We start from the raw sequence: 120,365 nt of genomic DNA on the forward strand, positions 1-120,365 counted from the left end.
AACAACTTCAAACTTCCACACTAAATGAGGATGAGTCATAAAAATACCCACAAAGATTGATTTTCTTTTGGAAAATGCTAAACAGCACATCCCCACATGCACATACTAAGAGACAAACAACTCGGTCCTCCACTTGCTGACTTCCAGCAAATAAGTCTGCAAAGCTGAGGATGTGGTAAGAGAAAGAAACAACTGATAATGCAGAGTAAATTTTCTCTGGGAGATGGCACAGACTGAAAGAGAGGTTGTGAGGACTATTCTAAACGCTTAGAGCCAAAAGCAAAGATAAGAGAAGGTGTGACAAAGACTGGATCAGAAAGTGACCTGAAGTAAGACTGGTGAGTCACCAGAAGTGCATCTTTATTTAAAAGATCTACAGTAGGTTCCCACATCCCCATGTGTCCCCCAGCTTGACTCCAAGTATGATTACAATTCATAAGATATACTTACTAAAGCTCAACAAGTGCTTCATCTTATATTAAAGATAGCTGTAGCTACATACTGCTGTCTAAACGGATCAGCCCACCTTTTGGAGGCTCTGTGGAGCAGTAACAGCTAAGTTTTATACCAGTCATGATAATTTCAGCAAGACTCAGTGAAGAATGATGACTTGTCTCCAGATGCAGCAGTTTTCTGGCCCTACTTGGACCAAAACCAAAGGGAAGCTAGTTGACACATTAGCTGCCAAAGGTAAAGTAACATAATCTGACATGAAAAGAAAACACGTCTCTCTGAGGGACATGGAAGTAAGTTAAATACTGCATCTATTATTGGCAAAACATAAATATATAAAAATAAATAAAAATCTAAAAATAGTTTGTTGGTGTAAAATAGTTATATCTTTTATTATTACATCATCTCCAGAACAAAATCGAGAGAATTATGAGAATTAGGAGAATTCTTCTTCTTCTTATCCTCATTATTATTATTATTATTATTATTATTATTATTATTATTATTATTATTATTATTATTATTATTATTATTATTATTTTGTAAATAATTTCTAACCCAAACTGTGAATGCTCACAACCTTTGGTGGGTGGCAGAGAAGTATAAGTCATTTCTGATGTACAACAGAAGCATAAAAGTGGCAGGGATGTGGAAAAGGCTTCTTCAGGATGGGATTTAACCAGTGTTCATTCATACTAAGGCAAAAAGATTAAACATGGACCTACTGACAAGTTATTATCAGCGGTAGTTCTGTACTGGCATATGACAGGTGGCTGCAAAGGTGCACTGCAACAAATTCAGTCTTCAACTTAGAAACAAAAGTATGAAAACTGCCTTAAAATTGCGAGTAAACTTAGCTTTCAGACTAGCATGATGTCAGTTCAAACAAGCAAGTTTTACGATTTGATTAATCGGTATCTATAGCCACTCAATAGCTGCATATCTGTGTTGTATTAACTTGATGCTTTGTTGTATTATCTTTCTGATAGAAATTAAGTTTTACTAATGAGGTCAATGCTCTTTCCACTTCTAACTTCCATTTAGGATGACCTTATCTGCATTCATACTACCCTGTTGGGCTTAATAGCTTTGTCCAAAACCATTTTTTTTTTGTTTACACAATCTCCAGCCCCTACCAGTAAAGTGAATATACAAATTATATATAAATATGCAATAAATACAAATATATATTTGTATGAATATACAAATTCCCCATTCAATGTAGAGTTAATGTTTGAATATGCCTGGTTATGTGTGAATAACCTTGAAAACTTTGGTGAACTTGTCTTTTTTTATTGTCCTTCTGAGACCATGGTTCTCGGCCGGAATAGGGTGGATTGCCCTCTCCGGGTCGGGAGTCAGGTCCTGCCTCAAGTGGAGGAGTTTAAATATCTCGGGGTCTTGTTCACGAGTGAGGGAAGGATGGAGCGCGACATCGACAGACGGATCGGTGCGGCGTCTGCAGTAATGCGGGCTCTGCACCGGTCTGTCGTGGTGAAGAAGGAGCTGAGCCAGAAGGTGAAGCTCTCGATTTACCAGTCGATCTACGTTCCTACCCTCACCTATGGTCATGAGCTGTGGGTCGTGACTGAAACAAGAAGATCTCGTATACAGGCGGCTGAAATGGGTTTCCTCTGCAGGGTGGCCGGGCTCTCCCTTAGAGATAGGGTGAGGAGCTCAGTCATCCGGGAGGAGATCAGAGTAGAGCCGCTGCACCTCCGCATCGAGAGGAACCAGTTGAGGTGGCTCGGGCATCTGGTCAGGATGCCTCCTGGACCTCCCTGGTGAGGTGTTCCTATGGGACAAGACCACGGGGGAGACGCAGGACACGCTGGGGGGATTATATCTCTCGGCTGGCCTAGGAACGCCTCGGGATCCCCTGCACAGAGTTGGCAGATGTGACTGGAGTCTACAGGTTTGTAGTGTTGAATACTCATCAGACATATGAGCGGTGCTGTTTTTTTATCACCTAAACGCATGTTTGAGTTTTCCAACACTCTCTAAGTTCAGTTTCCATGGTGACGGAAACGACTGGTTTTAGAGTTTTTTCAACTTCGAAATTTTAGTGACGACCTGTGGAGGGACTCAATGATTGGACATCTTCTTTAGGTTGTGCAAGTTCACGAGAAGAAAGCCACGCCCACTGCTCAGTTTAACTACTCCTAGCAGTCGACCAATCACACGCAGCCTGCAGGCAGAGCTTTCTCTGTTCTCTTGTTTCTGGCAGAGGCTGATCAGGAATACTTTATTCATCCCTGAGGGGACATTCAAGATCTTGTTCTTTCGGTCACGACCCACAGCTCATGACCATAGGTGAGGGTAGGAACATGGATCGACTGAGAGGATCAATACAAAATGAATAAAGGGGTTTGTGATAAATGCTTGATTATTTCTTGCCCTTCTGGACTTGCATATTAAAATAAATTAGACTGAATTTTACATAATAAAGCCACTTTAAGTTCTCTATGCAATACTTAGTATAGAAAGTGGAGTTTAAGTAATAAAATAAGTACATATATCCTAATGGCACTGTTTTTACAGTGTGGAAACATCATGAGCTGCTTGATGGGAGCTTTGTAGAGAAAAAATGAAGGAAAATGTTGCAGTTGTACAATTTTCATGCACTTGACAAACATACATATTTTATTATGTCATGACATTGTGTTGGAACAAGCGATGCAGCCAAAGAAAAAACCTTCAGGATGTCAGATGGCAGTAAAATAAAAACACCCATAATTCTGTCATGGGAACCACTGCAGCACATCAGGGACATCCTTTTCTATAAAGGCATATTTTTGCTCCATTTGGTACATAAAAGGTGTGTTGTGGCAGACTTTGTCATATGTTGTGCTCTTCATACATCCATGCATCTTTTGGTTACCATGGTTATGAAGCCAGCGGCAGTCTACCTGGACGGTGCCAACAGGGCGAGCAGACGATCCCCCTCATGTCAGTGGCTGCAGTCGATCTCTCCCAAAGCTGATTTCAGTGAGCATCCGCTGTCTCTGCAGAACCCAGTCCCATTTACCAACCCTCATCCAGTCTGGCAGCAACCCCTTACTGCTGCTATGGCTAGCTTCTTCTTGTGGCTTTATCTTGCTTGTCAAATTATTTATTCAACACAGTAAATGTTAGACTAACCTTACACCTCTACCAGAAAGTAGTTCTTCCATGCAGGGCAAAACCTTCTCCTTGTAAGATGGAAGCAATCAGTGGTGTTGTGGTCCCTTGAGAAGCGGGTATACTCTAAATTTGTCCTTGTTGCTGGAAGAAAATGTCCAAAGAGCCAAAGTTTGAGACAACCAGATAAATTATATTCATTGTATGCAAAAATATTAAAACATGCATAGACCTTTTTTTCTTTTGTGTTTGTTTATTTCTAGCATTTCTCTGCAGATAGGACAGAAAACACGAACCCTTTTGGTAAATAATGCCGCCGCCCTGAAGCAGTTGCTTGGATGGCACTGTGTAATTCTCTCAAGGTTTTATATTGTATAAACTGTTCTGATCTTTTTTTCATTTGTATGGATCCCCATTAGCTATCACAACAGCTAGCTGCAGCTATGCTTTCTGAGGTCCTTTTGTAAAATACAGGTAAGATTTACATGTATTCATCTTCATATTCACAAACGTACACACACACACACACACATTTACTGTATACATACAAACCATATTCATACATACACATACACATGCATATACACTCATATATACACAGACACAAGCACATACACACATACATATACATACACATACATGTACATACATACATACATACATGCATAGACATACACTTATAGAAATCTAGAAGTTACAATCCATGATTAAACCGATACTGTCGCAATGTGTTTTCAACGCAATAATGCCATTTACTGTTGATATAGGGTTTGGTAAATGATTAAACTCATATATTCCTTTTTAAAAAAAACTTTTTCATTGCATTAGTCTCAGCTTTAGGTAGTATAAATACATTTCCAGCTACCTGCCTAGTACAATATCCATGTATATCCACACTGAACTGAAGGTTTTTATAAAGTATCATTCGAGTTTTTGCTACTGAGATACTCTTGATAAAAGTGAGTAGTGAGTACAATAGTCTATTTTTTACCAATGACCAGTTTGAAAAATTATGGATCAAGACAACATTTGTCCTGTAGTTACAGTAAAGTATTTCAGTATTTAAATATATTTAAGTATTTGAAGTTTCTTAAGTATTTTATTTGATGCACTGGACCAGATAACTGAGCAGTATTTCAGGTCTTCTCAGATGTGAAAATCAGCCGCGTTGCTAACAATGATGGACCAACATCATGAATGTTTGCCTGAAAGCAAGCTGTTTGGTCCAGAAGTGCTCTATTTTTACGCAGTGTCACCAGTGGACATTCACTGTGAGTTTTGCAGCCGTTTATATTTGACAGCATAAAACAGGGGTGTCCAAAGTCGGTCCTCAATGGCTGCTGTCTTGCAGGTTTTCAATGTGTCCCTGTTCCAACATACTTGATCCAGGAAATGGATCCAACAGCCAATAAAGTCCTGCACGATGACTGATTTAAGTCAGGTGTGTTGGAGCAGGGATGCATGGAAAACCTGCAGGACTGTAGCCCTAAAGGACAGGAGCTGGGCACTCCTGTGTTAAAATCCTAATAGTACCATGAACTATGACAAAAATTATAAATGTAGAAATATTTTTTTTAAAAAGAGCTTGTGGTAAAACTCTCATCTTTTTGTCGTTGTGCTTGGTCTCCATGAAAGCTGCATTTCAGAGGATATTGAGTCGGAAAGTGGGATGAACTTGAGAAGACTAAAAAAAACATTGTTAATGTATATTTTGAAGAACTTAAAGAAAGTTTTTCTTTTCCCCTAACAGAAAGGTGGTTATTGCGGATCAGAACCTGGTCGGACACTAATTTCCATAAGGAAGGAATTTGCTGTGAGGAAATATGCAGAAGAGAACCTGTGTGAGGGGGACAATGGGAGGAAGGAAGCTCTTAAAGCTCACTGCACTAGTACATAAGTTACGTAACACAGGAAGCTGTTGTGGCGAGCTGATTTGAAAGGCCCTTCCCAAGGCTGACATGATCTCAGGGGATTATGAAGAAGTGCTATTTTCTAATGAAAAAAGACAGTCGGGCCATTCTTTCATCTGAGATCTGTGCTCCCACATCATTAAGGACCCATGCTGAGGACAAAAGTCTGTCTGTTTATTGAGTCCATTAAAATCATAACAAACAAGAACATATTTGGGAGCCTTTGACCTTGCAGGAGCAGACATGAAAAGCAATGCTGGAGAAGAAAACATACTTTTTTTCTGTAAAGTCTAAGATGAACCCTATTCACCACTGACTCTGGCTGAACATTTGTTTTCTATAAATGATATGTGTCACACAGAAAAATGCTGCTGAATAAACAGACTGTATGTTCTGCACGTGTTTACGCAACTGTTCATGCTCCCTCTATGATGCACTACAGAATGCTTCTGCAAATCACTGTGATGTTTCTGTGAGCTCAGGAGGAGTTCTTGTTAATGTACTTGACATAACTCATATGCAGACCTCCACTCTCCATGGACTCCTCCAATGTTTCACTGTTACATGACAGCTTTATGGTGACATAACACGGCTCCACGTTGTGTGAAGATTCCTACAGATTGTGCAGGATTATAGTTTTAAAAAACCCAACCTCCTCTCACTTATAGACTGCACTCTGCATGAGTTTCCAGATCAGGACATGAAAAAGGCGGTAGTATGGTATACTACATTTGTTATGACCAGAGCAGTTTTCTGTGCTGCACTGCCATCTACCGATGGGTTTTAAGAGGAAAATGTGTCAAAAACATGAGCAAAGCTCTTGGCAATTGAAGGCTCATAGGAATCTGTTGCCATAGAAGTTATTTAATTTAACTTTGCTAGGCCAGAATAATATAAAATCTGCAACACCACTGCCACTCATTGTTAATCTGGGATGTGATTGACAGCTGCAATGATTGCAACTGGGCTGCATGTGTTCCAGGAAACTGGACTATCACATGAATCCAAAGGCTCATTGAAGGTCATGGATATATTGAGTTGAACATTTATGGATTCCAGTTTTTCCCTTTCAGTAAGTTGGAGACCATCATCAGCTGTGTGTTTTGACAAGTTGATGTTAGTATGCAACATCCAAAAGCCCAGGATTACCTCTGGTGATTTCAAACACATTTATTTAGTGTATTAAGCATTAGCACAAATCAGGTATAAGGTGAAATGGAACCCTGACTATGAATTGATCATGTTGTCTTGGTATAATGAGTTGATGGAGGAGGAAAGATATATTTCTGTATATATATGTGTGTGTGTGTGTGTGTGTATATATATATATATATATATATATATATATATATATATATATATATATATATATATATATATAGATAGATAGATAGATAGATAGATAGACAGATTTATATATATATATATATAGAGAGAGAGAGAGATAGATAGATAGATAGATAGATAGATATAGATTTATGTATATAGATATATAGATAGATAGAGATAGAGCAGCCTTCCTGCTGCTCCCATTGGCTACGTTCTTTACGTCATGACGTTGTGTTGTCGGTTAAGGGCGGGGGGGAGGGACAGAGGCGGGGGTGGGACACTGAAGGAGCACATCTCGAGCAGAGGATGCTGATCTTCCAGGTAAGATTCAGCGGGTTTTGATGCTAATTAATTAAGTGAAGGCAGATTTCGGCTTCCGGGCGTCTCGCGCCTCCCAGCTGACGCAGTTTAGTGGAATAGATAAATATTCCGACAGAGTAAATGCTCCACGTTAGCAGGACGGCTAGCCTTAGCTGCAGCTGGGATCAGCTGATCTAGTCAGTCTGGTTTTACCATAGACTGTAGGCTTTACAGACATGCCATTCAGCATTCTTTAAAACCTCACTTCAGGTAGTTTGTCACGGGTTTATTACCTTACACGTCACCATATCATGACAATACCTGGTGGAAGATTACTCCCTTTAGCTTGTTTACCAAACGCAGGTTAAATAAGCTGCAAACCAATGACCCACTTTTTAAAATTAGTTTTATTTTATTGCTTCATTAGATCAGTCAAGCCCGGCTTGGAAGTGTAATACCAACTATATTCTTCTGTCCTGTGTCTTACATTACATCACAATGTGTTGCAGCTTGCAGGAGCACATAGTGCTGTTGGGTTAAAGGGTCTGAGCTCCCCCAGTTAACACAACCAGTATCAGTGACCTGCTTCCAGTCATCCTCCAGGTTGTGAAGGCACACAGCTCTGTGATCATCTTTTACTGCGCGTGACCTAGTTTTTATAAGACAAAATAAAGTGACTGAATGTCATCTCTGCTGTCTTGTCCTAAGTGTTCTGCAGAGACTGCTTGGATCCGTTCATATCGCCTAAATATGTCAGATAACTTAGGCTAATCACTCTGTGGGAGGTATTTTCAAATGTTGAATGTCTTTATTGTCATTGTATGTTTACAATGAAATTCAAAAAGTGAAACCCGTCATAAGGTGCAAAAAAAAAAGAAAAAAAAAAAGTTAAAATAAATACAAACATAACATTATGAACATATAAAAGTATAAAATATAGTGGTAATAATAAATACATAAATACATTCGTGCAGCGTTTAATGCCTTGATGGCATTGGGATAAAAACTGTTTCATTAAATAATAATAATAATAATAATAATAAAAAAGAGAAAGTCATATTAAAATTTTATGTCTCAGTGTATTAGAGAATTGATATGATAAACGCATGATGTATATATTTACACACACACTTATATTTCCCCTAGCATGTGATGACTGAGGCGTGAGCGAGCTGTCAGTCTGGTGGCAGGAACAGCAGGACGCGAGCTCCGATGAAGGATGAAGAGCCCGGTGCACAGATGCAGGGATGTGGAGCACGGGCGTGGGCAGGCAGGGACCGGGGCAAGGTCCAGCTGCCTGCAGGCTGAGCAGCGCATCCCCATCTCCAAAGACGTCATTACTTCCTCTTCCGCCTCAGCCATGTGGTTCATCAGGGATACCTGTGGCATCGTCTGTGCTGTCATCACGTGGCTGCTGGTGTTGTATGCTGACTTTGTGGTACTGTTTGTAATGCTGCTACCCTCCAAGAACCTGATGTACAGCATAGTCAACGGTACATTGTTCAACACACTGGCCTTTCTTGCCCTCGCCTCACACCTCAGGGCCATGTGCACTGACCCTGTAAGTAGGACATGCTTGGTGTTTTGCTTTACTTCTCAGCTAACGTTCATAAAATTAAAGTACATTTAACTTCTGTCCACATGTTTTAATAATGACCTGCTCATTAGGCTGAAGTCCTTTGGTATGTGTGTCCTGGTAGGGGGCAGTGCCAAAAGGAAATGCTACTAAGGAATACATCGAGAGCCTTCAGCTGAAACCAGGACAAGTGGTCTACAAATGTCCCAAGTGCTGCAGCATCAAGCCTGACCGAGCACACCACTGCAGGTAGGACAAAAAGGACGTGAAACTCTCACTGCAGCATTTCACAAACCCAGCACTGTGTGGTCAGACCGTATAGTCTAAACAAAAATAGCTCTACGATACAGTCCTGTTCTGTCTCTCTTAGTTCTGCGCATCAGTTCATGTGGCTAAGTTAATTAAGAGCTTATTATCCCGTACATTTTTACACCAAAGTTAACCTTCAGATGCAAGTACTGGCGTTGTGTTGTGTTTCTCTGCTGCTGTACCGGATAAAGCAATGCCATTGTGTTGTATCCCCTCGCCAGAAGTGTCAGAGTAAGCCTGGTGCCAGCGCAAAATCAATGCAAAATCATTGACTTCTACATGGTAATGCATTTCAGAATCCAGAAATGGGCCACATTGGCGCCGTTTCTATTGCAGCTGTCTTCTCAGGTCTGGCGCCGATGAGGGGGGTACAGCGCCAGAAAATGTAAAGTTTGTGGGAAAATCTGTAAGAGTGAAATACATATTAAGCACATGAAGGCCATCACAGTTTTTAGGTTTGAGTTGTATTAAAGTCTCAGACTGACACAAAACACAGAAGAGAGTAAAGTTCATGTTGGCGGCTTGTTTTTTATTAAAAGATTTTAGCAAGTTTTCTTCTTCTACATCAGTGGTTCCCAAACTGTGGGAGGGCCAAATAAAACAAATTTGTAAAAGTAGCAATGGGAAATGATGATAAATCAACAGGAGAGACTTCAAGTACTTAAAAAACAAGAGAATATGATGGAGCATATCGGTCCCAGTTTGACCAGGTAATGGTCAAGTAATATTAGTAATCTATGGTGGGTAATGAAGAGACGAAAGTGTGTTGTGTGTATCAGAATATTATCATCTGATACTATGAAGTATGAACTCAAACAAATTACACCACCACTTGGGGACTTTTCATCCTGAATACATAAAGTTTGTAAGTTACTTTAGAAATAAACCATATTTAGCAGAGTTGTTTTACTAAAGCAGCATCCATGTCATATAAAACTCGGCTCACCTGAAGAAGTTTGCAGAGAGTTTAAAACATTTCACACCATCGCAGAAGAATGGATGATAACACTGACTATTTTAACTGTAGTGAACTACAGTGCAGCCACTGAATTAATGATGCATTACTTAGCATGTTTCTTTGGTTCATGGCAAGGGGAGGGGGGGGATTGACAATATTGTCATTGATGAAAAGGGAACTCTGCAGTAATGTTTGGGAACCTCTGTTCTACATCAATATATTTAGTGTACATTATTCTACATTAATGTACATTAATGACTACATTTAGATAACTGAACTGAAATGTGTATTTATAAACTTTATAATAGCTTATGCTACTCAGCGGTATGCAGATGTAACATGCTGAAGAATTTAAAGGAATACTATAAAATATTTGGCCACTAGAGGCGCTAAACCTGCAACTCCCACAGAACACCGTGGTCAAATTAAACGGACTCCATCCATGTTTTGGAATCGTGTTTGCAGACCACTGTAACCAGTGACGTCATTTGGATTTGGGACAGCTCATGTCAACTTATTGTTATGGAAACATCAGTGTTAGCATTTAGCTTATGGGACACTACAGCGATACTGCTTCCCGTTAAACAACGTATCAAAACTATTAAACTAAACCAGACCAGTTGCTAATTGTTCTGTTACTTCTTCAATATATACATGAATTATAGGAAACGCATTTATTGTTTCAAACCAGCCCAACTTGTGCAACATGTTCAGGGAGTCATGTTAGCTTAGCGTCTGACTAGCTTCAACTAGCCGCATTTAGCTTCTGTTAAACAGCAAAATAAAGACAAATGTTTCCTTCAACGTGTTTATTTCCAGTAGACGTCAATACGTTGTGTCCACCCTCTGTCCAGTTAGAACCCTTCCCAACCTGTCGATCTAAAGCAGAATTAAGTAAGGGCGTGTTTCGAGTACACATCAATCAGAATTATTTATTCCAATTAAACTCGCAGGAGAATCCTGTTAATTCTGAATTGTTTAATTTCAAAGGATTAATTCTGAATAAAAAACATGTAACATCATGTAACTGTACCCAATGTATGGCCCCCTTGGAGTGCCGACGTGCGTCAAGCACTGTATGCTGACCCCAGAAACCATCTATTATTACTGTTACTGTTACTAATTTAGGCTGATGTTGGGATCAAAAGGTCCACGCTTTCCCTTCAACATGGAATCATTTGAAACAGGTGTTATCTCTCTTCTTTTAGAAAGAGCTCCAACTCTGCTCAGATTTCCTTGCAGATCTATTTATTGCCTCTTGACTTATATTGTTAACAAACAGCAATTTGTAATTCTATTAAACATAGCAAAGTAATGCTGGAATGTAGTTTAAAGTCTGATTGATCTCTGGAGCTCTGTTTAGTTTTCCGAACAAACCCAGAATTAATAGTTTTTCATCTCTCTGTTTGACCCCCAGTGTTTGCAAAAGGTGCATAAGAAAGATGGACCACCACTGTCCGTGGGTCAACAACTGTGTTGGGGAGAACAACCAAAAGTACTTTGTGCTTTTCACAGTAAGTTCACTGAAAGAGGAAGTTGTTTTTAGACTAACTTTAGACTTTCACACTTCTTTTCTTTTTTCTCTGTAATGTTTAATTCATGTCGCAGTAAGCTTTTATGTATGTCCTTAAAACCAGGTAAGGCCATTGAAAATCTGTTCTCCTTTACCATGCTGGGCAGGTTGACGTGCTCATTAAAGACCGACAGTTTCTGATAGTCACTATATGTCATGTTTTTAACCTAGATGTACATTGCACTCGTCTCCCTCCACACTCTGGTCATGGTGGCCTTCCACTTCCTCTACTGCTTTGAAGATGATTGGACAAGTGAGTGCTTCTTTCTTTTCTTTTCTTTTTAACTTGAGTCACCTCAGAGACTCATAACGAAACTGCCTTTATAGTAGCCTCTGTTTGAAATACCACATTTCCTTTTGTATTGTATTGAAATACAACAATGAATTATGATTAGGTTTACTGGAATATTTCTGTTCTTATGTTCAGCTTGTAACACAGTCACAGATGTGACTGAATGACAGAAACTCCTGTCTTTGCAGTAGAATTAAGCTGATTAGTTGTAGTTTATTCTTTAGTTTACATTTCCAGTTAATAAAAGACAGTGTAAAAGTATTTCCTTTTACACAGTAATACTTTCTCTTGATTCCTTTCCTGAGCTGTCAGAAATGCAGTGTGTACAGGTATGAATGCAAACCTTCACCCTGCTGCTGGACTCAGAGGAACAGGGCTGCATGAAGCACTGAGACACAGTCAGCATCTTCAAACGTCACTGTTGTTGATATTTATATTTGATGATGAGTCTAATGTTGTGTCCGTATCGGTCAAAGATCCACCTGGTTAAATAATTAAATGTCATGGCTGAGCTGTCACAGATACATGAGTCTCATTTAGGCTTCAGTGTCGGTGATGGCAGTGTGAGATTTTTATTGTGAATTGAGTCAATGTAAAATTTATCATCTGGATTACAAACAGTCCAGCTGTAAGGAGATTTTACTTTTGTATTTTACTCGCTTTAAAGAGTTAACCCTTCATAGACGGGAGGAAGAAGGATGTAGAAGATGACTTTGACCCCCATGAGGGGGCTGAAGGCCATGATTTTTTTTTTTTTTTTTCATATACATAAACTGTAAAATACTGATTGGACTTCATTACATTGTTTATTGGCTTAATTATTAAGTTTTTCAGTATAATTTTCATTATTGCAATAATTCCAATAATCACATTTTGGACATCTCATTAGATTGCCGATACGTCTGTTTGCAAGTCACTGACTTCCCAATGGGACACACAGCGGCTTGCAAACCTGTTCATTCCTCCTGGCATATTTTTTCTTATTTTGTTGCTTTACATCCAGGAATTATAATGGAAATGTTGTGTATGTAGATTTGAGGTTGGGTACATTCAGCCACAGAGAGATTTACATTATTTCTCTTTTTTACAACTCTTGAAACCAAAGTGCTCCAGGTCATTAGATTTTGACGGGTTCTGCTGGTGTTCAGAAATCATTAAGTTCTGCTACAGATTCTTGCTGTAGCTCTGGGCTTCGACTCGGCGGCTTCCTGTGGAGAGCTTTTTTTTTTTTTTTATTCATAACTACATAATAACAAAACTAATAAATATCCAATCAAATTGATACAAAATAAACAAAATGTACATTAATCACACTTAATGATTAAATGAAATTTATTGAATATATTTTATTTAGTCATTCGGAGTTCGAATCCCACAGGGGACATATTACCCCTTCCAGGTGGGCCCTTAGGCAGCACCGTGAATGCTACAGGCGAACCACCTCATCATGAGTGTGATTAAACAGAGAGACATGGCGGCCAAGATGTTGCCCAGCCAAACAAGGTCACATACTGAGGAACCTGGGTACTATAATGACCAATGGGCCACCGGAACACCAAATAGACGGCAGTGGACACGTTGGAATGCTACTATGCTAGTAACCCTAGCGAGCGGGGCTGTACAAAGAGATTGTTGGACATATGGAAACTTTGATACTTACATTATACACCTACATTCAAACAATTAGTAGCTCAGTAGTCCAACATCCACAAACTTCAGCTGCTGTCACAATTAGAGATGGAAGAGATAAAACATGTAAATGCTACAGGAAGGGGGAGCCAGGGTGCCAGGTTAGAAGATACCCAGTGATTACGTACCAAGACGCAAAGACAATACAGTTGAATGAGAGAGTGACTGACCTACAAGATAGGATCATGACTAAGATGAAAAGCCTGTCAACTCCCACACTGAATAGTGAGAATAAATGGCATACCTCCAGAAAGTCTTCTAGCTTATGTGAATGCAGCGATAAGTACAATCCACCCAGAAGCTGGTCACCCTGCATGGAGGGTTCCACCTAAAGTCCAGTGTCCAGCGGCTATACGTTAAGCACAAAGGACTAGTGAGCATCAGGGTCACATCAGGGTACATGAGGAAGATGGTCCCAAGGGATGAAGCTCTTGGTGAATGTTTCAGCACTGGAACCTGGAGGGAAACGAAATGGAGGAACCATACTGGGAGGAAAGCCCCTGCATGGGATCTACCACCGACAGATCAGCGAAGTGGTGGATATAAACAAGTCTTATCAATGGCTGGAGAGGGCTGGACTGAAGGGCAGCACAGAGGAGCTAATCATGGGAGCACAGGAGAAAGCCTTGAGTACCAGAACCATCAAGGCTCAGATCTACCACACAAGGCAGGACTCCAGGTGCAGACTGTGCAAAGAAAGCCCTGAACCAATCCAGCACCTCACAGCAGGTTGCAAGATACTGGCAGGCAGAGAATACATGGAGCGCCATAACCAAGGAGCCAGCATAGTGTACAGGAACATCTGTGCAAAATATGGACTGAAGACACCTCCCACAGTGGTGGAGAATGAGAGGGCTGAGATCCTCTGGGACTTCCAGATTCAGACCAACAAAATGGTGGAGGCCAACCAACCGGACACGGAGGAAGGCCATAGTGGTTGCTATGATGATGAAGAGATTAAGAAAAAGGAGCAGAAGAAACTGAAGAGGTACCAAGGCCTCAGGAAGGTGAAAACAACAGTCTTACACAAAGTTATTGTAGTACAGGAGGCTGTATCCCCCATCCTGGAGAAGTGGCTCCAACCTGGAGAAACATTAGACATCCTCATCCAGAGGAGATCAGCTAAGATACTCTGTATTTATTACATAAATAGATTTCTAAACAAAGTATATTAAATAATTTCAATTTAACAAAACATCAAGTGTCATCATTTTATTTATTTATTTATTTTTTTTTATGGAATATTTTTAATTTTATTTTTGAGTAATATGGCTCTCCACAGCCTCCAGTGCATTAATACATTCACCCTTGAACCAACTGCATGATGCTATAGCAGCACCATGAAGGTCGTAGTCCTCCTGGAAAGTGAGGCTTTGTCAGTGTCTGACTGCTTTTCCTCAGACATTTCCCTGATTTTAGTACCATCTAATATCCCTTCAGTTCAGATCAGTGTTCCAGTCTCTGCTGATGAAAAGTCAGCATCCCACAGTCTCCCTCTGCCATGTTACCAGGAGACTTCTTCTCATTGGGGTTTGGTCTTCATAAGGGATGTGGGTGGGTTCAGGTTGGTTAAACTTAGACCTGTTCAGGACCCTGGTCTTGGTTTTTCCTCCCAAACAATGATCTTCATCACTTCACTTCTTCTTGCTGCTTTATTGTGGTTGCTTCCTGTTTGGTTGCTGGATAGTCTATTTGCAAGTGAACTGAGACCCCCGACATTAAAGTGGACCAGCCACTGTGGTCTACATCTGAATGCGGTTGGTGTTCATACTGCACCAAATAAAGCGTACTATCCCTGGAAGCGGACCAAACAGCAGCAGTGTGAACGTGCCCTTAGAGCAGGGGTGTCAAACTGCAGTCCTGGAGGGCCGGTATCCGGCTGGTTTTTGTTGTTTCCCTCCACCAACACAGCTGATTTGAATCAAATGGATCCAGAAGCTTCTTGTCAACGTATTTATGAATGTTGGTCAGGTGTGTTGGTGGAGGGAAACAAGAAAAACCTGCAGGATACCGGCCCTCCAGGACTGGAGTTTGACACTTGGGCCTAAAAGAGTCTTTTAAAGGCTTTTTGGTGAGATCTGAAAATATTTCTTTATTTAATTTCCTCCACTTTTCCAAAAAGCCCATAGATTTAGTTTTTGTTGCTTCTCTGATCTGATTAGTGCCCCCACCCCCACTCCCACCCATTGTCCAGTCTGTGGATGGCCCTCGATAGTGGTGCAGTGCCATTTTCTTTGGGGGGTTTAGTGGCTCTTTGTGGGATTTCCAAAGTTTTAGGTGTTCATCCTTTTTTTGTCTGTTCTTTATACACCGAAGCTGATTTATTATCTTTATAGCTCATGTTGCAGACCTCTCCTCTTGCCGTTTGAAGGTCGGTGATTTATACTGAGATCACATGACACTGAAATACACACTCATGTTACTAATTATTATTCCATTTCTAAATCAAATCGTTAGTAGGAGATTTTATTTAGGGGCTTTCATAGAAAAGAGCATTTTTAAAATAATTTTGATATAAAATCCATCTATAATTTCATGTTGCAATGGTACAAGAAAAAAAAAACCCAGTAAACCCACCCAGGGAGCTGAATACTTGTGCAAACCACAGCCAGACATTTTCCTTCCCACTCCGGCTCCACACCTGCCCTCGTGTTGACAGATGCGCTTACCTGCAGCTGTTAACAGGAGTTCTTCATATGAACTTCTTCCTCCCTTTCACTGTCATCTCCCTCCACCCCCAGAGTGCAGCTCCTTCTCTCCGCCAGCAACAGTCATCCTCCTCATCCTCCTCTGCTTTGAGGGCCTCCTCTTCCTCATCTTCACCTCTGTGATGTTTGGAACTCAAGTCCACTCCATCTGTACTGATGAGACCGTAAGTGACCCATTTAGTGCCCTTCTGCCCTCCTCCATCTCTGAACTTTACTTCCTGCTGCCAGACGTCCATTGTTCTGTTATTTCCTTCGAACTGAAGCCCGAACAGCTCAGTGATGCTTTACGCTGCGCAGCTGGAAGGGCGGAACCAGAAGAAAATTTCTCTTTATAAAAACTTCGCCTTACAGGTGAAGGACGTCAACAATGACAGATAAATCTTAGAGGGGAAATGTGTTCCTTTGAGCTTAAAGAGGTGCAGCAGCTTCCGAGCCAAAGGGTGGGGTGATTCCCTCTGCAGTGTGTAGAGTACTAGCCCGACGTAGGTTACTGCAGCCACATGTAAAGCACCCTACATCCTGCTAAAGTCACCTCTGGCAGATTCCTGCAGGCTGCTCATACAGCTGCTGAAGCAGAGGTGGGCTACGTTCACACTGCAGAACAAAATCACCCAGATCTGATGATTCTTTTCTTCTTTTCTCCATGACAGTCTGAGCAGCATAAATCAGATATGTTTTTCTTTCCGCTTTCTTATGAGCTCTGAAACCAGAATCATATGTGATAATGTTAGTGACCTCAGTCTGAACGTCCACCTCACATTTTATCCTCCTTTTATATCATTCAGCACACCGTCAGACTTTTAGAGTTATCAGATTAATAAAGTGATTAAAGTTATCACACCTAGCTTTCTGATTTTGTGCATGTAGACGTGTTTTATTTATTTATACTTGTGGAAGAAACTGAGTGGGAGACAAAAGCAGATCCTGATGGCGCCGCAGCAGGAAGTCGGCGTAGTGTGTGTGTTTATATAGTGGTATAAATGAAGTAAAGCTGCTTATTAGCAGCTAATGCTAACCCCATGTGGTACACATGAAGTCTGAAAGTCCAGAAGTGGGCTGGAAAATATAGAGCCGGGTTTTCCAGAAGTGTATGTGGATTATTACAGTTACTCCAGTTATCAGAGTTTAATGGTCGTGTAAACCAGTTCAGTGACAGAAGGAGGCGGGATGTGCATCCCATCTCCTGCATGCTGGTCACCTCAGGGTGTAGACTGTTCACACGGGAGTCAGGTGGAGGCTGCATTTAAACATAAAGACAATCATTTATTCATGTAAAGACAAAACAAAGAGGATCAGGACCTGCAGTGTGAACTTAGCTTCAGTCTGACATCTGTGCTCTCATGTTGAAGCACATTTAATGGCCCTCCTCCCTCTCTCACTTGCCTCTTCTGTCTGTTTATTTAGCGTTCTGGTGAATTATCGACGCCACATTTCAGCATCTTCCACAGCCGTTTGGTCCTTAGTTCCTTCACTTTGCTGCTTATGGCAATTGTGGCGTTTCAGTTGACGTTGTTGATGAGTATCAACTTAATTTTCTTTTGTTAATCTCGTTTATGCTGCTGGTATGAACCCTAACAGGAAAAAAGATGGAACACTGTGAAATATAAAATGCGGGGATTTGCTGATCCCATCAACTCATTTTATTCCCAGTAGAACATAAAAACATATCAAATAATTAGATTGAGTCATTCATGTCATGGAAAATATGAGTTAACAGGGGTGGGAAAATCAAATTGAAAATCTGGATTTCACAATTTTAATTTTGTTTTCAAATAAATAAAATGAATCCATTATGGAATTTGTCCTATTTATTGTTTTTATTGATCTTCTTACTTGTCTTATTGGGCATTATAGCAGCAGAATGATGGTCTGGCGACTGTGTTGTTTTTTCCTATTTGAAAAATGACGAGAAAAACAAAAACTTTTATACATATTTTTTTTAATCTACAAAAACCATCAATAACGAAGAATCGTGAGAATCACCATTTAAATCGAATCGGCACCCAGAAAATCTGAATTGAATCGAATCGGGACAAAAGCATATCGTCACAGCCCCGCGAGTTAATGTTGAATCTGATGGCAGCTACACGTAGCATCGTTAGCATCGTCTGTCTTGTTGGGAAACCAGCTGCTGGAGTTGTAGAAGAGGAATGTTGACCCGTACTGGTTTGATGCAGGGTGGTAACTGGAAGTTTACTCTCAGCTTTAGTCTGCAGGACATGCCGTCCTTGGCTTCCAGAAAGAACTTCACTCTTCCACCTGTCCGGCCAGTTTATAGTTTTCTGTTCACATCTGGCTTCTTCTCTGCATGATGGAGCCTTAACCTGCATTTGTGGATTTCACAGTGAAATCTTGATTCCTGGAAGTCTTCCTGAGTCCATGCAGTGGTTTCCAGTAGATCATGTCTGCTTTTAATGCAGACCTGCCTGAGATCGCCAGTTTACACTCCCAGCCGTGTACCGTGCACACAGAGATTCCTCCTGAATCTTTTTATGATATTCTACACAGTGGATGGTGGGACCTTCAGTCTTCATTTGTTAAATATTTCCATGAAATGATGAAATGTCCGTATCAACATCTGATATGTGATTTTTGATGTTGTGCTGGGAATAAACTGGATGGATGAGATCTGCTAAGCTAAATATTACACAGTGTGACAACTTTTTGGTGGGAATTTGGGTCACAAGTTTACATGTTTCCACATCAGAAGAAGGCAACAAATGAAGAAAACACTTTAAATGTGTGAAAAAACTAAAAAGCATTGAAGAGTTCTAACTTCCAGCTTTCTGAAGGGGAAAACAGCTGCTCTAAAAGCGTCCTTTCTGCTGCAGCCACATGTAGGTGTTGGAGCTGCTTTGCAGTCCACTTGAAGGCAGGAGAATCAGTGTTTTTCTATTGAAGGTAAATGTGTTCATGTTTCAGGAAGGAATGAATCACTTCCCTGTCACATCTGGTGTTCTGGTAAACTTACTGATCCACTGCTACCTGTTGGCCGTGGAGCTCCTAAACTCCTTTTCCTGCTGTGAACTTCTTTTTGTCTGCAACTCTATGTCAGAGGGATGAAACATGTAGTATGTCAGCGTAGAGGAGAGGGCTCTGACCTGTTAAACCCCGTGTGACGCAGAGGCGAAGGCAACAGAACCATCAGCGCTCGTAGCCTGAAACACGAGTCCAGATTCTCCTTTTGTTGTCTGAGAAGAATGAGTGTCTGGAAGTGGGTTTGTGATGACTTCGTAGGTCACAAACACACCAACTGAAGTTTGGTTGTCTTTCGTTTTCAGGGCATAGAGCAGTTGAAAAAGGAAGAGAGAAGATGGGCTAAAAAAACTAAGTGGATGAACATGAGGGCCGTATTTGGACACCCTTTCTCCTTATTGTGGTTTAGCCCCTTCTCCACCCCCGACCACGGGAAGGCTGAGACCTACCAGTACGTGGTGTGAGGGGGCAACCACACATTGCACTGCAGACCCCTCACTAGCCATGGACAGCATTTAATGTGCTTCTCTGTGTTGCCAACCAAGTGCGCTATATGTTTATTTTTGTGTTGCCTTGAGCCAACCGAGTTGCAGAGAAAAAGAAAACCTGTCTGTCCTGTTTTCTAACACTGTGATGAATCTGTTTCTGACCCTTTTCTTTCTCTTGTACCAAACTTCTTTTCTTTTCATTGAGACACCTTGTCTGGTAGCGTTTGTCAGTTCCTGAAACAAATGGAGAAATTATGGTTTTAAATTGTATTCTGTTGTATAATTGTTTAAATATTATCTATTTGTTGTAAATGATGAGAGAAGCGGCCTGTTAGTGAACACGGGTTAACCATCCTCATCCAGAGGATGAAGAAGGTCTTTTCCAAACTTCCTGGGAAACATTTCAACGCTGTTCATGTTTCAGAGGATCTGTTGATCATGATGCTGCTCAACATGTCACATAAAACTTTCTTTTTCTCCTGATCTAAAGGCAGAAGAAGAAGCTGCGAGAAATGAAATGATCCCAAATCATTTAAACTTTGACAAATAATAGTCAGTCTCATGACTATTATGACTCATGACTATCTCATGACTAAATGTTGCCAGACGCAGAAACAGTCATTTATTGGATTAGATTTATCTTCTATCTATTCTCTCCTTCGGCTAACTCCACCTGCAGCCGCACTGGTTATATGTGGATCAGATTTCCCAAGAGTCTTAAAACAGGATTGAAATGACTGAAAACAACTTCAAACAACAGAATGTAATTATGATTTTGTCAGGATCAGGATCTCTTGTTCTTCTCTAGTTCTACTTTCAGGTGTGATGGTATCAAAACCTCTTCCTGATTGAAAAGCAGACCACAAGTCCAACAGGTGGTAAAAAGTCAGGAAAAACCGCTGTTGTTTCTGCTAACGGTGGGAAACTGTTAGCCTGATGCTGAGTCAGCTGCTGGGTTGTCAGCTTTCCTACCTAACCTGTAGCTGATCCAAGACTAACTATGTCACTGTTGCTACCGATGGTGACCGACAAACGAAAACACGCTCGAATATAAAAACACATAAAGCAGAAAGGAAAATAACTGCAAGAAGAAAATGCTACATAAACAACTTCAATAAGAAACACTGCATGAATAAAAAAACAAGCAGAAAATAAAACCAACTTTAAGAAAGGAATACTGCATATCACTCTCACAGTGGAGGTGCTCTGACGCCAAAGCTTCTCATAGAAAGAACACACACATGTATATTATATAATCTTAGAGAGATAAAAGCCAAACAGTAATGTTTAAATGGTCACAGATGAGCTGGTGACGTGTTCAGGATGAGGTCTGGCAGCTCGACGCTCTCAAGGCTATGTTTCCTTTCCATCAGCAGGATTGTACAGACTTTTGATAAGTAGTAATAATGAAAACAGGTCATCTACAGGTGAGATGCTGTCACTGTGCTCATTGAAGGGGGCGCTTTTCGCAGCAGGGGTCCTTTTTCCACAGAACACCTGTCCTCCCGTCCTCCACCTGAGAGACGGACCACGGTGAGAACAGAAGCAGCGGTGGGACGTTAGAGCATCATGAGCGTAGAGAGAAAAACTGCATCAAGCTGCTGTTTTTATTTATTTTTTACATGTGACCTTATTGTACAATATTGTAAAAAGATCAGCTGATTGAAATGATTGACGTAAGCGTAGTGGAAAGCGTCAGAGCACCTCTGTTGTGGGAGAGAAAATGTAGTTTTCTTCTTGCCGTTGTTTTTACACGAGGATCATTCAATAAATAAGGTGAATTTTTTGGTATAAGGACTTCTATTACAGTATATGAAGTGCATTTGCACTTGCCGGCCGCCGTAGTTGCCTCCAAAAAACAGAAGTCGATGGTGGAAACGTGGAAAATATTTATTTATAGTAAATCAAACTGAAATTTTTCCAGCCAGCTTTTAATTTGAGATGTGTTAGCTTCATTTTTTCTTTCCCTGCGACCAGCGTTCAGTCCTGCGTTCTCCCTCTGAGCCTCCTGATGAAACTACCAGAATGTCTTCTCTCATCTTTAAGCCAATTTCAAGCCCACATGGTTCTGGTTTGTTTCCTCTGATTCATGTTTTATTCTCGGCCCAAACAAGCCAGGAGGTCTGAATCTGGTCCCGTTTTAATCCCAGCAAATGTTTCTGAATCACAGCGAAACCGTCTTTCAGCAGTAAAACATGTTTGTTAAACTGTAGTTGACAGTCAGCGACCATCCTGTATGTTCATACTCCTAAAGAAAGGGTTATCCTCCCACAGCCGGATCCCGCCTGCATGAAGAGCTGCCAGCCAATCGGCTCTTTGCTCTAAGCCGTGTGGCGTTTTGATGTTGCGACTGTGCCAAATTCAGCAAAGCCCCAGAATTTTCTGATTATTTGGAAAGCTTTGATATAAAAATTCCTCTGGAAGGACACTGGCTCTCTTTAAAACGGTCTCTGCTGCAGGCGGCGTGTTTTTTTTCCTGCTTGGAGATAAACACGTCTGCAGCGAGTGGGTGCATCACTGCACTAATCCGCATATAAGAAGGTATTAACTTTCACCATCAGCTACTTAAAAAAGGCAAAGCTGCACTTTGTTTTTATTATTTCATTTTTTTTCTTCTGTGAAGTGCTCTGCTCCAAAGTGTGCTTTTATTCTTCTGTTTACATGTATGATCCGTCATGTCTGAATGCATGGAGGCTAGCTCATCATGTGTGTGAAAACGCGGCGGTTTGACCGCCTTGGTGGGGAGAATGATGGAGATGATTCTTGTTGATTTGATTTGACTTTTTTCTTACAGAAATTTTGAATTCTTTCTAAATATTCTGCAGATATTTCAGCAAATGCACAGAGAATAAAATCTTCTCAGTTGCAATGCAAAACTGTGTTTGCTTGCTTTCTTTACGGCGTGTTTTTCTCTCTTTTCTGACTTTCTGATGAAGTTAAAAGCAGATGATGTCCAGGAAACTTTCCCTGAATGCAGTTGTGCTCACATGACCTCTCCACCCTGTATTTTCTTTCCGTTCTTGTGTCCCATTCTACTCCTGCTGTCTGTAATCTGCCTCTTTCCTATGCAGTGTCTCCTCCACACTCATGCATTCTGCTTTGGTTGATAACTCACTCTGCCAAAAGCTTTCTGTGGCATACAGCTCTTTATAACCTTGACCCGAGGTAAGCTTGCAGAAGAGCTCACTTCCCATCAAAGCTTGATGCGCCACCGGCATGCAGGAACCAGACTATGCTCTCAGTTCTTTTGCTCCAAGCTTTAATTCAACCAAACGTTGTGAATGAATGAGTGAGCTGTGTGTGGATGCATGAGCCTGTTTACTTTTTGAGATGCCTGAGTCGTTTTTGTGCCGTTCCTACATATTTGGCATGTTAAAGGTCTCATATTATTCTAAATTAGCTTTCTAAAGGTTTTCCAACAGTCATTTGTGTCTCCGTATCCTGTGTATGGAGTCTGTCTCCTCTCACTCGCTCCTCCTTCTGGCACAAACGGGCGAGTCTGAGATCTTTTCCCTTTGTGACATCAAGAAGGGAAATAACCAACCCCCTCCACTAGTGGATACTGCCGTTGACCTGGCCCCCAGTTAGCTGAACCTACCCTCTAACATCACCAAGCGGGCTCCAGCTCCCAGGAGTGGCGTGGGTGTGGACGGGCTTTGCTAATGAACGGGACAGACACAGAATCGTCCCGTTCTCAGTAGAACTCACTAGAGACATTTGAAACGGCTGAAGTGAAGAACCAAGGCTGGGTATAACACCTTGCAATCTGACCGTATGAAACAGCTGAAAAGGTATAATATGGGACCTTTAAAAGATGATATTAATAGGCTGGTAGTTGGAAATCTTCCTGTCTCTACTGGTCATGAAATGGTACTTCTGTTCCCAGGGGAGAAAATCCTGAAAGATGAGAAGTCGTGAATGTTTCTCTCGGCACTTCCAGCGAGGAGCAGAGTAGCTTTTACTCTCATCATATCTGAGAACTACGACCACGTTTCTTGTTTTTCCTTCTACGTGTCACTTCTTGTAAACGTGTCTCCTCGTGCCGCTGCTCTTTGGTCAGATAGTAGCTTGTAAGCGACAACGTGGACGCTAACAGCCGATGGACGGATGATACGTCGTGCACTCGCATTAATGGGAAATGCAGTGACAGAACTGCCAGGACATTTAACAGTATTTGATTTGCTTCATTCATCACCTGACAAACTGCTCTGTTAGTTTTCCTTTTTACCTACTAAAACCTTGTTAACCGGATTTTACGGTTGAGTCCTGCCTGCATGGCTGAGCTTTAGAATCCAGTCTTCTGGACGGAGAAACACTGAATGTAACATCAAACTATGTTCACACTGCAGGTTTTAATGCTCAAATCAAGATTTTTGTTGCAGAAATTAGACTTCTTTACGTGGTTGTTTACCAGTGTAACCAGTACACACTGCTGCAGAGCGCTGCATGTGCAGAGGAACATACGGGACACTGCGTTTACCCAGGTGAATACTTCACTTGTTAACATGTGTCAGATTTTGATGAAGTTCTGCAATCTTGTGAAAGATGTTCCATTGTTCTGTCCATCTGCAATTCAATCTGTCCGTCTGCGTTTCGATCTGTCCGTCTGCGTTTCGATCTGTCCGTCTGCGTTTCGATCTGTCCGTCTGCGTTCGATCTGTCCGTCTGCGTTCGATCTGTCCGTCTGCGTTCGATCTGTCCGTCTGCGTTTCGATCTGTCCGTCTGCGTTTCGATCTGTCCGTCTGCGTTTCGATCTGTCCGTCTGCGTTCGATCTGTCCGTCTGCGTTTCGATCTGTCCGTCTGCGTTTTGATCTGTCCGTCTGCGTTTTGATCTGTCCGTCTGCGTTTCGATCTGTCCGTCTGCGTTCGATTTGTCCGTCTGCGTTCGATCTGTCCGTCTGCGTTCGATTTGTCCGTCTACGATCGATCTGTCCGTCTGCGTTCGATCTGTCCGTCTGTGTTTTGATCTGTCCGTCTGCGTTCGATCTGTCCGTCTGCGTTTGATCTGTCCGTCTGCGTTTTGATCTGTCTGTCTGCGTTCGATCTGTCCGTCTACGTTTCGATCTGTCCGTCTGCGTTTCGATCTGTCCGTCTGCGTTCGATCTGTCCGTCTGCGTTTTGATCTGTCCGTCTGCGTTTCGATCTGTCCGTCTGCGTTCGATCTGTCCGTCTGCGTTTTGATCTGTCCATCTGCGGTCGATCTGTCCGTCTGCGTTTTGATCTGTCCGTCTGCGTTTTGATCTGTCCGTCTGCGTTTCGATCTGTCCGTCTGCGTTCGATCTGTCCGTCTGCGTTCGATCTGTCCGTCTGCGTTCGATTTGTCCGTCTGCGTTCGATCTGTCCGTCTGCGTTCGATTTGTCCGTCTACGATCGATCTGTCCGTCTGCGTTCGATCTGTCCGTCTGTGTTTTGATCTGTCCGTCTGCGTTCGATCTGTCCGTCTGCGTTTGATCTGTCCGTCTGCGTTTTGATCTGTCCGTCTGCGTTCGATCTGTCCGTCTACGTTTCGATCTGTCCGTCTGCGTTTCGATCTGTCCGTCTGCGTTCGATCTGTCCGTCTGCGTTTTGATCTGTCCGTCTGCGTTTCGATCTGTCCGTCTGCGTTCGATCTGTCCGTCTGCGTTTTGATCTGTCCATCTGCGGTCGATCTGTCCGTCTGCGTTTTGATCTGTCCGTCTGCGTTCGATCTGTCCGTCTGCGTTTTGATCTGTCCGTCTGCGTTTCGATCTGTCCGTCTGCGTTTCGATCTGTCCGTCTGCGTTTCGATCTGTCCGTCTGCGTTCGATCTGTCCGTCTGCGTTTTGATCTGTCCGTCTGCGTTTCGATCTGTCCGTCTGCGTTCGATCTGTCCGTCTGTGTTTGATCTGTCCGTCTGCGTTTCGATCTGTCCGTCTGCGTTTCGATCTGTCCGTCTGCGTTTCGATCTGTCCGTCTGCGTTTTGATCTGTCCGTCTGCGTTTCGATCTGTCCGTCTGCGTTTCGATCTGTCCGTCTGCGTTCGATCTGTCCGTCTGCGTTTTGATCTGTCCGTCTGCGTTCGATCTGTCCGTCTGCGTTCGATCTGTCCGTCTGCGTTTCGATCTGTCCGTCTGCGTTTTGATCTGTCCGTCTGTGTTCGATCTGTCCGTCTGCGTTTTGATCTGTCCGTCTGCGTTTCGATCTGTCCGTCTGCGTTTCGATCTGTCCGTCTGCGTTTCGATCTGTCCGTCTGCGGTCGATCTGTCCGTCTGCGTTTCGATCTGTCCGTCTGCGTTCGATCTGTCCGTCTGCGTTTTGATCTGTCCGTCTGCGTTCGATCTGTCCGTCTGCGTTTTGATCTGTCCGTCTGCGTTTCGATCTGTCCGTCTGCGTTTCGATCTGTCCGTCTGCGTTTCGATCTGTCCGTCTGCGTTCGATCTGTCCGTCTGCGTTTTGATCTGTCCGTCTGCGTTTTGATCTGTCCGTCTGCGTTCGATCTGTCCGTCTGCGTTTTGATCTGTCCGTCTGCGTTTTGATCTGTCTGTCTGCGTTCGATCTGTCCGTCTGCGTTTTGATCTGTCCGTCTGCGTTTTGATCTGTCCGTCTGCGTTTCGATCTGTCCGTCTGCGTTTCGATCTGTCCGTCTGCGTTTCGATCTGTCCGTCTGCGTTTCGATCTGTCCGTCTGCGTTTTGATCTACGATCGATCTGTGCGTCTGCGTTCGATCTGTCCGTCTGCGTTTCGATCTGTCTGTCTGCGTTTCGATCTGTCTGTCTGCGTTTCGATCTGTCTGTCTGCGTTCGATCTGTCCGTCTGCGTTCGATCTGTCCGTCTGCGTTCGATCTGTCCGTCTGCGTTTCGATCTGTCTGTCTGCGTTCGATCTGTCCGTCTGCGTTCGATCTGTCCGTCTGCGTTCGATCTGTCCGTCTGCGTTCGATCTGTCCGTCTGCGTTCGATCTGTCCGTCTGCGTTTCGATCTGTCCGTCTGCGGTCGAACTGTCTGTCTACAATCGATCTGTATCAGCTTAAGCCTCTCAATTTGCGCTCCCTTATGTACGTAAAAGGCGATGACCATTTAAAACATTTTCACACGTCGCCACACGTACTCCCGTGTGTCTTTTGCATTGCCATGGTTGTTTAGTCAGTTCATCCACTAGTGGGCAGTATTGAGTTCGGAGTTCACTTCTGTGTCTTGACACCAGCTGGTCATGGTAATTTATCGCTATGAAGTCATTTACAAATGCACAAAAACACCAGAAGTTGTGAAAACGAGAATATTTTTTTGCGGCTTTTAACTTTTAGTCTTTTCCAGGTACTTTTTATTTGGCCGTTTCTCCGTCGTCTTTTTAACAAGTTTAGTCCAACTTGATGTCTTCTAACTCCTCCCCTGGAGTCATCTGTATTACTACTAAACACCAGCAGCAGCTGATGTTCGTTCAGCAGGAAGAAATGCTGGAATTTCTTCCTTACATTTTATGCTCCTGTCGGATTTCCTGGCCAGTATGAACAGGATGAATTACCACTATAACCAGTTTCTGTCTTCCCCATTAACTAAGGAGCTTTTTAGACTTGATTAAATGTGCGCTTGCTATATCATTACCACCATCAGTGCCGTGTCGTAGCGGTGATAGCGGCTCTCCCTGCTCCAGCCCAGGACCTCACTGTTGTCTCCTCTCCAGGGAATCGAACGCCTGAAGGGGGAGACGGGGAAGTGGGCCAAGGTGCCTTGTTGGGAGGCCATGCGGATGGCGTTCGGAGGCCCCTTCTCGCTGTCCTGGTGCAGTCCTTTCTCGGGGCTGAGCTGCAAAAAGGCGCCTGTAGACCACATCAGCATCCCGCAGGGGGAGATCATTGAAGAGGATGTCATAGAGATACCACTCAGCTAGTGCCACACAGTGAGGGAGATGTTTTCTTTCATTCAGGCCTTGCAGGGCTGCTCTCTACAAGCACCGGAAGACGACTTGGAATTTCTGGATTTTTCAGGGTTTTAAAGTGATAAGAAACCACTAAACTTTTGACTTATTTATATATTTCTTTTGCTCTAAAAGTCTTCTTTCAACGTTTGACCTCGTCCTTCACTCTGGTTTGCAGGACTGGTTTGTTCTTCATGATCTACCGCATGAATGGAAGGTCAAAGCGCACAGATGCACATTTGTTTAGCCTCTCCTTCATACGTGTTGTTGGGTACAGTCAAACATGTTTGCGTCTCCTGGTGGAGAAATGTTTGCTTGTGTTACCAAACCTGCAGAGATTTCCTGAACTGGACTCTGAGCTCTGAAGGAGGATTCAGGATTTAGCTCCCCATCAGGCTGATGAACGTACAGATGGATGGATTTCCAAGCTGCCTCTAACTACACACTGAGGCGCTGACGGTTTGCTTCCAGACCTTTCCTTCTACTCACCCGGTGCCTTATTCGTCTCATAAGCAAGTGTTGTACTCTGTTCTTCCATGACTTGTCTGAATTCCATTAACTTTGTCTTAAAGTGTCACTTTTTATTACAGCTTTGTAACTGGAAATGACTTCCTGTACTGGAGGTATTAAGCTGCTGGAAAAGGGCTTTAAAATGGTGAATGGATGCTGGATATACTGGGACCACTCATGTTTCCTTTGCTTTTACAAACTATTTCATTGTTGTGTGGGTTCATTTTTTTAAAATTCAAAATTAAAGGAGACATTTGTCTTTTATTGATCATCTGTACTTTTTCAAACTGAATATATATATATATATATATATATATATATATATATATATATATATATATATATATATATATATATATATATAAAAATATAAATACTGGTCAGACTGGTGCGAGTCCAGTTGGAGTCCAGGTGAAGCCATGTCGGGCTGGATGCAGTAGGAGAAACAATAGATCCCAGAATCTGGTCTTGGATGCAGCTTTTGTTGACAAGAACTGGACGACGTTCTCCAACTCCGACGGACACAAGAGTTGTTTATTTTTTACCAACTTGCAGTTTTACATTGTATACAAACATGATGCTTTCAGGATACAAAGTAAGATGATTTAATTTTTAAAAAAAAACAAAAATTGAAACCAAATTAAATAAAATTCTAATAAATTGCATTAAGCTGAAATAAAAAATTTACATGGTTAAAATAAAGCTACAGCTGCCTTCTGACCACTTTTTGCATGAAACTTTGTCCAACAGTGACGAACTGCAACAAGCAGCTCTGCTAAAGCTAACTCACGATACGTTGATGGTTTTTACTCTGGAAGGAGAAAGACCGACTCTTTCCTCCCGTTGACCGTTTCAACGCCAAAACTTGCTGCTTATTAAACTTCTTCTGGTGAAAACATTTATTTCCCAACTAAAGTACCAGGCACCATGTCGTCTCTTTCTGCTTCCGGCGCTCCTCTTTATGATTGGCTGGATGAGAACTGGTCCCATCAGTCCAGCTGTAGCGTCAGACACAACTCCATTAATGGTGAATAATAAATATGTGTTATGACTGGAGAAAGCAGCAGCTTCATCTCATTGCAGTGACCTGACAAACTGAGCAGCAGGAAAGTACTCTGAGGAGAAAGTTGTGCATCCGTATGTTTCGATCATGGTTCAGCAACTAAAAACCTTCATCCGGCTTTTCATCATTTAGTGTGAAAGTAAAGTTCCTCCCAAAGAAAGTCCCATCAGTGAAGGATGCCCTGATCATCTTCTCTTAACAGAAAAGCAGAAAGTCTTTGTAAAGTCAACTTCAGGACTGAAAAGGTTCTGTTAATGTCAAAACAGCGACTTCAACAGAATATATATTCATATCTGTCCCAACTTAAACAGGCAAAAACCTGCAACAGCAAACCTCTGAACTCGCTGAACGACACAGTCGCCCATTTTAAGAATTTTCTTCACTTCTTAGTCTCTTGGACAGAAGAAGGAAATCTTCACTCGCTCTTTTTTCCGTCCTCTTGGGCGTGTGTGTGAGGTGTCGCACTATGAAGCACGAGCAGTCCACACAGAGCGAGAGAGATGCCGACCCACCACAGAGCGACGTGGGTCTCTCCGAAGACGAGTCTCCCCAGGACGCCCTGCAAACACAAAATCACACCCACTGATGTGAAGAGTAGACATTTGTTTTCACCGTGAGGCTTGTTGAGCGACTGCAGACGGCTTACAGAGGAGATGAAGTTGGAGGCTGTGGTGGTGACCGTAGCCCTGGCTGAGGAGGAGGAGTGGCGCAGAGCCTTGGAGAAGAACGCCCACATGATGGCGTTACAGGTAAACAGCAGACCTGCACACAACAGCCGCAGGGGGACGTGGAGCTAAAGAGAGATGACAGCAGTCAGGACCTCTGGCTTTACCCCCTTCCCACAGTAAAAGCTGAACAATGGTCACATGATGTTCATTTCCAGTAGCTTTATAAGTCTTTGTCTCAAACATTAGCATTAGCATTAGCATTCATGGCCTGGGGAGCTAGGGCCGGATGTGATGTGTTTATTTTATCAATCTCAGACTGTCCTGGTCACACTGAAGCTGTAACTCACTTTTAGTGTAACTATTGTTTTTATATATATGTATATATGTTTCCTTTGTGCCAATACCTACGTTGAGGTCTTGTATCTGTGGACCTGAGGAAATCTGGGGATCTAAGTTTTAGGGGGTTGGGGTGGAAATTGTGGGATTGTTTCTTTATTATGACTATGGTAAACTGTTAGGTCTTGGCTCCCATTCATAAGATAGCTTCTAGGGAGTCCAAATTTTTACAAGTATACAATTTATCTATTGGTGTGTCACTGAAAAGTTGATTTGTGATCAGTTGGATGCACGTTAAGTCATATGGATCTATCTGCCACTTTGCGTCTCGCTCTGGGGTTGGACAGATGGACGGACAATGCAACATTCATCAGACCTGGGAACTGAGAGGTAACTTCTCTTCTAGCAGCACCTTTGTGTTTTCCTAAAGATGCTAATTTAGCTGCTTGCTTTCCTACAGTTTAAGTTTCAGCATGTTTGCAAAATAAAGATAAAATCTTCTTTTCAGATTCTGCAACATGGATGTTGTCATAAAATATAAACCTGTGTTTCTGGAGTAGATGACAGTAGATGGAAACAAATGGTACAGATTCATTTGTTCATTAGAGCTAACATTTTGGCTAACCTGTGTGTGAAATATAGATGGACAAAAATAGAGGGGGTTAGTTGGGAACCCAGTGTTGCCTTTAAAGTAGCGCTATCTAACTTTCTAGCCTTAAAAAATCTGTTTTTGACCTGTTCAGATTGCATGCTGACATTGATTATGTACATTTTTTGGTGCTGTTGCTGCTCAGCAGCATCTCAAGGCTGAAAACACTAGAATCTGGACTGATTCATTGGAGAAACCCAAGAGGACATTATCAGAGGATAAAAAACAAGACCAAACTTAGCATCAGATGGACTTTTACAGGCTAAAGAGAGTTCAGAGGAGAGAGAATGGTGATGGGTGCCAAACAAGCTATCGTGAAGGATTTTAGGAGTTAATAACAATTAGCTCTTTTCAACGTATGTATCTTTGTCTGTTTGAAATCCTGAGTGTATTTAAAGGTCACTGATACTTTGGCTACAGTATAATTTCTACTGTGCAATGTTTAAACTAAATTTAGTCCAAATTAAACAGTTAACGGGTTTGTTTTTGTTACTGGAAATGTCTGAAAGCTTGTGATTTACATTTTTTCAGCAGCCAACATTTCACACACCAGGTTAACAACAAAAATGCTGGGAAGTACTGACGACCCCCCCCCCCCCCCCCCCCCAGCTAACTGGTGTCCTGAGCCCCCCGTTCGGGATTTCCTGGTAACGCCCCTGTCAATTGAGCAGGGTGCTTTAGATTATTATTTAGACTTCAACTTGAGAGCAGTGTGACAGAAATGTGAAAAAGTGGCAATACATCACACAGCGGACAAACCAAAGCTACATTATGTAAAGTTACCCAGTCACAGACTGGAGACCAGCCGTCAGTCCAGTCGCTCAGTCCCGACTCACACATCTCCTTCAGGTAGTCCGAACCGAGCGACAGCTTGGCGGACAAGGAGGCAGCAGCCCCCAAAAAACCCGCTAACAGCGCATAAAGAGACCCAGAAAACATTTCGGAGGGTGTCTGGAGACTTAAAGAGACCAGGAACTAATTAAACTACACCGACAGACGTGTGGTAAACGACGCTGAAGTTCGCTTCCGATTTGTCATACCTGGAAGGAGCGATTCCTCTGTTCCCCACATCAGGTCCTGCTGAGTGAAAAAAAAAAAAAAAACCTCTTCAAATTTTGGACTAAATTATCAAGGACAACATGTTGATTCGATTCACACAAGAAACTTAACATTTAGAAAAAAAACCAAAAAACAAAAAAAATTCCCTTCCTTACCACCTTTGGGCAGGTTATAAGATAGTCTAATGTGATCCAGATGCCAGAATAAACAAATAAAGTAATCTAAAATGCAACTTTTTTTTTTTTTTAATCAAAAAACTTTCACAGGTTATAAACTGTGTTATTAAAGCTACATGTAAATTGGAGGAGAAAAAAATTAATGGGCCATTTTTGTATAAAGGTTTCACAAATCAGAAACTAGATCAAGGCTACTCAATTAGATATTCAGGTGGGCCAGATTTTCAAATAAAAAAAATTATCAGGATTTTCAAATAAAAAAATGATCAGGGCCAATAAATAAAGTAAGGGAAAGTAAATCGGTGAAAATAAATAAATAAAAAAGACACATTTATATTTTAGTAAAATAAGTAGTTCATTAATTTTTCTATTTCAAAGTCAGTCCCACATGACAATGGCAAATGCACAAAATAAAATAATGAAAATTCCAGTCAGAAACTATTTTTCTCCTAACTTTTAACATAGAAAGATCATATCAAACTAAACTTCTTGATGTGGTGCCTCTACACATAATCTTTACACACCGCCACACACTCATTGCATATTAAACATCGGTTTGGCGCTCGAATGTGATGGAAAAATAAACAAATACTTATCAGTCCAGGTGGGGTTAAATCTGCGGTTTTCGTTGTCACCTTTGTGTTTTGGGACAGAGAGCGACATTTGCTAGCGCTACTCTTACTACTTTAAAACACAACAACACGAGCTGGGATTAATGTTGCCAGGCAACCAGATGTTGCATATGTGGTCTGCACAAATGGAGGATTGTAGGCTACTTCATCAGCATAGGAATGACTGAAGGTTCTTGATTAATATCTTCATTCTTTTACATAAGCTGGGCCACATAGAAGTTAGTTCAGTATCATGTGGCCCGCGGGCCGCCGTTTGAAGAGGCCTGGTCTAGATCATAGACCGTATATAGAGATGGGCGGAGCCTCCGTGATGTCACCCGTATGTTTCTGAAAAGCTGAACTGAAGCTTGGTGGGCGGTTCCTACCATTGCCATCTTGGCAGAAGCATGCCTGTAGTCTCGCACAGAAAATACAAATATGGGCAAAGAGGTGGAGCTGAGAGGGCGGTTGTGAGCGTCATGGTGGATGATTGACATCGACCAAACTCCGAGCTTTCTGTAGCTCAGAGCTAACCGAGCTAACCCGGAGATAACAGGAGCTAATCAGCTAATGAAGGTAAGCCGGCTAAAGCTAAGTCACGTTGTTAACCGGCTAAAAACTGCGGTTGTTCTACGTTCTTATTTGAAGCGGGAGATCAATACCTGTCAATCAAAAGGAAACGCCCCTAAATATGTCGAACTTCGAGATTAGATTACTTTTAAACGGGCGAGTTAGAAAAAAAATCACTCCCCCCACAGTTCTCATGAAGGTAAACCTGATCTATTAACCAAAAACACATTTTTGAACCAGGCTGTAAACATGTTTATTTCAACTGTGAAGTTGGTCTTTTTAACATGGGAGTCTATAGAGATTTGCTGTTTTGCAGCCCCTAGTGGATGAAGGGGGAACTGCAGTTATATGCACTTCCACACAGGCTTCACTTTTAACCGCCGAAGGCTCCGTCCATCTTTCATATACAGTCTATGGTCTAGATATGAAAAGTTCAAATACAGTTTTTAGACGGCGAGTGGTTATAATGTGAGCAAAGTCTTTGTAAATGCAGCGGAACTGCCCTTTATGTACATGACGACGATTCGAAAACTAGCTTCAGTGTCGTCCCTTTTTATTTCCGAAGGAGAACCCGTCATCCATTTCCACCAATCACAGCAGCCCCTGTGGTCACATGACTCTTGCAGGCGCATCCTAATGACGGCTGTTTTGGTTCGCTAACAGAGAAATTTTTGCTTTTAAACTGCTTTTTTGCTGCTCGTTTTTCATCATAATGAATAAAAACAAAGCTAGCGGCGTGGCGTGGGTGAAACCAGCCGAACCGTCCTTTCTGAAGAAGTTTAAAAGCGATTCTGGCTACAAAGAAGGACCCAATGTTGACACGAAGGTAACAATTAGTAGCTAACGTGCTAATTAGTGGCTTCTATAACTAAATGTTTACGTTTTGTTTTCTTTGTTTTTATTTGCTATACTGTTGTGTTGGTATGTTTTCCCCCTTCTCTACCCGTCTTATTCAGGCTTTGTTGTGTGTTTTAGCGCCAAGCGATGCCAGCACCGGATGATGACAGCGGGAGCGACCGGGAAGATGAGAAACCTCAAGTCGTGGTCCTGAAAGGAGGAGATCTGTCTGCAGAGGAGGTGAAGAAGATCAGAGATGAAACACGAACTGAAGGAGGTGCAAACACAGGTATCATTAGCTGTTACAGGCTGTAGGGGATGGTTTCACATCTCCAGTCCTGAAGGGCCGGCAGGTTTGAGATGTTTCTCTCTACCAGCTGATTCAAATCAAATGGATCCAGCAGCTTCTCCTCAACCTATTTATGAATGTTGGTCAGGTGTGTTGGAGGATGGAGACAACCTGCAGGATACCGGCCCTGGAGGACTGGAGTTTGACACCTATGCTGTAGTGGATGATTTCACATCTCCATCTGATCCACAGATGAAGACGCTGCAGGCGGAAAAATCCTTTTCAAGAAACCTGCCAAACGCTCCTCCTCAGACAAGTTCCAGGGCATCACCGCCAGCTCCAGCAAGAAGAAGAGGAATGATGGAGATGGGGAAGAAGACGAGGAGAAGAAGGAGAAGTCTGGGAAAAAAGTAAAAAATAACAGCCTTCTGTCGTTTGGAGGCGATGAGGAGGAAGAGGAAGACTAACATCGTACTGGTGAAATGAAAAACTGTTGGGAACTAAAGGTGTGTGTGTAAAGGTAACATGTTAAAGTTAAAGCCCCCGTGCAGCCGGTCTGATCTTCTGTAGGTCAGTTCCAGTACGTCTCATCCATCACCATCCCGTTCAACGTCGTGGAAATATCAGCTGGCAGGAAGTCGAGCTGTTGTGTGGAAATCATTTTCAACTTTATTTAGTTCAGACATTCTCAGATACTTCGTTTCCACAAAAGGCAGACAAGAGAAAAACTATTTAATCACTGACACTGCCATTCAGACAGTTAAAATACTGGTGACCAGTACCTGCCTGGGATCGTATTCCCAGCTTGCAGACCATCTGAGAGGGTTTCCACTCTGCTCTGTCTGGTTAAACATCTTTTCATTGTTAAAGGCTAAACCAGCAGCAGACGAGATTCCCAGTAAGCTTTATAAACCCAGAACTCAGCCAGAGTTTCACAAAACTGTTTGCATCAACTGGAATATTGTCTGCTGCTGGTTGGCATGAAGCCGGTCTCGCATCACCGTCTCTAAAATGTCAGACTGTTATGTGACAGAAATGGAAGTGCTGAATGCTCCGTCCTGTGTTTTGTTTACCTGTTAACCCCAGCTGAGGTCATTCAAACCTGCCGCCATGTCAGCATGACTCCATGCTCCCGCCGCCTCGCCTCCATCCGTCTCTCTCTGTGATGGAGCTGGAATGGTGTTTCCTAAATGTTCACTTGGATCCATTCAGCGGTCTGAACATGTGACTGATCTGGCTTCAACAACGGAGCTCTTCATGTAGATGCATTCTTGTCAATGCAGCTGTGCATCACGAGTTTCTGTGTTTTATTTTTACTGCTGTGACGTTTGATAAAACATTAAAACTGTTTCATGGACTCATTTTTAAACTGAACTCTGTGACAGCTTGACTGCGCTGCACGGCTGCGTAAAGGTGGGACGGATCAGATACGAGTCGTTTATCCTGAATCGGAAAATGTGTCCAGGATCTTTGATTTTTACTCTTCTAGTAAAATAAGCTGCAAAATCTGAGGTTTGTTTGGTGTGAAGACAGAAAGCTGCAAAACAAAACGTTTAATGTGAGTTAGGGATGCAGCAATCCGATCCAATATCTGAAACGTGAATGTCTGCCGATACCAAATCTGTTTATGTGAACATTATTATGGTTATTATTGCTGTTATAACTATAAGATTTCATTAGGTTTTAATAAATGACCCATCCTTTCTGAAGTTACCTCACCAATACGAACAAAATAACATTACAGATCTAACAATTTCAACAAGTTTTATTCTGATTTGGCACATTTTACCTAAATACAACTATAAATTGTTTGGTTTTGAAACAAAGATTTGGCTTTTAGAGTAACAAAAATGTCACATTTTAACATCCAAGGCATTTTTTTAAAAAACACGTCTGAAGCATGTCATCACACACATCTGCGCTGGCTTGACTAGTGTATCGGTGTACTTTTATAAATACCAAGTACAAGTACACACGCTTGGTATTGAGCCGATACTGGCATCGATGCATCCCTAATGTGAGTGAAGTTAGTACAGCTGTATCTCAGTAAATTAAGTATTAAAAGATGAATTTATTTCAACGAATCCATTTAAAAAAGTAACGCAAACATCAGTGAAAAACATTGTTTTTCCTCGTTTCCATGATTTGGGTTCACAGCCAATTAAAACCCAGGATCTGGAAGTGAAATGTTGGGAAATGTTCCATTCAGATGAAGTTTCTTCTACTTTCATCATGTCCTGAATGACAGAGCTGTTCTACTCGAGACATACTATACAGTACATGTACTCAGTACCCACCTAGGGCTCCTTTACAGAACTTACCAGTAAGTGGACCGCCCTCTGGTCATGTGAAGCTTTATAGAAGTCCGTATTGCTGCGGTGCTTCGTCTTCAGTCACGGTGTCTCTGCAGGTTCAGTTCAGGAGACTGGTGAACAAATGCAACAACACTGGTTGTTAAACCAGTTACCCAGACCTGCTGGAGAATGAAACCAACGGCTTTACTTCATCTTCATGCCGATTATCCGGGGTCGGGTCGCGGGGGCAGCAGCCTAAGCAGGGAAGCCCAGACTTCCCTCTCCCCAGCCACATTTGCCAACTCTGCGGGGGGGGGGATCCCGACGCCGCACCAATCTGTCTGTCGATCTCACGCTCCATCCTTCCCTCACTCGTGAACAAGACCCCGAGATATTTAAACTCCTCCACTTGAGGCAGGACCTGACTCCCGACCCGGAGAGGACAATCCACCCTATTCCGGCTGAGGACCATGGTCTCAGATTTGGAGGTGCTGATTCTCATCCCAGCCGCTTCACACTCGGCAGCGAATCGCTCAAGCGAGAGCTGGAGATCACGACCAGATGAAGCCAACAGGACCACGTCATCTGCAAAAAGCAGGGACCCAATCCTGAGGCCACCAAGCCGGATCCCCTCAACACCTCGGCTGTGCCTAGAAATTCTGTCCATATAAGTTATGAACAGAATCGGTGATAAAGGGCAGCCTTGGCGGAGTTCAACACCATTTCGGTTCGGGGGGGGGCATGCCTCCCAATCACTCCCCTCCAGGTCTCACTGTCATTGCCCACGTGAGCATTGAAGTCCCCCAGCAGAACAATGGAGTCCCCAGAAGGAGCACATTCCAGCACTCCCTCCAAGGACTCCAGAAAGGGTGGGTACTCTGAACTGCTGTTCGGTGCATAAGCACAGACAACAGTCAGGACCCGTCCCCCCACCCGGAGGCGGAGGGAAACTACCCTTTCATCCATCGGGGTAAACCCCAACGTGCAGGCACCAAGCTGGGGGCTGATGAGAATGCCCACACCTGCTCGGCGCCTCTCACCATGAGCAACTCCAGAGTGGAAGAAAGTCCAGCCCCTCTCGAGGGTACTGGTTCCAGAGCCCAAGCCATGCGTCGAGGTGAGTCCAACTATATCTAGTCGGAACCGCTCAACCTCGCGCACAAGCTCAGGCTCCTTCCCCACCAGAGAGGTGACGTTCCACGTCCCTAGAGCCAGCTTCTGCAGCCGGGGATCGGACCGCCAGGGTCCCCGCCCCTTGCTGCCGCCCAGCTCACACTGCACCCGACCCCTACAGCTCCTCCCGCAGATGGTGAGCCCACGGGAGGTGGGGCCCATGTAACCCTTTTGGGCTGAGCCCGACCGGGGCCCCATGGGCGAAGGCCCGGCCACCAGACGCTCGCTCTCGTACCCCGCCTCCAGGCCTCGCTCCAGAGGGGGGTCTCGGTAACCCACGTCCGGGCAAGGGAACATTTCTGCCCGGGTTTGTGGTCAACAACGGCTTTACAATGGAGTTTAAGATTATTTTACTGGTTTTAAAAGCTGTTAATGTTTTTACACAAGGAGGCTGTTAGAAGCATCGAGTCTTCCAGTCTTCATTCCCGAAGTCGGAAGCCGGGAGTTGTCCAGAACCTGCAGGACCGCGTCGTTCCGGCCGGACACACCGCCTCCGAACGCTGCGTCTGTAAATGCCAGTAAAGCTGAACTCCTTTAGAGGTTTTAGGTCCGGAGAGGCTTCTGAAAGGACCTTTCTGTTATTTAGTTCCTGGCGACTCCGCAGACATGCATCTGGAGGACCGGCGTGGGACACCTGGAACCTGTCCCTGCATGATAACCCCCCCCTCCTCCTCCTCCTGCAGGAGACGCTCCTGGTTCTGGTCCAGTTTGATGAAAAGAGAGAAAAAGAGCCTCAAAGCTTTTATTTCAACCTCTTTATTGAAAAAGGTGCGTTTCATTCTCACACCTGCATCGTTACAACTGATGGAAGAACGGCTCAGAGGGAAGACTGGAGCCTGCAGCCGCCATGTCATAAATACGCCGCCGGAAAACGAGGAGATGTTTACGTTTCTGCGTTTAAGGCCTGCATCATCCTCTCCAGCGAGATTTTCTTACTTCATCCGACACAAAGCTCCCAGCAGGATCAGCTGCTTCCACAAAGATGGAAATATTTACAACGAACGGAGAACGGAGTTAAGCTTCACAGAGGGAACAAAGACAGGTGACGGGAATTCAGCCAATCAGAAAGCTCTAGAGTAGAACGTTGCAGTAAGTCTGTGCCAGGATCTGCTGGGCGGTTCAGACCCGGCGGAGCCTTCGAATCTCTGGAAGCTCCACCCTTTCCACTGCAGGCTGGCGTTTTGATGGCCCGCAACGCCCCCGCCCACACCCCCGCCCACTAGCAGGAAGTAGCGACGAGACCTTCTGACGAGCTGAGTTCACGTTTAGCTCGTCTGGTTCGGCCGGTGCCGACACATTCTTTCATCAGTTAAAAAAAATCCACTGAGCTACAATCAGACGCTTCTTCCAGTGTTGCGTAATCAATGGCGCCGATCAGACGAGTTGTAAAAAGACCACGAGACGCCGTCAGACGGATTCATGCCGGATGGTCATACTGGTCCGTTATACTGGTCCGTTACCGTGGAGAAAACCCAGAAGGACTGGTCGGAGAGTTGCCGCAGACCAGAGTCCAGGCTCCAGCTTCTGATCTGAGCCGGAGGTCTCCAGCCGAGACCTGACGGAGCTCCACGGCGACGGAGCTCCACGGCAACGGAGCTCCACGTCTGCATGAATGCTGCATAAAGCCGCCCCCCCCTCCCTAAACTAAGCCCCGGATGAAGGACAGGTCGTGCTCTCGTCTCCGTCGCTTCCCAACACGTTCAAGTACAAAAAGAAAAGTCAAAGGTTAAAGTTCATCGGGTTAAAACCAGTGTGGGTGGGGGTCTCCACCTCTTCTCCACCCTCAGAGATCAGCTGGGCTTTCGGTGGAACCGGGTCCAGCCTGGACCTCAGGACGAGGACGTTCGTGGGGAGGTCTGGAGACCGGTGTTCATGGTGCCTGCTGCGAGATCCTCTCCTCCCTCCTGCCGCAGTCTGCCCCCCCCCCCTCTCCTCCTATAAAGACTTCTTGCTGAGTTTCTTGCCCTTCTTCAGGGACAGCTTGTTCTTCACGTATCCTCGCTTCCTCTTGGCCGTCTGCAGAGGGACACACACGACCACAAGCAGAGTGTGAAGATGTGGCTGGAAATCAGTCTGATAGCAGCGAGAGCTCTGCTCACGTCTGCATCATGCGCGTGTTTACTTCCTGCACTGCATCTGACGTGTGTTCTTCGCAGGTCTGCACCCTCGCTCTTCAGGCGTTAAAACTCCTCACTGTTAAATGTTTAAAATCTCAGGTGTCAGACTCCAGTCCTGGAGGGCCGCTATCCTGCAGGTTTTTGTTGTCTCCCTGCTCCAACAGGCCTGATCGATATTCATAAACAGGTTGACAAGAAGGTGCTGGATCCATGTGATGTGAAGCAGCTGTGTTGGTGGAGGGAAACAACACCCGCTGGATACCGGCCCTCCAGGACTGGAGTTTAACACTCCTGTTGTAAATCTATGAAGTCGAAGCGTGTCGTGGTTGCCTGCGCCTCACAGCGGACGTCCTGTCAGACGCTTCTGGAGTCCCTGTGCTGTCCTGCAGGCTTCATGTTTCCACCCATCGTTGCGGTTTTCATGTTTTCTAGGTGGTCCTGATGATTGTCTGCTTTAAGTCTCTCTAACCTTTTAAAGTTTGCAGTGAGAAATAAAAACAGGAAAATGTTTCTCTTTGGTTTTGAGGCAACGATGAGACGACATGACGATGTAGGGACAGAATCTAAACCATTACATGCGTGGAACACGGAACCAGCTGACAGATGGCCCACGCAGCCCGATTCTGTAAACTTGTCATAAATCTTCCATGTCTGCATGCCTGACCTGGGACAAGCCGGCCTGAACCTTGAATGAAGTAACTTTGATTTGATTCAACTCTTTCTGGATGAATTTCCCTGCAGCCACTCGCCAAACAGAGCCAGTAGTTAAAGGGTTAAACATCTGCTGGTCTGGTTGTTTAGGATGCAAACACACACACACACACACACACACACAGAGGAGTGTGTTTTCCAGCGTACCTTTCTGGAGGTGTACTTCTGCCTGGAGGTGTCGGTGCTGCGCAGCTTGCGCTCCAGGCGGTCCCTGTTCTCCGGCGTTTTGACCTTGTAGATCCGGACCAGCCAGTGCTCTGAGGTGAAGGCTTCCTCCAGGTGCTTTAGCCTGATGTCCTTGTTGCCGATCTCAGCGTTACGCGTCCGGTCAAAGCCTGGAGGCGTCCGGAAGTCCAGCTGGGCAGATAGGGGGGGACCGGTTAGCCGTGTGAAGACTGAAGCAGGACATGTGACCTGCGGCGGCGTACCTGCATCTCTCCGAAGCGGTAGTACGACATCTTGTACATGAGGCAGTTGAGCAGCGTGGGGGAGCCGGCTTTGTCCACTCTGAACTCTCCCTGGGGGGTGAAGTAGTCGCTTTCCTGGGTGGAGGGGTGACACACTTTCATTCAGCATCATTTAACCCTTTATGTGCTGCGCTGCCTTCAGGCAACACTTCTACCCCGTCTCATCTCCATGACAATCAGCGTTAAAGGCGCGTTACGCAACTTTCCAACACCGTGGCGTCCATCAGCATTTCTGGAGCCGCTTCTGCTGAGCAGCATCCTGAGGCTGAGAAACCGACACGACAACTTTTACATCCGGGACGCTTCACAGCAGAACAGGAAACACACAATGTCGCTGATTCAGCAAAAAAAAAAAAACAGAGAGAAAGATCGTTTTTCATCAGCTGGAGAGCGCCGCCATCAGACATCTCCAGTTTTAACATATTTACATGTTAAACACCTGATTCTGACCCCAGACCGCTGTAAGAAACTAATCCTGCAAAGCGTCCAATCATCCGGCTTCCTGGTGGCGACGCCGCTACGAGACAACAGCTCCCAACGTTTCCGCTCCTTTCTTTCCTAAACACGTTTCAGTTTCACTACTCAGGTTATTCCAGAGTTCCTCCCACCGAAACGCACCGTCCTCTCAGCTTTTACCACATTTCTCTTGAACTTTATAACAACTTTCCCTTTTAAAAAATCTTCTCTTCAGTTTGTTTGTTCGTGTCTTTTTATGGGCTTTGAAGATGATTCAGAAAATGCTAAATTTGACTGAATCCTGAGACGCTAAAAGTTTTAATGCAACTGCTTTTCTCTCCTTACTGACTGTTCTGTCTTTAAGTCAGACCGTTTCACCTGCAGCCTGTTCTACGAGGCTTTTCGACCTGAATTCACCTCTGAAACTTCAGATTTTAATCTCTAATGGTAACTAGTTCGCTGCCGACAACGTTGAATGTTGTGGTTTCTGTGTGCGGAAGGTCGATGCAGCCGGGCGCGTCTACTAGGTGTGCGTCCAACGCGATGTGAACGTCTCCATATCTGCAGTCCAAGAACACAATCCTCTGTTTGTCCTGACAGATGAGCCATAAAGATGGCAGAACAGGGCAGAGTTTCCATTATCTACTGGTTAGTATGCAGTTATCTTACTGGTCCGGCCCGCTGGAGGCCACACTGTGCCGGATGTGGTGCCTGAACCTAAACAATTTATGATTTCCAGCCCGAGGTGTGTGTTTCTGTGTGAGGGAGATGCCTGGCTCACCCTGATGTCCTTGGGGTGCTCCCCCTCTGCGATGCGCACCATCCAAAGGAACTTGTTGATGTCGTCACCTGAGTATCCAATCACACCTCCGAAGATGATGAGGACGTAGTCGACGTCCAGAGACCTCATGATTTCATAGGCTGCCGTCTCGTTGGAGGACATGGCCTTGCCGACCTGGACACAGACAAACACACCTGGTGAGGAGTGGATTTAAATCGTCCTGCTGGGAGGAAACAACGGATTCTTATAAAAGAGGTCACAGATTTCCTGCTTTTACTTTCAGCAGCCTCTTTGTCTGGACTGGTTTTCCTTCCTTCACCAGTGCTGTCTGGTAGTTCCACGCTTCGTCCACATGGTGGCAGAACATGCAAAGAAAACTCAGAACCTGTTGGCCTAAAGTCCAAACATCTTCTCTGTGACCTCTGAGAATGTCATGTGGTGGAAGGAGCGTTTAATCTGAACCAAACAGACTCAGAACCGACACAGAAACATTAAAACAGATCAGGCGTAATGATTCAGAGTTCTTTTTACCTCCTTTCTCAGGTCCACCTGTTCAACCGCTTGTCAACACAAACATCTAATCAGCCAATCACACGTCAGCAACTTAATGCTACCGTAGACGCGGTGGAGACGGCGTGCTGGAGACCAAACTGAGCATCAGAACGAGGAGGAAAGGAGATCCAAGTGACTCTGAACGCAGCGTGTTGTTGGTCTGAGTGTTTTATAAACTGCTGATCTACTGGGATTTTCACACACAACCATCTGCAGAGTTTACAGAGATGATCTGAAGAAGAGGAAACATCCAGCGAGCAGCAGTTGTCTGGACCAGAACGTCTGGTTGATGTCAGAGGAGACTGGACAGACTGGTTGGAGATGATGGAAAGACAACAGGAAGTCCAGTCAGCACTGGTTCTGACCAGGATATACAGAACATCATGTCTGAACCCGTCCAGCCTGGAAGCAGATGGTCTCCAGCAGCAGAAGACCACAGCGGGTTCCCTCCTGTCAGTAAGAACAGGCTATTTTCTGGTCCCACTTTGGGCCCAGTAGTACCAGTATGACACGATTCAACCAGCACAGCCTGCCTGCATTGACCATGTCCTTCCCTTTATGAGCTCAGCGTAGCTCAGGGGTGTCCAACTCCGGCCCTCAAGGCCACCATCCTGCAGGTTGTCCCTGCTCCAACACAGCTGACTGAAATGAATCAGTGTGTAGAACTTTAGCTGCTGTTGGATCTGAGTAACGTGAGGCAGGTGTGTCGGAAACAGAACAGATGAAAACCTGCAGAACTTTGGACACCCTGCAGGAGCATCTTCTGATGGAAACTTCCAGCAGGATGATGCACCATGAAGCTCACATCATCTCCACCATGACGATGAGTTCACTGTCCTCCAACGGCCTCCACAGTCACCAGATCTACATCCAGCAGAGCAGCTTTGGGACGTGGTGGAACGGGAGATTCTCATCATGATGTGCAGCAACTGTGTGATGCTTCATGTCAACATGGAGCAACATCTCTGAGTTTCCACCATGTCAGCATTAATAAATGCAGATGTAAAAGTAAACGTTGGTCCAACCTGCTGGAAGCAGCGCGGCTTCATAAAGTGGTTGTGAGTGTAAAACACGGCGTCTTTATTCTGTTTTAAGACAAAGCAGGTAGAATCTGACCGGCTTGTCACGGCGCCGCGCTGCGGTGTCAGACATGGAGCGAATCCTCACCAGTGCTATATGGCTGTTGTTCCACGTGTTGTTGTCCACCAGCGTGGTCCTGTTGGCCATGCCTGCGATCTGGTAGCCGTAGTCCCACCACGACATCACTCTGGCGTGTTCATCGGTGTTCTGCCGCAGCCAGTAGTACGCCTCCCGGAAGTCGTCCAGGATGTTGCGGGAGCTGGTGGAGGATGGAGAGAAACATCCTCAGAGTTCAGACTCAGGACATGCGGTGAAACAGATCCGGTTGTGTCACAACTCACCCATCATGGTTGTAAGAGGCCAGCACCACGCTGGGGCTTGAGTAGGCGTTGCTGGTCACCCAGGTGCAGTGGACGGCGAACATCATGAGCAGCATCAGCATCAGCATGGTCACTATGGACTTGATGTTGGGACCCAGACCCTCCTCTGCCTTCTCCTGCTCAGAGACGTGTTTCCGCACCTTGCCGGCCTGCAGGGAAGAGCAGATGATTGAACCTCCGACAGGACGCTGTAAAAACGAGCCGTTGCTGCACTGCAGGGCGGTTTGTGTGGGAGATGATTAGCTAAGCTGGCTTTATGGAGTCCAACTCGGCGGTGTCTTTCAGAAGACCCGTGATTGGTTGGTACTACGGTGTTGAAGAAAAGCAGCAGATTTACAGAACATCACCATCATTTAACTGGCAGTTTCTTACATATCCGGTTTATTAGAACAAACTGGGGCCTAAAAGCAGCTTCTGGTAACTACGGCAACAACATGGCGGATCATCAGAGACGAGACGGACATAAAAGACACGAGCTGAACGAGCTGACCTTATCGTAAAGGTTGCCTGCATTCTTTCTGTCATCCTCGTCACTGCTGTCGTCTGCGGGGGGGCTCTGCCTCTTCAGGTCGTCGCCCAGGTAATGTTCGAAGACGCTGGAGAAGGCCACCGCCGACAGCATGCACACCACCGGCGTCAGAGTCAGCATCAAACGCACCATCACGCCCGCGAAGTACACCGCACTGATGGCGTACAAGGCCACTGGTGGCAGACAGCAGAGAGGCGGGGTTAGAGGCAGCTTCATCCCCAGTTAAACCAGTTTACTCCAGTTTCTATCCCAACATGAGCAAACCTTTACTGGACAGTTTATGCATTCTGTTAGAAGGGAAGGCGGACGAGTTGGAAAAGCACAGAGTTTTATGTGCGTCTGCAGCTCTGCTGAGGTCATTTAGAGGAAGCAGCAGAACATCTGCAGACGGTGAGGGTGTCCAAGCAGCCGGTGGAGGACAAAGTCTTAAAAACAAGTCTGACTGAGTGGTTCTGGTCAGAAACATCCTGCCTGCCACCAGCTGCTGATCGTTGTTAAAGCTGTCTGAGACCCTGGGGGGGGGGGGGGGGGGGGTGTCTGCGAGTCGTTTCCACATTAGAAATGTTGCTGTTCATGCAGAGGAAAAGCATTTCAGACAACCTGGAGCTGATGTACAACGCTGGAATTAACGCTTCAGTCAGGTGTGTTCCAGTCAGGAACACACCTGACTGAATATAAAAACTCAGCCTCAGACAAGCTCTGCACGTCTGCTGAATACACATCTATTTCAATCAGGTGTGTTGCAGCAGGGACACTTGGAAAACCTGCAGGACAGCGGCCCTCGAGGACCAGGATGGAGGATCCCTGCTCCACAGAGTTACACACTAACCCAGGGGTGCCCAAGTCCAGTCCTGGAGATCCACCATCCTGCAACCTTTAGATGCAACCCCTGTCCAGCACAGCTGAATTCTTCTTCTGCATGTCATCCAACTCTGCAGAGAACTGCTAATGAGCCACTTATCTGATTCAGGTGTGTTGGAGAAGGGTTGCAACTAAAACCAGCAGGATGGTAGATCTGGAGGACCGGACTTGGGCACCCTTGCACTAACCTTTCTGAGAGACTGCTGATGACATATAAAGTAATGACACTCAGTGATTAAGTGGGTTTTAATGGTTAATGTGATTCTAACTGGAGTATATCTATAAACGTTCCTCGACAGGACTTTGTGGTGAAAACTGATGACAACTGAAGCTGAATTTCATCACATCAAACTACCAAGCATGCCACAGTGTGTTAAAACAAACACGGAAAGGAGCCGTTTGCATGTCTGGCGGTTCGTCAAAGCCGTCTTCACGACCGCAGCCTGAAGGAAAGAGAAGCTACTCCCTACGTACCGAAGACGCGCTCATCATTGATGTTCTTGATGCAGAACCAGAGGCCTGCTGGGAAGGTGCAGACAAGGATGTGCAGGTCAAAGAAGAAGGAGACCCAGGTGGTGGGCTGATGCTCCGACACCGATGCGATGATGGGGATGTGGATCTTAGCGTAGCTGTGGAGACACGACAGGAAGTTTTCACTTATCTCACATGTGTAGGATTTTATAAAACTTCTACTGCACTGCAGTAAGATGTTCCTAAAAGAAATGACTTCAGTTGTTTGCAGCAGCAGGATCACACACACACACACACACCAGGAGTGTTTTAGCTGATGCTGCAGTGTGGCAGCTCTCTAAGCCCAGATCAGGGCGAGTGGGAGGGGGGGGGGGGTCACGCTAACCTACCGACTGACTCTAATGATGACAAACAGTTCAGCTCCAGTAACTGTTGAGAGTTTGATGAGGAAGAGGTAAATATGATGAAAGACTGATAAAGTTTGTTTAGCAGAGACGGGTCACGACTTCTTCTCAGCCCGAGCCGGAAGAGGAACCACAAAACGAGGCAGCTTGATCTTTTATTCAACATCTTCTCATATTTAAAGTGAAGAAATGGAAACTCAGCAATCAGGCCTGATGAGACTCATCGTGGAGGAAAGCGTCGCTCTCTCAGACACGAACCCCATCAATAATCTGCAATCAGGTCACACGTTTGAGTCCAGGACTTACCCCGTATCCCAGAGGGAGTAGAAGCGCCCACTCCACGGAGCGATGTAGCCTGAAAACACAGAGAGACGTATGAGTCCTCCACAGCCCAGCGACAGGAACTCAGCCGTGTTCTCCGTCATGCGTCGGTGCTGATTGGTTTACAACATCCGTCCTGCACGTATCGATGGCGTAATTGCTCTGATACGCACGGTGCAACGATAGATGAGAACGCAGCTGGAAGGACCTCGGAGTGGAGATGAGAGGTCCAGTTTACCAACTGAAGCGAAATCACAAGCAGCCGTTATGTTTCATATGGCATCACCACAGCCAGGCATGAGGCCATGAAAAGGTCCCGACAACGCAAAGACAAAACTACTGCAAGGACAGACGGCATTTCAGGGACAAACGGGACATTTTATCTTAAATAAAGAACAATTCATCACTGCAATCACACCAACGCCGATGCAGTAAATATTTATATAACAAAGAAGAAGTAAAGCTGCAACAACCAAACCTACCAGGAACCCTCCTCAGAGGTAAATAATTCGACATGGGGCTTCGCTCAATACATTTAAAAGGCTTTGTGTGTTCTCTACATCCCCACAAATCCTCATCTAATCATATTATTTATTGGCTGCACAGTTCTTCTGCTCTACACCACGTGAAGTTCTTCTGACACTGGTACCCGAGTGTTTAGTCTATAGACATCGTATATACAGACGCTGCATCGCGTCATGCTGCCTATACAAGCAGACGGGTCTCCATGCGCCTCCAGTACATTTATTTGTAAGGTGTAGGTCCAACCACAACAATAATTTCACCAATTTTCACCTGATTTGTCTCAGAGATATTGTTATGATACAGATCACTGTAAAACTTTACAAATGACATGCTAAAATATATTTTATATATTATATGTTTTATTAATTCAGACATGAGGTAGCTACAATATAAATAAATGCATAAATTAATGTGATACTAACATGTTTGATTGTTTATTGATGCATTTGGATTTATTTATCTATTTTTATCTGATCAAATAAATTATTATTGAACCTTGTGAAATGTAATTCCAAACGATCTGCTTTCAATATTTCGCCGGTTATTACAACCATGTGCAGAACAACATACGGGAATAGTTGCTGCTTTCTATTGACTACAGTTGACTCTTTTTTTTTTTTAACATTTATTAATTTATCAATACAGAGATACAGTTGTACAAAGTCTGAAAATAAAGTATTGTATAAAAACCGTGAAATTCAGAAGTTACCCAGAAAAACACTCTGAGCGTAAACCTCCGCCAAGGTCTTTAAAATGTTTCTGGATCCAAACGGTGATCCGGATCACAACAAGGATTAAATCAGTTCTTCCTTTTCACGTTTCCTACTGGAGGCGCCGCCATGTTCAGTAAACAGCAGATATTTAGAAAAAGACAGGAAGTGACATCACCATGTACACGCATAAGGAAATCCTGTAACGGAGGGAAAACGTTAAAAAAGGTTTGAAATATTTATTTTACCGTCGTCGGGCACGACTTTGTCCCTTCATGTTCAACATCAAGTTTAACATGGAAGAAAACATCGGTCTTCATCAATACCTCCATCCAATGATCCCCGATCCGATCAGAACCCGGGTCGGAACACGGATCAGAACACGGGTCAGAAGACGGGTCAGAACACGGGTCAGAAGACGGGTCAGAACACGGATCAGAACACGGGTCAGAAGACGGGTCAGAACACGGGTCAGAACACGGGTCAGAAGACGGGTCAGAACACGGGTCAGAAGACGGGTCAGAACACGGATCAGAACACGGATCAGAACACGGGTCAGAAGACGGGTCAGAACACGGGTCAGAACACGGGTCAGAAGACGGGTCAGAACACGGATCAGAAGACGGGTCAGAACACGGGTCAGAAGACGGGTCAGAACACGGATCAGAACACGGATCAGAACACGGGTCAGAAGACGGGTCAGAACACGGGTCAGAAGACGGGTCAGAACACGGGTCAGAAGACGTGTCAGAACACGGGTCAGAAGACGGGTCAGAAGACGGGTCAGAACATGGGTCAGAACACGGATCAGAAGACGGGTCAGAACACGGGTCAGAAGACGGGTCAGAACACGGGTCAGAACACGGGTCAGAACACGGGTCAGAAGACGGGTCAGAACACGGGTCAGAAGACGGGTCAGAACACGGGTCAGAAGACGGGTCAGAAGACGGGTCAGAAGACGGGTCAGAACACGGATCAGAACACGGGTCAGAAGACGGGTCAGAAGACGGGTCAGAACACGGGTCAGAACACGGGTCATAAGACGGGTCAGAACACGGGTCAGAACACGGATCAGAAGACGGGTCAGAACACGGGTCAGAAGACGGGTCAGAAGACGGGTCAGAAGACGGGTCAGAACACGGGTCAGAACACGGATCAGAAGACGGGTCAGAACACGGGTCAGAACACGGGTCAGAACACGGATCAGAAGACGGGTCAGAACACGGGTCAGAACACGGATCAGAAGACGGGTCAGAAGACGGGTCAGAACACGGGTCAGAAGACGGGTCAGAACACGGGTCAGAACACGGGTCAGGTACTGATACAGCATCATTTGTACGATTTCCTCACAACAAACCTGCTGAATTATTTCCAGTTTCTTTGTTTCAACAAGTGAAATGTTTCATCTGAGGACGGCGTGAATCTGGCTGCACGGTGGAGTAGTGGTTAGCACAGCGAGAAGCTCGCTGGTTCGAGTCTCAGCTGGGGGGGGGGAGGCCATGTTGTGTGGAGTTTGCATGTTCTCCCCGTGTGTGTCGGTTCTCTCTGGCTTCCTCCCACTGTCCAAACATGCATGTTGGGTAAACTGGAAACTCTAACTAGGAGTGCGTGTGATTGGTTGTTGGGCTCTGTGTGTGGTCATGTGATGGACTGGCGACCTGTCCAGGTGTGCCTGCCTCCCACCCAGTGATTGCTGGGATAGACTCCAGCTTCCCGCCACCCTGAAGTGGACCAAGCGTTTAAGAAAATGGATGTTAAATGACACGCCTGGTTGTCTCGTACCGACTGCTGCTTATGAAATCGAACGCTGGCAGTTTGTGGGAAACAATAAATCTGATTGGACATCAGGAATAAACCAGCGGTTTACACCCGAAGCCCTCCGTGTGCTTTTCCGGTGCTTATTTAGCTTTTACAGGACAATATTCTGCATTTTACAGAAAGGCCTTTTTTTCTCATCCAGCAGATAGACGGGTCCTGATCTGACTCCTACTTGACCTTTCCTGCAGATTATCATGGTGTTGTCCAAACCAGAGACAACAACAAGGCCCCTCTTCTTCCTTTTTTTCACCAACCTGTGTATGTGAGATATATAACGGAGAGGAAAACCACTCCGGCAGCCAGAGAGACTCCCAGGAAAAACAGCGTCTGGAACTCCTGCCTGGTCAGCCGGTCCTTCAGATACTGCAGGAAGGCATAGACCTGCAGCAGCACAAACACGCCTGCAGAGAAAAACATCAGGGTCAAGACCCGAAAGGCTTCATGTAGATCATCGTTTAGATGGTAAAGACTTTAAAAACAATGATAGATAGTTGCTGTAAACATATCCGGCATGTGTGACTGGTTACTGACCTGCTGCTGCCATGTGTTCACTGGTTCTGATGGGCTGAAAGCCCACAAAGGGGATCTGCATGGACAGGATCAGGCCCACAATGTAGAAAGTGCTGTAGGCTGCAGGGAGAGACGCGGCAGAGTCAGGCTACCAGTTATTTACTACTGATGTTCAGCTCTTCGTTTCAGGCCTGGTTGTATGAAACGGCTTTAGAAACTATAAAATATGTCTTATCATTAAACAACACCAAATCCAGCCACGTGGGTTTGTGTCTGCTGGTGTGTTTGCACTTCTGAATTAAAGTTAAATAACGCAGATATTCTTCCGTCCAATCAGCACCAAGCGTTTTCCCTGCCCTGCACTATGGAGTTTAAATAGCCTGGATTACCGAGATCTGATTGCGTTTAGCCGAACTGATCGAACACAAATCTCTGAAAATGACATTTAAACAAATCTGATTAAATTCTGCTCGTCAATAAACTCCTTCACACCGAGGTAGATTCAAGCTGCTGGTGTGAATTAAAGCACACACACACACTCAGCTTCCCACCGATGGGATGGCCTTTAAAAACCAGCAGCATCAGCAGAATAAACTGGTTTTCTTTTACATTTCCCTCCCAGTTCAGAGAACTAATGAGCTTCGTTTTCATGCTGGTTGACCAACGAGGATGATTCCACCTAGGAAACACTCACTGTCATATCCAAACATCCAATCACATCACTCAGACTTGTTTTATTCCTCAACCTGCTGCTTGCATCCAAACAACATGGAAAACTTACTTTCTAAACATTTTTCATGCTGAGGACCAATAAGGTGCCAATAAACTACAAACTACATCATCTGAGTATACGTTATACTGTCTCTGCAGTCTCCCACACAAACTTGAACTCATTTAAACTGGAAAACAACGTTTTGCCTTCTGTCGTGTAAAGACTGGACTGAAACCACCAGAGGAGCTGGTCTCTTTTGGCCATCAGCCGCTGGAAACTAACTTCAGTTCACTCTGTAATTTACTAAAACTGCTGTTCATCATCATCATCTGGAAAAAGGCTCACATTGAAGGAAACTGTCTACTGGTGGGGGTCAGGGACTATTTTCATTGGTGGAATAATCCCCCCCCAATGTAAAACGTCAGTTTATGAGGCTGATGGATGGAGATGGTTACAAAGTGTGCCGCATGTCAGAGAGACGGTTACAGGAGGTGGAAGGAAAGCAGACGGTGTGTGTGTGTGTGTGCCAAGCAGGGACGTCTGGACCAGCTTAAATGTTTAATTATTAATTTAACAGATAATCTTTATGGAGGATGGAGAAACAATCCCTCTCTGTCGCGTTACAGACGACTTGTAGCAGCTTGTAATCTACAGTGGGGCTCCAAAGTTTGGGCACCCCTGGTAAAAATTTATTTTAATGTGCAAATAAGGAGCTTTAAAAAGGTGGAAAATCTCGAAAAGGCATCAAAGTACAATTTAGACATTCTTATAACATGTCAAAAAAGTTACATCCTATTTCCATCATTTTAACCTTCAAAATAACAGAAAAGAAATGATGGCATCTGTAAAAGTTTGGGCACCCTGCAGAGTTGGTACCTTGTAAGCCCCCAATTTGACAACAGAGACCTGACAGTGTCCTGGATTGTTTACAGTTAGTGTCTGGAAAGACCAGGTGATGTCAATCTCAAAGGTTTTAAATGCTCAGACTCATCTGACCTTGCCTCAACAATCGGCACCATGGGTTCCTCTAAGCAGCTGTCAAGAACACTGAAACTGAAAACAGTTGATGCTCACAAAGCAGGAGAAAGGTGTAAGAAAATAGCAAAGCGTTTTCAGATGCTAATATCCTCTGTTCGGAATGTAATCAAGAAATGGCGGTCATTGGGAACAGTGGAAGTTAAAGCAAAATCTGGAAGACCAAGAAAAATATCAGACAGAACAGCTCGCAGGATTGTAAGAAAAGCAAGTCAAAACCCAAGTTTGACTGCATGATCCCTCCAGGAAGATCTGCCTGATACTGGAGTCGTGGTGCACTTTTCCACTATAAAGAGGTACATGTACAAACATGGCCTTCATGGAAGAGTCATCAGAAGGAAACTTCTTTTACGTCCTTACCACAAAAATCTGCATTTGAAGTTTGCAAAGGAACATATAAACAAGTCTGGTGCATTTTGGAAACAAGTTCTGTGGATTGATGAGGTTAAAATTGAACTTTTTGGCCGGAATGAGCACAGGTACGTCTGGAGAAGAAAGGGCACAGAATTTAATAAAAGGATCCTCTATCTAACTGTTAAGCATGGGGGTGGATCAATCATGCTGTGGGGTTGTACTGCAGCCAGTGGCACAGGGAACGTCACGAGAAGAAGGAAAAATGGATTCAATGGGATTTGAGCAAATTTTGGATGCTAACCTAATGCCATCTGTGAAAAAGGTGCAGTTAAAGAGAGGATGGCGTCTACAAATGGATAATGATCCTAAAAACACCTCAAAATCCAGGGTGGATTACATCAAGAGGCATGAACTGAAGGTTTTGCCATGGCCTTCACAATCTCCTGACCTCAACATAATTGAAAGTCTATGGATAGACCTTAAAAGAGCAGTGCGTCACAGATGGCCCAGAAATCTCAAAGATCTGGAAGACTTTTGCAAGGAAGAATGGGTGAAGATACCTCAAACAAGATTTGAAAGACTATTGGCTGGCTATGAAAAGTGTTTACAAGCTGACATACTTGCCAAACGGGGGAATAGAAGGTACGAACTATGCAGGGTGCCCAAACTTTTGCAGAGGCCATTTTTTGTTTTCTGTTATTTTAAAAGTCAAAATGATGAAAATAAGATCTTCTTTTGACGTGTTATAAGAACGTCTAACCTGTAATTTGATGCCTTTTGGAGATGTTTCATCTTTTGCTAGCTTCTTTTTGGCACGTTAAAATAAATTTTTACCAGGGCCCAAACTTTGGAGCCCCACTGTATATACACACGTTGTCATAGCAACATGACGGAGTTACAGACTGTGGATTATATTGAATCCTGTGATTCCAACAAACCCAACTCTAACCTGATCCAACAGCATGTCAAGTTTTGCACAACGACCAACTTGATCAGACGTTCAAGCCTTTGAAACAAAATATTCTGACTGTCAAACACAGAGCTGAGGTCCAGGTTTCGCTTGTGTTGCTGCTCACCGATGTAGACTCTCTTACTGAAGCGCTGCATGAGCAGCAGGACAAATACGTGCAGAGGGATGAGGTTGATGATGAAGACGTAACCACCCCACGCCGACACCTGTGAAACAAAAAGAACTCAAGTCACGTAAAGCTTTGACAGAACATTCATTATGAACAATCAGTCACATCAATGTGTTCACCGTCATACAGTCAATCTAACATATCCGGGTTTCTGTTTCTTGTCATGGTGGGATTGTTATCTTGTAAAACTGTTTTAATGCTTCCCACTGCAGCAGATATCAGCGTTACAGTGTACATGTCCCTGTGAGCTGAATGGAGGCTGTTATTTACTGCACACACATCAGTGGGAGGATGTAAGGCTGTCCAGCCTACCTGCAGGCTGTAAAATCATTATGAGCTGCTCCTTTACACTTCTTTACATATTGTTATTGTCTCCTACACTCTCAGAAGCATGCAAAGAGTACACAACAAGACTACACAGCATGCAAACACTATCACCTCTTATTAACCACAATACTTACAATAACTTATCAATGTGGTATATGTTCTTCACATAAATGTTACAAGTGCAGAGGAAAACAGAGAAATGGAATATTCCAGTGTCCGTTGGTCATATTAAAGACGCATTACATAACTTTCTGATCATAAAACTTAAAAATGACTTGGTGACATCTATCATGTGCATTTCTAGAGCCGCTGCTGCCTAGCAACGTCCCGAGGCTGAGAAACCGACACTTTACAACTTTTACATCCGGGGCGCGGCGTGACGTTGCAGCGGTTTCGCTTCACGGGGTTAAAAGGAACTGGCTGTTTTAAACAACGCAACGTTGCTGATTCAGCAAAGAAACACAAGAAGACTTAAAGAGAGAAACACAAGAGTCATCGTAGGATTGTCTTTTGCTGGCTGGAGAGAGGGAACAGGTCAGGAAGCAAGAGGAATGCGTCGATGGCGGGCGTGAGACGGGAAAATGGTAAACATTCTGTAGTGTGTTATTAAACCTGCTCCTGCAGCGACACCAAGTAAACATCATATATAAGCTGTGTTTCACTTAATTTAGTTCAGTTATTTAGGTAATAAATAGTTCAGTTATTTAGGTATTAAATGGTTCAGTTATTTAGGGGGATTGTGTATGAATACATAGGCAGAATTACAGATAGGGACACTTCTTTTTGCTGCACATGCACAAAGGTGTGAATTCCTTTAAAACTGCAGGTGCACACAAGCACGTATTTATTTTCAAGCGCTACACTACAGTTTGAATGTGACTGTCAGAGAAAAAATATGTACAAGCTCTAGCTGGCTAATTGGCTGGCTCTCCAAAAGACCTTTGCCCTTTTGATAAAGTTTCAGCTGGATCAGTGACGACTCAGTGACCTGGGTCGCTGCTGCCGCTTGTGGCTGCATGAGCTTCAGTGGGTCAGTTTGTGACCCATATTTATCAAGCCTCAGTGTCAGTAGTAGGATTTAGGAGCCTAAGATCTGATTTACAACTCCAATGATAAAAATCTGGAACACTGTAAAATGTACATAAAACCAAATGCAATGATTTTCAAATCTCATAAATCCAAATTTAATCCTGATAGAACATAAACAACATATTAAACCCAAAATCTGCTACATTTTAATCATTTCCAGCAAAATATCAGATAATTTTGAATTTGATGGCAGCAACACAGCTGTAAAAGTTGGAACAGGAACATTTGACAACTAATTAGGATAATTACCAACAATTCAGTAACAGTATAAAAGGAGCATTTTAGAGAGGAAGAGCCTCTCAGGTGTAAAGATAGACATAATTTTAAGCCACCGTAAAAGGTGTTATTAACAAAATGTATCCTAAAAAGATTCAGAGAAAAATAGGGAATCTCTGTATGCATAGGACACAGTGGAAGATGAGAACAGGAAGTTGGTTATCTTGGGATCGTCAGGACTTACAGCACTAAAAAAAAACCAAAAAAAACCCAGTATTCTCTAATGGAAATCACTACACAGGTAGGAACGCTTCCAGAAATTACTGTATGAACACAGTTCACCCTGAAATCCACATATTTACAGACAGCTGTTAAAGGAGGAGCACAATGATAAGCATTACCCTGCAATTTCTATTACAAAAGTAGCTGCTATCAGAGTCACAAAGAGCTAATATTTTCCATTAAATGCTAAAATGTCCCAGTTTCACTTCTGATAAGTACTTTATGTTCCACTGGGGACAAAATATGGCATTATTATATTTGAACAATATTGCTTTTTTTTTATTTACATTTTAGACATTTTTCCCACTTTTATGGAGTTGGTTGTGCAATATTTGTATAAGTGCACTTTGTATCTGCAGAAATGACACTGCAAACAAGAATGCAAACTTTTGCTCCAATTCCGCTTGTAGTATGTTTGAAAATGTCGACTATTTTGGAATATGGAAATAATATAAACATGCAGTGTAACCAACGCCCCAGATCAGTCCAGCATAAATGTTCTACTTCCTGTTTGATCTTCCATGATGAGGTGTAAATGGTATATCCCGGCAACTCCTGTCGGAAGGATCTAAATGGTCCTCTTTGACAGTGTTATCACCTGCATGGATCCATAATGATAACAATACTAATAAAAAGTCAATTTTCCAATGCCTTTAAGATATATTGAAACAGAAGTTAAATATGGCAACAAATCAAAGTTGGCAAAACTACTTTGCTGGTAACTGGTTGAGCTCAGGGTGATTTTAATGGCAAGTAAAACTGATAATATGGAGCTTTTTGAACTTATTGGACAATTACAATTGGAGCTTATTACCCCAATTGTAAACTAACTATTGAGTGTATTACGAGAAACTTCTAAATCTAGGTAAATAACATTAAAGATGTGTGTTTTTCAGGAAGATTAGAACACCAAAATTACAATACACACAAACAAATCTGTGTGTGTGTCTATTCTCACCATGTAGAAATAGGAGAGGCAGCATCCGATGGTCCAAAAGATGGATCCCGTCTTCACTGATTTCACCTGCGATTGACACGTTACAGCATTAACAACCACACACACCCACACAGAGTCAATTCTGCATCCAAAGGTCCATTAAGCTGAGCTTCTTTGTGCAAAGGTTTTTCCTCTAGGACTGTGTTCTACAGGCTGCATACCCAACACCACTCTGAATTATTCATCATGTTTCCCCCTTTTAATGACAAAGCAGAACAGCATGTCCTACACTTTTCCCAGTCTAAGCTCAGAGCACTGCAGCGCCTAACAAGGGCATAAAAAGGCTAGCGAGGCCTGACTTCACAATTGTCCAGGCAGGAGCTACTGCAGCTGGTTGGAGGAATGGAGGTGATGAGCTGCTGAAAATGTGAGGCAGAGGAAAATGGTGTAGAGTTAATCATGGAGTAACAGAGTATTAGGGTCAGCTTCATCAAGTACTGCCTAAAACTGCATTCAACAACAGAGTAGATCTTTTTTTTTTTTTTCTCACCCCACCCGACTAAATGTTTTAAAATCCAAGTAACTTTCTGTGGTTTGGTTTTTTACTCCACAGAAGCAGCTCTATCAGAGCTTTGAGGTCAAGTTAATGTAAAAACAAGAAATTTTAAATGATTAATGACCTGGTATTGTGACAAGTCTAGTAGTTGTTTCTACCAATTCGTGCATTAGCCTTGTTCTATCTCAGCAAGTTTCTCTATTGTACTGTCCCATACGGAAACTTTGTTGGACAGGTAGTTGGTTGTGATAGGTTGCTAGCTTTGTAGATAGCTACAAACCCAACAAAGTTTGCAAACTGGACATAATAGCTAGACTTGTTCGCCATCATGTCCAGTTGGCTAGCTTTGTAGGATAGGTAGCTAGCTAAAATAGCAAACTAACTTTGTTGGATAGCTACCTAGCCAACAAAGCTGGCTAGCTAGACTTCAATTTAATTTTTACTGCTAAGCTAACTATGTTTGCTGGATAGGTAAGTTACCAACAAAGTAAGCTACCAAGACATTATATTTATCCAAGAAAATTAGCTAGCTATCTTGTCCAGTTAGCCAACTCTGCTGAGCAGTTAGCTTTTTAAGAGTTAGCTAGTCCGACGTGTTTTCATTACTACTTTTTATTGTTTGTACAACAGTAAAGTAGACAAGAACCGTAGAAAACTGAAAGGACAGAACGAGTCAATGGGTGCACAATTTGCCTGAGATAGCTGGCTAACTTCCAAATTAGCTAGACAGCTATCGACACACAAACCAAATGTAAAGAGTCAGTGTGAGAGGTCAAAATTTCTTTTGCCATCCCTTGTTTCTTCACGTTTTTTAAGAAAAACGGGGCTTTAGGCTTTATTTGTACAATCACGGTTCATCCCACAAGAAAAATGTGTGGGGCACGAGTGCCCTTATAATATACTGAAACAGCAAAAGGTAAATCTGTGGTGAACACTAACTTTTTTTTCTTGAAAATGATCTCACGGTGTTGGAAAGTCTAATGTGTAATTAGTCTGATGTGTTGATTGATCTATTGTTCCAATAATGAAACTAATCGAGGTTTCTTCTGGGGTTTTTCTCAAGTCAAAAAAAAGAGAGAGAGAACGAACTGAGGATTTTCCACTAAGAAAAGTGGCTTTCAGTCCTTTGGTTGGGATTAAAACATGCTAGTTTGCAGTAATGCCCTCATTAAAAGGTTTGCAAATCAATTTACTTTGCAAATCTAAAGTTATTGGGTGATAAAGTGTGGCTGCTTTCTTGTTTTATAATATAAATGCTAAGAAACAAGTAAGTTGAGCTAATTATAAGCTGGGCTGATGTTTTCATTAGGATGTCCTAGAACCCTTTCCTGTTCAGACAACTCAGAGTTTCCTGCAAAGTGGCGTTGATTGATGCAGAAACTAAAATCAGTTTAAAGCAGGCATATAACAGGGATAAAAATGTGAAAGTATTGTAAAAAATCTACCCAGAGGTAGTAAGTGAACTGCAGGGCAAAGATGGCAATCCCCTCATTGTCAAAAGAGCCAGCAACGGAGCGGGAGATGTAGCCTGGGACAATTGCGATGAAGCAGGCTGCCAGCAGCCCTGCGCCCTGATTCCACAGCTCCCTTGTCAGCAGAAAGGTGGAGATGGAGGTCAGGCCACTGAACACCGGAGCCAGGAACACACACACATCCCGGATGTGGACAGTAACGTGCAGCAGGTTCAGAACATAGTGGATGAGGCCTGCAGTCACCATTAGGCCAGGGTACACCTGTTAGAGGAAAAAGTGAGAATAAAACCATTTTTGTCAAAGTTTATTCAAAGTGTAAAGCCTAATCAGCTAAAAGAGGCTAATATCTCCTCAAGTCAAAATTCTGCTTTATACATTTTACCGCTCTTATTACACCAGAAACCATACTCAAAGATAGACAGAGGAGAAGAGAAGTTCACTGAAATGAGTTGTAGAGTAATGATGTTGTGAAAATGACAATCACAATCACATTTTTGCGCAAGTACAATCTTCATTTCATTAAGTATGGCCTCGTAAACAGTGGTAATGAGACGAAAGGAAGAGTTTTATTCTTCTTTTTGGAGATTGTTAAACAAATAACTGACACATTACTGCCACAAAGTGGAGGGAAGCTGTATTGTAACTGAACTTCTTATGGTTGTGTGTGGATTTGGTTGAACTATTGAATACAAACTAAACCAAGATCAGTTCTACGAAGTGTTAGCATTTAAAAGGATCCGGGGCCACTTTGTAGTAGAAACGTTGGGCCCTGAGGTCAAAAAGGTTAAGAACCCCTTGTGTAAATGACAAGTAAAATATCTGACAACTCTGTAACAAACAGACAAGCTGCAGTTTTTCTGTAGCACCAACTGCTGAAAATCTGCATATTTAGGTCCCAGGTGTTGTGTTGCCATCAATGCCATACCCAAGAGGAGCTAATAAGACCTCCATGTATCCCAGAGTCCTTTAATTCAGCCTCCTATCATCTTATTATTTTAATTCAACCTTTATTTATCCAGATAGTTTAATTGAGGCATGCAGTCTCATTTACAAGAGAGACCTGTTTTGGACTCAATTTAAGCACTTTGCACCTAAAACCCTGACGTTAGTGTGCTTTTCCAGCAGTGTAACGGTGCCAGTCATGGTAGTGACACAGTCATTAAATAAACCCTGCGTATTAAGAAAGGCAGCGGCACACAGAGCCTTTGTCATCTGCAAACACAACCAACTCACTCCGCAATCAGTTAAGTTTTAATACTTACTGTGCCACCAACTATCCTCCCCAGAGGATACCAGGCTCTTTCATCAAACCAGTTGAGGAAATCGTAGAAGCCATTGGAGGCGAGATGGTGAGTTGACCTGTAATTAAACCTGCAACACACCAAGACAGAGAGCAAGCTGTTAAAGACAATGCACCTTGAATGGATCAGTTAAAAGCTCATGCAACATGTGACGTTAGCTTTGCCCGTGCTCAGAGAACAGCTCATACTGTTGTGGGTTAATTTCTCAGCTAGGAGTGAAATTTACTGCTTTGTAAGGGATCATCTTTATACAGAAAATCAAATCACTTGAGAGGAAATGTGGAATTCTAACTCTTATTAGGGGCAGCATGTGCAACTAAATCAATAAACCAATTGAAAGATGTTATTGCTAAGTTTTACTTCTATATTCCTACTTTATTCCACGAGTGGGTTCAAAGAGATTCTTGTATTGTCTTGTCTCATTCTTCAGACCACCTCCCACCCACCTCATGGGATTTCGGAGTAAAAATCATCTCTCGGCATCTTCAGGCTCTCTGCTCCTCATTAATCATAAGAAATGCTCCAGTCTCAGCCAACAACGCACAAATATTCCCAAATTGTGAGTTATTTCTAATAACTGGGAGAAGCTTCTGTTAAAGCCTGCAGACACTAAGAGTCAACCCACACAGGTCCAATGATGGCATTGCTAAACTACATAGTTCTGTTGTTCTGTCATATGTGTTTTATTAAATTTATGAGCAAAAAAAAAAAAAAAAAAAGGAAACAAGGAATGAGGCACAGTAATTGACACATTTTCCAAAAGAAACCCAAGTCAGAGGAGCAAAGAACTAAATGGAGATAACATGTTTTATCAAACTTCTAATCGTTCTTAAAAACAAATTACAGCATGAATTCTTGAAGTCAGTCAACTTAGGGCTAAATTTGCCATTTAAATGTTGTCGTCATATATAATCACATAAAACAAACAAGCTGGATATCATCAGAACCACAGCAATCAATGATTCAGTGTGTCCTGCTAATGCGTATTGACCATTTTCCATCCTGCTCTCTAAATAATCAGCACTGGCAACCGAAGATCCATATGAAACACTTGTGAAGAGTGAAAACTGTAATAGAGCTGGGCATGTAGCCATCAACATGCAGGAGCTATCTCAGCCCACACAATCCACATTTTCTCTCTGAATTTAAATGAAAGGGAGAAAAAAAACAAACAAGTTACAGAACCAGGAAGGAGAAAACAAAGATTACTTTTTCCCACCACAAACACGTCTACTGATACTCATCATAAACCAGCATTCAGGTCTTGATCCTTTTCTACCTAGTTGTTTACAGATGCTGAGACTTGATTTCAACTATCCAAGAAAGAAAAAAGCTCCTTGTCTATAAAAAGACAAAGTCCTGCTGTTGTGCTACACTGATGCACAAAGACTAGTCTGCCTGCCCCCCGAGCTTTTCCACAAGCACTAATCTTTAAAATAAACTGTTCCTCCATGAAAAATGGGAATGTGATGGAGGGACAGAGACATTTATATTCTTCATCCAGCTCTGAGTGAAGAGTTTTTAATGCTCAACAACACAACTCTAGAGTTGAGCTGATACCAACATTGGAAATACTCACTAAAACTAACGGGATTGAGATCACAAGTATTTCTCTCTAAATACCATCTGATGCCATGAAAACAGGATTATAGATCACAGATTTAGACAGATTCCTGAACAATATTTGAAGGAAATGTTCTTTTGTGTATTTAGAAAAAGTTTTAGACCTTTGAGTGCAGCTCACGAGAGGAACAAACACCAAAGTGTTGCGTTTCTGCTGTGGTTCAGTGTAAGTTAGGCCACTGAATGATAGTAATAATATCAGACATCACTCTACTATAAATATAATTTACTTAAATCATGAATTTAATAAACCTTTTAATGAAATAGCACATGTTGGCTCAGTAATGATCGGCAGATGAACCCCAGGCACTGGAGTTGGGATCATACAGAACATCCGTGACCAGTTCAGTCAACTGGTTGTAAAAATACGGGAAAACAGAGGAAATGTGCTCGGAACAAGGAAGACAAATAAACCACTGGGTTGTTTGACAGCAAAGATTTTGTTCGTTGTTTTTTGTTTCCCCTCTAAAGGGAGCCAATGGGCTACTAAAGCTTTCAGCCAGACAGCACTCTGACAAACCACTCAACACCCACTCCCCCTTGGATTGACTCTCTTCTCTGCCTGGATGTCAGATGAAGAACAATCCCGTCCCTGCCCGGAAATCCAGACTCTTCAAGACAGACAAGTGTCACCAGGACACTTCTGAGTCACCAAAACTCCAACTTTTAGTTATAAAACCTTATGATGCAGCAAATACAGCGTCCTGTCCTGGTGAGGAGATTAAAATAAAACTGAACTTCTACGCCCTCGCCCCAGTTTTTCCATGTTCTGTAGCTTACACAGGAGTGTGAGGGAAGTTTTAGAACAGCTGAAACTGGGGGAACCAGTCAAGTGCGAGCCTATTGGACTGTTAGCCTAATCAAAGTTTGCCGTGATAAATGAAACCTGGGGTTAGGGCGGGACTCTGCCTGTTGCTTGCCGATAATGTCCTGCTCACACAAGATGCACTCCTGTACCTGTTAGACAATCCAATAAAAAACAAATAAAATGTATGACGCTGCCACTGGCTGGACAAACTCAGCATCACTCACAACGGAGTTCATACGGCAGGCAAAGGATCAATCTTCAAGTCCACCAAGAAAACAAACTTTTTCTGCTTTAATTCATTTCTGGAAAGATGAATTCAGGGCCTGAGATGTGGTCCAACCTCCTCCTGCACATCCAGCACAAAGTTTTCAGAAAAAAAGTAATCACAATGCTGAGAGGATATTCTTCCAAACACGATTATGACCCTAAATTTCTCCACTTCAGTCGAAAATGAAGAACAGGAGCTGATGCTGTTACTGTCCTGCAATCGGCATCGGATCCTGGGAGTCTCTGATTGATCAGATTTCTATCAGAACGTCAAATTCTTCCTTGTCTGACTGCGAGACACTTATCGTTCTCCATGTAGATATGTTTTGATCAGGTTTATCCACGATGCCAGGAGTTAAACCAACATCTGCTTCCTGCGTTTGGTTCAGCTGAAACAGACCAAGTCCTGCGACTGAATCTGATAACATGATGAACTGTACATGACCAGACTTGTAAAGTATTTGCAATTTGACATTTAGGAATATTTCTCTTGAGGTATTCCACAGCAGAGCATCTGCCTTCACGGGACATAGATAATCATGTTATAAACCTGAGATCAATAAATTTAATTACTGACTGGGTGTTCATCCAGCTGAATCACTTCTCATCTGATTCCATCTGCAGCCGTTTGTTGCCCTTATTCTGACACGCATCACATTTTGCACAAGACTCGTTTTCTGCTTAAAACTGTAAAGATTTATTAGTTCAGACATCTGCAGTACATTGGTTCTGTTGTGAATAAAACAGGTAAAATTCAGATTTCTCACCTGTTAAGACCAGATTGCTGATTTTCTAAAAACATTAATGCATAAACAACTAAATTTATACTCTATATTTAAAAGAAGTGTTTTGTCACAGCTGTGAACATAATCCACCAACTCACACAAACATATCTTTTAATGGCCTAAAATGATACAGATAAATAGACTTATCAGAACATTTTGTGTGACAACATATCGATATTTAAAAGGACTTTATCTTTTATAAATAACAGAGTTACTAAAGAGGCAGATTTTCATTTCTTTATTCATTTTGTACATAAAGTGTTTTTATTTATTTATTCTGGAATGAAATTAGATCACCTGCAGTATGTTGGCATCAAGCATGGAGCAGCTTTGAGCGCCGTTAAATTCTAGTGAATAATAATTCCAAAATATCACCTTCCTAAAGTATCTTAATATATTGTAATATTTCGTATTGCTGCCTCTGTATTGTGGTACGTATCGCACACATCCCTATTATCCTGGGGGTTTGATAACCACTGTAACACCAGTATAGTTTGCAGCAAAGTTCTGAATCAAATATGAACATGTTTGGGGAGTGCAGCATCACTACATCTACACAGATCACCATGACAACATGAACCAGCCCGATAATTATAAAGATCAATACTGTGATGCTAATATCTGCGGTTTCATAAAGTCCTTCAGTTCCCTGCATGGCGCTCATGTCTGACAGGAACTGGAGTTTCCTTTAGAAATGTCTGAAATGCTGCAGTGCAGTGGTGAGGCCGGAGGTGGATCCAGGTTAAAGTCAAATATGTGGCGCTTTGAGCACAGCAAAATAACACACACTGTGATACATGTCAGAGCCACACTGCAGATGATGCTCCTTCTCGACATTTTTGAGTTTTTGTTCATACGATGGGGACAGAAAGACGTCCAAAAAGATCTCGCCACTCTGCTTCCTCATCTGCTAACAAGCGCTGCATGCTCCGTGGCATTTTTAAACATGGCGGGTAGCCAAAGATCAGCTGAAGGGAAAGCAGTGTCCCGTTTTAATCATCTGTGCTGCTTCACTTTGCAAGGACGGGCAGGGCAGCAGCTGTCGGCGCAGGGTTACCCTGCTCCCTGCAGTTCTCAGACGGGGTGTGTGGGTTGGGGTGTGTGTGTGTGTGTTGGGGGGACGACTCAAAACACACACTGGAAAAAAACTGTGGAGATGACAGGAGATGACTTCAAAGAGAATAACGCACATCTGTACTCTTCTAATACACATGTGAAGATGTGCACACACACACACACACACACCTGAAGAGTGTGAAAACACAAGCTGACATGCAGGTAAAGATATTTATTCAGAAAGGTCCCAAAAGAAAATAGAGAGATGAAGACTGAGATGCAGGAACAAAGACAGCGGAGACAGCATGCAGCATACTAACCACAGAGCTAACCCAGAATATCTGGTTCCCATTAGAAACTGTTTCCACTCACATTCAGCTTCACACACACACACACATCATCTACACACTCAGACCATCTCATCCCTCGGTCTTTATTTCACTGCTGTTGTGCTGAGTGAACAACGGGGCGGGGGGGGGGGGGGGGGGGGGGGGGTGTGGATACGATGTGTTTTAAGACTTTTCAGACCGTGTGATTCAACAGCAACACAAACTTCTGAACTCTACAGACGCTCAATCTTCCAGGTGTGAACCGAAGCGGGAAATGCTGATCATCTCCTGACGTATGAAAAGATTTGGTTCCTTCTGCAGGAAGAACCAATCATTCAGGGAAAATACATCTTTTAACAAAGTTACACAATTTTTTAAATAATTTCAGTAGTTAATCTGCGACTAGTTACAACCACACAGAGACCTGTAAACACCTCATGAAACCTCTCACTATAAAAGCAAAGGAAGGAGTGTTTGCTGGATTATTTCTCTGTTGTTACGATGTTTGTCTTGGTAAGAAATAATACTCTGCTAGGAAGCCTCTTCCTTTTCCTCTTAAAAAGGAGCTGCATGTTTCTGTGGAGTTTGGGGACAATGTTTGGATACATCCGCATAAGAATGAGTTAAAAATGAAGAACACTCTGGAAACTGCTAGAAAACTGGCAGAGCAGTGAGGTTTTTATTTAACACGGTGGGAAAGATTGTTTTGTTTTTTAAACAGCTGCTTAATGATTTTCCATCAGCGACGTGGCCTCTGAGAAGGCAGCGGGGAAATGAACTGGAGCGCACCGAGGTCGAGCCAGAACGCACCGCTTTCATTAGACACGCACAATTTACTGAATCTTAGTCTCAGTTATGATTTTTACAATTAGAGATTGTCTCAATATCTGAACGGCAAAACAGAGAGAAATCCAGTCTGCGTGAATCGCCTGAAGACCCAGAAGATGCACCGACGTAACGTGTCGTAACACCTGACAGAATCCTCTCTGAAACAGCGCCGTTATTTCTGGAACACGCTTGTATGTAGTCAGTAAACAACTGGAACACAAAACGGACATTAGAAACAGAAACGTGAACCAGTTGTTGACAGGAAATAAACTGAAAGGGACTCAGCTGACCGGCTTTAACCTCCGACCTCTCCCCGGTCCACACACACCTGTCAGGTGGAGGATGGTCTGTTAGGAATTGAACTTATAAGAAATGTTCGCTGTTTTCTGCTGGAACCATCACAATATGTGTTCAAATTGTCCCTTTATGTCAAAAACCCTGCAGAAAACCCTAAAAAGTCATTTGAGTCTGCAGCCTATTTCACGCTCTGATTCCATCAAGTCCATCACAGACAATAAAGGGGAAAGAAGTAAACCTTTGAGGAGGAGCATACTTTAGTTAATGTTCCCCACAGATCTCGTCAGGTTAGACCCGTTTTATCAGCTCGCTGTTGTTCCAGCTCATGGACATTTCTTTCATGGACAAGTCTTTAAGCGTCTCCAAAGGTCTGATGGTGACAGTAAACATTGCAGGCATCTGTGTGTGTCTGCTGAGACTGTGTGTGTGTGTGCGTCATCGGGTGGAACTCTGCTGTGTGTAGGATCATGCAGCAGAATATGGAGTGCTGTGGTGTAAATACAATAAATGACTTCAGACGGTTTATTTTGTACTACAAGGACAAAGTTTGAACCTGTTGTCGAGGAAACGTGACCTTCAGGCTTCAGTCTTTTGCCACAGGTTGCATCTTGAAGCCAAACTTTGTACCATGTGATAATCCTCCATCTCGTACACAAAATAGATTTCCACATGAACACAGAACCGACGCTCCAACTTAAATTGTGATGTTAGTAAGAAAAGATGCAATTAGATTTTTCTCCCCATGTAGTTCAGGCCGACTGCAGATAAATCTTTAAGATGGATCAAAAACACAGCATGAGGTCATAAATAATCTCCGTAACTTCTGATCAGGAGACGTTTGTGTTCAACAGAGGCAAACTGTTCTACATTCACATAGACATACTGAATTATCACACAGAGGCGGCAGAAAAGAGACATGTAATAATCCTCATGACCTTCTGAAGAAAACAAATCATTCTGATTTGACAGCACACACATTAACCTAAACGCCACAATCATCACACCCACCTGCAACACTGAAGCGATTAGATGTCTCAGTGTAAACTCTTCAGGGAAAATAAGTGACTTCTGAACAAAGAAAATGTCCGGTTTTACTATTCTACAGTCATTTAGCAGACGCTTTTATCCAAAGTGACTTACATGTTTCCTGTTCATTCACGCTGCTGAGTAAAACCCCATCAGCTGCCAGACTCCAAACCAGTCATTACTCACTCAGCAGGTCAGGAGAAGTTTACAAACATCTTATTTTCATCCAGTTAAGACTAAAATATTCATTTAATGAAAGTCTTTAAAGCCACTTTTACTGTGTTTATTAGAAAAACAAACGCTTGTAATCAGCTCATGATGATAATAAAATCATACTGGTCATTTAATAAGATTAATTTAACTCTAGACTGGGATTCATAAATATGTTTAGAACTAGTTTGAGTATTTGAAGGAGAAGACTGAATGAACTTCTTTCATATCTTTCCTGTGGGCTGATAATACAGTAGATGTGTATTTAAACCGTGAAAATGGCTCCATAATCACAGAGTCACTGACATGTGTTCAGTTCACATCTTCATTCCAGACATTTTCCTCTTAGATCACTTCACTTAAAAGTTGTCAAAGTATCAAAGACTGATTAGATATGATCAAGACGGCGCGCTGAAGTTCAAACTGGAGGATTGAAGCGACTCTGAACGCAGCGTGTTGTTGGTCTGAGTTTTTTATAAACTGCTAATCTACTGGGATTTTCACACACAACAATCTGTAGAGTTTACAGAGATGATCTGAAGAAGAGAAAACATCCAGCGAGCAGCAGTTGTCTGGTCTGATGAGTCTCCAGTTCAGCTCCACATTCACATGGTAGGATCAGAACCTGCTGGAAACATCATGGATCCATCCTGCTTTGCACGTCCCACTTTGGTCTCCTTAGTACCAACATGACCTGGTTTAACCAGCACAGCCTACCTGAGTCCTGCTGCTGACCATGTCCATCCCTTTCTGAGCACAGTGTAGCATCTTCTGATGGAAACTTCCAGCAGGATGATGCACCATGTCACAAAGCTCACATCATCTCCACCATGACAAGAAAGCCGACAAATCTGCAACAACTATGTGATGCTTCATGTCAATATGGAGCTAAATCTCTGAGGAAACCTTGTTTATTACGACACCAAAAATAAAGGCAGTTCTGGAGGAAAAGGAGTCCAACCTGGTACCAGCCAGTTGGGCAGTGACTGTATAATTTTAGTATTTACGCTTGAGTGTGGGCATTTGAATGACAGGTGAGCATTACTTTTAACGTGATGAGTAACAGCAGAATCTCACAGACAGTAAAATAAGCTCACATTTCCCTGCTGGTGCAGGAGTCCTCACTGGTTTTCTTGTTCTTCCCTTCTCACCAGAAGACTTTGGAACTGGGCCCATTCCCTTCCTCTCTTTCCACACACCAGCTTCCCGTTTCACCAACACGGAGCAGATCGGCGTCTCTGCAGCCTTCTCCCTCCCTGAAGAGATGGGTTGCTACTAAAGGGTTCTGGTTCCACAGAAAGAGCAGCAATTCAAAACTGAAAAAAGCTTTTCTCTGGAGGATAGAAGCAATAATGGTGGACCATCAGCCAGACTTTCTGACTGGTTGCTCCACTTTCAACTTCCATGTGCAGATCGTATCATTTTCTGACCAGCCTGTGCTCATCATGTTCAAATCAAGTGAATTTAGACGACATTAATCTACCACAGATACACACTGATGTCTAAACTGTGTGGTTGTGAGGAAAATGCAAAACAAACAAATACAAAAACCTACGACGGTTGCCAGGTAACAGTGAACATCATGTAAGAAAATCCGTGACAATGTTGCACAAAGCCACAGATGTTCGTTCTGCAGCCGATGTGAAGTAAAAAACGAAAAGGTCAACTGGAACATGTGTGCACGTGGTTCTTTTTCAACATTTGTTTCAGTACCTCACGATTTTTCTGCTACACCAGTCCTACCTGGCAGACAGAGGTCACGTCTGCTCCAGAGGGGAGGAGACGGTGTGAGCACATAACAGCTGTACTACCTTCTCTTCACTGGCTGCCTGTCTCATTTAGAATAGCTTTTAAAGTTTTACTTTTGGTTTTTAAATGTCTAAATTGTCTGGCTCCTTCGTACCTTTCGGAGCTTCTGCACCGTCCTGTCAGAGCTCTGAGATCCGAAGACCAGATGCTCTTATCGGTCCCTAAGACTCGACTCGTGGAGACAGAGCCCCGAATTATGGAATGATCCCCCTCTTTCTGTGAAGTCTGCTATCACTCAGTTTTGTTTTAGTCTCTTTTAAAAACTCATCTCTTTAAATTGGCTTTTAACTCCGGAGAGCAGGACTACTACGCCCCCCCACCCCCCACTTTTTTTTTTTGTCATACATTGTCTATTTAACTGCTTTTGATGTTTATTTATTTTAACCTGTTCAGCACTTTGGATATCTTGTGGTTAATGAAGGTGCTCTACGAATAAAGTTTTGATTGATTGATTGATTTGAGCCTCCTCCTCCCCCATAAGAGCCTGACGTGAACGTCACTCTCCAGTCTAACACGTCTTCTCGGTCCCAGAAGCAACCTCTCAGACTGCAAGAGCTGTTAGCGGGCTAGCATCCCCGTTCACGTCAATGTGCACAGGGGCACTACAACCAATCAGCGACGGTTTCATTGTTTAAGTCAAGCATTAATTTTTCTGGATCGGTCTCGAGATCTGACATCAAATGATGACATTCACCAGGATGTTGAATTGTTTTTAAAGCAGAATGAACTCCGGGTTGTTTTTTTTCTTCTGTGGAATGAACATAAAGACATGTATTCTGTCGTTTGAGGAAAATGTCCTGACTCCTCATGCTTTGAGCTTTATCTGTCACTACTGCAATAAAAATTCCAAAATTCCCTCCAATTAGGGTGACCAGATCTTTTCTCACCAAATGTGGGACAAGGGTTAGGGTTTTTAAAAAAATAAACTTTCTATTCTGCTCTTTGGTAATAAAATTACTATCCAAACATAACAAATCTGTGATTATACAGCCTCCCTCTGAGTAGCGCGCTTTTTGTGACTGATTTTTTGTTCCATTTCACATCATATTCCTCGCCGTGTGACACGGAAAAATGACTGACAAATATCACAAAATACCCTCCCAGTCTCCTGGAACAGGTTTAACCCCGGAATATCTGCTTTCCCAGTCTTTGTTGTAACAACTCTTTCTTTTCTCCTTCGCTGCGGTCGTCTCCATGTCCTCCATGATCGATCTGGGTATTTATTTATTTATTTTCGTTAGTGGCTGCACCGGTGCATCCTAGATGTGCATTAACTCCTAGTTTGATTGACATGAGTGTAACTCAAATCAGCAGGCGGTGTGATGTGACAGCCGTCAAATATGTTGCCACACACAATTAGTAAAAGCCAGTTTTGGGTTTTTTTCTTCACAAAAGTGAAGCCTGGTCGTAACATCGTGGGACAGCGCCATGTTTTGTGGGACGTGTGAAAAGTGATAGAAATGCGGAACTATCCCGCACAAAGCGTGACATCTGGCTACTCTACCTCCAATACCACAACTAATCAAATTTCTTGGAGACAACTAATCCGGGAGTGTGATCTCCCTCACACACGGGTGAGGCCCAACACACGTATTACCTGAGTTGCAATGAATTTCACCCGTCGCAGTCGTCTGTCGCCCCCGTGTGTCGAACCCATTACAAAGAAAACTGAATTAAAAAAATAGTGTCGATGCTGACATAGCTTCCATCAAATCAATGAAAACGACTTCCATCATGTCCCACAGCAGCACCTGCAGGTGCAGACTGGATTGAAAAAGCAGCACATAAACATTTATAGTGAGTAAAGCGACTGCAGTCTGCCGGTGTGAGGCCCAGAGATTCATTTCCTAAATTAGAGGTCAGCAAGTCATTTGTGGGGGATGGCTGCCTGCATGATGGAGGAGGAAATAGGTTTCCTTTGCTCTGGTTTCTGGGGCCCGTCTGTCCCATTTGTCGTTTGGCTCTGCATCTCAAAGTAAATTTCACAGCAGGCTTTTGACAAAGCTTCATCTTCAGCTCCTTTGATTCAACCGTTTGAATAAGTAATAAAAATGAAATGCACACAAGCGTCTCATGCATTCTAGCTGTATTACCTCCTTGGGTAGAAAGGCATTTCCAGAGGTATCACATTTAAAATAAATGAGCCTTTCAGTCCTCAACCTTGTTGAGTACTTTTTATTTTCTAGGTTTCTAGGTGAAGCAGCCATAAATAGCAGGAGAAACTGATGTGAAACAGTACTTTAATACAAGGACATGTGATATATTCAGTTCATAATGTTCCTCTTAAGGACGGTAATCTCATTCGTCTGAGGGTGCATTCACATCAGGATAGTCTGCTAGACTCTGTCCGGTGGGGACTCGGCTCAGTTTCAACATGCAGACCAGTCATGTTGATGCTGCACGGTGGTGAAATGAGCCAAACCATTGGAATAATATATCCCCATTCCCACCAAAGGTGGCGCTGCGCTAGTATTTAGCAAAAGAGACGACAAGACCCGCGTGAGAAAAAAACTCTGCTGAGAGTGAAACATGGAGACGAAACTATGGCTGCTTTGGGTTTTTTTGTCTTATGCACGTATCGTGCAGAAATACACTGCAACGATGACTGCAGTATGAACACCAGACGAGGCAGAGGACGGCTGCTATGTATTTACCCACAATGCAATGCTACTCAGCGATGACATGTTTAGCCGCATGTCATCCTTCAACCGCTGGTTGTCTACGTGGTGTCCCGATAACAATGTGGGTTTTATAGATAATTGGAGCGCTTTTTGGGGAAAGCCTGGTCTTATTAGGAGAGATGGCATCCATCCCACGTTGGATGGAGCCGCTCTCTTATCTAGCAATATGGACTCTTTTATTAGTCAGCTAAATTGACAACTCAGGGTTGGGACCAGGAGGCAGAATTGTAGTCCTACACACTTTTCTGCAGCTTCCCACCTGCCGCCGCCCACCCAAAACCCCATTCCGACCTTATACAACTTCTCAGCAGTAAGAATTAAACAACACAAAAACACTTCTGGGGTTAATCGTGAAAACCTCATAAAAATAAAAACAATGGATCTAATAAAATCTGAAAATAAGACAATAAAGTGTGGCCTACTGAATATTAGATCCCTCCCAAATAAGTCTTTATTAGTCAATGACTTGATAGGTGATCACCACATTGATTTATTCTGTCTTACGGAAACCTGGTTGCAGCAAGAGGATTATGTTAGTATTAATGAAGCTACGCCAGCTAACTATTTAAACTTTCACATTCCTAGAACTACAGGCAGAGGAGGAGGTGTTGCAGCTATTTTTAAGTCAGAATTTTTAATTAATCCTAAGCACAAAACTAACTATAAATCCTTTGAATTCCTGACATTAAATTTATCTCATCCAAAATGGAATTCAGAGAAACCGCTCCTTTTAGCATTAGTGTATCGCCCACCTGGACCTTACTCCGAGTTTCTGACCGAATTCTCTGATCTCTTGTCTGAGTTAGTGCTGACTACTGATAAGGTCATTGTACTAGGTGATTTTAATATTCATGTTGACGATGAAAATGATAGTTTAAACATTTCCTTTAGCTCTATTCTAAACTCAATTGGGTTTTCACAAAATGTCAATGGAGCCACTCACTCTCATGGTCACACTCTTGATCTTGTTCTAACATATGGTATTGAGACTGATAAGCTCAAAGTATTTCCTCAAAACCCTGTCTTGTCCGATCACTTCTTATTAACCTTTGAATTCACTTTATTTGATTACTCACTGACCAAAAATAAATTCTACTATAGTAGATGTTTATCAGACAATAATATTACAAAATTTAAACAATCAATTGAATCAATTTTTTTCACATCTACCATGTGTTAGCATGACCGAGAGTCCCCCTTTAAGCCTTACTCCTGCTCAGATTGATCAACATGCTGATACTATAACAGCTTCAATGCGTACAACCTTGGATAATGTACTTGTGGTTCCTAGAGTCTCAAGGAGCCGAGCAGGAGGCAGAGCCTTTGGTTATCAGGCCCCTCTCTTATGGAATAAGCTCCCAGTTAGTGTTAGGGAAGCAGACACCCTCCCCACCTTTAAGACTAGGCTGAAGACTTATCTTTTTGATAAGTCCTATAGCTAGGGATGGTTAGCATCCCTTAGTTATGCTGCTATAGGTTTAGACTGCTGAGGGACATTTCCTGATACACTGAGCTTCTTTCTTTTTCTCTTTATCTCTTTCTTTTACCCCCCCCAATAACAGTGTTGCATCATTAACATGTATGTCTCCTGTCTCAGCAGGTCTCCCTGGCCGGGAGTAGCAGTTCCTGTTGTCTGTTGTCTTTCTGTCCTCTTCCCCCCACACAGCAGAGGCAGATGGCTGCCTGTCCTTGAGCCGGGTTCTGCCGGAGGTTTCCTTCCTGTTAAAAGGGAGTTTTTTCCTTCCCACTGTTGCCAGTGTGCTTGCTCAGGATGGGAGATTGAGTTGGACTCAACTCAATCTGTTGGTTTCCTTATATAGGCTGTTATGAATTGGCCTTCATTATGTTTTCCCCTCTGTCTGTAAAGCGTCTTGAGATGGCATTGCCGTGATTTGACACTATATAAATAAAGTTGAATTGAAAAAGTTGAATTGAATACGTCTAATGCAGAAAGGGGTTTTTTTGTAGTCTGCTTTTGTAGTCTGCTCTGTCCATTTCTAGTGTATTTGGTCCACTAGAAACGGACAAAGACCTGCATTTGTAGGCGGACATTTGTAGGCGGACAATTTGTTTGGTGCGTTCACATTTCTCCAAATTAAGCGGACTTTCCGAGCAAACGGACTCGGATGTGAATGTGTCCTATGTAACTGTAGGCCCATCTCCACACAATACCTCCTGGCCAAAGCCCTTGAGCTGTGTGATCAACTGAAGGAGCTTTCAAACAAAAAGATTATATCTAATTAATAGTCCTGTTATAGAAAAAAAACAGCAACTCTTTTAATGATTTAATTAATTGTACTGACAAACTAAATTCATATCAACAAAATGAGTCGAGGATTTTCCACCATCAGAAGATGTTATTGGGAAGCATGTAATCCAGTAATTAGCTCTGTCCCATCTTGATTACTGTCCATCCGTCTGGTCTAATGCCTGCAGACAGGAGCTTAATAAGATCCAGCTAACTCAGAAGAGAGCAGCTTGTCTGGCCCTGAACTGCTCAGTGAGAGACGGTCTGTACGTTTACATGGAGCCAAATACACCGATAGCAACGGGTTTGAAAGCTCTATCAGAATAAACATGATCCACGTCAAATCGAAAAGGATTTTTACTCAGTTTCACTGTAGAATATTCCTTTTCTCAAACGCATCGTAGTATCAAGTAGACACTGAATCAGAAAGTTTGAGCTCTGATTAGACGAAAATATGCAACAAGTGGCGTTTCCTCACTTGGGAAGATTGCGTCAAACAAACAAATTCCCTGGACAGCTGCTGAAAGTTCCTTTTTAACTTAAACTCAAACTCTGCACCATTTCCTCACCTCCAGTCTGGTGGTACATGGTTTTTTTGCCTTTTACCCACCGAATCTAATGTATTACTGTGTCCTTACCCGCTGAAAGGCGGCGCTGGCTTTGCCTGCTGCAATGCCTCAGTCTGCCTGATCCTGTTTTTATGTATTGTTGTGTGTATGTGTGTCTGATCTGTGGCGAGTTGTGCTGGAAACTGTAATTTCCCCTTGAGGACGAAGACGAAGAGCACCTTTCATTCATTCATTCAATCATTCATTCATCAGAGGTGGTGTGTTTTTTTGTTTTTTGTCGCATCTTTATCCTTCCCCTTTGAGATGAAGTGTAGAGATACTTCTTTTTTTTTTTTTTTTAACACCCACCAATCCTTCCTCATGTAATCTCTTTATTCTGCATATAAAGGTGTGCTGTTTTCATGGCTGCTGCCTCAGTCTGTCTGATCCTGTTTACGTCACATGTATGTTGTTTTGTCTAATCTTGGACGGGTTGTACTGGAATCATTTTGTTGAGCTGAGATACTGGCTCAAAGACAAATAAAGCTGATTCTGATTCATTCTTCTAAGGCAGTGGATCCCAAATGGCACAGGGTTTTCTGAGATGAAGGCAGTGTCCATCCAGGAAGAAGCTGAAGGGTATTTGCTTAAGTATTTTTTATACCTTGGGTGTTTCATTCACATAAGACCAGAGTTTTGGAAGCCTGAAAACACTACGTTTGCACCATTTCATAACGAGACAAATCTGAGAAACGCCACAGTTCATGCTAATTTTGAAGGGGAATAAAAGGGGGGGGGGTTAAGGCTACATATTGACAATAAACTGACAATAAAGCATCATATGGAGAGAAGCAGCAAATGAAAGCCTAAAACCAATCATGGTTTCCAACACAGGCCAGGTGGGCGGTCCACGGCTTTTTGGTCATTATGATGAAAGGGGTCCTCAGGGGAAATGGTTTGGGAACCACCGTCATACAGGACACAAAATGCAAATATTGTAATGGGGCTACCTACAATCTTTGTGCACTGTTAGGCAACTAAAACTAAAAAGGATTTTCTATGAGGCTTCCTGATGCGTAAATTCAACAGCAACCTGTCATAAAATATCTCAGTGTGAAACATTGAGTACCATCCTGCAGTTCTATAAGGAACTGGTAAGCCAAAAAAATCTGCACTTTTTCCACTGAAAAAGTTATTTTTCCTCTAATGGAAAAGCCATGTCTGAGACACTGCTTTAAGATTTCATTAGCTGAATTCACTGGAGTGTCTCTGAGTGCACAGAAAAAACCCTGCAGGTCAGTCTGCTGCAGTCAGCTGCCTGGGTTCTGGATCATCCAATCAGCCTTTCACATCAACCTCCTTTAAACTCTTTGTACAGACAAATATGAGAGGCACTTTTATCTGTTTCACCAATATAACGTCACTGCAGGGCTCATATGTAAAAGCTGCATGTTGAGGCGAACAGAATCCCAGAGAGGGGAGCACAAAGGAAAACAACATGTAGTACACAAAACAAAGATGAGTGATGTTGGGAGGGCATAAAAACATGGACTGCATCAAATACAAGCACTGAGCTAATCTAACTGGCAACCAGCAAAAAATCAGAGAAGTCCATGTAAACTAAAGATATCTGAGGATTTGGGGATTAGGTTTGTCACAATACTAAAATGTAAAACTTGATACAATACTAAAGATGGCACTCTGTACTTATGATGCTATGTATTACACAGAAGGAAAAAAAACTATTTTAATAAATCAAAGTCAGAACTCCACAAAAACACCATCACAACTTAAACTATGTAAGTTTAATATGAGACATTACTATAATGAATTAAAAGCATTAAATTAAAGCCTTATTAGCTCACATAATTCTTCTCTGCTCAAACTCCTCACTGCATAGTAAAATATATTAAAAAAATAAACTTCAAGTGTCCTTTTCTTCACAATACCCAAGAACAGTTCAAGCAGGTAGAACAAACTAGTTAAGATGATCAAGATATTGTTGAAACGCTGTTTACAATTCATATTTTAAAGGAGCCTGAAGTTCACATAACGTATCATACGGGTACTTGCTCCATTAAAATGCACTTGGCAACAGTCCTGTTAATCTTTTGTGTGTCTGATGAATTCCATTGTTTCTGGCAGGTGAGGTTAAGTTTTTGGTTGTTTAGGTCTGGTTGTTGGTCCCCTTCTCCCAGTCGCAGTCTAGGACTATAAAAAAAGGATTTTCAGATGTGAATGAGTTGTGTAAACCTGGCAGAATGGCAATATTACTGTATGCTAGCAACATGGTTAACTATGGATGCTAGCAGCATGGCTGTATTACTGTAACTATGGATGGTTGGTTAACTACCCAGTTGGTAGTTAACCCAGTTTGTTAACTACCCAGCATGGCTAACTATGGATGCTGTTAAGAAATACCAGTCCACATAACAGTAGTAGCTCTCTATGGATGGCATGACCTTTTTATGAGCATGTGAATTAAAAAATTTTTAAAGCCAAAACTAAGTAAACTAAAGACGCTCCTTATTTACGCAGCAGAACAGTTGAAAATATAATTATTGTAAATGTTTAATTACACAACATGGAATTGTGAACAGAAAAGCAGAGACACAGCCAGCCACAAAGTTAACATTTTATCATCATTCATGTTCAAAATGGTCAGAGATGGCTGGACCTTTTCATCTGTTAATATCTACATAAATTAATATCAGAGTATCCATTTTTGACAACACCGCGAAGAACACAAGAATAATGTGTTGAGAAAGTATAGGAAGCCCCTCATTTTAAAAAAAAATACTCTAAATTTGTAGTCTTCTAGAGAATTTGTTATGTTTTGGGACAGAGCCTAAAGAAGCATATCAGCCACAAAAAAGTTATTCTGATAAATATTTATCAATTAAAGCTGTAGAGATTCAGATTGTTATCCCATTAAAAAATTCATCAGCTGTGAAAAGAAGGCAAGACTATTATGTTAATTTTTTCAGCTTTGTTTATGACTTCAATTTAGGTAACAGCCTCCAATGGGGGAAAAAAAAAAATCATATATCTAAAACACTGTTTAGTATACCACCTAATTTGCTTGCTTATTGTTTTTCAGAACAGCTAGCTTTCAATTTCACCTGCATAATGAGCATTAACTAAACCTAATTAAACCTAGTTAAACTAAACATAATGAAACCATCCCTAACAAATCATTACATTTCATCACATGTATGTCATCAAACCATAGAAGATTACCAACAATATTACACCGTGTTGGATATTGACAATATTGTGCACATATATGTAGTGCAATTTTTAGAATAAATTATTTTTCCCTCATGTCTTAAATTTATCACTAAAAACAAAGAACCTTGTGTTTGGTGATTTTTTTTTTTTTGTAACAATATTTCTTGGTAATAAACCATGTACCATTGGAAAGTCTGATCATTTTCCAGCGAAGCAGAGTATGTTGGTTGTGCCATTACAAAGTTTCCAAATCTTCTCTGCCGATGCCAAACAACTTTAGATTAATTACCAAGACAACTTGTTTGAACAAAGGAATAATCCAAACATTAATGTCTTTGGGCCACTATCACAAATACTGACTGCATACAGAAGAAATAGTCCAGCAGTTGTGGGCGCTATCTTAGTAAACAGCATGACTGTTATCACCCTTCCCAATTTTGGTGTTCACATAGTTACTTATGATTTCTAAGTGGGAGAACTTGCAAAATCACAAGGTTTCCATCTACATTTCAATTGGAAGTGGTGAGAGCAAGTAGGAGAATGCAGATGTTGAAAAGCAGTGGCCCTAAAATGGAGTCTTGGGAAACACCTCATGTTGTTTTAGTTCACTCAGATTAATAGTTTTCTGCAGACACAAAGTAGTTTTTGGTTTTTTAAAACGGGCTCAAATTAGTTATTTGCCTCACCAGAAATTGCTAAGTTTTTCAGCTAGTAAGGCCCAACAGGTGCCGACTAAATCGGCCAATCATAGTCCTTTTCAAAATAATAATCATTGGCCAGAGTTTTGCCGATGAAACGCTGAGTTATTCTTAGTTCCTCATTAAATGGCAAATGCTTTTAAGTGTCAGAGTAGCACATAATAATGTCCCTTCGACTGTTGTCCAATAACTGGAGCTCTGACTGATTCAATCCTGAGTCCTCACCATTCTCATCACAGTAACGTACCGGAGTAGCTACAGAAAGGCAACAGTACGGGAGTGGGCTGAGCAGAACTTGCCGACAGGTACGTTTATGAAGACATTTCAAAATACTACCATCGGTCAGGCCCTTATTAGCCTCGTAAGATGTTCATGTTGACGGCCCTGAATCGGAGCTCTAGTAGTATCAGGTACTGCAGTCAAACTCTGCAGCTGAATGAATAAATCAGACACTCAGATTTGATCAGAAATACAGTTTTTTATTTTTTTTATTTTTTTTTTAAAAGACACCAGCTTCCTCTACTTGCTCATGTAAATCAATGGACAGCAGACAGGCTATACCTCCCTGGTGTCAAAGTACTGTAAGTGTAACTGCTGTTAGATAGTCCTCCTCGTGCCCGTTTATGGTTGTCCCCTGAGCCGTGGTACCATATTTAACTTTCTGAGCTGGCTGTATCACCATGGACCATGGCCAGATGTTCACAGACTACTCACATAATATGATGTAGGAGGTTTTTCTCCTTCTATCATCCAATTTCTCACCATGCGCACCACGGTTCTAAATTATGTTAACATTAAATACTCTTTATCAAGGATGGAAATGATTACGTGATGCTTAACAACAGTCAACAACAGCAGTGGAATCACAGTTATTGACCAAACCCCATTTTAATGTACAGCCAAAAGAGGGTAAAACAGCACGGTGAGAGTTCAGCATTTATTACAGATAATCCATAACAGTCGTTTGGAAAGCGGCAGGGTCACACCAACACACCTCCACAAGCAAAGAGACAAGTCCCAGAGAGATGTGAAGAGCTTTGTAGATTGAGTAAAGTCGTGTCGGGTTTCTAATGGCTCCAGTGCCTGGTGGTAAGCAGGCTACCTTCATCTTTCTGTGCACCCCTTTACCCACAAGGAAATTTAATTATTTAATTATCTAATAATAATTAAATAATTTCATCTTTGGGATTAATGAAGTAAAATTGAATTAAGAAGGCACCTGGGTCTTCATGTTCTTTAATAGGAGTGGATGTTGTTATCTCTAACTTGAAAACTGGTTTCTTATTCAGCTGTCGGCACTCTGCTTCCTTAACAATTCACTGTAACGTCTGCAGAGGGTTCGGGTGTGAATCCCAGCATCCTGCAAAGCTCCACTGTGAGGACATTTTCAGTCTCAGGTCACAGTATGGCAGGAAGAAACAAAGACTTTTGAAAATAAGCTGCATGACAGAGTTGCATAGAAGATTTTTCTAAATAAAAAGCACAGAGAAAATCAGCCAAAGGTGATTTGCAACGAAATGCAACGAAAAATCAGCAGACTGTGTTTTATATCTACTGTGTCCTGCCTGGATCACGCTATAAATAACGTAAAAGCACACTGATCAAACAAGCATACAGTCTTCATAAAACAACATTCTTTTCAATTAATAAACCTATTTGAGTGTTTTTGCAGTCTGCTGAATTTAATAAGTAAAATAGTGATAACTGCATGTGAAGTATGTGTACTGGAGCTTAAGATCTTCAGCTAAATGTTATGTTTATATTATGCTTTAACTAATGACAAACAACAGCTCTATTTTTTTTTTTTTTTGTTTTTGTTTGGTTTTAGCTACAATAGTGATGTTCTGCTTTTTGCAGTTTAGTTTTTTATTGTATTCAGGGTTACGGAAGCGTAGCGTCATCACCCTCATAGTAAGGTAAGGGGATTTTATCACACTACAACATGATAGTTTTATTGTAAAAAACGTGTCACATTAGTGTGTTGAGTTCTATTCTAAAAAAAAAGTGAACCTCATTATATTATAACGTTATGTGTTTCATGAGATACGTGGTATGTATGTATGTGTGTATATATACTTACAAGTGTTTATAGTTTTAGAGAATTATAGTCTATCAGAATCTTCCATTTGTGGTAAGAAAAAAAAAATATATATATATATATATGTATATATATGTATATGTATATATATATATATATATATATATATATATATATATATATATATATATATATATATACATATTTATACATATATATATATATATATTTAAACATGCTAAATAATTTATGTATCATAACTGCATATGAGAAACTTGGGCCAAAAGAAAAAAGCCTGAACATCAGTAAGTATTCAAGGTTACAACGGATTACAAGTATTGGCACTTAAGTCCACTCGTCACTAAGTAGAGTGGGTACCGGTCCAACATGGCGGCCCTACGCTCATCAGGCTGGTAGCAGTAGCAGTCAACGCGGCGTTTACTAAGTATTATGTGTGTTTTACTTATTTTGCATATTTCTCAGTTCCTAGCCAGGCATGCAAGAATATCAAGTCCAATCAAGGTGACATCAATTAAATCCGACAGATAAAACCAACAAAAAAACCCAACAAGATGTGAACAGATTTCCAGGAAAGCGCATGAAGCTTATTACACAGTTATTTCATCATTATCATCATCATCATCATCTGTCAGTGCACTCATACCATCCCGGTACTCTGGAACAAAGGAACCGCTCAGATTAATGTCCTCAACAGGAGTGACACATCCAAAGTAAACACACACACACACACACACACACATTTCAGAGTGGTGTCGGAGATCAAACAGCAGGTGAAAGAGGAAGTGGAAACAGCATGGGATTCACAATGCCTGACACCAGTGCATGTACACACACACTAATACACAAGCTGATGAAGTAATATCTGCAGAAAAACATGTGGAACCACAACTCCACAAAACTGCCCAAAATATAACAAACAGGTCATTCTGCAGCACAAGCCAGTTTCCATGCTAAAAGCTCCGTCACTTTTCCTCTGAATGAAGCTTCAAATGACTCATCCTCATTCTGTTTGTTGCATAACCAAACAACAGTATTAGTATTATGTAATATAAATACATGATACTGAGGATTTACTCTGATAGCATCACAGTGACATAAGCACATGCTAAATATATTATCAGGGTGTCTGACAGCTGATGTCCATCCAGACATCCAGGAATGCTGCCGGAACTCTGCAGCAGAAACTGAGGGATCAAGTGACAGATCCACAAATAGTAAAAGTTACGATCTGTTTACCTTCTACTCAACTTCACTTTAACTTAAGTGAAACTGTACTTTACTTTTGGCAGTAAATTTACATTAAATTTCTCATCACGGGTCACACAGTAAAGGTTGTTGGGCAGTTTTACATATCAGCTGAGCAGCACTCGTTAGATTAGCGATGAGTAATCAGTTCTGATTTATCAAGTCATCACTTAATAATAGGAAATAAAATACTTTAACCTACACCTGGGGGGGAATGTGTTACTACTACCACATCAGTTTACTAACCCTATCGGCCGGTCGATTACAACCCTTTCTTAAAACAGTCCTCATCGGCTGGAGCTTTGCAGAATAAACTGTGATATATCCTTGATTCCTCATAAAAAGTAACTGATGTTAATAGCTGGACTGCGCGGAACAATCTCCTGTGCCGTCTGTCCAACGCATGGAGCTCTGACTCCAATCCTCAGTCTTGTCACAGGATTAGGCTGAGCAGAGCTCGCCAACAGGCAAGTTTATGACATTTTAAGATAAAAATGACGAAAGATGTTTCGGGCTGCAAGGCGGCAAAGAAGGTTGCTGGTTTGAGCCTCAGCTGGGGGGAAGTTATGACGGTGTGGAGTTTGCACGCTCTCCCAGTTTATACGCAGGTTCTCTTCAGGTACTCCAGCTTCCTCCCACCATCCAAAAACATGCATGTTAGGTAGATTTGTTGCCCTAAATTGTGAGTGTTTGTGTCTCTGTGGTGGCACTGGGATGGACTGGCGACCTGTCCAGGGTGTATCCTGCCTCTCGCCCACTGACTGCTGGGATAGGCTCCAGCTTCCCCGCGACACTTGAATGGACTAAGAAGTTAAGAAAATAGATGGATAAACATGTTTCTTGTTGCAGTTAATATATAGTTTTTTCTGCTAAATATGGGAATCGGCCTGGAAGAATCCGTTTCGGTCAGAAACCTTCACGTCATTCCGTAGCAGGCTGGAAAAACCACAGACTTGTCCTGCAGACCGCGGTCATGACAGGGAGATACCGTGCCAACAATCACATCAACGTGCTTTCTGTGGGAACACCACAAAGTAACAGGGTGTATACATGACAGCAGCACAAGGTTAGCTAACAACAATCACCCACTTAGAGGGGGGTGGTCAAATAATAATCAGTGATTTAGAAATGTTTTTACTTGAAGTCTCCACCCTGACTATCCAGGATGTACTAGATTAGGATGATCTAGGTCCAGCTCTTGAGGACAGCTGTGCAGGAGGTTTTAGATGTTTCCTGCTTCAACACACCTGACACAGATTAATGGCTTATTAACAGTCTTGGGCAGAAATCCATGAAAATCTATTCTGCTAACTATATTCAAATTTGCAAGAATAATATGTCCATCAAACTCTATGACAATAGAACAAGTTGTATTTTATCTCAGGAGAAGTGTTAGATCTGCAAATCAAATCAGCAGTAAAACGCTGTAAATGTGCTCTATTAGCCGAGAGAATCCAGCAGTTTGGCCGTCATACCACTGAGAAATCATGTCAGGAGGTCTGACTCTGTCCAACAAGACATCTGACCAGGAGCACAAACTGTCGTGACCTCGGACAGCAAGCCGAGCGCTTCGCTGAAGGCACCAACAGGACCAGTCATTACTGTGGCCTTGTTTCTGCAGAAACTGCTTCAGCTTTTTATCACCGGGAACTCAATCTCCGAATATAACACAGAGAAAAGTGATTATTTGACCTTGTCAGTAAGAAATAAAATGATTAATCTGAAAAAAAAGATGTAAGAAGCCCACCTGAAGAGGCAGGCAATGTAAATGAAGCCAATGCAGCTAAATGTAGCACCTGCTTTGTTATTCTGTTTTATTTCTGCTCCCCAGCTTGTCTCCTTCTCATATCAAACCTTCAAGAGTGTCTTTTACTCTGCTAAGAAAACACACAGGAAGCTACAGACCTTTACCAGTATCCCACATCTAACAGCCGTTATTCTAAAGCACAAAACCAGAGTAAACCAGAGAAAACCCACTCTGAAATACAGTCATCACCTCAATAAACCCCATCCTGTTTTCATCATCCTCCACCCAAGAACAACCAATATTTTAGATACATTTTTCATCAAACCTGCAGACGTCACCAGCTTTGGCATAAAAAATACTGCAGAAAAGATCCAGGGAAGAGGCATTCAGAGATTAATAAAAAGGGGGGAAAACACTGCATGCATGAGTGGAAGAACAACTAACTTTAACATGAATAGGTTTCACTTGTCATGAGCCACAAAAGCACACCATCCACATGGTTTGTAGACTCACAAAGACACTTTGACAGGAAACAATCAAACAGAACTTCAGTCACAGCTGAACTCTTCGGCTTGGATCATCCTAAAAACACGACAAGCAACAAGTCTTAGCAGCAAAATGCCGCTTTGACTGGATAATCTCACCAGAAGAATATACCAGCTGCTGATGACTGGAACCTAATTTATGACATTTTTTTAATGTGATAAATTCCAGAGAATTAAACGTAATGAATTACTAACTTAGAATTTAAAATATCACCAGCAGGAGCGCTGCAGATTGCTGCCTGCTTTGACATGAGTGTGTTCTATGACTCTCAGGACCTCTGGAGTGTGTGTTCATTTCGACTGCTAACTGGATAACTGGATTAGCAGTTGGCTTCTAGGTATCTGTCATCTGATGCTTCGCATTACATTTTACATTCATCATCAACTTTCTCAGGTCCACCTGTTCAGTTGCTTATTAACACCCATAACTAATCAGCCAATCACACGGCAACAACTCAGTGCGGTTTAGTCATGTAGACACGATGCAGATCACCTGCTGAAGTCAGAACTGAGCTTCAGAACGAGGAAGAAAGATGATTTACGTGACTTTGAATGTAGCATGGTTGGTCTGTTTCAGAAACTGCTGATCTACAGGGATTTCCACACAACTATTTCTAGGGTTTACAGAGATGGTCTGAAGAAGAGAAAACATCCAGCGAGCAGCATGTCTTGATGGTGTCAGAGGAGACTGGACAGACTGGTTGGAGGTGATGGAAAGACAACAGGAAGTCAGACAAGCACTGCTTCCACCCAAGATATTCAGAATATCATCTCTGAACTCGGGTTGGCTGATTAGTAAGGCTCCAACAGTTAGTTGGATAAAAATTCATCGAAGCAAAATTTCTTCGTCAACGCGCCGTGTTATAAACGCTCCTAACGGCTTTGCTACTAAAACGCTGCGACAGACTACTTAACGCCATTTATGGATCCATTCTGACTTGTACCAACAGACAGGCAGCTGGTGGTGTGGGAGGTATTTTCTTGGCACACTTCGGTCTCTCATTACCAGTTTGGCATGGTTTAACCACCAAAGTATCGTTGTTGACCACGTTCATCCCTTTATGAGCACAGTGCAGAATCTTCTGATGGGAACTCCCAGCAGGATGATGAAGATAATCAAGAATTTTCTCAGACTCTGCTTCCACTAATTTACAAGCAGATGTAATCTTTCTTCATCTTTGATCCTCTTCTGCCTATAATGATCCTTTATTTAGTACAAGAGAATTATTACATTATTATCAGTAGGGCTGGGCGATATGATAATATATATTGTTTGGACGATAGAAAATGTCCATCGTTTCATATGAGGCTGTATCGTTTGAGCTGCAATATGTAAACAAACATGGAGGAAGACGGTAGCAGACGTGTTTCAGAGGATAATTCACTAAAAAATGAGCAGCCAACCCAAACTCATGAGTTTGTTCATGAAAGAGGGAAAATTTCTGTCTGGATGCGGTTTGGGGATAAAAAGACCGACGTGGAACCGACAACAGACTAGCTCACAGTCCCAACAACGGACTCCGACACAACAAACTCATTTCATCACCTGCACAGGAATCAGGATAAAGAATACAGAATAAAGAATAGACTCAATAAAAGCAGCAAAAGCAGCGTCAAGTGGAGGCGAAAGCTCCTATTAAACTCCAGACCAAACGCTGCAGCAGGTATTTACCTGTGGAACGTCATACGGCCATAGTTCCCCCAGATGGAAGGAGATCCCTGCTGCCGTTGCCATAAACATCTGACACATAACTGATGACTGACACAACATTACACACACAGTTTTATGTGCTTATGTATATCGTTATGGGGATATAAAATGAGCGATATCGGGGTGAGATTTTGGTCGTTCCGCCCAGCCCTAATAATCAGGTTTGTATCGTCACAGCCAGGTTACAGAAAACTGAACACTTTTCCTTCCCTGCACTAGAGCTGCTTTTGCTGCAACGTGGCTGATATGAAGCATCCTCTCGGCAACCGACAGGCACCTGGTGTGTTTTGACATACTTTCATCTGGTCAGGCACTTCTCTCCGATAAATCACTGCAGGACCGTTGGGATTCCCAGATGGCACAGGGCTTGCAGGAGACTGCTGCAAAACGTATTAAAGATTACTGGAGACAATGCATGGATCGCTTCCTGTAATTCACCATTTGTTCAGCAATATAAACACCCGACACTCAGCCATCTCCACACACATATCGGCATCCACTGGCAGGATGAGACATGGTCATTGTCAGACCATCTGAGGGGTTTACAACTTACCAAAAAGCAGTTTTTAGTGTGTCGGACAGATTCAGAGGAACTAATGAAGCTGCTCTGTGTAACAGCCAGAACTCAAAGCATACCTTCCTATTTACAGACTGTCTGCCCGATGCCAGCACAGACCAGCTTTCTGCAGGCAAATCTAATGACTTGATCTGGTCCTTCGGAGGGAGAGAGACCACTAACTAGACACATCAAAGGGACACATCTGAGAGGATGGTGTGAGGGAGGGAGGGAGATGGATAGACTGAACTGAAGGGGGTTGCTTGCTCTCCTGCCATGTTTGTTTGGAAATAAGGTGGGAAATAATGGCAAGCTTGCAGTGAGGTCATAGGGCAGCTCAAGGGAGCCGTCTTCAAACTGGGATCAGAAACTGAAAGATGGACGCCTTGTTCTGTAGCGGTACATCTCAACAAAAGCCTGCTGTAGATGTACTGCAAGGAGACTATCTTCATGGACACACAAACAAGCACACTCTCACACACACACACACACACACACACACACACACACACACACACACTCTCACACACACACACACACACATCAGGGTTAGGGTATTCCCTTTAACACACACATTTTCCCTGCCTGTCTAAATAACTTCACACCGAATTTAACAAGGCATTGCAAACACACTCCATTCTCTTCTCATGACCTGCATGAGAAACGCAACACACAGAAAAACCCACATGATTCATCAGTTATTCAAATATCTAGTTTACATAATGCTGCCAAGCTGACAGTAAAGGGAGAGTGACAGAACAATGAAGCAGAGCACGAATAAATTTCACTCCATGTCGTGCCACGTTAGGCTTCCAAACAGCGACACTACAGATTCTGAGGATTCCCAGCCAGCCAGACACCGAGCTGGCCGGATAATCCACACCGCTGGGCTCGGAGTAATCATTAAACGCTTTCAGTGATGTAATGTAGGCTTGTGCCAGACAACGGTCCCCTTAAGTAGGAACAAAAGGCTTGGACACTTTCTGACGAGAAGGAAAAAATTTAGTAGATCAGAAATTAAATAAAGTATTGATTGTGGCAGAGGATACTGTTTAACACCTGCTCAACAGTCACTATGTAGGAAGGGAAGTAAGAGCTGGGAAATGACATGAAGCTGAGGGGAGTGCAAACATGAGGTGGACTTTGTCGCACAGCAAAGTTCTGCAGACTCACTGGGAAACCTGGAAACAGAATAACGATCCTTTTGCACCCAATGTAGAACCAGAAAAAACCAGAAACATTTACTATAAATATTTATCTTCTATTAAATGAAATCACCACATCTCAGACAACCTGTTTAACTCTGATCAGTGGGTCACTCATCAGTGGATAGGAATGCAGCATGGAGTGAAAATCAGTTCAATTAGCCTGAACGATGTTTGAAGCTGTTTGAGGGGGACCATTTTCACTGCTGCACCACTAAGCATGCAGCAGAGCAGCTGTGTTTACGCCACGTTAAGCGCCGTGAATGGATGCAGAAAGACGAAGTTGAACATGATGAGAGAAGTTAGTGTATCCGTTGTCTGGAGATTATTTGGTGTTAAGAGGCCTCCCTCTCCCCAGCCACGTTTGTCAGCTCTTCAGAGGGAATCCTGAAGTTCTCCCTGGCTAGCCGAGAGATATAATCCCTCCAGCATGTCCTAGGTCTCCCACAGGGTCTCCTCCCACCAGAAAGCCTCCCCAGGGAGGCGTCCAGGAGGCATCCAAACCAGATGCCCAGACAGGAAGCGGCTCTACTGAGCTCCTCCCAGATGACTGGACTCCTCACCCTATCTCTAAGGGAGAGCCTGATGAAAACATGTTTTTGAACATGAACTACAGGTAAAACTGGAAAAATTAGACAACACTTGATGTCACTTGTGCACACTTTGCTAGAAGTGAAGACCATGAGACAAAAAACAGCAAGCGATAGATGAACATAACATACGATACAGCTAAAGGATGTGGAACTGTCCTGACAGCAGACTGATTCTTCGGTCAGCCTTCTGTGTTTATGTCCTCCATATTTCTGCTCGTTATCAGAGATCTGGTGGATGCTTCCAAAAGTAGCAGCAGAGCCACCAGAAACATGCAACCAATCAATGGAACAAAGAAGCAACAACGTAGTTCTTTGAAGAGAAGTTGTGTTTGTCTGTCGACCTTCAGACAGCTGTTATATTACCTCGACCGGGGATTGTAAAGCAACATCCTGAACAACAGATATGAGGACATGAACTGATGTGTAGCGTATTGCCTTGCAACCATGCCAACATGAAGGACACATATGGGCAGTGACATTTCACGCTTGAAATGGAAGTATCTATGTATGCATGCATGTGCAGGGACAATGAAGGAGCATTTTACCTCATATTCCCCACAAATTCTAGCTGAAACTGTTTCACTCAGTGGAGTCGCTGTAGATATTCTTAAAGTTCACATCTCAGATAATCTGCAGGCATTAATAAAACCTCCATAAAGTACTGCATCTATTTTAAGCCATAATACGATCTAGAAATGACGACATAGATGGTGAATTCAGCTTGTTCAACTGTGGTTCTAAGTGTAACAATGTAGGAGAAATAGTCTAGTGGATTCGCACCGTAGCGGGACCGGGCATCCATCCCAACGTGATATAAATCTGGATGTCAACACTGAACATAAAAGATCATTTCAAAACTATGTGGGACAAATGTAAAATATCTCTTTTAAAACTTGTATTTTCTAGTTTATGTTTTCAGACCTGCAGAAGTAATCCATTCTTTTAGATCTGATTCGTACTTGTTACAGATGCGACATACAAAACGTTTGTACGAGATACTCCCTTTCCCTGTTCCAGGGATAACACTGGAACAAGGAGGTACAAAAAAATAAGCAAGCGGTTGGTCAAAATAACCAACGCCAACACAACCTATACAGTCAAACATTTTACAGTTCTCATGACAGAGAACAGGTCAGTAATTCTTCTGTACATCAATGAATTAAAAACACCATTAAATGGTGAAACCAGTATAATTTTTCAAAGTACCATTATATAAAAAGTGTGTTGAGCCCAGTCAGATATGAGATGTAAAGTCCACACAGCTAAAAGGAGAAAGTGTACTCTGACATCAGCTGGTAAACACGGGACAAAACTGTGTAAATGGGAGCAAAAGCTTCTTCTTTCCGGGTTTAACCCGCGTCAGATGAAGCTGTCACTATTGTCCTCATCTACTCTGACCACCTCCTCCTCCTCCTGCTCCTGCTCCTCCTCCTCCTCCTATGTTACACTGTATTCAGAGCAACAATGACTGTTTGCTGACTCAGGTCTGATAGGTGATGAGGTCAATACAAGTCCACTAAAGTCCAACACCGGTCCAGAACATGGTTTTTAGCTCTGGATCTCCGTGTTTTATTACAGATACCATCAAACCCTTCAGATGAGATGATTTAAGGGATACCTCGGTGTACGGGTGGCGGTGGGGGACACACTTACCAGGGATCGAACTCGTGGATGATGCTCTCAAACCGAATGACAGCGAAGAGTCTGGAGCTGAAGCCGGCCAGCCAGGCCAGGAACAGGATGGTGAAGGACAGCAGAGACTGCCAACCAGCCGGCTGCGACAGGCCGCTGGACAGACCTCCTCCGTCTCCTCCTCCTCCTGCACTGCCGGTGCCGTCTCTCTCCACCGCCGCCGCGCTGCTGCGCCCGTTCCCGGAGTACGAAGCTCCGGAGTTCAGGGAGGATTTCTGTCTGCTGTCGGCGTGATGTTCCGCCATATTCCACGTCGGAGGAAGCAAATGGAGCTAATATCAGGCAGGGAAGAAACCCCTCCGCCTTCCTGCTCTCTGCCACGCTCCACTTCCCAAACCAGTCCCAAACCAGCCGCACCACCTTCCCGGAGAAGCTCCTCAGATCCCGGACTTCCCAAACTGGTTCCCACCGACCGTAAAGCAGCTAGATCTTTCCTGGGAGATGCATAACAGCGTGGATCTGCACGAGGCTGGAAGCGACACGCGCGGCTCGCGCAGTTCCTCCTTCCTTCCGTGGATGGAGGGGGGCGGGAAGCTCGCGTGGAGCAGGAAGAGCTGTCAGCCTCTCACAGGGGGACAGGTACGGCCGCTGCGCGACGAGCCCAATCGCAGGACAGGGCGCGTGACTGGCGGGCGGTACGACCAATCACAAGGAGCTTTGTTACCGGCGAAGCCGTCACGGCCACGGAGGAGCAGAAGATGGTTTGCGACGAAGAGGAGGAAGGGATGAAGATGGACAGGGGGCAGAGCATAGACATATATATATATATATATAGACCCCTCGTTGAGCGCTGGAGAGTGAACCAGCGTCGCTCTGCTTTCGAGTTTTGCTGCAGAGTCAACATAGTTTCCCCACAAAACTTTTCTGTGGAACAACGCGTATATATTACACACAAACAAACACTTTCTACATAACTGGTTTATAAATAATGTTAACACAGTGAATAATCTACTAAATGCAAATGATAGGTTTTACTCCTATGAGGTGTTTATGGAAAAATATGATATTGATGTTTCACAAAGAGAGTTTTACATGGTAGCATAATTACCTCCACCAAGGAGGTTATGTTTTTACCGGCTTTATCTGTTTGTGTTCAGGATAACTTAAAAAGTTACAGACGGATTTTCATGAAATTTTCAGGACTTGTTGGAAATGTAAAAAGGAAGAACTGGTTTAATCTTGGTGGTGATCCGGATCACCGTTTGGATCATTCATTCATTTCATTCATTTTCTAAACCGCTTAATCCAATTCAGGGTCGCGGGGAAGCTGGAGCCTATCCCTGCTGGCTTTGGGCGACAGGCAGGGTACACCCTGGACAGCTCGCCAGTCCATCGCAGCGTTTGGATCCAGGAACTTTTTAAAGGCCTTGATGGAGGTTTTTTGCTCTCCGGGTGTTATTCTGGGTAACTTTTGAATTGTAGTTTTGATACAATACTTTATTTTCAGACTTTGTACAACTGAAAATGTATTAATTTATATTGATAAATTAATACATGTAAATAAAAGAAAGAGTCAACCGTAGTCAAGAGAAAGCCAGCAACTATTCCCGTATTTTGTTCAGCATACGTTTGTAATAACCAGCAGATTGTGTGGAATTACATTACACAAAGTTGAATAATAATTTTTTAACCAGATAAAAATAGATAGATAAATCCAAATACATCAATAAACAATCAAACATGTTAGTATCAAATTCATTTATACATTTATTTATATTGTAGCTACCTCATGTCTTGGTTAAATAGCACATAAAATATTTTAGCATAAAAGTACGTTGTTTTTAATGTTTTACAGTGATCTGTATCATAATAATATTTCTGCCCTTTGTAACAAACCAACTGTGAGAAAAATCAGTTATAAATTGGTGAATTTATTGTTGTGGTTGGGCCTACACCTTACAAATAAACGCGTTGGAGGCGCATGGAGACCCATCCAAGATGGCGGCGCGATGATACGTCAGCTCCTATGGGCAGCGTGGTACGATGCAGCGTCGATCTATACATGCTGTCTATGTTTCTGCTGGAGTCACACAAACCAATGAAATAAATGAGTTTTACAGAAGGATTTTTTAAGCAACAGTACAAAATTGACATTGTCTATCGGGTTATAAAAGCAACAGAAACCTTGATATAACAGTATAATAACAAAGAATGTAAAAGCATAAGGTAAATTAAACAAAAAGGATACATACAAATACGTAAAAAGAAAAAAAACAGGGAAATAGAATTTGAAATTATGGAGGAGAGAAATGTATCTTTGTGAAACTGTGTGGAGGACAAATAAGAGATCGTTAGTGTTTTTTTTTTTATTTTTTTTTATCCGTTTAAGAGAAGAGAGGAGAACGTCAGTTTCAGTCTTAAAGGTAAGGAAAGATAGGATAATTCCTTTTACAGAAGGATTAAACAAACAGCAGATATAAAGCATCACTATGAGAAGCTGAACACATCTGAGCTGGGGTTTTTTTTTTTTACAGCAAGCGCCTTAGAGATCTTTATTGTTTACTCTTTTTAAAAATATAATAATAATAAAGATAAATAAATAAATAAATAAAAAACGTATATAGTAGTTTCCTTTTAGAGTTTGTTTTCCAATTTTAGATTTTGTACGTATGAATAAGAAGAACCAGGGTTTAGATCCTTTGGCCTGTAGTTCTCCTTAAAATTTTGTAGGCTATAAAAGGTGGATACAATTTGTAAAGTTGTCATAATTTTACATATCTTTACACATGCCCAGATAAGCTCGTGCTTTCCCGCCATCCTGCTTAGGAAGAGGCAGTACAGAAAAGGAATGAATTAAGTTGGCAGCAAATAAAGCACGGATACTTCATGATGGTAATATGATTAGAATAACCATTCATCTACACTGCACGTGCGTTTTGGCAGGTGCATTCTGCTGCCATGTTTGCGGACTTTGGCGCCCCCTAACATTCGCCATCATGCTCTGAACTCTCTCCAGTCAGTAAAACACTCCTGTTGTTTGTTTTTCTCTGTCTTCCTTGTCTTCTCTTCCAATGTCCTCTTGGGTTTCTGGATCAAATCAACCACAGTGAACATTCAAAACACGCTGTTTTATACTGAGTTGCAGTGTTTCTCAGTCTGTAGTGAAAATAATAAATAATCATAAAGAATATCAGTTTGTCACCTAAATAAATCACAAGCACAGATTATTTAAGATAACTTCCAACACTCTTCTCTGTTTTAAAATTCTGGTCAAATTTGTACACGTTTAAGATGAAAACAAAAAAAAAAAAAAAACAGGAAATCAAGTTGGACCTTTTGATCCCTTTATGATCAGCAGAAACAGTACATGTATATCAATAACTCACTAAAGGGGAAACACATCGATCTTATCCATCAGTGAACCTTAAGCAATATGGTGCCAGTTGTTCAAAAGATTTTATCTGGAGGGAAATTATCTGGATTTAGAAATCCCATTTTTTAAAATCAAGTATCTGTCAATCTGTCTTACTATTGGTATGCCAGTTTTTTAAAGCAATGCTGGATTGGATCACTCTGATTCAGATACACAGTTTTCAAAATGACCATATCTAGATGACCAGGACTGAAAGCAATGTGGGTTATCAGCTATGTTAATAACAACAGAGCCAGTTTGTGGTCACTTAAGTCTTTTCATTTTGAGACAAAACACAAAAATCATAAACACCCACTTCTATTTATAATGTTATGGACTCTCATCTCTGTCACAGCAAAAAAGAAACAAATTATTTAACAACTAAATTGTGAATATTTTGAAAATATCTAAAACTAGAAAAGTGCTCTTCTTGAAGAAGAGCAAATGTGAATGTTCTTCTTTGCTGAATGATTGATATGCACTTGCATAACCATTGGGAGAAGCACAACTATGCAATTTAATTTATAGGAGTAATGCATCAGGAGTTGAACCCACAAACAAGAGCCCATTTCTTCAACCACTACACCAGGACAGCTCCCTGCTGTGTTTTGGCAGAATCATCAATTTTATCATTGGAATGGGAATTATTTTATTTATTTATTTATTTATTTACAATTCCTGCAATGTGTAATAGGCAAAAGAGCTTAAGGCTTAAATGTGTAAAGTAGCACACAAAATTTATTAGACATAGATCAGCATAAGGACAAGAAGTAGATCCGATACAATTTATTAAAAAAAAAAAAAATCAAGCAGTTGGCTTTGAACTCACAACCTTCTGAAAGAAAGGTAATTCATTTTATCACTATGCCACTACAGTGGTTCTTCACCACCTGGCAGGAGTGCTAATATTTTTTGCCATTGGTACGGGATTGCCTTTGCAACCAGTGTGTAATCAGAAGAATTGCAAAAAGATGTGAACAGTTGAACTGCTGTCAAGAAGCCAAGGATTATTTTAAATAATTTGTAAATACAACTAAAATTCTAAAGTCAGTAGTTAAACTACATCAATCATTGCAGAAAACCATTTAGAACTGCTTGTGTAATCAGTTAAAGACTTTATTGTTCAACGTGAGCAATGTTGTTTCATTTGAAGCACTTTAACAACAAAACTGTAATATTTAACTGTCATTTCTGAAGTTTATTTATTTTTTTATCTTGAACCAACCTTTCGGGTTAATTGGACACTGAAAAAGTGCAGCTCAGCTATTGGTCAGTTTTTGCATAATGAGCTGGAAATTGCTTCAACAGGGTTCAGAGCTCTGCACCAGTTTCCAGTGGCCGGTACATGGCAGCCATATAAATACTGACAACTTCCATTTAGTACTGGTTTGGCAGAGTTTTACAACAGTCCTGTGCACATAGAAAGGTTTCTCAATGTAAATCTAGCTTATGCTTCTTAAAATGAACAAGGTTTACATAAATTCAAGGTGGAATTTTACTTTTATTGAACCTGTTTTCATTCACATTGTGTCAAGTTATATGATTGCTCCCAGTCGTGTTCTTCAACCACCAGCGTCTGTTTGTTACTATATAAATTAGCATAGTTAGTTTTGGCTCAGAGTTTTTGTAATTTTTTATTATATTTTTTAAAGTGGGCATAACCTTGTAACATCAAGTCAACCCAGTGCTTCTATTTTGTCATTTTGGCACTTCATCCATTCAAATATTAAATTATTAACCTCATTCAGGAGATATGTTTGGCTTTTTCACATTTAAACTTTTTCAGTTATTTAGGGTTTTGTCAATTTTTCAATTCGCTCTTGTGATTGGAGAAAAAAGAAATTCAATTGGTTTATTTTTTTTGCATAATGAGCTGCGGACTGCTTTATCAGGGTGCACGGTGACACAAGTGTATAGTGTACAAGGCTCAGGTTCTCATCCAACATCTACCAGAGAGCTTCTCAATGGTCAGTGTTTGAATAGTAGGATGCTCATGCATAGGCCTTTGATTGGTGCTGTTCAATTACCTGCAGTTGTGTGCTGCACAGACTACAAGTTATTGTCTAAGAAGAGGCACTATATGCTTGAGTAGTACAATGCAAACTGCAACATCATTATTGATGTGTAAAAATGAGGATGGTACAATTTGAGAATACAGGTGATTTGAAAAACTGCATGAGCAGAGTTAAGTGGTTGTTCACAATGATTTCAACAACCAAACCCAAATTTTTGCTGTGACTTTAAATTTATAGTTATATCTGAAACCTATTGTCAAGTCAAACTTTTTAGCTGGTTCAAAGGTCTTCACTAGTTCTCAGTGTCTGGTACATTGTGGTCCTGACTCCCATTTTCTTTGAAAAAATATCAAGTCAGCTCAGTACCTCTTAATAGTACCTATTCATAGCACCTAAAAAAGAAAAGTGTTCCTATACATGGACCAGAAATGAAAAGAAACTCTGCGCTTTTCAGTCCATGGTGCTTTGCAAGGTCCAATCCGACCAACAGGTCGATTGCCAAAAAAAAAAAAAATAAATAAAAATTAAACACTACTGCAAGGGTGCTGCCAAGTCTTCTGGTGTTGTTGTGGTTTCATGAAACGGTTGTGGCTGTTATTGTGGCTAACTGTCCAACGCCATTATCTTCTTCAGCCGCTGCAGGCTAAACACGGGAGATATTGATGACGCGCACTAAGATGTATGTTCACCTTCTTGCGTTTGTTTATTTTTATCGTTACTTTAAATAAATTGCAACGAACAAACAATATGCAGAGTAGGCCACAATACGAAAGCATCTAATTGTGGTCAACAAAAAGTTCACTCCTGACCTCACCCCACTTCTGCATCCTTACAGCAAAGCGATGCACTCTGGTGAGTGCAACTATTTCTAACGTTTGCATTCACACCCAAAGTGACACACCCTCCACCCAAGTGCCAATCAAGCAAATATTAAACTCTCCAGCTCATTCTGACATCTGTGCTTTTGCACTATTTATAACTATCTTTTATCTTTATCACAGCAGTTTAGTTCAACTTTTCCCTTTTTTGCAACATCTGTTTGTTACTAAGTGAATCAGCATAGTTCGTATCAGCTAAGGCTTAATTTAATTTTTTTTTTTTTAATTAATTTTTTTTTTTTTAACAAAGGAGGGTATTTTATATCAAGTCAGCTCTGTACCTCTTAGCAGTACCTATTGATGGCACCTGAAATGAACATTTACCTCATCACCACTAGATGACACAGTAAGACCAGAAATTTAAAGAAACTCTGCACTTTTCAGTCTATGGTGCTTTTCAGTTGACTAAAAGACCAATGGCTTCTTCACAGCAGTTTAGTTCAACCTTTCCTTTTTATATATTTTCTGGGTGAAAAAACTGACATACCACACAGCAGCACAATGTTTAACATACGATTTGAACCCTTGTATACCCATTTGTATACCATTACGTACTTGTGTACCGGTGCAGAAAATCGACCAATCGCTGAGCTGCATTTTCTGTATTGTCCAATCACAGGAATGGATTTTAAAAAATTGACAAAAACTTGAATAACTTGAAAATTTTAAATGTTCCAAAGACCAAAAGTCTTAGCACATATCTCCTGAATGGGCTGAAAGTCTGATACTTGAATGGTTAAAGTGAGACAAAAGGTGTAGGAGGAGTAGCGTTTTCAACATTTTGCGAGATAGACAATGGAGACCCGGACTGAGATGAACCGGACACTGCAAACTGGTGCAGAGATCTGAAACCCTGTTGAAGCAGTTTTCAGCTCATTATGCAAAAACCGACCAATCACTGTGCTGAATTTTTGCAAGGTCCAATCCGCATTTGGTTGGAAGGACTTTCATCCAATCACAAGGCCGAATTAATTTTTTACAAAAAGCTAAAAATCTCAAAAACTTCAAGGATTTGAAATGATAAAAGTCGTAGCACACATCTCCCGAAGGAGCTGCAGGGTTTGAGATGTGAATGACTGAAGTGACCTGAACAGCGCAGGAGGAGTAGCGCGGCAAAGTTTGGTGGAATAATGATAAAAATGGCCGAATAGGATCTCAATAATGTGAATGCCCCCATGGGCCTTTTGCCCAAAGACTGCTGGGATAGGCTCCACCCTTCATTGGATTAAGCAGTTTGGATAATGAATGAATGAATTAATGTGCTGAAAAGCTTAGGTAGCTTATGCTACTTTATCTACATTAACAGCAACGTGTGAACAAGTCAAGTGCAAAATAAAAATATCCCGCATACAATTATAAAAAAAAAAATCCATTGTTTTCCCAAATTTAAAGTTTGAACATTTTCTTCCTGAAATCCACCTCAAAATCCAAACTCCTACTGGGATCAGAATAATCCTGTTTTCTTGGATCAAAGTTATCCAGATCCTACTAAAAAGTTTACAACACAAACTGAAGGCTTTATCCAGGTCAAAGATAATTTTTTAAAGTACAAACTCTTCTCACATAGATATTTGCTCAAATTCTGTCTTTTTTTTTCTGAGGATTTCATGCCAGTTTGGAGGGTGTGCTGCAAGGAAGATTTTTCTGCATATTTTTGGCTCTCTCAAGACTTGTTGTGATGAATCTCTATGCCAACGAAAGACTTATTTACAATCAGGATCAACTAATTGAACTCTCCCAAATCAGGATTATCAGCAAAACAACACACCAAATCCAGATGGAGTTGAAAAGAAAGAGAAGAGGATGCAGAGCGGGAGTGAGGCAGAGGAGAAAGCAATGGAGATTTAAACCATATCCTACCATCCGTCGTCATGGGTAATGTGAGATCGCTAGCTAACAAAATGGACAAGCTCAAGATGCAAACAAGGTCACAGAAAGAATACAGATAGTGCAGTATTATGTGCTTCAACGAGACATGGCTGCATGAACACATCCCTGACTGTAATGTGTCTGTATCGGGCTTTAAAACGGTCCATGCAGACCGCAGTAGACAACACAGCAGAAAGCTAAAGGGTGGTGGAAGTGTTGGTTAACCAGCGTTGGTGTCATCCTGGACATGTTACTGTCAAGGAGAAGATATGCGCAAGGGACATCGAACTGTTAGCTGTGAGCTTCTGTCCATATTATTTACCCAGAGAGTTCATATATATATATATATATATATATATATATATATATATATATATATATATATATATATATATATATATATATATATATATATATATATAAACTGTGTTAGGGTATGAGTGTGTTGTGTGTGTGTGTGTGTGTGTGTGTGTGTGTGTGTGTTAATGGGTGACTGTAACAAGTGTTGTAAATCACTTTGAGTGGTCTGCATAACCAGAAAAGCACTATATAAGTACAAGCCCATTTACCATATATATATATATATATATATATATATATATATATATATATATATATATATATATATATATATATATATATATATATATATATATACATGTACATATGTATATATTCAATTCAATTCAATTCAACTTTATTTATATAGCGTCAAATCACGGCAATGCCATCTCAAGACGCTTTACAGACAGAGGGGAAAACATAATGAAGGCCAATTCATAACAGCCATAAGGAAACCAACAGATTGAGTTGAGTCCAACTCAATCTCCCATCCTGAGCAAGCACACTGGCAACAGTGGGAAGGAAAAAACTCCCTTTTAACAGGAAGGAAACCTCCGGCTCAGGACAGGCAGCCATCTGCCTCTGCTGTGTGGGGGGAAGAGGACAGAAAGACAACAGACAACAGGAACTGCTACTCCCGGCCAGGGAGACCTGCTGAGACAGGAGACATACATGTTAATGATGCAACACTGTTATTGGGGGGGGGGTAAAAGAAAGAGATAAAGAGAAAAAGAAAGAAGCTCAGTGTATCAGGAAATGTCCCTCAGCAGTCTAAACCTATAGCAGCATAACTAAGGGATGCTAACCATCCCTAGCTATAGGACTTATCAAAAAGATAAGTCTTCAGCCTAGTCTTAAAGGTGGGGAGGGTGTCTGCTTCCCTAACACTAACTGGGAGCTTATTCCATAAGAGAGGGGCCTGATAACCAAAGGCTCTGCCTCCTGCTTGGCTCCTTGAGACTCTAGGAACCACAAGTAAGCCTGCAGTCTGCGAACGAAGTACTCTACTTGGTATATAAGGAACAATGAGGTCTTTGATATATAGTGGTGCCTGGTTGTGGAGGGCTTTATATGTAAGGAGAAGGATTTTAAATTCTATTCTAGATTCAACAGGCAGCCAATGAAGAGAGGCTAAAACTGGAGAAATATCTCTCATGCTGGTTCTGGTCAGGACTCTGGCTGCAGAATTCTGGATCAGCTGAAGGCTTTTCAGGGCATATTTAGGACAGCCCAGTAATAGAGAGTTACAGTAATCTAGTCTCGAAGTAACAAAAGCGTGAACCAGTTTTTCTGCATCACTCCGAGACAGAATGTCCCTAATTTTGGCTATATTACGTAAATGAAAGAAGGCTGTTTTAGTAACCTGCTTAATATGTGGGCCAAAGGACAGGTCAGGGTCAAATATTACTCCAAGGTTTCTCACTGTAGCACTGGAAGCTAAAGTAATGCCATCCAGGTTCATTACAAAACCGGAAAATTTAGCTCTGAGTTTTTCAGATCCAACGAGAATTACTTCAGTCTTATCTGAGTTTAAGAGGAGAAAATTTCTAGACATCCAAGTCTTTATGTCTATGAGACAATTTTGTAGCCTATTGGGCTGATTTGTTTCATCTGGTTTAAAGGATAAGTATAGTTGAGTATCATCTGCATAACAATGAAAGTTTATTCCATGCTGTCTAATAATTTTGCCTAAAGGGAGCATATATAGCGTGAAGAGTATTGGTCCAAGTAAAGAACCTTGAGGAACTCCATGACTTACTGTAGTTTGGGAGGAGGACTTGTCATTTACATGAACGAACTGAAGTCTATCAGATAAATATGATTTAAACCAGCTTAACGCTGTACCTGTAATTCCAATCACCTGTTCTAGTCTTTGTAACAGAATGTTATGATCGACTGTATCAAATGCAGCACTAAGATCAAGCAAGATAAGTACGGACACAAGTCCTTTGTCTGAGGCCATAAGAAGGTCATTAGTAACTTTCACCAATGCTGTCTCAGTACTATGATGAGCTCTAAATCCTGACTGAAACTCCTCGCATAAATTATTTCTGCTCAGGTGGGCATGTAGCTGAGCTGAAACTATTTTCTCCAGAATTTTGGACATAAACGGGAGGTTAGATATAGGTCTATAATTTGCTATCACCTCTGGATCCAGAGATTGCTTTTTAAGTAAAGGCTTGATTACAGCAGTTTTAAATGATTGTGGTACATATCCTGTCACTAAAGACATATTGATAAGATTTAGTAGTGATGTATTAATTAAAGGGAAAATGTCCTTAAAGAGGCTCGTTGGGAGAGGGTCTAAGATACAGGTGGATGGTTTAGATGAAGCTATTATTTTAGTTAAGTCAGAGGGTTGGACAGGACAGAAACTATTTAGACACAAGTCAGATCCTGATTCTAAGGATGCTTCGGAGACCACAACAGGCTCAACATTATAGGTAGAAGGAAGAGTATTGTGAATTTGATCTCTAATAGTGTCAATTTTATTCCTGAAAAAATACATGAAATCATCACAGCTAAGTGAGAAAGGAATACATGGCTCCACAGCGCTCCGGCTCCTAGTAAGCCTAGCTACAGTGCTGAAAAGAAACCGAGGGTTGTTTTTGTTTTCCTCTATCAATGATGAATAATAAGCTGTTCTTGCCGTACGTAAGGCTTTTTTGTATACGCTTAAACTTTCTTTCCAGGTTAAGTGAGACTCCTCTAGTCCTGATGAACGCCATCTGTTTTCCAAACGCCTTGATGCCTGTTTTAGAGCTCGAAGCTGGGAATTAAACCAGGGCTTCATAATCTTACCTAATTTCTTCTTCTTTAGGGGAGCAACATTATCCAAGGTTGTACGCATTGAAGCTGTTATAGTATCAGCATGTTGATCAATCTGAGCAGGAGTAAGGCTTAAAGGGGGACTCTCAGTCATGCTAACACATGGTAGATGTGAAAAAATTGATTCAATTGATTGTTTAAATTTTGTAATATTATTGTCTGATAAACATCTACTATAGTAGAATTTATTTTTGGTCAGTGAGTAATCAAATAAAGTGAATTCAAAGGTTAATAAGAAGTGATCGGACAAGACAGGGTTTTGAGGAAATACTTTGAGCTTATCAGTCTCAATACCATATGTTAGAACAAGATCAAGAGTGTGACCATGAGAGTGAGTGGCTCCATTGACATTTTGTGAAAACCCAATTGAGTTTAGAATAGAGCTAAAGGAAATGTTTAAACTATCATTTTCAACGTCAACATGAATATTAAAATCACCTAGTACAATGACCTTATCAGTAGTCAGCACTAACTCAGACAAGAGATCAGAGAATTCGGTCAGAAACTCGGAGTAAGGTCCAGGTGGGCGATACACTAATGCTAAAAGGAGCGGTTTCTCTAAATTCCATTTTGGATGAGATAAATTTAATGTCAGGAATTCAAAGGATTTATAGTTAGTTTTGTGCTTTGGATTAATTAAAAATTCTGACTTAAAAATAGCTGCAACACCTCCTCCTCTGCCTGTAGTTCTAGGAATGTGAAAGTTTAAATAGTTAGCTGGCGTAGCTTCATTAATACTAACATAATCCTCTTGCTGCAACCAGGTTTCCGTAAGACAGAATAAATCAATGTGGTGATCACCTATCAAGTCATTGACTAATAAAGACTTATTTGGGAGGGATCTAATATTCAGTAGGCCACACTTTATTGTCTTATTTTCAGATTTTATTAGATCCATTGTTTTTATTTTTATGAGGTTTTCACGATTAACCCCAGAAGTGTTTTTGTGTTGTTTAATTCTTACTGCTGAGAAGTTGTATAAGGTCGGAATGGGGTTTTGGGTGGGCGGCGGCAGGTGGGAAGCTGCAGAAAAGTGTGTAGGACTACAATTCTGCCTCCTGGTCCCAACCCTGAGTTGTCAATTTAGCTGACTAATAAAAGAGTCCATATTGCTAGATAAGAGAGCGGCTCCATCCAACGTGGGATGGATGCCATCTCTCCTAATAAGACCAGGCTTTCCCCAAAAAGCACTCCAATTATCTATAAAACCCACATTGTTATCGGGACACCACCTAGACAACCAGCGGTTGAAGGATGACATGCGGCTAAACATGTCATCACTGATTAAATTTGGCAAGGGACCAGAGAAAACTACGGAGTCCGACATGCTCTTGGCAAAGTTACACACCGAAGCAACATTAAGAGATATATATATATATATATATATATATATATATATATATATATATATATATGCTATATATATATATATGTACATATATATATATATATATATATATATATATCCTTTACACATGGTTTACTGTCCTTGGGTAAGGTGACTGCATGTACTTTACTATTTTCCAAAAAATAAAACAGAAAACAGCATTTTTAGTTATGAAAATGTAATATTTAAGTAGGCTTTGCATAAAGTATGTAAACGTGGGTCTGTTCATGTTTACAGCACTTACTGTTTAACTTTAAACAACAATGGAGAATAACAGTTCTGTAAGTCTGTGCGTGTGACGCTTTTTGTGAGAGAAAGAGATACTGAGAGGAAGATTTGGTGGACAATAATGACAAAGAAAAAGTCTCCATAATTCTTAAAGCTGAAACATTTTTGTTGGGATTTGCATTTGTAACAGAAGGAACACACACACACACACACACACACACACACACACACACACACACACACACACACACACACAACCACCATCAAATGACTGTACCACTCTGTATTACATATCCTGTAAAAAAAAGCTACTTTGCATGATGGGGAATATGGGAGGGTCGAGGAAACTAAATCTGTTTTTTCCTTTAATATTTATTTGCAAGTCAGATCCCATATTAATAATCACAACAAACCAACTCAAACCTGCTTTATAACTCCTTAAATGACCATCTGTTCCTGAAAGTACGTTCTAAATCTCCTTCTGCATGTTTCTCTGTAGGAACAGTAATATATGGCATTACTCATCACAAGATGCAGGCTCATTTTTCTGAGCTCCCACATGGAAAAACAGATCACATGCTTAAATGAGCATTCCACTAATCACCATTTTACTAATCCCATTAACATGTTTTAACAGCGCTGGCTCTTAGAGTAATTAATGAAGTAGTGGTGGGTGACCTTCCCAACTAATGAGCCAGATTCATTCATTTGTCACATCTGTGCTCTTTCTGCACAAACTGTGTGCTTTCCTGCAGAAGCACAGCAACCAGTTTGCGGTGGGTTGTGCTCCCACTACCAGCTCACATGCCAAAATAAATTCATACTTTCAGGTGAAGATGTAATCACGCATTAATCGTTTCACTTGCATGTGATCAATACCTGAAGATTGAGATGTTTTACACATATACTGATTCTTTAAGAGATAAACTCGGGTCATCAGTGCTGAAACCTGCATATCGACACATTAAAGCAAACAAATGAGGTAATTATTGTTGTTTGACCTCTAATGTTTAGTTGGACCATCTTTAGTTCATGTAATCTTCTCCAGCACATCCCAGAAATCCTCCATGGGGTTCAGACTTTGTAGAGGCCAATCTGTGTGTGAAAATTATTTCTCTTGTTCCCTGAACCAGTTTTTCCCACTCTGAGCCCATGAATCATGCAGTTGGCACGTTGGAACACGTCCGTGCCATCAGGGAAGATGGAATAACCTCCTTGTTCAGTATGTTCAGGTACCAGCTGACCTCAGTCTTTAAACACATAATGCTGACTGGAATCTAGACCTGAACATGGACCTGAACTGAGACCTGACCAGCTGCAGCAGCCCCATATCATAGACTCCCCCCACAGACATAATGGCTGTGTAACCATCAATGCTTGAATTGGGTTTGTAATGACACAAAATCTAAGTGCTGATATACATTAAATGATTTCTATAAAATCCCTGCAGTTTTAAGCCCCTCCTTCCCATTAATTCTTTTCTTGGACCCCATATAAATTCTTTAGGCGCCCATACACCTCCCCTTTAGTCCATTATCCCTTAAGAGAGGTGGGGGGATTTATTTAAAGATTTATTTAATCTTTTTGTTATTCCAACTCATACTATTGTTTCTTCTTTTTGTGCAAATGTTTATTTTTATTATCAAAACAATACACTATTCACAAAAAGTTAGGGATATTCAGCTTTGGGTGAAATTTCACAACAAGCCTAAAATGCATTAAAACCTGTACAGGTGAACTTAATGTGATCTTCTCTAAGCTTTTAAATGCACATGTCCAACTGTTAAATGTTTCAATAAATTTTGCACAAGTTGCTGTTCTCTAACAAGGAGCTTAACGGCAAAAATCACGGCAGGTGTGTGATCCTTGAATTGAACAATAAATGTCCTGGTTCAATTAGAGCTGGTGTTTAAACAGTTGTCCTCATCATGCTGTTCACATTTTGACATCATGAGACCAAGACGACACCTAACAATGGAACAACAGTCCCTTGCCATTGCGATGCTTCAAACAGGACGTTCTCAGACAGAAGTGGCCACTGAGCTTGGAGTGTCACAGAGTGTCATCAGCAGGTTGCAACAGAGATATCGAGAGACTGGAAGAGTCACAGAAAGGCCTAGAAGTGGACGTCCTTTGGCCACATCCCGTGCTGATGACCGCTACATTGTGAACACTGCCCTGAGAAACCGGATGATGAATGCCACTCAACTCCAAGCACGTTTAAGAGAGGTGAGAGGCACCCAAGTGTCACGTCAGACCATTCCAAACCGTTTCCATCAGCGTGGTCTGCGTGCTAGACGACCTGCACGGGTACCTGACCACACCACCAGGCACAGGCATCATCGTCTTGCATGGGCCAGGGAGCATTTACGCTGGACGAGGAACCAGTGGGCCTCAGTGCTGTTCTCTGATGAAAGTCGATTCACACTGAGCAGAAATGATGGCCGGCAACGATGTTGGAGTCGTCAGGGAGAGCGCTATGCATCAGCCACTGTTGTCACCAGGCCAGCTTTTGGTGGTGGCGGTGTTACAGTGTGGGCAGGGGTGTCCACTTGGTACAGAACTGCCCTACACTTTGTGAATGGTACAGTGACAAGCCCATACTACCTGAATAACATCATTAATCCAGTGATTGTGCCCCTACATGAACAGCACAGGCCTAATTTCATCTTCATGGACGACAATGCTCCTGCTCATCGAGGCCGCATCATCAGGGAACGGCTGTTGGAGACTGGTGTACCTCAAATGGAATGGCCTGCACTCTCTCCAGACCTGAATCCCATTGAAAACCTGTGGGATCAGCTGAGCCGTCGTGTAGAGGCTCGAAACCCTGCACCCCAGAACCTCAATGACCTGAGGGCTGCCCTTCAAGAAGAGTGGGATGCCATGCCTCAGCAGGCAATAAGTTGCCTTGTGAACAGCATGAGACGTCGTTGTCAAGCTGTAATTGATGCTCAGGGGCACATGACCAGATATTGAGACGTTCAAATTTTTTGTTGTGGTGTAACTACCATTGTTGTTACCTTTTGTGTTGAATGAATTTTTTGAGATGAGGAAATCAGTAGTGCATCCTTCTACTTAAATGTCTTACTTTTATGATATTATATCACTGTAGCATGAACATATTGCATTTTCCATAAATTTCACCTGAAAGCCAAATATCCCTAACTTTTTGTGAGTAGTGTATGTGTCTCTAACCAATAAAAAGATGATTGTAGCATGCTGGTGGTTGTGGAGACGTCCAGAGAGACATCCAGAGACGACCCACATTCCCATCCTAAATTTGATCTGGTTTTATATGTGTAGGAACTGGAGTGGGCAGATTTGCATTTTTGTTTTGCTGCCTTCAGGTAAGTAAAAAGCCGTGTCAGTGAAATGCGTTCATTTTGCTTTCACATGGTGAACATTACAGCCCTTTGTTCAGTTTTACTGTAGGAGAGGGACTGGAGTGGGAAGGTTCATATTGTAATTTTTATTTTTCTTTGCCTTCAAATCTGAAACAGAGACTTCCTCCAAAGATCATGATGTGTCACAGTGGTTTATTAACCAGCACAATACAGAAACCAAGTCTTTACAGCTGCATCCCTTCATCTGCCTCTTTTCTCACCCCGATGCTCCATCACTCTGAAACTGGGTCAGTCTGGACTCCACAGTCCAGTTTTCATTCTACCTGGCAAACTGAAGCCTTTTTCTCTGGTTATCTTCACTGATTAGTGGCTTTCTATGGCTACACAAATCTCTTGAGTTTCTTCCATGTTGTTCATGTGGAAATGTTCTTACTTCCACTAATAAACATAGCCAAGATTTCTACTGTTGTTTCTTTTACAACCTGATCACCAAAAGGTCAGGGGGGCGGGGGTCCAAAGCCGGTCTTAAAGGCCACTGTCCTGCAGTTCTTGGATGTCCTGCTGCAACCCACCTGAATCAGACAAATGGGTCAACGATTGGGGACAACTTGACAAGGTGTTCAGGAGAGAGATGTCATTTGACTGAGGTGTGTGGGATCTGGAAGATATCTAAAACCTGCAGGGTTGCAGCCCTCAAAGACTGGAGCTGAACACCCCTGGTCTAAGTCTAAGGGATGTCCAAAGTTGGTCCTCGAGGGTCGTTGTCCTGCATGTTTTTAATTTATCTTGGCTTCCAATAAATGGATCCAGTAGCATGGCATGTTTTGCTCAATGACTGATGAACTTGACTCAGGTATGTTGGAGCACGAACAACTGCAGGATTGCAGCTGGACCCCCCTGATCCAAGTGATCTCAGATCACCATCATTCAACATGTATTCCGACCACATTTTTCCTGGAATATTACGGTTCTCCACCATCCTTCCAGTGTTTAATTGGGCAGTTCTTAACCCAGTTTTAGTGGTTTCAGCATCTCCTTAGAAGTTTTCTTTATTTGATGCAAATAATCTGAACCTTCCTAGACAGACTAACATCTTTTCCACAGGATGTGTCTTCCGACCCTGTGATGGACTGGCGACCTGTCCAGGGTGTACGCCTCCTCTTCCCCAGTGATAACTGGAATAGACTCCAGACTCCTTAATTTGGACTAAGTGGATAAGATAGTGAATGAATGTGTCTTCCTACATAGTTTTTTGAGAGATGACAAGCTGCTCGCTGCATCAGTGTGGGTTAGATAACTTGTTGCATCTCAAACGTCCTCATCCATGCAGGAATTATCCAATGGCAAGCTCTTACGTATTTGCCAAGTTAAGTTAAGTTCAGCTGCTGACTTTTTTCTCTCTCTTTTTTTAAACAGGCAGTGTATTTTGTGGACACATTTTAACATGTAGTACCATTTTCAGCCACCTGATGCCAACCTACACCTATTTTGTGGCCTTCATATTTGATCAAAGATCAACATTCCTGACAACCTCCAGTGACATGCAGGTGTCCTGTTCAATGAGAAAATCACCTCTAAAAATGTTTTTCAGTCTGTCAAAGACTCATGAGACAAGGAGATAACCTCATATGTGTTTAAACCAGGGTGCAAGTTGCTTTTGCCCGGGGCACACACACACACACACACACACACACACACACACACACACACTGCAGCCTGACAAAGTGTAAAGAGAACGAGCGATAAACTAACACAGAAGAGTTAGAATTCATGGAATGGCTGCTATTTTTGAGTATTTTCCTCTCTGTAGTGAGGCAGTATCATCTTGCAGATAATGGAAACACTATTGCTTATATCCTGACAAAAATCCAGGTTTCTTTGTCTATACGACTGAGCTAGTCTTGTGTTTTTTTCCAGATAAAACATGCACGATAAGACGAGCATTAAATGTATTCTCCTGCCACAATCAGTACAGAAAAGCATTTTACTAGCACGTGTGTTGCAGACAAACAGAAGTAAAATATAAAATGTGGAACATTATGACATTATATTCCTGTTAACAGTAATGCAAAAGAAAATCTGCAAAAATGAATAAGAAAAAGATATAAACAGGGCTGCACGGTGGCATGGTGGTTAGCACTGTGGCCTCACAGCAAGAAGGTTGCTGGTTTGATCGTTGGCTGTGGTGAGGTTTGGCCAGTGGCCTTTCTGTGTGGAGTTTGAATGTTCTCCGTGTGGGTTCTCTCTGGGTACTCCAGCTTCCTCCCACCATTCAAACACATGCATGTTAGGTTAATTCTAAATTGCCCCTTAGGAATGAGTATGAGTGGTTGTTTGTATCTGTGTGTCCCTGCGATGGACTGGCGAGCTGTCCAGGGTGTACCCTGCCTTTTGCCCAAAGACTGCTGGGATAGGCTCCAGCTTCCCCACGACCCTTCATCTGATTAGGTGGTTAGGATAATGAATGGATGAATGAAGATATAAACAATTATTTCACAATGATTTATAAAACTTGGTTATGGTGTATTTGCAGTATTTCGTTTTCTGGGTGACACCTCTGCTCACAGCTGGTTGATGCAGAAACATGAGTTGTATAATATAAAACCGCTTCAGAAACACAAATAAAACCACTGAAATCCAACACCACAGTCACTCCTCCATTATTCCTGTCATTCTTCCTCTGGCTCTTTCCAGGAACTCATTATCTCTTTCCTGTATTTGACGAAGCCTTCCCAGTAAGAGGTGGACTTTACCTTAAAACAAAGGTTAGTAGTCAACTCAGGTCTATAAACTGTTCAGACAATACAAAAGGAATTATATATATATATATATATATATATATATATATATATATATATATATATATATATATATATATATATATATATATATATATATATATATATATATATATATATATATATATATTTTATTTTTTGACGTGATCATCAAAGCAGCTTGACTGTATGAATTTGTAGAGCGGAAAGAAAATAAACCAGATGGCATGATCAAGATGGTGCACCTCAATTAATTAATATAGACTGATAGTCACAACCATTGGTGGGGCTACAAGTGGGAAATGTACCCCATACCTCCCACATTTGTGTCCTCGGTCCCCTGAAGTTTTTTCACCCATTATAACCGTTTAATCCCTTAATAGCATGCGGTAACTTGTTTTCCTGAGCCATCTCTAAACGCACCATGAGCGCACACATGCTGTGGTGGATCACTGACAGAAGACTTTAGAAAACTCTGTAAGTTTAGGAATGCAGGTAATTTCAGCTACACAATGACTAGTTAAAACATATTGTTTTAAGCTAGTTAACAACAATACTAATGTTGTTATAAATGTTACATCCTTTGCTAGTTAGTTCATACTTGGAATAAAACCACTCCTCTTTCATTTCTGTGCTGAACAAGCTCACTGTTGCTTTCTACATGTTTCAAAGAAAGAGAGCAGAAGCATAGCAATCAGTTTGAGGTGGCTTTCCACAGTTCTGAAAGACAGCCAAGCAGTCTTGCTCAAATAAACATTACACTGCTATAATAAAGCAGCTGGGGGCTCCACGCACTGCACAAGGTGCCTTTATTTGCCACTCAGCACCTGTTCCCCAAATGCTCTGTGCCCAGCCTTGCTCTCTGCTGTAACCTGCTGATGCGTGTCGATGCAGTCATACGTTTCACAGTTGTGGCCAGGGTGGCTGGCGCCACCCCCAAATATGACTGATCATCCTGATGCCACCAGGAATATCATTACAGGTATATCAATTCTGAAATATATTTTGCTGATATGCGCTGAGGCTGCTATGCACATACATCACCACAGCGCTGATGGATTATACATGTTGGTGGATCAAGTGTTCAGCTGTAAAGTTGTGGCCATTATTTTTTTCATCAGTTGCTTTCTTCAGCAACTTTCATGGCCAGCACACATGCACACACTCAAAAATATGTGTGTATGTGTGAATTATTTTGACCATTCCCCAGCATGTAAGCAAAGAAGAAAAGTAGACGAACGTCCAATGAAGCAATATTAAATGATTGGATAGTTGTGCTGGAGACACCACAGACACACTAACACACCCAGACTTCAGTTTATACATGGTAAGTCCAATTTCCCTGCTTGTGTTGTTGCCGTAAGGACAACTGTAGACAATTCAGCTTGCAGTTTTCCAGTGAAATTAAGGAGCGGCCTTACTATTTGCCCTGCGAGAGGGAGCCAGAAAAAGAAAAAAGGAATAATAACTGGCAGCAAAGGAGAGTTTACGTGGGTGTAGTATTTAGCAGATGGAGAGAGTTCATGAGGGACGTCAGAACTGAAGGGAGGTTGCAGCTTTCTGGTGGACCTGTCAGGTCATTCAGTCTAACAGACCACCGTGTGCTGCTTTCATACATGTTTTCCCAGAGTTTTTCCTCCTGTTTCATCATTTATATCAGCTGATTTGTAAAGGAGGAATTAATGTCCTCATCTTAGTCACACGATTTCACACAAAGACATTGGCTAATAGCAGTAGCTTGGTATGAAATACATGGAGGACATACTTATAATTTATCAGCATCAATAACAAAACAAAATAATTTATTGTTCTGTACCTCATCACCCGACAGGATGGGACAACTTGCTTAAATGACGAGACACCAGAGAGCACTTCTTGGTTGTTTTCATTAAGTTATCAAACCAGATGAGAGTAATTCTCACACACTGTGGCTTTGAGCCTGGAAGGACATGAAATGAAATGAAATGAAATGAAAATGAAATGAATCCCCAAAGGGAAATTCAATATTGTAGTATATAATAATAATTAATTTGAGGAGGTCTTGTTCCAGAGGCTGATGGCTGCTGGCAGGAATGATCTTCTGTATCTTTCAGTCTTACATCGGACCTGAAGAAGCCTCTCACTGAACACACTTTGTTGTTTCTTCACTGTGTTGTGGAGAGGGTGTGGAGAATCCTCCATCATCTTCATCAGCTTGTGCAGCATTCTTCTTTGGACAATCAGCTCCAGCGGCTCCAGAGTTACTCCAAACACAGAAGCAGCTTTCTGGATCAGTTTGTTGATTCTCTTCAAGTCTCTGGTTCTGATGCTACTACCCCAGCAGATGCTGCAAAGCTGACTGCACTCTCCACAACAGACTTATAGAAGATATGCAACATCTTGGTGCAGACGTTAAACCATCTCAGCTTCCTTAAGAAGTACAGTCTGCTCTGACCTTTCTTGTAGATGTAGTCAGTGTTGCATTTCCAGTCCAGTTTGTTGTCCAGCTGAACTCCAAGATACTTGTATTCCTCCACCACCTCCACCTCCTCTCCCAGGATGGAAACAGTGCCTTGCTGATTCTTGTTCCTCCTGAAGTCAACAATCATCTCTTTTGTTTTGCTGGTATTAAATATGAGATGATTGTCACCGCACCATTTAACAAGCTGACTGACCAGTTCTTTGTACTCTGCTTCTTGTCCATCCCTGATACACCCCACAACTGCAGAGTCATCAGAGTATTTCTGCAGATGACAGGACTCAGAGTTGTACTGGAAGTCTGAGGTGTACAGAGTGAAGAGGAATGGCCAGAGTACAGTTCCTTGAGGTGCACCAGTGCTGCTGACCTCCATCTCAGACACACAACCTTTCAGTCTCACAATCTGTGGTCTGTTTGTGAGGTAGTTATAGATCCAGGTGGTTGTGGAGGTATCCACCTGGACTTTATGGAGCTTCTCACATAACAAAGCAGGCTGAATGGTATTAAAAGTACTTGAGAAATGAAAGAACATGACCCTCAGAGTGCTGCCTGAATGGTCCAGATGAGAGTGTGCTCTCTGGAGCAGGTATATGATGGCATCTTCAACCCCAAGTCTATTACGCCCAGCTCCATGGCACCCGAAACCTGGTCAGAGACATGAACACTTCAGCCCTTGTTGGTCTGACCAGGAACCAAGGTACTCACCGAGGGTACATCACAATCCCTCTGGTCGAGGCAAGTTTCCCTTGAGCCCTCAGCGCCAAAATGCTGCCCGTCACCGTAGAGGGGACTACCAAAATCGCTACCGAAATAATCATTCAGGTACAGATTGGTCAGGTCCACCTCCTGGTTTGGAGACCGCACAAAGGGATGGAGAACCCTCCGAAGGTTTTCATGAGCCTTCCTTCCGACTTCGTAAGAAAGAGGGTCAAAATTTTTTTCAGCAGGAAGAAATTGAGCAACTAAAACGCCTCTTGACCCAACTGAATAAGAAGTCTAAAAAGGAAGACCCTGACCTCTTGGCAATAACAACAACTGGTTACCAAGATGTGTTATCAGATAAACCATGGCCGTAACTATTAGCCTGAAACTAATACTTACAGCATCAGGTTGCACACAAGTCAAAGAACTTCAATAGTTTAGATTCACTGCCTTAGATTGACTTTACATTACCAAGTACGAATCCTCAGGGGGGGTTAACTAACCAAAGTTTGACCCCACGATCGAAACAGTAAAAGAATGCTCTCCGACCCTCTTCTAAATACCACTCCTGACCTCTATGTGTTCTATCCTTCTCTATCTTTCTTCTTTGAATTATTTTAATTTTGGTTTGGTTTTAGATTAGATTGTTTGCTTTATAAATTCTGAGTAGATTTAGGAACTTCCGATATTAAGTAATGCATGCTACTATAGCCTGATAGTATTAGCATATGTTAGCCTTTAGTGGAATTAGCTTATGGCCCATGTCCCTGTAGGTAACCATAGATAGTTAAATAGGAAACAGACACCAGCTATGATCCAACAACAAAGACCCTTTCTCTACCATACCTGGATTACGCCTTGGGCTGTTTCATCTGTGATTTGGATCCTCCTCTGGACCTGACCCAAATCAAGGGGGGGGGGTGTAGCAACCTCCCAAGGCCAAATCAGATAAGAATTCCTTATATACCAAGCAGAGTACTTCGTTCGCAGACTGCAGGCTTACTTGTGGTTCCTAGAGTCTCAAAGAGCCGAGCAGGAGGCAGAGCCTTTGGTTATCAGACCCCTCTCTTATGGAATAATCTCCCAGTTAGTGTTAGGGAAGCAGACACCCTCCCCACCTTTAAGACTAGGCTGAAGACTTATCTTTTTGATAAGTCCTATAGCTAGGGATGGTTAGCATCCCTTAGTTATGCTGGAGTCTCTCCAGGATTTTCATGATGTGAGATGTCAGGGCAACTGGTCTGTAGTCACTTGGTTCAGCTGGTTGTGTTTTTTTTAGGCACTGGAACAAGGCAGGAGGTTTTCCACAGCACCGGGACTCTATTTTGTCTCAGACTGGTGTTGAAAAGGTGCTGGAGAATCGGACATAGTTGTTTTGAGCAGGTCTTGAACTGAACTGAACCTATTGAAGAATATGTTCAGCTCATTAGCTCTGTCCAGACCTCCATCAAGCTGGTCCTCCTTTAACTTGAAGCCGATGATCTTCTTCATTCCAGACCACACATCCCTCACGTTATTCTGCTGGAGCTGACTTTCTAACTTCTTCCTGTAGTCCTCCTTGCACTTCTTAGTTTGTGTTTTAAGTTGTTTTTGTCCTCAATAACTCCCTGTCTCCATCCCTGAAGGCTTTCTTTTTGATGTTCAGCAGCTTTTTCAGGTCCCTGGTGATCCAGGGTTTGTTATTGGGGAAGCACCTCACTGTTCTTGTTGGGACGATGCTGTCCACACAGAAGTTTATGTAATCTGTCACACACTCAGTCATGGCGTTGATGTCGTCTCCATGAGGTTCACAGAGGACGTTCCAGTCTGTAGCTTCAAAGCCTCTTCTAAGAGCATCTTCAGCTTCAGCAGACCAGATTTTGATAGTCTTTGTGATGACTGGTTTCTGCTGAAAGATGGGCTTGTAGGTGGAGGTGAGAAGAACCAGATTATGGTCAGATCTTCCTAAAGGAGGCAGGGCAGAACAACTGGATCCATTATTCATATTTGCATAAAGTAAGTCCAAGATCTTATTTTCTCTGGTGGAGTAGCTGACAAACTGCTGGAATGGAAGAGTTGCAGAGAGGGAAATGTTGTTGAAGTCCTCGGAGATCGCTATGAATGAGTTTGGACGCTGTGTTTGTAGCCGAGCAACGACGGAGCTTGGCTACAAAGACGTCACAGGCCGTGTATGGTGCGGTACCAGGTAAACCACTACCAGAACAACACAGGTAAACTCTCTGGGTAAATAATATGAACGGAAGCACACAGCTAACAGTTCGATGTCCCTTGTGCATATCTTCACCTTGACAGTAACATGTCCAGGATGACACCAACGCTGATTAACCAGCATTGCAATTCCACCACCCTTTAGCTTTCCGCTGTGTTGTCTACTGCGGTCTGCACGGACCGTTTTAAAGCCCGGTACAGACACATTACAGTCAGGGATGTGTTCATGCAGCCATGTCTCGGTGAAGCACATAATACTGCACTCTCTGTATTCTTTCTGAGACCTTGTTTGCATCTCAAGCTCGTCCGTTTTGTTAGCTAGCGATCTCACATTACCCATGACGACAGTCGGGAGAAATGGTTTAAATCTCCATTGCTTTTTCTGCTCTCTGACTCCTGCTCTGCATCCTCTCCTCTTTCTTTTCAACTCCATCAGGATTTGATGTGTTGTTTCGCTGATAATCCTGATTTGGGAGCGGTTAATCAGTTGATCCCGATTGTAAACAAGTCTTTCGTTGCCATGGAGACTCATAATAACAAGCCTTGAAAGAGCAAAAGTATACAAAAAAAATCCTCCTTGCAGCACAGCCTCCGAACCGGCATGAAATCCTCAGAAAAAAATACCTAATTTGAGGTAATATCTATGCAAGAAGACTTTGTGCTTTAAAAAAAAAAATCAAGATAGCAAGTCAGAGCTACTACAATCTGCTGCCAACAGACGGCACAATCTAGTATGGAATGTCTAGAATGGAGTGTCTGTTAGACATTTTACTCCTGGTAATATTAAGCGATGGAGGATTGATTTAAAGAGAGTGGAAGCAATCCTTGAGCTTCAGCAAGACAATTTTTGAACTGATTTATTCTTTAATTTATGCATGTATTTATACATTTGTTAATTATTATTAACACTTTTCTTTCATAATTCTTTTTATATTAATGTGAAACTTTTATTTTGTAGTACTACATATTTTGTTCGGCTTTTATTTTGCAGTCCTATTTTTCATTCATTCATTCATTATCCTAACCGCTTAGTCCAATGAAGGGTCGCAGGGAAGCTGGAGCCTATCGCTTTGGGCAAAAGGCAGGGTACACCCTGGACAGCTCGCCAGTCCATTGCGGGGCCAAGTCCTATTTATATTTTGCTCTTTTTATTTAAGGTAATTGCATTTAAATATGTAGATGTTTTTATTCAGACACAGGACTTTAAGTACTTAGTTATTAATTTGTGGCCCTCGATTGGACAAAATCAGGCCTCAGCTGGGGAGGTATGACCAGGGGCCTTTCTGTGTGCGGGTTGCATGTTCTCCCCATGTATGTGTGGGTTCTCTATGGGTACACTGGCTCCCTCCCATCGTCTAAAGACATGCATGTTAGGTTAATTGGTTACTTTAAATTTTCCCTAGGTATGAGCGTGAATGGTTGTTTATCTTTCTCAAGCATCATGTTTGATCTGCTCCACATGCAAACACAAGGATCTGCTCCTTCACCAGCCCGCTCAGTTCCTGGTCAACCCACTTGGTCTGTTTGTCAAAACTGCTATGAGATCCCCACAGATGTGGAAAGTGTTGTGGGGAACAACCTCAGTCCTGCATTTCCATGCTTCCTCACATGGAAATGTACATGGACATGGACTGGTGACCTGTCCAGGGTGTACCTAACCCTTGCCCGATGATTGCTGGGATAGGCTCCAGCATCCCATAACCCTATCAGTTAAGAAAATGGATGGATGGATGGATGGATGGATGGATAGATGGATGGATGGATGGAAAAACACACCTGGTTGGGTCATTTAATGCTGTCTAACCAATTTCAGTTTCAACCCCTAAATCACTTCAAAGTGTCAAAAACTCAAGCAACATCTTTGTATCAAACACTAATAAGTTTGCTTTCGGTCTCGCCCCGTTTTTTCACTTATTTTTTTCATTAAAACCTACATTTTACACAAATAAACTGAGTTGCACAAACATGCAATACAAACCATACAGCTGGTATATCTATTATGTGCAGTAGGGATTATTTTACGTTACATTCAGAATATGTGTGTAATGCACGCTTCATGCATGCCATTGCACGCTGCTGACAATTATTAGTCCCTTTAAAAAAATTGACAGTTGACTGAAAATCTTTGTTTCACTGTATCTCTGTCCTTACAGTTGAGGATGTAAATGTGTTTGGGACAAGTGGGAGGAACCATCACTGTCAAAACCTTCAAACAGTAAAGCTCAGGACACACTGACTACCTGTTATGGCCTGCAGGTTTTTCATGTTGTTGAGTCTGTTTAGTTTTAGTCTTGTGTCATTTGAGTCATATCTTGTTTCCCATTGGTATTTTTTTCATCTTGTGTATTTTGTTTGCTTTACTTCCGATTTCCAGCTGCTGGTGGTAATCGTCATTTGTACTTCTCGTTTGCAAGCAGACGTCTGAACGCTGCAGGTTTCCTTTACTCTTTGTGTGTGTTAGTTGTGTCGTCTGGTCTGCAGTTGTATCTATTTGTTACAGTTTTCATTTTTGGATCAAATTTGTTGTTATTTATAATTGAGTAAGGCCTAACAATATACATGCAAAAAAGGTGAGACATTAATCAATCTCTTTCAATCTTTTTTTTTCAGTAACAAAATCAAAATTAAAACAGAAGTTGGAACTGTACGGATGCAGTTTGCAGTGCAAATTCTACAGGAATATTTGGAGCTTCACAGGGCTCAGGAGTGAATTTGTGGGCTACTGTGTCTACACCAGGAGTAGGCAACTCCGGTCCTGAAGTGCCACAGTCCTGCAAATGTTAGGAGTTTCTCTCCTGCAACACACCTGGCATACATCAGACCTAATTAGCAGACTTGTGCAGAGCTTGACATTAAACTCTGCAGAAGTCTGCTAATTAGATATTGATATGAATCAAGTGTGTTGCAGCAGGGAAACTCCTAACATTTGCAGGACTGTGGCACTTGAGGACCAGAGTTGCCTACCCTGTCATGGTGTGAAGATGTTGGACCCACATGCACGATCAAGCAATCTGGAGAATGTGAAAATAGTTTATTTGGTGAACTGAGGGGATGGTTCCGGAAAGACCCGAAGGCGGGGTTTTCTGCAAAGATAGATTTATGAGTAATGGAAATGATGGAATAATTCTCTGGGAAGTGAAGGTGTCCTATTTGTTTCGGAGTTGCCGTGAATTCGGGTGGTGTCAGGAGGTCAGAGAGGATGGATGTTGGCAGTGGGTGCCAGTGAGGGTCCTTTCGGTGGATAGGCAGCGACAAGCTGATCGGATCCGGAGGATAGCCAGTGGAGAGAATGCCAGGTTATTGGTAGGGAGTGTTTGCTGGAGATGATTGGCTGCTGGGAGGGAAATCACAGGTAGCTTGGGAGAGTCCACAAAGGAGTGTCTCTGGGATAAAACAAGACTTTGTAAAGTTTCTCAAAGGTTAGAGGATACAGGAATTCGCTGGAGGGCTTAGGTTTTACCACAGAGGCTCAACGCTCAAGCGACGAAGGACTGGCAATCAGCTCCAGATATAGTGCTGGTAGATGATCTCCAATTCTCCACAGGTGTGCAGGTCTGCACACCTGTGGTGAAAACACCCTCCAGAAAATGGTTCCTCTGGCTCCCTCTGGTGGAACCTGAAAAATGTCCCAAAGAACCCACACCCCCTGACACACCCCTGGTCTACACCCTACTTGGGATGAAACCTCTACACTGTCCAGGTGGATCTAGGTGCCGATCTCTTATTTTCCAAACACAGCAGCTAGGAACTTCTTCGCAGTTCACTGCTCCCAGTGCTCCATATTGCCACACAAAAACTGCTGGTATGCTGCATGGCAGAGGTGTTTGTTGCTCTCCCCTGACATCATTCCAGATCCTTAAAGCAAGCCGTGAGACTCCCGCCTGCAAAATGTACATTTCCATGTGAGGAAGCGTAAAAATGCAGGGCTGAGTGCCAAGACTGGCCACTTTAAAATCCTGGTAGTGTAGCCAGTCTGCTTCAGCGTTGGGCTGATTAAAAGATTATGGCGACACAACGCAATCTTTGGAGGAAGCCTCAGTTTAATTTATTTAACAAAAGCTGTCAGAAACAAAATAAAATAAATCACAAATCACACGAATGTGCCCGCTCCAGTGCCTATAAGAAAGAGCATAATTTTTGCAAAGAATGGCAACCCTATTTAAATGACACTCTTATGACTTTTGAACAGCTTAGAACAAAATTTGATATTCCTAAAAACACTTTTTTTTAAATACATGCAGCTAAGACATTTTATCTTTACTAAACAAAAATCACTGACACAACAACCACAACTCTCACACCTTGAGGATCTAGTAATGAAAAGACTTAGGAAGAAAAGGCAAAGCTCTGTATTTTATTTTGCCTTTGTCACTGGTGACAGAGCATCAACTACAGACAGATTGGAAGCATGGAAAACTGGTGTACAAGAAGACATATGAAAAGATGAATGGTAAGCCACCCATCCATTCATCCATCCATCCATCTTCTGCTGCTGCTTATCTGGGGTCGGGTCGCGGGGGCAGCAGCCTAAGTTGAGAAGCCCAGACTTTCCCTCTCCCCAGCCACATTTGCCAACTCTGCGGGGGGGATCCCGAGACGTTCCCTGGCCAGCCGAGAGATATAATCCCTCCACCGTGTCCTGGGTCTTCCCCAAGGTCTCCTCCCAGAAGGACGTGACCGGTGAGGTGTCCAGGAGGCATTCTGACCAGATGCCCGAGCCACCTCAACTGGCCCCTCTCGATGCCAAGGAGCCCTACTCTGATCTCCTCCCAGGTGACCGAGCTCCTCACCCTATCTCTAAGGGAGAGCCCGGCCACCCTGCGGAGGAAACTCATTTCAGCCACCTGTATACGAGATCTTATTCTTTCGGTCACAACCCTACAGCTCATGACCATAGGTGAGGGTAGGAACGAAGATCGACTGGTAAATTGAGAGCTTCACCTTCTTGCTCAGCTCCTTCTTCATCACGACAAACCGGCGCAGAGTCCGCATTACTACAGACGCCGCACCGATCCGTCTGTCGATCTCATGCTCCGTCTTTCCTTCACTCGTTAACAAGACCCCGAGATATTTAAACTCCTCCACCTGAGGCAGGACCTCACTTCCGACCCGGTCTCAGATTTGGAGGTGCTGATTCCCATCCCAGCCACTTCAAACTCAGCTGCAAATCACTCAAGCGAGAGCTGGAGATCACGACCAGATGAAGTCAACAGTACCACGTCATCCACAAAAAGCAGGACGGGTATGGGAGTTTGCCTCTAAAGAGGTTTATAGAGCTGGTCCACTGTTCTGCGACCAGGACGAAAACCACACTGCTCCTCCTCAATCTGAGATTCAACAGACCCTCCTCTCCAGGACCCCTGAATAGACCTTACCCGGGGAGGCTAAGGAGTGTGATTCCCCAGTAATTGGAACACACTCTCTGTCCCCGTTCTTAAAAGGGGGACCCCCACCCCAGTCTGCCAGTCCAGAGGTACGGTCCCTGATGTCCACGCAATACTGCAGAAACGTGTCAGCCAGGACAGCCCCACAGCATCCAAAGCCTTAAAGAACTCCGGGCGGATCTCATCCACCCTTGCCACCAAGGAGCTTTTTAACCACCTCAGTGACTTCAGCCCCAGAGATAGGAGAGTCCACCCCTGAGTCCCCCAGCTTTGCTTCCTCTTCGGAAGACATGTTGGTAGGATTGAGGAGGTCTTCGAAGTATTCCCTCCACCGACCCACAACGTCCCGAGTTGAGGTCAGCAGCTCCCCATCTCCCCATCCATTTGTACACAGTATTGAGGGAGCACTGTTTCCCCCTCCGGAGTCGACGGATGGTGGATCAGAATTGCCCCAAAGTCTTTCTCCATGGCCTTGCTGAACTCCTCCAATGCCCGAGTTTTTGCCTTGGCAACAGCCGAAGCCGCATGCCGCTTAGCCTGTCGGTCCCTATCAGCTGCCTCCAGAGTCCTACAGGCCAAGAAGGCCTGATAGGACTCCTTCTCCAGCTTGACGGCAATGTCCCCCGCCTCACTCGGGACATGGTTGAAGCTCTGCTTAAGGTCGGCGTTGAAGCTTGCTCTGACGGGGGACTCTGCCAGACGTTCCCGGCAGATCCTCACAACACGTTTGGGCCTGCCAGATCTGACCGGCTTCCTCCCCCACCATCTGAGCCAACTCACCACCAGTGGTGATCAATTCACAGTTCCGCCCCCCTCTTCACCTTATGGTGTGTTCAGACCAAACGCGCTTTGTGCATCAAGAGCAGCAGGTTTCCATGTAAAGTCTATG

The 120,365-nt window shown here is 42.5% G+C and overlaps 4 protein-coding genes across 6 annotated transcripts; 2 read left to right on the forward strand and 2 right to left on the reverse strand.

Annotated features, from left to right (window-relative positions):
* The first annotated feature begins 7,078 nt into the window (after positions 1-7,078).
* zdhhc3a (zDHHC palmitoyltransferase 3a) lies at positions 7,079-27,786 on the forward strand. 2 transcript variants are annotated; one of them, XM_079240982.1, is made up of 7 exons: positions 7,079-7,133; positions 8,259-8,673; positions 8,813-8,937; positions 11,373-11,469; positions 11,700-11,781; positions 16,251-16,381; positions 27,322-27,786. In XM_079240982.1, exons 2-7 carry the CDS (start codon positions 8,332-8,334, stop codon positions 27,526-27,528), a joined length of 984 nt encoding a protein of 327 aa, XP_079097108.1. In that variant the 5' UTR covers positions 7,079-7,133; positions 8,259-8,331; the 3' UTR covers positions 27,529-27,786. The 2 variants fall into 2 exon arrangements, with proteins under 2 accessions (XP_079097108.1, XP_079097109.1); XM_079240983.1 differs by lacking the exon at positions 27,322-27,786 and adding an exon at positions 19,499-22,630.
* A 1,757-nt stretch (positions 27,787-29,543) lies between these two features.
* LOC306756448 (transmembrane protein 42-like) lies at positions 29,544-31,720 on the reverse strand (the record flags this gene model as incomplete). The annotated part of the gene is made up of 3 exons (XM_079241177.1): positions 29,544-29,687; positions 29,775-29,921; positions 31,565-31,720. The coding sequence occupies 3 exons, from the start codon at positions 31,718-31,720 to the stop codon at positions 29,544-29,546; spliced, it is 447 nt and encodes a 148-aa protein (XP_079097303.1).
* Positions 31,721-33,805: 2,085 nt separating this feature from the next.
* kiaa1143 (KIAA1143 ortholog) lies at positions 33,806-35,680 on the forward strand. 2 transcript variants are annotated; one of them, XM_079241186.1, is made up of 4 exons: positions 33,806-34,023; positions 34,173-34,323; positions 34,576-34,829; positions 35,410-35,680. In XM_079241186.1, exons 1-3 carry the CDS (start codon positions 33,910-33,912, stop codon positions 34,788-34,790), a joined length of 480 nt encoding a protein of 159 aa, XP_079097312.1. In that variant the 5' UTR covers positions 33,806-33,909; the 3' UTR covers positions 34,791-34,829; positions 35,410-35,680. The 2 variants fall into 2 exon arrangements, with proteins under 2 accessions (XP_079097312.1, XP_079097311.1); XM_079241185.1 differs by having other exon boundaries at positions 34,576-35,680.
* Positions 35,681-39,422: 3,742 nt separating this feature from the next.
* Positions 39,423-90,193, reverse strand: LOC306755627 (dolichyl-diphosphooligosaccharide--protein glycosyltransferase subunit STT3B-like). The gene is made up of 16 exons (XM_079240095.1): positions 89,662-90,193; positions 59,865-59,973; positions 58,576-58,863; positions 56,596-56,661; positions 53,661-53,760; positions 50,505-50,603; positions 50,228-50,374; positions 46,906-46,954; positions 46,199-46,353; positions 44,825-45,036; positions 44,296-44,483; positions 44,042-44,213; positions 42,323-42,496; positions 41,047-41,160; positions 40,766-40,975; positions 39,423-39,806 (listed from the first exon to the last, which is right to left on the reverse strand). Exons 1-16 carry the CDS (start codon positions 89,943-89,945, stop codon positions 39,726-39,728), a joined length of 2,448 nt encoding a protein of 815 aa, XP_079096221.1. The 5' UTR covers positions 89,946-90,193; the 3' UTR covers positions 39,423-39,725.
* Between the last annotated feature and the right edge of the window lie 30,172 nt (positions 90,194-120,365).

This window comes from Telmatherina bonti (assembly GCF_933228915.1).
Source record: "Telmatherina bonti genome assembly, chromosome: 5".
Lineage (NCBI taxonomy): Eukaryota > Metazoa > Chordata > Actinopteri > Atheriniformes > Telmatherinidae > Telmatherina > Telmatherina bonti.

Coding starts and splice junctions, on each gene's coding strand:
- zdhhc3a (XM_079240982.1), top strand. CDS start 8,332: ATGAAGAGCCCGGTGCACAGATGCAGGGATGTGGAGCACGGGCGTGGG. Junction 11,782..16,250: donor CTTTGAAGATGATTGGACAA/GTGAGTGCTTCT, acceptor CTCCACCCCCAG/AGTGCAGCTCCTTCTCTCCG. Junction 16,382..27,321: donor CCATCTGTACTGATGAGACC/GTAAGTGACCCA, acceptor TCTCCTCTCCAG/GGAATCGAACGCCTGAAGGG.
- kiaa1143 (XM_079241185.1), top strand. CDS start 33,910: ATGAATAAAAACAAAGCTAGCGGCGTGGCGTGGGTGAAACCAGCCGAA. Junction 34,024..34,172: donor GACCCAATGTTGACACGAAG/GTAACAATTAGT, acceptor TGTGTGTTTTAG/CGCCAAGCGATGCCAGCACC. Junction 34,324..34,575: donor TGAAGGAGGTGCAAACACAG/GTATCATTAGCT, acceptor TCTGATCCACAG/ATGAAGACGCTGCAGGCGGA.
- LOC306755627 (XM_079240095.1), bottom strand. CDS start 89,945: ATGGCGGAACATCACGCCGACAGCAGACAGAAATCCTCCCTGAACTCC. Junction 58,864..59,864: donor GGAGGATAGTTGGTGGCACA/GTAAGTATTAAA, acceptor TTCCTCTAACAG/GTGTACCCTGGCCTAATGGT. Junction 46,354..46,905: donor TACTCCCTCTGGGATACGGG/GTAAGTCCTGGA, acceptor GTGTCTCCACAG/CTACGCTAAGATCCACATCC.